The 144,179-nt window shown below is 35.2% G+C and overlaps 6 protein-coding genes and 1 long non-coding RNA gene across 9 annotated transcripts in view; 3 read left to right on the top strand and 4 right to left on the bottom strand.

Moving 5' to 3' along the window:
• Positions 1-3,964: 3,964 nt before the first annotated feature.
• Positions 3,965-8,608, bottom strand: tmem167a (transmembrane protein 167A). Its single transcript, XM_042765433.1, has 4 exons — positions 8,491-8,608; positions 7,450-7,559; positions 4,667-4,701; positions 3,965-4,554 (listed from the first exon to the last, which is right to left on the bottom strand). Exons 1-4 carry the CDS (start codon positions 8,491-8,493, stop codon positions 4,484-4,486), a joined length of 219 nt encoding a protein of 72 aa, XP_042621367.1. The 5' UTR covers positions 8,494-8,608; the 3' UTR covers positions 3,965-4,483.
• xrcc4 (X-ray repair complementing defective repair in Chinese hamster cells 4) lies at positions 8,538-39,682 on the top strand. Of its 2 annotated transcripts, none has more exons than XM_042765431.1 (8): positions 8,538-8,672; positions 12,227-12,369; positions 12,465-12,658; positions 23,210-23,376; positions 24,314-24,464; positions 25,494-25,632; positions 29,373-29,514; positions 39,000-39,682. In XM_042765431.1, the coding sequence occupies exons 1-8, from the start codon at positions 8,668-8,670 to the stop codon at positions 39,112-39,114; spliced, it is 1,056 nt and encodes a 351-aa protein (XP_042621365.1). In that variant the 5' UTR covers positions 8,538-8,667; the 3' UTR covers positions 39,115-39,682. The 2 variants fall into 2 exon arrangements, with proteins under 2 accessions (XP_042621365.1, XP_042621366.1); XM_042765432.1 differs by lacking the exon at positions 39,000-39,682 and adding an exon at positions 33,684-34,105.
• Positions 39,683-39,920: 238 nt separating this feature from the next.
• Positions 39,921-66,185, top strand: vcanb (versican b). Its single transcript, XM_042765434.1, has 15 exons — positions 39,921-40,806; positions 41,706-41,779; positions 43,209-43,619; positions 47,129-47,303; positions 47,401-47,528; positions 48,585-48,872; positions 51,864-52,583; positions 54,056-56,230; positions 56,413-56,526; positions 56,614-56,727; positions 61,267-61,425; positions 62,697-62,779; positions 63,693-63,837; positions 63,925-64,107; positions 65,118-66,185. The coding sequence occupies exons 2-15, from the start codon at positions 41,713-41,715 to the stop codon at positions 65,216-65,218; spliced, it is 4,863 nt and encodes a 1,620-aa protein (XP_042621368.1). The 5' UTR covers positions 39,921-40,806; positions 41,706-41,712; the 3' UTR covers positions 65,219-66,185.
• A 1,869-nt stretch (positions 66,186-68,054) lies between these two features.
• On the bottom strand, positions 68,055-82,365 carry hapln1b (hyaluronan and proteoglycan link protein 1b). Of its 2 annotated transcripts, none has more exons than XM_042765436.1 (5): positions 82,257-82,365; positions 73,303-73,448; positions 71,486-71,848; positions 70,351-70,653; positions 68,055-70,163 (listed from the first exon to the last, which is right to left on the bottom strand). In XM_042765436.1, the coding sequence occupies exons 2-5, from the start codon at positions 73,406-73,408 to the stop codon at positions 69,874-69,876; spliced, it is 1,062 nt and encodes a 353-aa protein (XP_042621370.1). In that variant the 5' UTR covers positions 73,409-73,448; positions 82,257-82,365; the 3' UTR covers positions 68,055-69,873. The 2 variants fall into 2 exon arrangements, with proteins under 2 accessions (XP_042621370.1, XP_042621369.1); XM_042765435.1 differs by lacking the exon at positions 82,257-82,365 and adding an exon at positions 73,975-74,239.
• Positions 82,366-92,626: 10,261 nt separating this feature from the next.
• On the bottom strand, positions 92,627-115,772 carry edil3b (EGF-like repeats and discoidin I-like domains 3b). Its single transcript, XM_042765438.1, has 11 exons — positions 115,497-115,772; positions 113,352-113,426; positions 112,559-112,588; positions 112,000-112,128; positions 105,903-106,016; positions 102,832-103,013; positions 101,655-101,810; positions 100,445-100,589; positions 100,178-100,362; positions 96,386-96,541; positions 92,627-94,799 (listed from the first exon to the last, which is right to left on the bottom strand). The coding sequence occupies exons 1-11, from the start codon at positions 115,561-115,563 to the stop codon at positions 94,650-94,652; spliced, it is 1,389 nt and encodes a 462-aa protein (XP_042621372.1). The 5' UTR covers positions 115,564-115,772; the 3' UTR covers positions 92,627-94,649.
• A 1,447-nt stretch (positions 115,773-117,219) lies between these two features.
• rasa1b (RAS p21 protein activator (GTPase activating protein) 1b) lies at positions 117,220-127,367 on the top strand. Its single transcript, XM_042765439.1, has 26 exons — positions 117,220-117,346; positions 117,751-118,419; positions 119,332-119,484; positions 119,598-119,733; positions 119,830-119,900; positions 120,338-120,455; positions 120,534-120,565; positions 120,697-120,749; positions 120,831-120,981; positions 121,077-121,155; positions 121,242-121,365; positions 121,452-121,608; positions 121,697-121,784; positions 122,391-122,471; positions 122,546-122,703; positions 122,782-122,858; positions 122,940-123,112; positions 124,322-124,481; positions 124,556-124,698; positions 124,865-124,980; positions 125,071-125,157; positions 125,391-125,458; positions 125,612-125,700; positions 125,800-125,877; positions 126,357-126,491; positions 126,579-127,367. The coding sequence occupies exons 2-26, from the start codon at positions 117,929-117,931 to the stop codon at positions 126,660-126,662; spliced, it is 3,102 nt and encodes a 1,033-aa protein (XP_042621373.1). The 5' UTR covers positions 117,220-117,346; positions 117,751-117,928; the 3' UTR covers positions 126,663-127,367.
• A 15,019-nt stretch (positions 127,368-142,386) lies between these two features.
• Positions 142,387-144,179, bottom strand: part of LOC109097462 — a 17,974-nt gene continuing 16,181 nt past the window's right edge. Inside the window, exon 3 of the long non-coding RNA XR_002019128.2 lies at positions 142,387-142,625. This is a non-coding gene — a long non-coding RNA (uncharacterized LOC109097462). The remainder of the gene's footprint in view (positions 142,626-144,179) is intronic.

Consider the following 144,179-nt stretch of genomic DNA (forward strand, 5'->3'; position numbering starts at 1 on the left):
TTATTATTCTCCAAAGAATCATATAGGAACCCAATATAAAATAAAAATGAACCACTTATGCGTCTTTATTGGCACCACATGGTTTTTACTCTGAGATCACAGTGGTTTAATGTTTGCATATGCTCTGTGCAGTCTACTGTACAAAATAAGAGCATCCTGTTCTCTTTTCTTAGTAACTGACATAAATACCCAGAAATGTTTTTTACTATAAGTCCATATTAAGCAAAGAGAGCGAGGGTTGATTGGCTTTTCTGTAAGTGGGGAGCCACAGGTCACGTACAGCAGTTTGAAATTGTTTTCCAGGATCACTTAACATGCACCCCACAGTCTTCAAACGGTTAGACCACTGATAGGCCAAATGCACCGCTCACCAAAGGTGTGCCTGCGGGCACCGTGCGCCACTGTCCCGATGATGATGTGTGCCCAGCACGGCTTCCCATGGAGAGGGTGAATGTGGCCCCAGAGGCCCAGCTGACATTTCCAGCCCAGATCTGCTCATGTGTTGTGTATTATTTAATTATAACCATTTCATCTGTAGGGGGTTGAGTTATATAACAATACACAGAGAATCTATTCATGGGAATTCGCTCTGTAAAAGCTCCTGTTTCCAATTTAACACAACAAGGGGGTTAACAACCCTCTTGTACAAGCCTAAATGTATTGTTTCTTTTTTTCGGAGGTTTCTTGCAGTGCTTTAAGAATGGTTTAGTATGTGTCTATATTAAAAAACGAGGGACCCCAATGTGGCAAAACTAGTGTGCACTTGCAGTGTAAACAGCTACACTTGTAATAAAGGTTCTTTACTGGCATCTATGGTTCCATGAAGAAACTTCAACATCCATGGAACCTTTGCATTGCACAAAGCTTTCTTTAAAGTGGAAAAAATTGTTTAGATTTTTTTTTTTTTTTCACATTAAGAAAAAAAAGTTATTTTAAGAACTTTTCACAGAAAGGTTTTTTGGGGAACCCAGAATGGTTCTTCTGTGGCATTGCTGTAAAAAAGTTTAGTCCTTTTTGTGTTATACTTTCTGAAACATGTATCTAATCATGTAGTCATGTTCCAGAGAACAAATAAGATCTTTACTAGTCAAGCAATATTTAACGAGAGTACACAAAATGTGATGTGGCCGTTGATCCTCATACAAATCATTTGGCCTCTTCCATTGCTCTTTACAGGGATATTGGGTTTCATCCTGTTTTCAGTAAAAAATCTTTCCAATGGATGGCAGGAACAATGAATGCAGTCATTCTCCTTCATCTGATCTCAGTCCATGATCACAGTCGGTAAGTCAGGGGGCCTCAGCAGAGTCAAGGTGGTAATATAAGAAAGCCCTGAGTATAATCTAATAATTTATGTCAAAAAACTATAAAGAACTATAATGTTTATGTTGTATCTTCAATAAGCTCTAAATTTATAAACACTACTAGAAAAGTTATGCTCTAATTCTAATGATTCTATCTGAGATGTATGGATGGATATAATGCTAGATGGATGGATGGATGGATGGAATGCTAGATAGATGGATGGATGGATAAATGGATATAATGCTAGATAGATAGATAGATAGATAGAACAGTGGGTGATGGATTGATGGATGGAACAATGGATTTTTGAATGGATAGATATAAATAGATGCATGATGTTGACAAACCTGCAACACTGAATCTGTAGAGGAGCTACTACTGTTAAAGATCTGAAACACTTCCCCACTGCTTTAACAACCCCAAGTGTTCACTTTTAACATCAACTGACGTCTATTGTACTTATGAGTGGCCTTAGAAGAAAGCCACCTGTAGCTCTGAAGTCTGCTTTTAAAGAGGAGCGCAGAGTTAAAGTCTCTTCCCCTCTGGTGCACGCTGCCTCTGAACCCCGTCGAGAAGAGCTTCTGCACTGACGCATGCTGCAGGAATATGGGTTGAGCCCCTCGGGGCAGGCCCTTGAAGTCATTTGACTGGATGCATAAATGTTTAGCACTTTTTAAGAGCAGATAAAATACTTTCCTGCTTAGTGTGAGGAGGACACCAAAGGTCGAGGTCCAAGATATGAGTCAGAGACATTATTTTTAACAGATGGAGCTGATAGTTTCGACATGTTGTACGGGAATCCTAAACTTTAAAAAAAAGGTTCTTTATTGGCACTGATGGTTCCATGAAGAACCTTTAACATTCATGGAAACTTTCCACCCTCTTAAAAATAAAGGTTCTTTAATGGTATATATGGTTCCATTAAGATTCTTTCTATTCCACAAAAGGCTCTTTATAGTGAAAAAAGTTCTTTAGATTTGTACAATTTTCTTTATAATAAGAACTGTTTACTGAAAGGTTCTTTGAGGAACCCTAAAAATAGTTATTCTATATGGCATCGCTGCGAAAAAAACAAAAACAAAAAAACCTTTTTGGAACTTTATTTTTTAAAGTGGCAATGAGATCTCTGACAAATCCTATCGAAGGTTTGTTCTTCTAGCATGGATGAGAGTTTTACCAGGTCTAACAATCAAAATATCACTTGAAAAAAAAATGCTTCGGCAATATTATCTCAATGCCTTTGATTGCAAAACCTGATAGGACTGTGATCCAAAGAGATCAGAGGGTGTTCGAGAACTTTATGTCACATAATTAGTCTTTTCTGTGGTCTGTCTTGAAGTAAAAGTTTTTACAATGGCTAATAGACAAAATCCTCACACTTTGATGAGTGATTTACATCCTTTGCTCACATTGATGTCTCTTTACTGTCATGCACAGCACAGTTGAGGTTTTACAAATTTATGATCTCAAACACTGCCAGAGAAAACAATCATCCCAATAACATCTTCAGTACCTCCTGTGTGAAATGACAGATTTGTCAACGTGCAAATGGCCCCCTAAAAAGTCATACCGCGTTGATATCCGCTCACGTTTTTAATGACTTGACATTGGAAGCTTAGTGTTTTATGAGCAAATGCACCGTTTGTCGGCTGGGATAAAACTAAACTTGCCAGTTTAAATAATGGAGCCTGAAGGGATAATTTTTGGTATATACTCTTGGCATTTTGCACAATAGACTATTTTTTAACTCTCTTTGTGGGTTTCTTGTATTACCAAAAGATAGACAGATACAGATAGATAGATGCAATTTAGCTCTGATATATAGTTTTTGAATAAACAAAACGGTTGAAAACTATTTTAACAATTTAATTTATAAGTACATGCATTTTTTTGGTACTAAACATTTAAATTACCCATATTTTCACAAAAATAAATAATAAAAAACAGTATAATAATATTATTATAATAATATTTAAAAACCTGAATTATATTAAGTATGCACAATATACAGATTTTTTTTTGGCACTGCACTTACTTTTAATTACCTATATTAATTAAAAAAAAAATGAAGAAAAAAAACGATGCTATTTTTATTATTTAAAATAATAAAAATCAATAAATAAAAATTCAAAAATTTAATATTAATTACCTCTATATTTGCAAAAAATAAATACAATTCAATCAATAAAAATTCAATAATCAAAAATTTAAAAAAACAAATAAATAAAATAAAATTAAAAAAAATTAAAATTAAAAAAACATATTAAAAAAATAAATAAATAAAAAAAAAAAAAATAACATTATTTCCACTGTACTTATTTTTAGATTACCTATATATCTGCAAAAAATGTATAAGTAAATAAAAAAAAACTATATATTCATTATTATTATTAAAAACCTGAATAATATTATTTAGGGATGCACAATATACATATTTTCACTAATATTAATATTTTGCTAATTGTTGATTTGTTTTGTCTTATATTGGATGCAGATACCAAGCATATTTTTCCAACTCAACTTTACTCTTCTTAACTTTTACCATGTCATGAAAATATTTTCTGCACATTAAATCGTTTTGATGCCTAAATCTAAACAAAAAAATCTACTGTATTTATAATATCAGTCATCATATCAGCTATAAACAATGGCCAATATATATATATTGTTGATCTTTAATATTATTCTACTACAGACATGTCACAAAATAAACATTTGAAAAAAGATTTCTGTAATAAATTCATGTTTTAATGCAAACTTCACCTCGTCCCCATGTAAAGTCAACAGATTCAATTAAACAATTTAACAAGCATGATATCAAGCACATCCATGTGCATCAAATTTATCCTCAATGTCCCATTTTAAAACGGTCATTGACAAGCATTTTGGCTCCAACAAACATGTTACATATGATCAGCTTTGGGTGCATGAGTCAATGACAACTGGAGCAATATACCATGGAGACCAACAATTATTTGTATTTACAAAAATAGGTCCAGGAGGCTGAGAAATGCTCAAGCTGTACTTGGAGAGCACTCCACGTGCATCACCAGAAGCCACTTCTGCCTGAGAGAGTCTGAATGTCACCCAATTACACATCTTGTTCCCTGCTGTAGAATCTTATAGCTGTTCTTGGAAATCATCTCTGCCTGCTCTAAATCTTCACATGCTTCCGCTGCTACTCCGAAAATAAAATCGTGAAGGCCATGATGATGCAGCAACACGCCACATAAGGGCTTTTCCGCTCACCTAAAAGGTAACGTAAAAAATCATTACCAAAAGAAAAAATAGCAAAAGAATAAATCATATATAAAAAAAGAAGATACATACATGACATGGTAGCTTTTATGACATTACTCACCTATTCTTGCACATTTCCAGAAAATTCCAAGGAATCTGAGGGCAAAAGAGTTTATGGTTAACACTTGAACAGATGTAATGTAAAAAAAAAAAAAAACTGTGGACTGAAATCATAATAAAAAGCAACTCTGGGAACCGCCTATGAATTTGCTTATATATATATATATATATATAGATATATATATATATATATATATATATATATATATATATATATATATATATATTTAAATAATGCAAAATTTGCATAGTATATCAAAAATGATAACAGTGACCACGAAAAAGTAACATTTTAATGGTTTCAGATTTTTAATTTCTTTTAATTCTGTTTTAATGTAATCAACAACTGCAAGACCCTTTTGCAAGAAGGTTTTATATTTAACAAAATTATTTAAAAAAATATTGTATGCAAATTAACAAACTTTTGCCCATGTTTAAGATAAAATGCATATTATTAAAAATATTACTGATTTTACTCTTTTTTTTTTTTTTTTTCAAATGTTTGGATTTTTTTTTTTTTTTAATAATGTAACCATAATTCACAACAAAATATCATAGTTACTGCACTTAGTATTACCACTGTAAAACAATGAATGAATGAATTCAGAAGTTCAGGATCGGTAAGATTTTAAGTTTTTGAAAGAAGTCTCTTCTGCTCTCCAAGGTTGCATAATATTGTGAAATATTATTACAATTCAAAATAACTGTTTTCTATTTTAATATCTGTTGAATGTAATTTATTCCTTTGATCAAAGCTGAATTTTCAGCATAATTACTCCAGTCTTCAATGTCACATGATCCTTCAGAAATCATTCTAATATACTGATTTGCTGCTGATGAAAATTTTCTTATTATTATCAATGTTGAAAACAGTTGTGCTGCTTAATAGTTTTATGGAAAGCATGATAAATTTTTTTTCATTATGTTTACAATAGATCTTTTGCAAAAAATGTCTTTACTGTCACTTTTGAGAAATGTAATGAGACCCTGCAGAATAAAAGTATTCATTTCTTTACTTTTGAACAGTAGTGTACATATATTTGTTTCCCTGGAAAAGAAAGACTGTAATTGTGTATGTCTTTTAAATGTTGATTTAGCAGTACTAGAATTAGGCTTTGATGCCTTGGCTTAAGACAAAGCGGTGGGACGCAGTCTTATGTCTGCCGACTGCTCGTCTAGGAAGCATGAAGCAGAAGATTACAGAGGGCAGAACTACAGATGACTGACGAGCTTCACGGGGCCTGAAATGTGACAACAGATGCCCGACAGAGCGGAGATCTACGAGCAGACGGGCATCTGGCCTGAACAGAAACAACAAACAGGTCAGCGAGAACATGCTTTGTCAACAGAACAAAACCCAGCCTCTGTTTCCCCACGTCAAACAAAGCTTTAACATTTCTCCAGTAAACGCTCTTTAGGTTTCGCAACCTTGGCATTTGCTACAATCACCCAAACATGACTTTTGATATCTGATGTCCTTTCACACGATCATTTATTTTGTGACACACAGGCAGAGCCGCAAGTTTCTGCCCATGAATACTTTGCAGTAATTCACTAAAAAAGCCTAAATGGTCATCTTGGAAGTACGTCACAGTTACTGGTAGCAATCAAGGCTCGGTTGAACGGCATGTGAGGGGGTGTGAAAACCATGTAGCAACTCTGTTTGTTGCGATCAGATCACTGGTTGTGAATTATCTCCTCCTTTTTCTGGTCCTGTCATGTGAGGTCCAAACATGTGGCGAACATCTTGTTGCTCGAGTTTGACGATCACGTCAATTCACAGACACATCCCCAAAACAAACACTGACCAATGTCACTCAACTTAGATCAAATAAATTAAGAATGTAAACAAAGATTTTGTATTATTAACAGAAAATAGGAGTTTATTTTTTGTTAACTCTTTGGCCATGAGAAAAATATCTTGGCAATATTTCACTGATTCTGGGAATTAATTAACAAAAGATTTTTCTTTTGAAGTGTTTGTATAAAACCATAAAACAAATCCAGGCCTGTTTGGAGAACATCTTTAACCTTTAAATCACCAGTCTTTCGGTGCATCAAGGAATGGTTCAGCCAGAAATGAAAATTGGCTGAAACTGTACTCACCCTCAGGCCACCCAAGATGTAGATGAGTTTCTTCATCAGAACAGATTTGGAGAAATGTAGCATTCGATCACTTGCTCACCAATGGATCAACAGCAGTGGATGGGTGCCGTCAGAATAAGAGTCCAAACAGCTGATAAAAACATTACAGAAATCCTCAAGTAATCCATAATAATGCTTCCTCTGGTGAAAAAGCCCATCTACTGTTGTCCTCTCACATCAAAATCCACTGACACATTTGTTTAGAACTGTTCTGGCCCATATTTGCTTGTAAACGGTGCTTGACCTGTGCATATTTCACTCCTGATTCAGAGAAAGTATTAAGGATAGAAGACAGTTAAAATCAATTTAATGATTTTTGTTTGATTTGTTTCTTACAAACATGCAGCTTTTCACTTCACAAGACATTAATTGATGGACTGGAGTGGTGTGGATTACTTGTGGATTATTGTGATGTTTTTATCAACTGTTTGGACTCTCATTCTGACGGCACCCATTCACTGCAGTGCATCCGTTAATGAACAAGTGATGTGATGCTAAATTTCTCCAAATCTGTTCAGATGAAGAAACAAATTCATCTACATCTTGGATGGCCTGAGGGTGAGTACATTTTCAGCAAATTTTCATTTTTGAATGATAAGAATGTTTACTATATAAATATACGGATGGCAGTAAACATACCCTGTTTTGTTCTTATCCAGCAGGTTGGGAGCGAGAGCTCGTATATATGCACAGGTGCAGATGAGCAGTAAGATGACCGTCAGCAGACTCTGGAAATTAAATATGGCAGACTGCAAAAGGAAATAAATAATCACTTATTAATAAACAACTATAAATATAAAGTACTGTAATCCCCTCCCACCCCCCAAAAAGTGGAATAATTAATGCACATTTAAAAAGCTTAAATTTGTTTAGATAGAAATGGTTTAATTTATTCTTAAAGAAAGTTTCTTTAGTCAGTTTAATAAAGAATAAATTAAACTAAGAAACAGTAATGTGTGTGAGGAAAAAACCATAACATCAGTTTTGAAATAACAACCTATTATTTATTCACACTAGAGTCAGTGTTGTTGAGTACTTAGTAATTTAAAGTAGTTTTTTTATTGTTAATAAATCTTAAAAAAAAATCTACAGTGATAGTGATATGCATAGTAGTAGACCGAAAAAAAAGATTTTACATTTCTACAGTGTTTTCTATGTCTGTTATAACATCTTGTGCATGATTTTCATCACAGGAAATAAATGTTATTTTAAAGTTTATTAAAATAGAAAATTATTAATTTAAATAGAAATTACAATATTATTGTTTTTTTCTTCTTCTGTATTTCGGTCAAATAAATTCAGCAATGATGAGGAGAAGCGCCTTTTTAAAAACAACTTTTGAACAGCGGTGTATTTTGGTGGAGCACGCGGTCTTCAGTTTAAGGCGCTGCTGTCCCTGCCACATCACCCCCAGCACTGCTGAATACTGACAGATGATGTGTTCCACAGAAGTCAAGATAGTGCAGAACAGACCTACACTGACAGAGATCTGGGATTCACTGCACTGTTCAGCTCGATCAGCTGCTCGGTTGTTTATGTTCCTGCATCAGTGCAGCAGCTAACAGCACACTGAGCTTCTCCTGACAGCACGCGGAGACATTCAGCGGAGTTAAATCAACCTGACTGCTCGTTTCGACCTCACTTGTATGAACTTTTTCAAAGTAACAGTTTTCTACTTACCATCCTGATATCCCCAGCCAGCCAACTCACACTTCCGGTGTAGGATGGAAATGACGTCACCGGTACGGCAGCCTGGAAGCGCGAAGCGTCGAAAAGCCGGATAAGAGGGAAATGAACTCTGGAGAAGTGTGTTGTCTTGAATTAAAACTCATTTAACATAACGTTACAGCATCCGCGATGAGGTGAGATTTTGCATGTGTAGAGCGCAGTGTGGTCGTGATGTGAGGGAAAAGCGCCTGTTTGTGATAAATATGATGCTGTTTGGAAATGTTGATTAGTTTCCTGTCGTAAACAAAACAAACTAATATTCCTGCGTTAACGTTAGTCATAAAAACATGCATCTAAAAGATACAAACAGTCAAGAAACAAGGAAACATGAGAGTTAATAATTTTATTTGTCATATTTAGCAGAAATACAGGAGCAGCACTGAAGAGGGTTTTGTTGTCAACATGTTACTGACCTTGAAATCTTGTGTTTGTTTTGGTTCCTTACAGAAAGTCTCCAGGTTTTTTTGGCAAAAAGTGAAACATTTTATTTTGATGAAAAATATCAGTTCATATATATATATATATATATATATATATATATATATATATATATATATATATATATAATATACACACACAAACTCTCTCTCTCTCACACACACACTCACTCACTCACTCACTCTCTCTCTCTCTCTCACACACACACACACACACACTCACTCACTCACTCTCTCTCTCACACACACACACACTCACTCTCTCTCTCTCTCACACACACACACACACACACACACACACACACTCACTCACTCACTCACTCTCTCTCTTTCACACACACACACACTCACTCACTCACTCTCTCACTCTCTCTCTCACACACACACACACACTCACTCACTCACTAAATTTGGCATTTTGACATTATTTTCATAAAAATTAAACATGTTTACTGTAATTAAAAAACTAATTTAATTTACTGTAATGCAAACTAAATATATTTTATTTAAATTCAAAAATGTATACATCATGGTAGTATTTGTTGAATTCAATAATACTAATTTAGATTTAAAATTGATGTAATGTAGTAATGAGATTTTTTTCATATTACAGTTATAATAATTTAATAAAGTCTTACTTTATGTGGGTATTTAAAAAGACATTTGATTTTACACAAATTATTTTCTTTGGGATTAATTTTTTATTTATTTTTTTCTCTTCGTTTCTGCACAGCAGTGGAAACAAAATTAAGCTCCTCAGTGGTAAAAATCATGAAGAAATGTCTGAGTTATATATGCAAAATGAAATATCTTATTTCTTATTTGGATTTTTGGGTGAAATATAACCCAGACATTTCTTCATGATTTTCACCACTGAGGAACCTCATTTTGTTTCCATCGCTGTGCAGGAAAGAAGAGGGTTTTTTTCAGGGTTACTTGTGCATGATTTGTAACCTTCCTGAAAGAGATGGTCATTTATGTAGAATGCCGGTCTTGTTTAGACAAGACTGTTTTGTTCAGATGGCCGAAACCATCTGTGGACCTGAACCATCGATGGAACGCTTTAGAGTGGAATGTGTCTTAATTAGACCTCAGTCAGTGTCGTTCAGTAGCTCTCACATATATTATTAAGCAACCAATAATCTCTTATGATCGGTAGTGTATGACACAGGCCTTCATGATTATAAATCCCTTCTGTCAAGTTTTTGTACAATTTAAAATAGCACAGGCTTACAGGCATTTCAAACAGACACTGTTCTTGTAAACTTTCTATTCCTCAAAGTATTTTAAATAAAACTGAACATGGTTTCCCCAAAAATATTGCACAGCATAACTGTTTTCAACACTGATAATAATAAATGTTTCTTGAGTATATTAGAATGATTTCTGAAGGATCATGTGACACTGAAGACTGGAGTAATGATGCTGAAAATTCAGCTTTGCACCACATGGAATAAATTAATTTTAAAAAGAAATTCAAATTGAAAACTGTTGTTTTAAATTGTAATAATACTTTTATTTTTGATCAAATAAATGTGGAGCAGAAGAGACTTCTTTCAAAAACATTAAAATAAGTTACAGACCCGAAACCTTTGAACCCCAACCCATCATTATTCTTCCATAAAGCCACTAGCTAGAGCTGCACGATAATGGTTTAATGGTTGATCACAGTTATTGCTCTGATTGGAGGATTCAGATTCTTGAAATCTGGCAACCACAACCATGAAAGCTTGTAGAGGCTTGTTACTAATGCATAACACAAATGCCATATTAAAATGAAACGTTTTCAGGATAAATAACCAACGGGCAAATATGACAGACGATTATGCTTAATAAATTGAGAGAAGCAGAAATCGTGATCACGATTAAAATCTGAGTCTTCGTTCAGCAACCCAAGCAGTTTTCTATTCTTTTCTTCTCATGTTATCACTATTCCTCTATCCGAATTCCTTATCTCCTCTCATGCCCAAATCCCATGTATGGAAAGTGACTTGGGACCCCCTTGTATACTTCACCACCTTTTAAGAAGAACAGCTTTCTCTCATCCGCCATTACCCAGGCCAGACAGACACTGCTGGAAAGATAGCAGCCATAGTCACACATTCTGGATGGGATTGTGTTAAGTTTGGATAAAACAGGGCCATGAATCAATGTTTTGGCAGTTCGTCTTGAGAAGCGAGCCACATCCAAACTTTCCATCCCGACCCCTTCTTGGCTTCTCAGCCACATCTTAAGAGAATTCTTTGTCTTATTTGTCAAAGCCGCCTTCTCATATTCCTATAGGCTTTGCTGCATCTGTCATTACCAAGGGCGAAGAATCACCTCTGTGCAGATGTTACTGTAACTAATGAATGGCTGTCCTGTTCCCTCAGAGCACGTATCATGTCAGTCTTTAGTTACAGCGACCCTGCTGTAAATTTATGCCGTGGTTTGCACAAAAGTCACGTTAAGAATAGCAACAATTGGTTGTGATGCACGACGGGAGGGAAACAGATGTGAACTGTTCGCTGAGGGTTTTAGACACTTTGATTTTCAGTTTGACAAGCAAGTTAAAGTCAGTCAACTCAAATGTTTCATATGTTGTCCTTCACCTTTCCCCTCGCCGCTGCACATCGTCAGCTCTGACCTGAGAGGTCAGCCGTTTCTCACACATCACTCAGTGGATTTTCTGACTCCGGTGAGGTCTGCAACCATCCATTAATAATTTACGGTGGAGTTTGTAGAAATGTCTACAAACTTTCACAAGTTCTCTGGCCTTTGCATGTTTATGAATTACTCCAAAAAACAAACAAACAATAAAATATTTATTTTCATCAGGAGTATAGTAATCTCCAATCCTTACACACATTTTATCATCATTTTAAATCCATTCGGCAGATTTACATACATTTTCCACAGTACTGAAAATAAGTAGATTCCGCCCTTGTCTATATTATTAGTACTTTATATTAATAATGCATCATTAGTTTTAAAAATTAATTAATTATAATGTAATTTTTGATTGAAATTAAAAGAAAATGTTATAAAATAAAGAAATATATATATAGACAATTAACCTAAATATATAATATATTTAAGAAATTGTATATAAAATTATATAAATAATTATTTATATATATATGTGTGTTTGTGTATTAGTAATAATTCATATTTATATTAAAGATATATTAGTTTTTAAAATTAATTAATTGTAATATTTTTTTTTTTTTTTTAGCTGTGTGTGATGTTATTATGATAATTTTTTTCTGCAGGTGTTGCAGCACTAGCGTGCGTCAGATCTCCATTGCCTCTGAGCCTCATCGTACATTTTTTCTCAAGCTAGAGTGGGCTGAGGATCTTGGATCTGGCTTTGTTATCCTTCTGTCCGATGGCATCTCTGCATGGAGTGGTGAAGGTAGGACGTCAAATGATCCCATTTAAATGACATGAAGAGCTTTCAAGACTGCCACGTTTCAAACCACAGGCCTTTGCATTGGTTTCATTTGTTAGTTTCAGAGGAGGATGTGTCCCGTGAAGCCCAGGAGATCGAGATGGAGCGGGAGAGGTATGTTGGTGACCTGCACCTGGCTCTGACCGGAGAGGGACCGACAGCGGAAGGGGAATACAGCTTCCACCTGACACCTGAGAGACCCGGCCGCCCCCTGCTGCAGCTGTCTTATGAGAAGGTGCAGAACGACATCTCGGTGAGTGGCACGCCTGAGACCGCTACACAGCACAGCATGACGTTATAGTCTTGATGATTGACGCTCGCTCACATAATATGCAGTCAGGGTACAATGTTAACACTCACTGGGAAACAAATGCTAAAGTTGGCCCGTGTTTTGAGGAACTGCAGCATTATATAGTTTAAGTCAAATTGTAAGAATGATAATCTGACCTATGATGATGTAAGTGACTTAACTGAACAACTTTAAGTGGAACGTTCACATCAAAATTTTATCTTTATTTTCTCCAATATAATATATGAGGAACAATATCCAATGTGGGACACATTCTTAGCGTTTTTGTCAAAAGTAGACAGAGACTGGATCATCTCGAATAGGATGCTTCTGTGGCACCATACTCTTACTATTCAACTATACAGGACACAAAAAGTGAAATGATTACTTTCTAATAGAGATACATTTATATTTTTGAATAAAGGTAAGTAAAATTTGTTTGTGGCTGGTAAGGTTTTTTTTTTATGAGCAGTAATATTTCCTCAGTCCGCCTTTAAGGGAGGTTTTCTTAGTTTGATTCGGGTTTTGTTTGTTCATTTCCTCGTTCATTCTCTTGTTCATTTGCTTGTTTGTTCATTTGTTTGCTTGTTCACGCATTAATTTAGGCCAGGCCTAAATTGACAAAGTTATCCCCCATTTATTTGGCCCTGTGTATGTGTATATATAATATATTTTTGAGACATGCACAAAAATATTGAAATGAATCATTGTTTGTTCACTTTATTCAGTCATTTGATTGCTTTTTCGTCCGGAAGTTCGTTCATTTTTCATTTATTCATTCATTCATTTCCCTCCATTGGTCTTTTCCCTCTATGTGAACACATCTGTTGATTCTGCCTGTTATGATTCTGTCGATCAATTTTTCATTTGTTCATTTGTTCACTCGTTCATTCCCATGTCCCTCTCCTCCACTGGTTCCTCTATGAGAACGCATCTGTTTCATGGATGAGCGAAAGACTGTGCGATCTCTGCTTGCTTGAGGCTCTGCTGAACCCGTGATTGGCCAAAATCGCTCTCAACACTTAACCATTCCCAGAGAGCTACCGCTCTTAATGTCGAGCGTTAAAGGAGGTTCCCCTCGTTTGATCTCTTGCCAAGCTCAAGGGTGCCGAGGAACTCCGGTGTCTGGGAAGTCTTTAGTAAACTCTAACATCAAGACCTAGATCACGTACCGGATCCAAGTATGTTTTATACTGTATTGCATTTGTTAATGTAAAATTCATCCTCGTTTCAATTTGCATGGTGTGATTGTTGCAGAAATGGTCTGTTTGTAGTGAAATAGTGTGGCATAATTACTGAAGCCTGGAGAAAGATGAATCTGACATAAGGTTTGCTTTGTATAAAATAGCTCTTAAGAGAGGGCTCCTTCCCTCTGAACATCTTAAATTGAAACCACAAATTTTCAACAATCATTTTTAGGGATTAAGGCATTTTTGACATGAAATGCTATTACTGTACTGTTAACCTGCCCCACATAGGCCCCTGAGGGCCCCTGCGGTATGTACAGATCTCTGTTTACCAAGACTGCATTTACATTTATAATGCTTTTAAAATTTAAAATAACTGTTTTCTATTTTCATATTTTTTAAAATGTAATTGCATTTATTATATTATTATGTAAATGCATAAGTTATTTCAAAGCTGAATTTTCAGCAGCTTCAGACTCCAGTCTTCAATGTCACATCATGTTTCAGAAATAAATTGGATAAAACCCCTGCCAAATGCATATAAAAGCTTAAAAATGACCATAAAATGTAATATTTAATATAAATTTAAATACATTTAAATAAATAATTGTAATGATACAAATAATTAAAAAAATAACAAATGCAGTTTAAATTGTAAATGTCTCCTGAATTTTGGAGGTTTCATGCATCTTGAAATGGTTTTGGAAATGTTCTCTGTGGTTTTGGATCATTACCCTCCAGCAAAGAACCATCGATATATATAAAGAGTGCAAAGTGTTTTGTAGGCTTGAAATTCTGGTAAATTTTTTATAAATTGTCTGTGATTTTCTACATTTCTGTAATGCCCTGTTGCTCAACTCATTAGATGTAATCATGTCATGTTCAAGTCATTTCTCTTTTTTTTTCTGCCACACTATAGAGGTGACTAAATGGAAATGTTAAGGGTCTGTTTCGGAAAAAGGGAAATTGCTCCCTGGTAGGTGAGGAAAGTTTCGTAATTTTGCATAAAAGATTCTTCATAATGTTTATTAGGTTGCTTGCTGACATTTTGTGGCCTACTGTAACTTTGGCATGTAAAGGGAATGAATATTGCACAATATAACCTGCAGTAATGATGCTATTATTTTGCTTACAAGAAACTGTAAAAAAAAGAAAAAGAAAGTAATGTATAGTACACTGCCGTTTAAATGTTTGGGGTCAGTTTGGGTTAAATTAATCAAAAATGGCTGTAAAGACATTTATAATGTTACAAAAGATTTCTATTTCAAATAAATGCTGGTCTTTTAAACAGTCTATTCATCAAAGATTTCTGACAAGATTCCTACTTAAAGTCTATACAAAAAAAATTAAGCAGCACAACTGTTTTCAACACTGATAATAATAATAAATGTTTCTCAAGCAGTAAATCAGCATATTAGAATGATTTCTGAAGGATCATGTAACACTGAAGACTGGAGTAATGACGCTAAAAGTTATATTTTAAAATATATTCAACTGGAAAAAATTCTAATAATATTTCACAATATTTCTTATTTCAATGTGTTCCAAAATCAAGAACAGCACCATTAGACATCATAAAAAAACACTTTAAAAAATCATACAAAAAAAAACACAGACCCCAAACTTTTAGACTGTAGTGTATTATGGGTTTATGTGCATTGAACTACCATTTTGACTTCTAGGCTTACAGAAAGTTTTTTTTTTTTTTTTTTTTTTTTTTTGACTCCAATCATCCTTTTCTTCTGTAGCTTCCCACGGACGTGTCTGAGCTCCCACACTGTAGTTTATCCATTATTATTCTCTTGAGTAAAGCGGTTTTGGACATTTGAGGTTTTGCTTGTTTCCTTGGCTCCATATATGCTGTAAAATCTGGACCAGTGTTCATATGAAAGTGTGATTGTGTCAGTGTTAGGATTTAGTAAACATATGAGGTAATTAATGGACTGCTGAGACATGAGTGTTCTGTTCTATATTACATAAGATCTTAATACAATGACACTTTTAAAAGTCATTAACCAAATATTATTTTTAGTCGTATACTTTCTAAGGTGAACAAGCCCCTAAACAGTAATTCACCCAAAAATGATCATTTGCTGAAAAATGACTCACCCTCAGGCCATCCAAGATGTAGATGAGTTTGTTTCTTCATCAGAACAGATTTGAAGAAATATAGCGTTACATCACTTGCTCATCAGTGGATCCTCTGCAGTGAATGGGTGCCGTCAGATTGAGAGTCCAAACAGTGTTGGTTTAATTTATAATGCCTTGATGAAATTGTTTATTAAAAAAAAAAAAACACTTCACAAGACATTAACTAATGGACTGGAGTGGTGTGGATTATTTGTGTATTATTGTGATGTTTTTATCAGCTGTTTGGACTCTCATTCTGACGGCACCCATTCACTGTAGAGGATCCATTGGAGTACATTTCAGGTGAACTATTCCTTCAAACATCTTTTGTACTTTACACACGAATGGTTCCTCAAATCGTGCAACAAGTTACGGAGAGGTTTGTAATTGTGGTTATTTCGACTTTTTAAAAGCTGTAGCTCCTGAAGGGAAGTTACGTTCCAAGTAATTTGTTTGTGGTTTTCTTCATGCTTCCAGTGGTGCTGGTAAGACACAGCTGCTGCATTCTTCAGTGCAACAGCTGACAGAAGACCCTTAAAGACTCATGCGCAAATGGTCAGGTTGAGGTTTGGGAAAGCAGGTGTTTGGCCTGCCAGGACAGCTCTGACACAAGCGTTTGAAGACGGCCCTTTCATTACAATATCCCTTTAAAGACTTAGGGACACCCTGACTTCTGTTTCCTAAAGCATGAATTACTCCTCACTCATGTTCCTTTCAGGTGGACCATCAGTGTCAAAGTGAAAACAGGCATTTTCTTAAACAGTTTGCACAATGTGATGACAGTGGTATTCCTGTAATCTCAAAAGGATATTACACATTTCATTAGTAATTTTGGAGAAACACAATGGTAAATATCAATACTGGGTCATTAAAGGGTCAAGTCATGAAAAGTAGAATTTCTGTTGCTCTTTGTATAATATATCAACTTTAACAATCAGAATGCAAAGCTACACTCAGACCATTTATAATGAAAAAATAAACTGCAAAAATGGTTCGGTTTGTTGTGGTAACAATCATAAACTCATTAACAAATGACCACTCACATTTACATTATTATAAAAAAATTTATATATTGTGTGTGTATGTATTACATATTATAAAAATATATAACACTTTATATAAAATAATAATATTTATATATTACATATATTATTTTTTATATAAAATATGTAGCTATATTATATGTGTGTGATAAATATATTTGTGATATATTAAATTATAGTCTATATAATATTATATTTTAATATAATTTACACACGTGTGTATACAATTACATACACACACACTGTATATATAAACCTTTATTTAAAAATATAAAAAATAAAAACAAACTTCAAAATCTAGACCACTGCCATTATAAAGCTTGGAAGAGCCAGGACATTTAATATAACTCTGATTATATTCTTCTGAAAGAAGAAAGTCATATGCACCCAGGATGGCATGAGGAGGAATAAATCATGAGGTAATTTTAATTTTTGGGTGAACTATCCCTTTAAAGGGACAGAAGCCTATAAAAATCTGCTGCTTTCTGTGTTTTTAATGTTAATCCAACAGCAAAACACAACTTTAACAAAACTTAATCTATATTTAATTTATACAGTGAATACTATGCAGTGTTGTTTAACACTTAATTATTACATTTCTCTACCTGAAAACTAATGTTAGACCTTATTTTATGTGTAGCTTTGTTCTGTTTTATTTATCTGTGCTTGAAATTAGTTTATTTGTGCTTATTTTATTACTGACGGTTCAGTTGTCTTTAAAAATGTTGACCTTTATTAGTTATGATACTAGTTTTTGCTGTGGTATCGAAGAAGTACTTAAAGTGTTCATTAAATGATAAAGAACCATTTTTTTGCTCATCCAAAAAATGAACTGATCTTTGACTCAAAAGTTGTAATATGATCCGAACCATGACTCTTGTGATCCATTGCACGTTGATCTCTTTATTTGTAATTTGCAGAAAAAATGCAATCATGGACGTTTTTGATCATGCTGATTTGTCCACAGTGAAGTTCAGCTGATGTCTCTTTTATTGGGGGAATAGTTAAATTCACTTTGGGCTACCAAAATCTAAAGAATGCCAGGGATTTTGATATAATTTTATAAAGGTATTCTGTTTGTTAGTGTTTTAAAAAAAATGTTCATTATAAAACATTGCCTTTTTTGGTGAAAAACAGATGTGCAAGGATTCAGATGCTTAGATGAAAGGACATTAGTTCCCATGCCCCCTGCCAGGACCACGTTTTCAAAAGGTTGCTGATCCTGTAGCTCACGTTGTGGCGTGATAGGGCACATGGAGGTGGCATGAGATGAGGTTGGTGAGGAAATAAGGATCTGATTAGGTTAAATTAAACAGCCCGCAGTGAAATGCTTACCATCTGTACCTCAAAGTATTTGATTTTTGTAGTTTCTCATGCAGACGCAAGTGCCAAATCCAAAATGATATGATCCGGTTTACTCAAATAATCCAACAAACAAACAGCAAACATGAGGGTTTTTAAATGTTGCCATGGTTTGGTTCTCAATGCCCCCATGTATTTGTAAATGCTGTAATTGCTATCAGACCCACGTTCAGGGGGATCTTGAAAAAAAAAAAAAACTCTGCTTTTCTTTCTCTTGTTCCTTTTGCTGTTAATTATTTAGCACTTCTTATGTGTTGGCGCTGAAGCGAGTTTTTTTGTGGCACATGTGGAAGCGTTCCTGGCAGCGCGTGGAAGATCACAGCTGTAAACTAGCTTGACACTGATGCTCTGCATCCCAGAGGTAGGCTCCACAAACTCCTATCCAACACATGTGGATGTGTTTAAACTGAGCCATCATCAAGTAAACTGTTCTCTTCAGGGTGACACCATATATATATATATATATATATATATATATATATATATATATATACACACACACAGTATATACAGTGGGTATAGAAAAGAATCACCCCCTTTAAAATAATCAAATTTTGTTGCTTTGCAGCCTTAAATGAAGACAGACAAAGTTTAAGTCCGTTTAATCTGGGCTCTAACTAGGCCATGCAAGGACATTCACCTTTTTCTCCTTCAGTTTTGAGGGCAGCAGATTTTCCTCAAGAATTTGATGATATTTTGCCCCATCCATTTTTCCTTCTATCCTGACGTCCTCCAGTCCCTGCTGCAGAGAAACACCTCATAACAGGATATCACCACCTCCATACTTTACTGGAGGAATGCTGTTATTTGGATGGTGGGCTGTATTGGATTTCCACCAGACATTTTGTTTGGTGTTGAGGTCAAATAATTCAATTTCACACCCACCTCACAAACAACAATCAATGTTCTTTCAAACAAAACTCATTACTACATCATGTCTTCCTTCATGAGTGGCTTTTTTCTTGCAGTCCTCCCATATAAGACACGTTTATGGAGAATTTGTGATATTGTTGTCACATGTACACAATTATCACTCTTTGTCAAAATTCCTGCGATTGCTTCAGAGTTGCTGTAGGTCTCTTGGTCGCCTCTCTCACCATTTTCCTCCAGACTCTTTCATCCATTTTGGAGTGACGTCCTGATCCAGGGAGGGTCTGTGTCGAATCAAATACCCTCCTCTTCTTAATAATAGACTTCACTATGCTTCTATGCAGTGATCAAGCCTTTGAATTTTTTTCTTCATCTATCTCCTGTCCACAACTTTCTCCTGGAGATCTTTTGACAGTGCCTTGCCACCCATAGTTGGCTTTTTGCTTCAGTTGCTCTACCAAGGACTGAAATGCTCCAGGAAAGCTCTTTTCATTCTGAGCTGATGAAAATGACCACAGCTGAACACAGTTGAAAGTCAAATGGCTTTGTGTGCCGTCGAGAAGGTGATTAGCTACACCTGATTGTGTTTACAAGTCTTTTGTAGTAGGGGGCTGATCCTTTTTCCAACTCATTTAATCAAGGTTTTTAAAAAAAAAATCTGACATGTTGGTGTTATGTCTTTCGCTTAGATGTTATAAGTTGCACTGAGTAAATACAGCTGGATAAAACAAAAACATTTCAGGCTGCAAAGCAACAAAATATGATTATTTTAAAGGGGGTGATTCTTTTCTGTACTCACTGTGTGTGTGTGTGTGTGTGTGTGTGTGTGTGTGTGTGTGTGTGTATATATTGTGCTATTGTGCATTAAAGAGATATGCAATGTGAAATTTTCCTGCTATATCTCTTTCAGAAATCTGTTATTTTATTTATTAATTTTTTTTGTAACATGTTTTGCAAAGCTGTCTTTGTTCATAATAGCAGTTTAGCTGTGATGCACGTTTTCATAGTCACGTGACTTTTATGTGGTCAGACTCTGAAAAAGTCCTCGGAAACTTTGGGAGGTCCTGCACTCTGTGTGTGGTTTAGTGCGTTTGTGGCACCTAGAAAACGACCGTTCCCACAGGGACAAACGGAGATCAGTTCCCAGCGTCCTCGGGGGAATATGATGGCATCTGCTCTGGGTTCTGCCGGCCACTTGACTGATTGCAGAGATGAAACTGTCTAATACTTTCCAGACCAGCCAGCCATGTTCAGAAACAATGCTGGCTCTGTCGAGAGGTCATTCTTAGTCACTCTTTTGGGGGAATGTTCCGTTTCCTTAACTCCTCTGGATTATGGTCATGTTTGGTGTGTTCACCTCATGTCCATCAGCAAATCCATCAGTATTCCTCATTTAGAGAGGCTGTGTTCTGCTTTGCTTTTTCTTTTTCAGCCTTTTCCCTCTGAAGTCCACTGGTCAGTGTTTCAAATATTGTCATAATTTAAGAAATAGTTCACACTAAGTTTACAAATTTCTGTAAATGTACTTATCCTCAGGCCATCGAAGATGTAGATGAGTTTGTTTCATCATCAGAACAGATTTGGAAAAATGTAGCCTTCCATCACTTGCTCACCAATGGATCCTGTGCAGTGAATGGGTGCCATCAGAATGAGAGTCCAAACATCTGATAAAAACATCACAATAATACACACCACACAACTCCATCAGTTAACATCTTGTGAAGCAAAAAGCTTGTGTGTTTCTGAGAAACAAATCCATCATTAAGATGTTTTTAACATCAAACCGTTTCTTCCAGCTAAAATACGAATCTTGTATCCATAATGTTGCTTTTTCTAGTGAACAATTTGTCTCGTCTGAATCAGGAGAGAAATCTGCACAGATGTTTAATTGATGGACTGGAGTGGTGTGGACTATTGTGATGTTTTTATCAGCTGTTTAGACTCTCATTCTGACGGCACCCATTCACTGCAGAGGATCCATTGGTGAGAAAGTGATGTAATGCTACATTTCTCCAAATCTGTTCTGATGAAGAAGCAAACTCCTCTACATCTTGGATGAACTGAGGATGAGTACATTTTAAGCATATTTTCATTTTTGGGCGAACTATTCCTTTAAATACCTTTAAGGCTTAGGTAAATTAGCTTCTTTTGAAGAAAAGGGAATATGCTTTTAAAGATATTTTAATAATAATCAGTAATGCATATCAAAATATCTTTATTATAAGATGTGATTGTTTTTAGGTCCAAAAAAAGTATCGCTCTTGACTTCAGCTCTAAAGTTTGCTTGCTTTCTCGTAGGGCTGGACAATATATCGAATGATATGATCATGCGCATCTCGTCAGTAAAGCCGGTTCCATGATTAGCGGTAAATCCCCATCACCTGCTTTCAAATGGAGCTGCAGTTAATACACAGAGCCGTAGTTTACTGACAAGCTACGCTATATCGAGTTCATTATCAAAGGCGATTCATCTTCAATTCATCTTCAATAATGAACTCGATATAGCGTAGCTGGATGAGCAATGATTGTTCCTGTAAGCGCAAAGTCAATTTAGCAAAGTGTACTAAATGACTGCATGCATTACTAGAGTTGTGCACATCAAGGTGGTAAGGATTTGCTTGCTTGTAAAGAATCATTTATAAGACAAAAGTATTCGATTAAGAGGCAGTCTCAGTAGGTTGAAGGCAGAAACTTCATTGTGTTCTTAGGTCTCTGTGAGGTCTGTTATCTTCAGTGCTCTTCAGTGCAGTCGTGCTTATCATTCACAGACTGGCACACACTACATTCATTAACCGCCCTCATTTTACTTTAACCAGGTGCTATCTGTGCTGGATTAGCACTGTGCTATGCACTTTTAAATACAGCAATTGTCTTTTTGTGCTGCAAATGTATATCCAGTCTATTTAAATTAGGCTTATTATGACAAATTATTATAGATCTATATTTATAATATTTTAAAATATATACTTATTTATATTTTTTTTTTCATTTATTTATTACGTCTTTCATTATTTCATTATTCATTATTTAGTAGTTATTTATAAGTTATGTATATATGTATTTATTTAGCTTTTCATCTTTTTAATTATTTATTTGGCATTTTATTTATTTATTATTTATTTTTCTTCATTTCATAATTTTTTTAATTATGTATTATTTATTTAACTATTTAATTAATCTATCTTTTTAGTATGTACTTATTACTAATTTATGTATTTAATATAGAATTAGATAATTAGATAACTAAATAGTTATTAATATATTATAATGTATATGTAAAATAATTATATAATTATATAATTTATATGTATATAATACATTATATTTTTTATAAATTGTATATATATATATATATATATATATATATATATATATATATATATATATATATATATTATATATATATATATATATAATTTTTTTTTTTTTTTTTTTTTTAAGAGGTAGTTTTTTATATTTTCTAGCGAATGTGGCAAAAGTAAAAGAAAAGAAAAATCTTACCTGTCCTGGTAAAGTCATTGATATTTCTGTAATTGTCTGTTCTAAAATATTCCTTGGCCTTTGTATTAGATCTGATTTCGGATTGAATTTGTTCAGTTGAGTTGATTCTTTTGAATGAATCAGTCAAACAGTTTTACACATCGCTCTAAATGATTCATTTCTAAATTGCTCTAAATCTTAATGACTTTGAAAATATATTTATTCAGTAATGATTGACTAAATTTTTTGATGGAAAAGTAATGGAAACTCTTTGGTCAAAAATAGTGAGAACGTCAATCCACTGTCTGTAGGCCCAGTTCATTCTTTGCCTCTCCCTTGTGTCTCCAGCCAGGATGCTAACAGCTGATGGGCAGGTGTCTCCTCCAGGTATCAGGTTGCACGGGGTCTTCTATTATTAATCTTGTTCTCTCTTTATTTCTCAGTTCAGGCTCGGCGTGGTGGATCTGCAGGTGGTACCTGAGCCCACTGAAGTCATAAGGGAGCTCATTAGTCATGGCCTGGAGCAGAGTGCACGTCTACAGGCCAAAAACCAGCACCTGCTGGAGGAGAACCAGAAGCTGAGGAGAGAACAGGAACATATCACCAAAGAGTAGGTCCACACCAGATCAATACTCCTCAACTCACTCAGCTCTCATAAAAATATAATATGTTTTTATATATAATTATATATTATATATGTTTATAAAAATTTTTTTTTATTAAGATACAATAATAATGTAGAAAGGCAACATACTGTGAGGAATATGCTTTTGATTTGTTTCTTTGTTCCTAGGAGGTTGCACAAGGTTTTTTCTGTAATGCCAAAAGTAATTTCAAACAAAGTTGTGATTACGCAAGCCTTTCACCTGTTCATGATTAGAGCTTCCTCTTGGATAACCCTCTCCCCTCCTCATCATCTCCAATGATTCAGAATGAAAGAGTCTCTTAGCTGTGTTTTTTAAACGGTTACTAAGGAACTCCTGATATGCAAGATGTTTTTTTAGTTTGTCTTTGCTGTGATACTCTAAAAGGGGGAACTGTAGATATGCAAATGTAGTTCAGTATTTTTTGCTGATATTTGGCTGACATAAAACACATGATGCATTCAGGTGGAGAATGACAAGGGAATCCTGGGCCAACCTGACAAGAATCTCCTCTTTACTTTCTTCTCTTGTTCTCCACTTGCTTCAGTCTTTCCTCTCTGAGAAACAGCAGCAGTGACATCACCACCCGACTGTGCCGCCACACTTTCTAACATCTTCCAAAACCAGAATTATGGAGAATTTGTAATGCTACTCAACACTGACAGGACTTTATAGCCCTGTATTTTGAAAACAGCTACCACAGGTGTTCAGTTCAATACGCTCTTAATGTTTCCATGTTAAGTAATGAGTGTTTAACCACTTATAAACACACAAGAAGTTCTAAGTAATACAAACACTCTCATAACTAATCATTTCCACTCTTGTCAACCCGATCGGATGTTCAGGGAGACTGGGTTGCATGAGTGTTTAGGTGTGTCTGATTGGTCTTCACCCTCTCCACAGGATGCAAAGGTATGTCCAAGGGAAGGAGAAGTTGGAGAGAGACTTGTACAGCCGATTTGTGCTGGTCCTAAACGAGAAGAAAGACAAACTCAGAGCCCTGCAGAAGAGAGTCAAAGAGCTGGAGAAATCTGTTGAAGAGAATGAACTGAGGTAAAGATGTGGGCGACATTTCATTGTGATACCTCACATGATCATAAGCATTTTTCATTTCAAAATTTCCCTTCTCCTGTTATGAGATGTCCATTTTGTTAGGTAATCCCATGATGATGTCACATCATGATTATCACTTCTAGTTTTGTGTTGATCACATTTTCCTGTGTACACTTCTTTTTTTTTTTTTTTTTTGTTGGGGAAAAAATTAAAACTACAGCAACAAGCTCTACACTAGTTGACAACTGTGGCATGATGGAAAACTTCATTTGTTTAGGTACAAAGCCAAGAAGGTTCAGTCCATCACTTTTTTTTTTCCTTAAGACACTTAAAGGTGTCTTATTTCTGTGCTGAATTAATTTTCAGTAATGATTGATTTCAAACAATTCAACAAATAGTTATATCTATTTGTACACTACTTCTCTCCTGCTCACCAAGGATGCATTTACCCGTAAAATATTTATTTTGTGAAATATTATTACAATTCAAAGTAACTGGTTTCTATTTTAAAATGTAATTTATTTCTTTGATGTTAAAGCTGAATTTTCAGCATCATTACTCCAGTCTTTAGTTTCACATGAGCCTTCAGAAATCATTCTAATATGCTGATTTGATGCTCAAGAAACATTTCTTATTTTTTCAGGATTATTTGATAAATAAAGTTCAAAATAACAGCATTTATTTCAAATAGATTACATTTTACATGTTTTTACTGTCACTTTCAAACAAATTAGTGCAGCTTTGCAAAATAAAAATACTGAATTCAAATTTTTTTTTATCTTAACTGACCCCAAACATTTAAAAGGTACTGTATATTCAATATATACATAAATAAATTCACAAATTTTCATAAGTTTTCATTTTGAATGAAATAGAAACTTTCAATGCAAAATACAGCACAACTAATTTTCTGGCTTTCTCTCCCTTTGTTTGGAACATGTGAATCAGTCATTACAGAAATGTTGAGAGTCTGTGATATGTTTTCTCATATGCCTTATTAGCATGTTGTACCTGCTGTATTCTCTTGGAAAAAAAGGCAGATAGTGAAGACCACAAGGCGATGGAGACTGAGGCAGATAAGAGTCCTGAAGAGAGTGATTATGGAGGAAGTACAGAAGATGAACAGGAGGCTGAACCCAGACAGCCAGACCCAAAGCCTCTTACACAAGGTAATTCTTCTGACTTTACCCAGAAATTAAAATTCTGTCATTATGTTCTTCCAAACCTGTATTCCAAACCTTTTTTTTCCCCAATGCATCAGCTAAAAAAATATAAACCATCTACTGTAGGTAAGGTTGTCATTTTCGGGTTGCAATTTTTCAGTGAACTACTCCTTTGAAGTTTCCAGTGAACCTCAATTTGAAGATGCAAATACCTCAAAACTTTTTTTTTCTTTTTGGTTGAATGCAAATTACTGCTGAAACTTTCTCAGCCTACTTTTAACAAAGTCTGTGATTTAGTTTGTGGATTTGTGGAAATTCTCATTCTTCAGCTTGCTGTATATTCTCAGTTGATTTGTTCTCAAGGCTCCTTAATATTGTGTTTGTCGGACATATTCGCAAAGTAAACATAGTTTGAAGTCAAACTAGATGAGCATACAACTGAATTTGTGCCTAGAACATCAAACGGAGCTCATATTTTAATATAGTTTAACAATGTGTAGCAAATTTAGTGGAATCTCTTCCCAGAAAGTCCAGGTTGATGAATGACAGCACGATGCTGATTTGATCTACAGTGACTCTGGCAAGCGGATGAAAGCTCAACATCTTGACGTAGGGCCAGACAGAATGACAGTGTGTTCCATGCAGTGATAGAAATTGACAAAGAAACATGGAATAATTCAACAATATGAGTCGAGAAGGAGCTAGGTCTACATCTCTGATTAGTGCATTAATGTGGAATCCAACATTTGGAGTTGTGCATATAAAATATTGTACAATTTACGATTTGTATATTGGCTTTTATGATGTTGAAAGTCTTTTGTATTTATCTTGTGTTATACAATGTGAAGCAGCTGTTATCAGTTTTAGTCATTTCTAAATAACCTTATCTTTCGTTTGCATCAGCATCAGAAATTACATTTTCTATTCAAGGGCAGTATTTGCCGGCAGAACTAATTTCAAGGGGCAAATTTTTTATTTTTTTTTACCTTTGTAAGGGCGGTTTTTATAATGACATCATTAAATGTCTTTTATGTCAGATACTTTAAAGGGATACTCCATCCCAAAATGAAAATTTTGTCATTAATCACTTACCCCCATGTAGTTCCAAACCCGTAAAAGCTTTGTTCGTCTTCGGAACACAATTTAGGATATTTTGGATGAAAAAGGGGGGCTTGAGACTGTCCCATAGACTGCCAAATAAAAAACAGCGTCAAGGTCCAGGAAAGTATGAAAAACATTGTCAGAATACTTGTGTACAAAAAGTATTCTCGTCGCTTCATAACATTACGGTTGAATCACTGATGGCAGATGGACTGTTCTGACAATGCTTTTCATACTTTCCTGGACATTGACATTTATTTGGCAGTCTGTGGGACAGTCTCAAGCCTACCGGTTTTCATCCAAAATATCTTAAATTGTGTTCCAAAGACGAAAGAAGTTTTTACGGGTTTGGAACGACATGGGGGTAAGTGATTAATGACAAAATTTTCATTTTTGAAAATTGGGTGGAGTAACCCTTTAACCAGATACTTTTAATTTATTTTTTGCCCCTTTATCTTAAATTTGAGGGGCATTTTTGCCCCAAACCCCATTAATTTCTGACCCTGGTTTACATCCTCAGATAGAGAAAATACTCAAATAAGATGATGCATTTTTCATTTGTAAAGTGATTATCCATAATATGCATTGCTGCATGGTTAATTAACTGTTTTTTTTTTTGTTAAAAGAAGCTGAGCTGTGTTACGTAACACTACTTGGATTGTAGTATTTCTACCATTAGATCCCAAATAAACTGCACAGAACAGCAAAGACTTGTAATTGCATTGCATAAATGAGAGCAATGACGTCACTCTAGGTATTTGCTCTCTTGTCCAAAGCATGACTACGCTAATGTTGTCCAACACATTAAACTTTTGAGCCAGAACTGAGACGGCCTACAGGTAGTTCATTCCCTCAGCTTTTCCCCGCCGTCCATCATTGTTTATGACATCATCTCTTAGGCAAGTTGTTCATTGGCAACACCGTCTGCTTTTGGTCGATTTCGACATCGAAAGCCATATTTGGGGGCTACATCGGGCTGTTGAGTCACAGTTTTGAGGCACAGAAAGGGAAATGAGGTGGAGTCACACATGATTTAGTCTGCGGATTGCTCAATTTCTCTGTTTTTCCCCTTGTGTAAACCCTGAGGAGTGAAAGTAAAAAACACCACAGCTAGAAAAAAAAAAAAAAACCTTCCATGGTCATATTACCTTGTAAACAGACTAAATTGTAATGTATGGTTGCTAGGTGTGTGTCACTTTGGCTTAGTTCCTCAGACAGAGCCCTTTGGGGTTCAATTATTGTCATTTTCTTTCTTTCCTTAAAGTTTGATTCAATGGTTTATGTTTCAGAGTGTGTGCATGGTAATGTTTTTATATTTAAAGGGTGGGAGTTGTAGCTTCAGTCTTTTTTCTTAAAATTTAAAGTTTACCATAACAGTGCAGTACATGAAGCATAATTGAAAGAGCCTTTAATGTGGTTAGGATGTTTGCTGCACCACTTAACTTGAGTCAAACCTACCCAGTTTCATCTGTCCAATGTAAATTAAACTCCTGTAGATGTAAACAATTGACAGAAACAATCTTCGAAACGTGTCTGGCAATGCAGTAGTACTTTAAAGAACAAGTACTATTGGATGCTTTGCAAACTTGAACAGTTTCCCACTGTGCTACAATGACATATCTCATGAGACAGATGTGCTCCTGCTGAGTTTTATTGCAGTCAACCTGCGTGTACATCGTTTAATGTTGATGCTCAACATGCTTTTAATGCGTTAATGATGCTGATTGTGTTAACAGAGTCACATCTTGGCCGGCTGCCTGAACACTGGCTGTGAGAGCCTCCATTAATCCCTTTCAGAGACATTATATATGCAAACATTCACAAATAATAACATTCACAGATAATAACTCATCTAGACTAAAATCATTAAATTAACAACATAAGGCGGCTATGTACAGTAGCTCATATTTAGAAATGTAACTAACTAATCAGGTTGGCTGAATATTTCTGGTTTAAATGAAATGTGTTAATCTAAATTATTGGCAAAATAATTTAGTTAATGATTATTGTTGGGTTTTTTATTGGTCAATTATAGCTAAGATAAAAAAAAAAGTTTTTTAATTCAGATGCTGTTAATAAAATTAATGATTAGATTATTATAATACACTAACAAAAATAATAGAAATATAGAAAGAATGTATTTAAATAATAATAATAATTATTTATTATTACTGATAATTAATTATATTAATATTTTATACATTTAATATTATATTTATATTGTATATTAATATATGATATATAAATAATATTCAGTCATAGTATGTTCAGGATTTATCTGCCTGAGATGATGAAAATTAAAATGTTTAATCGTTTCCAAAAAAAAAGTATATTTGTTCAATGTTTGGTCTGTTTGATGCACATTGTTATTTCTGCACATTATAATATCAAAATATTATTTTTATAGATTAAAATGATATATTTTTATAACATGTTCTGCTAAAGTAATTCAAATATTTACATTTACAATTAATTATACCATTTCTGATTAAAAATAAAGTAAAATTAATGAATATGGCTTAATGAATTACTGACTAAATGTGAAGTACATCTTCTTTAAAAGACAAAAACCTCAGCTAAATATGTGCAAATATGAAGATTGGATGAACTTTAACACTTTAACTTTTCCATGTTTTGTCTAACAGAGATGCCAGAAAGTAACCCGATGGATGACAGCTTAAATGACATCACAGATGTGGCGCCTTGTCGAAAACGCCGCCACCGTCATCTCCAACAGCTGGAGACGCAAGCCAAACGTGCAGCGCTGGATCAGCGACAGAGATCCAGGTATCATCACTCACGTCCTCAGATTTACACACACCCTCTGTCTAATTACACATTTTACTGCAGTCGATCGACTCATAATGCACCCAAACTCCTGGAGGCCTGTTATCTAATGTTGCGTATGATACCCATAAACCCCTGCAACTGCGGCCATAAAAATGTCAGTTATAATTCCGAGTGTCTTATTCTCTGGTGTCCATTTTATGCAACCTTGGATGCTGCTTTTTCTCCGCGCCTGCGGCGAGTCAAGCAGACAGAAGCAGCTTTCCCAGAACCCTTCCATTGTACGGAAACCATTGGTCAGCACCTTGTAGCTATTTTTCCAGTCGAGGCCCCCCTGGGTGCTTCTCTCTCCGGCTCTTTTTTACTTATTAATAGGAAAATGTGTATAATTTCATCTCCTCCTCTGACAGTACCACAGTGGTCTCCGTAATTGTACAATAAATGCCATGAATGGTTTAGATTTGCTTTGAGCAACTTCTTCAGACTTGATGGCACCCAAGGGACACCGCTCCTGGGAAAACGTGTTGTGTTTTAAAATAGTCACAGTGTTTTGGAGATTATTTGGCATTAGTTATTATTCTTGAGTTATTATTTAAGTGTTATTATTCTTAGGTGATTCTTTCAGGGTTTCCCACAGTTCTTGAATCTAATCTATCTTGAATTCTATCTATCTATCTATCTATCTATCTATCTATCTATCTATCTATCTATCTATCTATCTATCTATCTATCTATCGTTGTCGTTCTATTTATCTTTCTGTCATTCTATCTATCTTTTCTATCTTATCTATTTTTCCCCCAGTCCTGTTAGTCACATTAATAAAATCCTAAAGGTTATTGAAATTGATGTTGTTTTTCTATAGTCAATATCATTTTACGTTATGCTGAGTTTTAAAGTATTTCTTCAGCTAAAGATGCTTGTGATGGCAAAATCTAAAACTGATTAAAAAAAAAACATTACCAAAAGACTGGGAAAACCATGCAACTTAACTGATCAGAAATTGGATCCTGCATCAATTTTAAATAGACATATTTTCTGAAAAATTTATTGATAGTGATAAATATGTATCAGTACAATTTGAAATTTTATTGTTAAATATTGATAAAAAATATCTGATTAAAAATGAACAATTTTGCCCAGTATTTGTGTATGTCATGAATTTTTTGTTCTTATTATACTATTAGAGTCAGTAATTTTTTTTATTACTTTTATTTGTAATGTCTAGACTTATATGATTAACTATAAGCACTCAATGAATGCATAATGTACTTGAGAGGTGCTTTACGTGTGACATGATAGATTTGTTAACCGACTTGTTACACCTTTCAAATCCATTCATTTGGGATGTTGCCTTAGAAGGGAGCTGCCAAAGTAGACAGCAGGTAGAAATGCAGCTTACTAGCTTTTGGAACAGAGCCTGTGTTTTTTGGGTTGGCAGACATATGTGAAAGTTTCTGAAGTTGGCAGACATATTGTATTGACATTATGCTGGGATATTGAGAGATTAACTTTTAATGAGGGTCTTTTAAAACTTGGTAAATACAAGAGTGTTTATGTGACTCTGCAGACAGAATAAATGTTTAAACTGAATCTGTTTAAAAGTGTTTCTAGCTTCCCAGTGTCAGCGGCTGCTCCCCGTGTCAGCAGACACTCAAAGCGGTGACGTTCGCAGGCCCCGGTGGGCCGAGGTCGTGGTGGTCTATGAAAGAATGGTGCCTCTACACCAGATGGTTTCTGCGTGTGCTTGTGTGTCAGGTGTTGCAAGAGACTGAGAGTTTGTATTGGACTTTCTCTCTCTTTCTGCAGGCTCTGTCACCGCGGTAAGACTTTCCAAACTTTAATAGACTTCCATGGCATAGAGACCTGGCTGTAACTTCTTTTGAGAATAATATCACATACGTCACTTCGTATCACACGAGTGGAGAAATCCAGCTGGAGGATTCTCATTCTGTTCCTGGAATGAGGTTTTTAAACAGCCGCGTGGCTTTGAATGCCTCGGCTAATTACGCACAATTTTGTGCCTCAGAGAGAGCTGGAATGCTCTTGTTAAACGTGACACAAATTAGTGGCGGTGTAATGAGTCTTCATTTTATGTGGCAGATGGAGTTAAAGTAACAGTTCACCCAAAAAATCTGTCATCTTATACTCGCTCTCATGTGATTCCAAAGCTAAATGACTTTCTTTCTTCATGCAAAAGCAGATGATTTGAAGAATCTTAATGTTGGTTTTCATAAAATGAAAACGACAGGGACTGAGACTGTCCATCTTCAAAAATGGCAAATAAGTAAATGGAAAATTAAATAATTGAATATACTGTATAATGAACTTACTAGTATATTTTTTTTTTCAATACATTTTTGTATTGCTTCAAAAGACTTGAAATACAACACAAAAGTATACAGATTGTTTTTATGCTGTTTTTTTTCCCTTTTTGGAGCTTGACTGTCTACTTTCATTGTATTAAAAAAAAAAAATCATAGTTAATGATGATGTGTCTCATGCTTACCAAGGCTGCATTTATTTAATCAAAAATACAATAAAATCAGTTTTATTGTAAAATATTTTGACAATTAAAGTAACTGTTTTCTATTTAAATATATTTTAAAATGTAATGTATTTCTGTGATGCAGAGCTGAATTTTCAGCATCTTTACTCAAGTCTTCAGTGTCACGCTACATATTTTTGTGAAAACACTGATTTGTCATTTTTTTCAGGATTTTTGGATGAATAGAAAGTTGAAAAGAACAGCATTTATTTGAAATATATTATATATGTGACCCTGGACAACAAAACCAGTCTTAAGTCGCTGGGGTATTTTTGTAGCAATAGCCAAAAATACATTGTATGTGTCAAAATTATTGATTTTTCTTTTATGGCAAAAATCATTAGGACATTAAGTAAATATATTTTGTAAATTTCCTACTGTAAATATATCAAAACTTGATCAGTAATATGCATTGCTAAGAATTCATTTGTACAACTTTAAAGGCGATTTTCTCAGTATTTGGATTTTTTTGCACCCTCAGATTCCAGATTTTAAATAGTTGTATCTCGGCCAAATATTGTCAAATCCTAACAAACCATACATCAATGGAAAGCTTATTTATTCACCTTATGGATGATGTATAAATATCAAGTTCACATATACCTGTTACATTTTAAATGTCTTTACTGTCACTTTTGAACAATGTAATGAATCGTACTGAATAAAAGTATTAATTAAAAAATAAAATACATTTTACTGACCCCAAACTTAAAGTAAATATCAAAGAAAGTTCACTAATGAGTGAACATTATGAAGACAGTCATTATTCAGACCTCTAGCACTTTCCATGCCAATGTCTCTATCGCTCTGCCAGCATCTCTAGAGTAATCAAAAAGCAAATGGCCTTTTATTGGCTGTTTAAAGGCCCTGTATGGGTGTCAAGAAATTTCCCAGTAGCAGTTTCCCAGCAGGCAAAATCAGTGTCACAGTGTTTTCCCTCTCACAAACAAACCGCACAATCACTGCTCTCTACAGATGGTGAGATTCTGTGCCATGACATCTGCTCTAATAAAGCCCATTTTTAAAAGCATTTCTCCTCTAAAGGCTGAAAAGAATCACCCAGCAGACATCATTTGTTTATTCAGCTACAGGACTGCATGTGGCACACGTCCGTGTTCAGATCAGGGGAGCGTAATCTAGTCTCTGGTTTGTTTGAGGTAGGGTTTTTTGTTTTTTTTTTTCAGATAAATGTTAAAATCTCAGCGGTAGAGCATTGTGTTAGCAGCACAAAAGGTTGTGGGTTCGATTCCCAGGGAACACGTTAGGTAAAAAATAAATAAATGTTAGCTTGAATGCACTTAAAGTCGCTTTGAATAAAGGGTCTGCTAAATGCATAATTGTAAATGTAATGTAAGTCTATGTGGTGCGGGACTTGGTTTTATCTCTTGTAAATTGATTGGATTGTGTAAAGTGGGTGTTACATCCCAGCACGGAGGCAGATGATTGAAGGGAGCGATTGGAAAGTGAAAAGGATTTGTGATGCCGTGAAAGGTCATTTCTGAGAAAGAAAGTTAGAATGTTGTGATTAAAGATTGCACAGACAAACAAACAAACAAACAAAAAAAGACATTTGTAAATCATTGAGACTGCAAAGTATATTGAATGTAAATGTCTTCTTCCCAGGTCAAGGAGAAGGAAGTCGAAACTCTATTAAAAGGATTCAGAGATGCATCAGAAGTTAAATAGTTATTTTTTTAGAAGAAGAAGAAGAAGAAGAAGAGGAAAGACAGAAAGAGAGAGATGAAGGGAGGGAGAGAGAGAGTGAGCGAGCAGAAAGATGTGGATTTATTTGGCCCCTGGCTGAAACTGTTCTGTTCTACAGTCTCCCAGCACCTGCCTAGAGATGGATCTGGCAGAGCATGACAACAAACAACAATTAGGCCAGTTACACTGCATTAATCCAGTCCTCAGTATGTGTGTTTAATGCCAGTTTCTTCATGGGTCTCCCAAGTTTTACCCCACAATGGGGGGGGGAAAAGAAATCATAATTTGCATTTTTGTATTATGACTGTTTCCTTAAGTACATTTCACTCTGAATTCACATTGCCATTATTAATATTATTAACATATATTATGATATATCATATATTATGATATATATTATATACTGTATATTGTCATTTTTAGAAACATCTATTTTTTATAATTACATTATATGGTGTGTGTGTGTATTGTATATATATATATGCATATTAAGGAAAAAACTGTTAAGAAATGTATTATTGTTATAAAAGAATAAATTTTTTAAAAAATTAGAATTGATTATTGTTTACAATAATAATAATTATAATAATATGTTTCTAAACTGCTTTTTTTCATTTATATGCATATATGTATATAGGCATATGTATGTAATTTAATAATTAAAAAAAAAAAATTCAGTACAGTATGTTATGGATAAATGGTGTGGTAATTCAACAATGCAAAATCTTTAGTGGTCTTAAGAATAGTAATTTTATTTTAGCAAAATATAATTATAACAGTTTTTGTAAGATTCACCCTTGTGTTGCTTCTGTTCAGAAATAATTAGCATTGGTAAAATAATGTAACAATCTTTAACAATAACCAGTGGTGGTGTTTCAGACTTGTCATTATTGGTTCTTTATTTTATTTATTTATTTTTGTTATGTAAGATGTGATGTTTAAAATGATCGAAATATGGCAACTTGATGCAAGTTAACTTGAGTTTAGTGTGTAACAGCCTTTTTGCATCATTCTAATAAAAACCTCCATTGGTTTACTTCATGATATGTGAATATCGGTTTACCTACATCAGCATCTCATGTCTCATATGGCTGTAGTCTGACATTTGGCTTTATTCGTCACGTCTCTCCTCCTTTTTGGGCTCCTTTGTATTTTCTTAACCAGATCCAGAACTTCTCGTCATGTCAATAATAATTTAAAAGAAACATAAGACCTTTTTGCCCAACCCGCAGACAATTCCCACTGTTCCCAGTGAATCACGACAGCAAATATAGCGACTTACAAGACGACAGCGTCGACAAGTGCTCATCCATTATCCCTGCTCATAACTATGGATTTCCTCCGAGAGGGCAGTAGGAAAGTCACTCTTTCTGTTAATTGTCAAAGTTGTCCTTACAGGAGAGTTTAGCTGGTCAAAATAACTTCCAGATGCGGCCGCACAGAGAATCCCCTTGATTGAACCGCGATATTTACATGTGCAGAAATGCAGATACACTGTTCACACTCTGTTTGACAGATAAACGTTTGGGGTTAGCTTTTTAAATGCTTACTGAAAGCACCAAAGACGCATTTCTGATGCTTGGGTTACTTAGTTCAATAACATGTGGTTTTGGAGAGTCAAATGAGAATGAGTGATCCCACTGATTCCATTATGGTGTTTACGTGTTAAAAAAGATCCAAATCTTCAGGCCTTTTAGGGTTTGTTTGATACCAACACACCATATAAAAGCTCTTTGGTCTCTTTTTGTACGTGCAAGAAAAGAACAAATACAAACTTTTCCTACTTGGTGTGTTGTATTTCTGAGGAAGAATCATGATTTCTTTGCAAGCAGGAGTTGTTTGTTATCCAAAAAGCTGTTAGTTCACCCGAAAATGAAAATGAATATTTACTCACTCTCAGGACATCCAATATGTTGATGAGTTTGTTTTTTCATCAGAACAGATTTGGAGAAATGTAGCATTCCATCACTTGCCGACCAATGGATCCTCTGCAGTGAATGGGTGCCGTCAGAATGAGAGTCCAAACAGCTGATAAAAACATCACAATAATCCACACCACTCCAGTCAGTCCATCAATTATCATCTTATGAAGTGAAATCAAACAAAGCCATTGTTGCGTTTTTAACTTTAAAACATAAAATACGAGTCTTCTATTCCTAATATTGCTTTCTCCGGTGAAAAAGCTGTCTCGTCTAAAACAGGAGAGAAATGTGAACAAACCAAACACCGTTTACAAACAAAAACAGTTCTGAACGAATATGTTTTGATGTGAAAGGACAGCAGGTTTTTCACTGGAGGAAGTTTTATTAATGGATTGAAGTTAAAAACAACTTGATGCATTTGTTTATTACTGTTTATTATTGCCTTTCTGAAACGCTTTGATTTTTTACAAAGCTCATCGTTCTGAAAAGCGAGGTGTACGCTGATTTCTGGATTATTGTGATGTTTTTATCAGCTGTTTGGACTCTCATTCTGATGGCACCCATTCAAGTGATGTAACGCTAAATTTCTCCAAATCTGTTCTGATGAAGAAACAAACTCATCTACATCTTGGACAGCCCATGGGTGAGTCAATTTTCAACTCATTTTCATTTTTGGGTGAACTATTCCTTTAACTAGCTAACTCGAGATTTTTTCTTAGTTTTCTTAATCATTCACATGAATCAAATGACTAAAATTCGAACATCAAAACACCTGCGATTCATTTTTAGTAAAGCATGCTTTTTCATAGACACCCATGATTATGCTAATAAATGGATTTATTAGAAGCAACACATTGTGGCAGCTGGTTTTGAAGTGTTTTATAAAGACTTCCGCTCCCTCAATCCCAGTGAAACATTTGCTTCCTTTTTGCCAGACAGCTTTTTAACTGCACGTCTCAGAAGCAGGTATTTGTATCCTGAGCTGCACTTGTGGCAGGATGAGCCCTCAGATGTGATTCTGGGATCATGAACCTGGAAACACAATCTGTTTCACAGTATAAGGCCTTGTTGCCTGTACATTGGGGTCCAAAAGTCTCCTCCAGCCAAAATGCTTCTTTGTTGCATTTATGATTAGTAACCTTGAAATAGAGCACAATCTGAAACATTTCTTCATTAAATCTTGATTGTTTTATCATATTCATGTCATTTCTTTTTTCACATTTATATGAAAAAAATCTTATATTTTCTATGTGGTTGCAGTCTCATCTGTATGTGGCAGTACCATTACAGTGTTGTGAGTCTTTGTGATATGTGATATACGATCATCAATTTTATACTCATATAGCATTCATCTTTTTTAACAGTGTTAATTTTTTCACCCTTAAAATGTAAACATTTCCCATTGAGCAAATGAGGCTCATGATTGCAGTTGAATATTTCATTTTTATTTTTCCTGATTTTTATTATGGTGGTATTTTATGGAGCAGCTCTTTTTCAGGAGAATCCTAAAGGGTTTCTGGAATCTCCTCAGCATGATCCACCAAACCTGTTGCAAACCTGTTTCTAATAAAGAAGAGTTTGTTTCCAGAGACAGGCTCCTAAAGTGTGTGTGAATGCTTTACGTGGATGCTGTTAACTTTTAATGAACTCCATTTCCCCACAGTGAGGCTTATTAAACCACACAAATATTAGTCTGCTTGAGACAAAATCAGAAAACTGTACATTTAATGCATTGAATATATATATATATATATATATATATATATATATATATATATATATATATATATACACTGTATGTTTTTAATTACAATATGTAATTATTAAACAAAATGTATTTAAAAATAGTATGTGTTTACATATATATATATATATATATATATATACACTGTATATGTATATATATATATATATATATATATATATATATATATATATAATTTTTTTGTGCATTAGGATTTATAGGATTCCAGTTTATTGTTTGTATATTATTTTGTTTATTTTTGTGTAGCAGGATTAAAGGATTATATGCGAACAGTATTACCAATAATGTAACAAAATACAGTTATATAACTGATTTTAAAAATAAATACATTTTCATCTTGCCATTTTCTAGCATCTCTAAAGTGGTTTGGAAATTAAGGTGTTGGATTTTGGGTTTAACACTCTCAGTTCAGTTGCTAGTCTCCCTCCAGACCTGCATTAGTCAAACTTTTCCATGTGAGCTGTTTCTGTTTCATGAAATAATTTATCAACACGAACCAATTCAAGCCTTTTCTCTAAAACTAGAGCCGGTGTAACCAGCAGGATTATCAGTTTTACAGATTGAATATTTTACAGATTGTTCAGTACTGATCCGATGAACTTGTAATGAAATAAAAGATTTTTAAAGCACCATTTAGCTCAGCTCAAGAACCTTGTTTACCAAAAAATGGTTCTTTGCTTAAGAACCTTTATATATACATCAAAAGATTGTTCCTCCTATTAGGTTCTAATATGTACACTTTAGGTACTATTATGCACCTTTAAGGTACCAAAATGGACCCTTTAGGTACAAACATGTACCTTTTGAAAAGGAACCGCCCCCAGTGACAACTTCTGGACCTTTATTTCTGAGAGTGTGTGATTTAATCCAGCTAACGGTCTATGATGTGTGTGTATGTTTAATTCCAGCCATGTTGTCCATGTGTTTTGTGGTACAGCACCGGACAAGCTTTGCTTAAAAGTCTACATGATCCCAGGCACATCCTGAAATTAACAGGCTTACGGGACCATAAATTTCATTTATTTTCCCTGTGACCTGATTTCTTCTAGCGCTTTGAGAAGCTCTCTGCAGCCCTTATTGAAAGGATCCTCTGGGATTTACTGCAGTTTAACCTTTCTTTTCTTGCTTTCGTGCTGAGGAAGCATTTCTGACATTTCGTATCATCAACCTAGCTTAGTTCTGACTTTGAGGCATTTATGTCACATGATTAATATTTCCAGCAGGATGTACATCAGGGTCATATTCATCTTAAAATTGACCTTTTATTAGCATGCAGTAAATGTGATGCTAAAACACAAGGCATGTGCCTGATTATGAAGGAGCTTTTTTTTTTTTTTTTTGCAACGCGGTCCTGACAGAAACAGGGTGAATTGCAGAGTTTAGTCATGACCCCGTTTTAAGGAGCCTGTGGTAGGATGGGGTTTGACTGGGTCACTGTAATCAGACAGCAGTCAGCCTTTACTCTAGTGTCATAACTTATGTTCATTCCCGCTATGTATTTAACCTTCACCTTCTGCTGACGGTTGTTCCGGCACTTTGTAATTTTAGAGAGAAGCCGACAGAAGATGCCAAAGCCGAGACCAGCAAAACGTCAAACGTCCAACCAAAACCAGCAAGCGCTGCTGTGAACCTTGATCCAGACGACCTCTTCGATGATATATGACCCTCTTTACGGCCTAAAGAGCACTGTTTGTGATAAGCATGACTTTTGTACTGTTTTTAAACTGTAGGAGTAATAAAATTATACATTTTTAAAAAGAATTTTAGAGTAAATATGAATTGGTTCTATAATAAACAAAAGTTTAAAAAGAACACTACTTTAGTGAAGCAAAATTATGAATTTGTCAATTTTTAACTCTGTAAGTTGTGAATAAATCTAAAAAATGTGAATAAAGATGTTTTTCTCGTTCTCCAAGTAGTGATCTTTTTTAAAAATGGATTTTAAACCCAAACCTACTTTTTTAACTTATCCTTAACTTTACTTGTTATGGGGAAAAAACAGCCTCAGCTGAGCTTTTGGTTTTAGCTGGTCTCCCAGCCTCATCAGGCTGGCCTGCTAGTCTTAGTGAGTTCTGGGCTTTTTCTAACTGTTTAACAAGCAAACCAGTCTAAGCTGAACTCCTAAAAGCAACCACGGAAAAAATACCCTAGCAACTTCATAGCAACATGCTTAAACTCTTCAGAAGACATTAATGACTGCTTAGCAACACCGTGATAACCAATGACAATGACCTGTCATCAAGACAGATAAGCACCACTCACATTCTTTAGAAAATGTAAAAAAAAAAATATATATATATATATATATATATATATATATATATATATATATATATATGCACTTTCAATGATCTCATATGGAATGTTTGATTTGTCACATGAATGTTAAAGTAAACAAACAAACAAACAAAAATACTCAAATGTGATTAACAAAAACGATGAACATATGTAACCAGTACTTCTCAGTTTTTACAGTATTTTTTGATTGAATAAATGCAGCTTTGATGAGAGTAAAACATAAAAAAAAAAACTTTTCCGACCTCAAAATTTTGCACGACGCTATAAGGATTTTAAACTTATATCTTGATTTTGATTTGTAATCTCACAAACTGTAATTGCTAAATCAAATGAGTGGTGCAGGTTATTTCTAGAGGAGGTAACGGTACCGTCTCTCGCCCGTGTGGAAAGCTCCGGCAAACTCTTGTAAGTGGAGTTGGGCAGTTCACATCAGTTCACAAGAGTAATTTGGTCACTTTCACACCCCTAATAACCCAGTAACTCCATCAGCACCCTTTCTGTCTAATTATCAGTGCTCTGTAAGACCGCGCAGTGAGATATGGATACGCTTTTACGCACTTGAAACGAAGACTGTCACTTATTTTAGCTTTTACAGGTACGTGCAGTTGGACTCTGAACTGGTTTTTGCGCGGAAAATTTTCATGGTTGTGCGCAATGCATTAGCCTATTCATAAAGTTAGTAAAAGAAACAACTAATTAATTGTTTTTTAATTACTTATAACCCAACCTACATGTTCAAACTAGTTGCTCAGTGATTCAAGGTTCAGTTTGCACCAACTCGAAGAGCGCAGCACATCCCTGTTCCTCTTCAGCAGGATGGATCAGATTCATTTTGGGTGGGCACTTTCTGCCCCTCCTCTGCAAACTGACGAAATCATGGGTGGACATGGAATTTGAACTTGCTGCTGGCTCATGTCTCCAGTCTTTTCGTGGGCACCAGGGGAAGAAAGAGCACCTAAGTCTGCTGCTGGGTTTTGGAGCATCAGAAATATTTGCACCTTTTGTGAAGGATTGCATTTTGAGAATCAGGAATAGCCAAGAGTGTCTATAGGAAAAGGTAAGTTCTATTCTATTCTGTTCTATTAAAACAATTATGTCCTAATTGCTAAGGGATGAATATTGACTATTATTTCACATTAATCAGCATTAGTCACTTGCTGTGGTTAATATCCATTGCATATTAATTTGACCATGTTCTGCTCAGCATCTTTTGATATTAGAGCAGATATACTTCAGTGCATCTCTTTTTTCTCATTTGATTGTATTGTCAGAGCTTGTCTGTCACCCTGAAGCTTTGTTTGCGTTTGGCATCTTCCCAGTGCAGATATCATTATCTCATAATTATCATTGTAATACCAGCTCTGCTTAAATGCTTATAACTGAGAATGTGAGCTTTGGAATAATTTCAGATAAGATTTTGGATTTCGTTTAGTGTGGTGTGATTGATCTGTCTTCATTAGCGCGCGCGCTCTCGAGCTGGACATTTTCACGGCGATGTTAATTGTTGGAAAGCGATGAGTGAAGGTGCTTTATATATCGCTCTCTCTAGTGTTTGATAGTGTGTACTATATAGGGCGTGTGTGACTGTCACCACAGCTGTCACAAAACGATCTTTGTGTTTTCGAGGAATGAGTAAAGTAGGACTGTCCAGCATATTAAGATGGAATATATACATCCCTTTTAAACGCTAATTATGAATGAAGCTTTCATAAACACGCTCTCTATCTGATGGCAGAGCCATATATTGAAATGATAAAGGGAGACAGGAAAGCAAACAGACAGTGGGTGTCTAAAGACCCAGTTGGACCTGGAACAAAGACATGGATGGACATTAAACACAAGCAGTTTGACAGCCGACCCACGTTTAGGAGTAAACTAGCTGCAAATGTAAAACGAACTAAACTCACGAATGAATGGCTTTTACAAAATGAAAAGCTTTTATTTATTTATTCGTAGAACTGAGATGTTATTGGACGTGAAGCACATTCTCTGGTTGGTCTGTGTCTGCAGCGCTGCTGTAACCAAAGATGGTAAGTTTTTTTTTTTTTATTATTCTTCCTCTTCACAATTATAAACCTTTTTTTTCTTTTCATTTAGACTGTCCAAACCGTTAAAATTGGCATACGCTAGGAATGCAGTGATGTTAATATCCTGGTTGATAAGCCAGTTATCATTTTCATGTAATGGACAATATCGATAAATGGAAGTTATTCAAATTATCACCGATACTCTTAAGCCGATAATCTCTTTTATGCAATGGCTGATAACAAATGGTAAATACAATTTGATTCTATTTTTCATTTTAATTGTTATAAGTGATTTTAGGCCACAAGATAATGTATGATATGAAAAATATTCATATTATTTATATTTACATTTATGGATTTATTGCTTTTATCCAAAGCAACTTACAAAAGAGCAACAAACCAATGTCAGAGTCAACAATTTGTCAAAGAATCAACAAAAATATTAATTAAAATTATATTATTTATTATAATAATTGTAAATATATTAATATTATGATAAATATTGATAATAATATCTATGATAAATATGTAGTCCACAACAATTTTCCTTTTGAGATAATAAAGTATACTACTATTATTATAATTTAATGTGCGCTAATATAAAATATTTTTTGGATTTGTTAAAGCTTGGACTTTTTGGTGTTATTAAAATGTGTTTTTGTAGATTGACATTAAGTAACTGCTACATGCTGACAAAAGTAATTGAACTTTAAATCGGGAGAAATAAGCATGTACAATATTTAAAATCAACTAATACAATGATATATTAAAAAAATCTGTAATATTGGCCATTGACCGATATGATACCGATATATCATGCATCCCTAGCAAATCACTGTAAACCAGCTTCCAATTCCTTAGAACTTCTTATGTGTTGTATGCTAAATGACTACTTAACATCTGCTACACTATTTTAGTTTCGCTGATGTCCTATTATAGTTGTATTTAAAAATATTTTGAATTATAATTAGTAAATTAATGTATTATTTAAAATTTTCACTTTAGGGTTAGAATGTTTAGGGTTTTGGTTATATATATATATATATATATATATATATATATATATATATATAGTTTTCATTCAGTCTTAGTTATTTTACTTAAACTTATTTTATTTAATCGTATTGCCTTTTTTTTAAAAAAAAAAATTGTTTAGTTTGTTTTATATTGTAAGTTTTATATTTAATTTCAGTTAGTTTATTTTATTTGAAGTATTTTTTTTTCAGTGGTTTTAGTTAACGATAATAACCCTGGTCTGCTATAAGTGACTACATGAAACACATAAATATATATATATTGTAGTTAAGCAGTATGGTTAAAATATTCAGTCACAATGGAAGCAGAATATTTGAGTGTTCTTTCAAAGCTTCCAGCCGATGATATGCTGTGTCTGCTCTTGGGTTCCTCTCCTCCATCTACTTCTTGTTTGCAGACTCTGCCCGTAGGATGAAGGTGGAGAGGAGTTCTCCAGTGCAAGGGTCGCTAGCGGAGCAGGTGGTCCTGCCCTGCCATTTCTCCATCCTCCCACCTCCTACCGGCAGCTCCAGCACCTCCACCACTGCAGCTGCGGCCACAGCATCCAGCACCCACCCGGACCATCTCCGGATCAAGTGGACTAAACTCGTGGGTGATGAGGAAACCGTAGTGATAGTGACCCAGAATGGGTTCCTCAAGATTGGGCCGGAGTTTAAAGGCAGGGTATCAGTTCCCAGCCACCCTGAGGACAAAGGCGATGCGTCTCTGTCCATAGCGAGACTCAGGGCCAGTGATGCGGGCATTTACCGCTGTGAGGTCATGCACGGCATTGAAGACACTCAAGAGTCCGTCTCCCTGAACGTCAATGGTCAGTCATTCTCTTTGTAAAATATGAAAGCAATACATGTTTCCGGCTGAATTAATTATATGTTCCCTAATGACTTTCCTCCAACTGCCAGTGCATTTTGTTACAGAATGGCCACTTTTCAGGATCTGGGTTTCATCCAGAAATAAAACTGGTTTAAAAAAGGCTATAATTTATAAAGGATATTTAAAAGAAAATCAAATATTTGTTAAATGTACAACTGAGTAAAAAAAAAAAAAAAAAAGTCATAATATAAAATAATATTTAAAAATATCATAATAAATAATTAATTAATATGAAATATTCACTTTGTGATTAGCTAAAGGTTAGATTTGTTCTTTTATATATTTATATATAATATTTTTAGATTTATAGATGTTGTTAAATTATTAGTCTTTTTTTTTAAAAATAGACAACAAAGGTAATCTAAATGTAAAAATAGGGGAAATGAGCATAATAAATATATATTTTAATTATAATATTAAATATTCATTAATACATATTAATTATTATAATTAAATATTCACTAATATTAATATTATTTCAATGCTTTAATGTTAAGTGAGCCCACTTTTTATGATCCAGTTAAGTCCAGCCCTACATTTGTCTTACGTTTTATCTGGAAATATAATATATAGTTATATTGTCTTTAAATATTAAATACTACAAAGGTAATCTAAATGTAAAAATAGAGGTAATGAGCATGCAAAATTCAATATTTTGACTAAAATCATATTATAATTAAATATGAATGAGTTCTTATTAAATATTGTAAGATTTTATCTTTAAAATGAGGTCAATTTTCATGATCCAGTTAAATCCTGGCCTAGATTTGGAAATACTTCGTTATGATGTAAAATGGGTTGTGAAGTGTATGATATGAAAATATTAATACTATTTATTAAAGTGAAATTGCAAATATTATAATTAAATATTAACTGATATTAAATATTTATTTTGATATTTGCAAATTATTACATTTATCATTTTATATATATTAAATTATATTTTTAGATTTATCAGTGTTATTAAATTAAGTTTTTTAAAGATTAGACTACAATGGAAATTTAAAATTAAAAATAGGTATTTATTTATTCTTTAACATAATATATACCATATATATATTTTCTCATATATTTGCTCAGAAATATGTCACGTTGCGAAGTAAAATGGTGCTTCTTTAACTTCCTTCAGCAGGATTCCCATTGGCGGAGTTGTTCAGCTGTGGCTCTCAGATGTGCTGCACTTTTTTACTCTCGTAAGCATATGTGATGATGAAATTAGTCATCGCTAGCCAAAATGGAACAGCGTTCCTGTCAGGAGACAAGGGGGAAAGATTATTTTGCTTTAGAGTCTGGAAAAATCACTTTCAGAGTCAGTTTTTTCCTCGAATCTTGACAAGGCCCTATTGTGTTTCTAAGTAATAGAAAGGAAGAGTGAATGATTTGTGTTTTAATCAATGCAAGAACATGTTAAATTATTTTTATTTTTTTTGGTTCTTGAATGACTGCATTATGAATGAATGTCTTAAAAAATAGTTCAAGGTTCCTTACATTATTAACAACACTGTATTTGTTTACAGCATAATTATGTGCAGTAAAACATGAGCACATCTGGCTCAGATGAGACGGTGGTGTTGGAGTGTTTGTAGGCCCATAGAGGGCCATGTGTCTTCCTGCCAAATACACTCAATGCACTCTTTTAGACCCCTGGGCAGCACTGATTGCCACTCAAGGGTAGTGCCTACCCAAAAAACACACTGCCATCCCTCTGAGGAAAGAGCATTCAGATCCTGGCTCGTCAGCCAGCAGTTCTGCTAATGTTCCCAAAAAAGACTAGAAAAGCCCATAAAAGGACAAATAACAGTCAGACTGCATGGCCTGTTCTGAGCCTTATTAGTAGTGTTTGCTGAACAAATATCAGTAGTACTATTGCTTATATGTGCTGAAGTATTTCATCTTATTGAACCAAAACCATAAATTCAAACACTTTAAAATAAAAAACATTTAAAATTTACCTTTTTTTTTTTTTTTTATTACAAATTACATTTAAATATACATATTGCATTGCATATATTTTCCATTGTTAATTACATTTATATATACATATTGCATTGCATAATAGGAATAATATTTTATTGTTATATATATATATATATATATATATATATATATATTATAATATATTGCATATATATATATATATATATATATATATATATATATATATATATATATATAATTTTTTATTTTTTATTTTTTTTATTTTTTTTCATTATTTAGCTGTTAGTCAGTTTGCACAGTAAAAGCCTCTTGGAAATTTTTCTTTTCTTTTATTATTCTATTCTATTCTATTCTATTCTATTCTATTCTATTCTATTCTATTCTATTCTATTCTTTATCCTTCTTGGAAAAGTTGCATCCATAAATTCTTTCTCTTTTATTCATACACATGCAGATGGATCTTTCTCTTTCAATCTACCATAAGCATAGTGATTTAAAGATATTTTGTCTTGCTCAAAATATAGTTCAAAGTATTTCAAAAATCTATTCTTAAGTGGCTGTTATGTCAGATAATTGCCTTGTGTAAGTTCAGAGCACCATTTAGGGATACTGTATGGGAAAATAGTTAAAACAAGTGTATAAAGAGTGGGGCGATAAGATCAGTTTTGATGCTTTGGTGCTGTGTAATGCTGAGAGAGCAATTACTATTCACATCATGTTCAGCATTTGACACGACAGGTACCTAAATAGCTGAACAATACAATGATTCTTCACTTTTGTAAGACAACAGCTTGTTGTTGTGGCTAAAACTTCCAATGTTCGGAACAAAAGCTGCCTTCTTTGAATCTAGGGATTCGTCACAAAAGCAGCCCATTTGATCCAATTTGTTGTTAGATGAAAACAAATATGCATATCATGACCATCACATTATTTCCTGACTGGAAATAAAATCAAATTGTTGAACATATTAATGACCATTCATAAGTTGGGGTTGCTTGGAATTTAATTTAATTTAATTATTTTATGTTTTTGAAAGAAGTCTCTTATGCTCACCAAGGCAGTATTGATTTGATCAAGAATACAGTAAAAACAGTAATATTGTGAAATATTACTACCATTTACGTAAAATAAATGTTTTTAGTTGAATATATTTTAAAATATTTCTGTGATCAAAGCTGAATTTCCAGCGTCATTACTCCAGTCTTCAGTGTCACATGATCCTTCAGAAATAATTCTAATATGCTGATTTGCTGCTCAAGAAACATTTCTGATTATTATTAGTGTTAAATACCTTTACAGTCACTTTAGATCAATGTAATAAGTCCTTAATGAGTAAAAGTATTCATTTCTTTCAAAAACTTACTGACTTCAAACTTTTGAATGCTAGTGTAGATGGTGGTCATTTCAGGTATACAAAAATATATCAGTGTATCACAAAACAAAACCTCAAAATTGCTATATATACGATTTGATCAAATCAGTTAGTTGTTGATTTTTGTTGTCTCACAGGTGTTGTGTTTCATTACCGTGCCAACACCAGTCGCTACACTCTAGATTTGGAGCACGCCAAGCAGGCCTGCACTGATGTGGACGCGACCATTGCCACTGCCGAGCAGCTTTATTCAGCCTTCGAGGACGGATTTGACCAGTGCGATGCCGGATGGCTGGCTGACCAAACCGTCAGGTGATTTCTCCGGATCCAGACACAAATCTATCAAATCATGCTATCTACATTTGAATATTACTGATATGAGAAGTACATCTGTGGTTGTTCTCCACAGATACCCCATAACAATGCCACGTGAAGGTTGTCATGGCGATATGATAATGAGGCCAGGAGTCAGATCATACGGACTCAGAAATTCCCATGAAACGTATGATGTGTACTGCTATGTAGGAAAACTACAGGGTAAGTTTAGAAACGAGCTATAGAGGGAATGGGTTTCTCTTCACGTGAAAAACACGAGAGACTCGCTGTGTTCACGTTGTGTCAGAATTACTATAATTATGAGATGACAGTTTGAATAGTCTGCTCTGAGCGTATCACATGCTCACTCGCAAATTACTTGTTTCTATGGCAACATCGAAATAGTTTTTTTTTTATCATTGAAAAAATGAGATTTGGAGGGAAAATGTCTTAATGAAAAAATCTTAATGATCAATCCATGTTTGGTTTTTATTGCTGAGCGATAATTTACTGTATTTACTGCATTCTCTTGAAAAACAATATTGGGTGAATCTCACAGAAATGGTTATGATATTAAAATATAAAATAGTTTTTTCAAAAAAAAACAAAAACAAATATTACTATAATGTAAAAAAATACTTTTATTGTTTTATTATAATATAATTATTTATTCAGATTTTTCACAATATAAAATACTTCGGTAACACTTTATTTTTAGGTGTCCTTGTTACACGTTACATGTACTTACTATTATAATAACATTTAATTATGCATAATTAAACCAAACCCTAATCCTAACCCTAACCATATAGTAAGCACATGTAGTTAATTAATATTAAATGTATAATTACACTGTAACAAGGACACCTTAAAATAAAATGTAACCAACACTTCTTTTTTAATGACAGTAATGAGAATTTGGAGGGGAAATTGAAATTAAATAGATCCATGTGTGGCTTTATTGGGGATTATAGCAATCTAATTTAATCGCATCAGTAATTTACTTCTATATTCTGTTGCAAAATGTATTGATAAAGCAAATACTAAAACAAACACTCACACCACAAAATATATAACTATATATATATATATATATATAATATATAACTATATATATATATATATATATATATATATATAGTATATATATATATATGACTATTAGATGACTCTAGTATTTGGTTCACTTTTAGTAGAAGTGCATTCTGGGATTGCCTTATTTGTTTAGAATGTGCAATGCACAGAAGGTGATGTGTTATTGTGTGTGTTTAATCTCAGGTGAGGTGTTTTTCGCTGATGATAAGATGACTCTAGATGAGGCCAGGGAGGCATGCGAGAGACGGGATGCAGTTTTAGCATCTCCAGGTCACCTGCATGCAGCCTGGAGGGCCGGCATGGACCGCTGCGACTTCGGCTGGCTGTCTGATGGCAGCGCCCGCTACCCCATCTCTGTACCCAGAATGCAGTGCGGCAAAGGACAGCTGGGTGTGAGGACTATGTACCGCTTCCTCAACCAGACTGGATTTCCTTTACAGAGTGAGAAGCTGGGAGCTTTCTGTTTCAAAGGTATGTCTTCATGAAATGCTCATGACAAAAAACTAATCCTTAAAACTTTGAAGAAAAATTTGAAATTAAAATCTATTCCTAAAAATATCAAATTTATTTTTTTATAACAAAACAAAAAAAAAATAATAAAGAAATAAGTAAATAAATATTATTTTATGGAAATATCTCATTTCGTTTTTATCAATTTTGAGATGAAATATAACCCAGGCATGTTCTTTGACAGGTTTCCAGAGATTCACGCAACTCTGTTAGTGCATGTTTTTCTCATGATATTGTTTTGCAGATAGGAAGGCATCTGTTTTGCTGTGATATCATAACAGCTGTGACTCCGAGTAGACCTTTACTCTCTCTGCTAGCTGGGTGGAAGCAGAATAATTCGTTCTCTCCAGGGCGTCCTCAGATTTCATCTGTTAAACCTCTGTTCTACGTCTAGCTCAAATATGTGCCTTAAAATGGCAAACTAACTGACCCAAAAAAGTAGCGCTTAACATGCATTTAATCCGATTTTATATTGGGTATCTCCTTTTCGCCCCCTGACTCCAGGGATTTTGTGGCTTTCCTGTTAGCCGCGGCTTGTTTCATGTAACCGGACATGAAGCACTTCTCTTAAATGGGCTTCTACCGCAGAACAAACAAAAGCACTCTGGATAGGCCAGAAAAGAGCGTGGAGGGCAAGAGCGCCCCACTATAATATATAAACAAGTGCTAGTGGGGGGATGTGGCTTCCTTTTGTGCTGTTTCAAGATCACTGGGGTTTTATAAGGAAAAAAGATGCCTTATGTTTTACATCAGAGGCGCTGCATAGAAAAGAGGACACATCCCTAACGTCTAACAGCTGGCTTTGTGTGTCCACACACTGAGCCAGAGACAAAGAAGCAGTGCGATACCCTTGTCGACAGCAAATGTGGGAGGCTTTTGTCATCATTTAATAATTTACTCACCCTTATGTATATATATGAATCCTGATAATGTCATGTTGTCATAGTATTCGGGTATTTTTTATTCTGTTAGCCTGGTCATGATGTGTCCAGGCTTACACAAAGATGGAGATAGATCCACATTTGAAGAGACTGAAGGAAACAGAAATGGGTGTGGGCCTTTTTCTGCACACAACACTCTGCATAACTTTTGCATTATGTGTCTGAAATGCTGCTGGTGTAAAAACAGATTCAAAAGAACATAAATCGTCAAATGCGGTAAATGCGGAAAGAACAACAATTGTTGGTTAGTATTGAAAACAAGCATTTTGTTGCATAAGTCAGACCAAATTGTCAGTGAAATGCAACAGATAGAAATCAGTTGTACATTCAACATATTGAACAGACATACACTATCATTTAAAAGTTTGGGGTCAGTCAGATTTAGTAATTTTTTAAAAAGAGGTCTCTTCTGCTCACCAAGGCTGCATTTATTTAATAAAAAAATACAGTTAAAATAGAAATTTTGTAAAATATGATTAAAAGTACTGTTTTCTATTCAAATATATTTTAAAATACAATTTATTTCTGTAATGACAGGTGAATTTTCAGCATCATTACTCTAGTCTTCAGTGTCACATGATCCTTCAGAATTCATTCTAATATGCTGATTTGCTGCTCAAGAAACATTTCTTATTATTATGAATCCTGCTTAATTTTTTTGTGGAAACGGTGATACATATTTTTCAGGATTCTTTGAATAGAATGTTCAAAAGAACAGCATTTATTTAAAATAGACATCTCTTGTAACATTATAAATGTCTTTACTGTCACTTTTTATCAATTTAATGCCTCATTGCTGATTAAGAGTATCAAAACATGTTTTTTTTTTTTTTTAATTACTGACCCCAAACTTCTGAACAGCAGGGTATGTCTATCTCTCCCAGCCTAATTTTTATTAGTGAAAAAATTAAAAATGCCTTATAAGGTCACATGCTGCTGTCATTAAATGAAAAGGAGACACACTACATATTAAGACATTCTGAAATCCATGTATATTTTTCAATTCAGCAAAATAGATGCCTTTTCACTTGTACTTTGAGACTTTTGGACCCCCTTTCTATTCCCCTGCATGCAGCCAGATGGGCGACTGCCATACATGTCATCATGAATGGTTTTACCGTGGTGTTGAAACCTCTTGCTAAGCATGAAACGTTTTTACCGTCAAACCTTTGGAGGCTTGCCAACACGTCATAAGCACAGCAGCAATATGTGTATGAACTGACAAGAGTGAACATTATAGTGTCGTTAACTTGGCCATTTTGAGTTTTTATATTGGTCCGTGAAACTGCGTCAGAGTTAGCATGCACGTAGACAGCAGTGTTTGGGTTTGATTTATCGATCGTGAGAATGAGATGATGTTGGCACTTACATTATGAAACTTTCCAAGTGCACTAATTCAGGACTATTTACCTACTGGTCGGAGTCAAAATATGTGGTTAGGCAAAATGCAACCTAGCCAAAAATGTTCTGGAAAGGAAGCTAAAGTTTCAAAGTAAATATTAACTGTCAAGTTCAACCCTATCATAGTGTGTCATTTTCCCAAAATAACTCTTTACCAGCCAAAAAATCCCTAAATACTTAGATGATAGAAATATCTTGACTTTGCTGCCAGGAATTGCATTTATTGCACTTGGTCAACATTTATAGATTTTGGATAAAACTGCAAAAGTATTCTACAGTGCTCACCTGAATATCACCTAATAAAGGTGTCATAGTTTAATCTATCACTATTTTATGTATGGAAACATATATACTGTTTATAGGTTGACGATGTGGCACTTTTGACATTTCTCTTTTTGTTTGGGCAGTCTGACTTGTCAGCTGTTGTCAGTAAATTGTATGAATATGGGTGAGACGAGCTGAAGAACTGAAGCCATTTACAATTTAAAACCTTTATTTTTGTAGTTTCATTTGTTGCCACTATGCTCAGCAAAGCTACGCACTTCATCTTAAGAAGTATTTGAGAAAGGCTTGGTCAAAATTAGATCTTTCCTCTTCTCTCTGTTCTCAGGATGGGATCCCACAACTGTACCCACAGCTGGACCTACAACACCTCCAGTTCTCTCAGACACCCATCAAATCTCTTCCCTTAAAGCAGTCTTTTCTTTGGCAGCCCATGGCACCACAGAAGAGCCACCATCCATGTTCTCTGCAAGAATGGCTCCACGTGACAGAGGCTCGCCTGAAGCATATCCCTATGCTAAATCTATTGTTGTTGTACCAACTGAAGCTAAGACAATTTCTGATATGGAAACCACAACCACATTTAATGACTATGACAGCTCTTTGGACAAAGACAGCTCCTTGGTGCAAGGGGTACCCCATGATGGTACGCCCCATTATTTAGATTCCTTCTTCTCTATCCAGCAACCCCGTCAGCCCAACGTAGAGAAGATGCATCCTGGATGGACTACTACACACGGGGAATCCAGTGGTGCGGAGGGTAGCAGCAGCACTGACACGGATACTCCTGAGAATGTGATTCCTGCTTCACCTGTGTTTGTTATAGACTTGAAAGGAGATCCAGACAAGCCACAAATTGTGTACAAAGAGAATGAAACCATAGCAAACATGACTGAAAAAAGTCTGGATTTGGCTGAGTCCACTTTGAAAAGCTCACATTTATTTGAAGAGAACTTGCAAGGCCAGCAGAATGAAACCACAAAGGACGTCGACTTTCCAATGGGCATCAATTTGTTCATATACAACATTACGCGGAGAAATCAATCAGGTAGGTCAGATGGAAGTTTAGAAAATGTTGTCGATGCAAAAAAAAAAAAAAAAAAAAAAAAAAAAAAACATTTATATAGAAGCTAATTTTACCAGAGCAAGACAGTATACAAAGATATAATACATTGAGTTCTTGCTCACATGAACCAGTTTTGCTTGTCCTTTCATATTTTGGTGTGGCTGTGTTTTTCTGTGATTGTTGCTTGTCCAAAGCAGCATGTTGTAAATGAGTGACTTGGTTTAGGAAACACTGAGATGCAAAATGATTGTAGATCTTGGCTAAAGAGAGGCCACATTTGACTCTGTCAATATGCCTGCTGCTGTTTTGCAAACAAAAGATTTGGACTTGGTCCTTCGATTTCATGCAATTGCTTTAATATTTGGTTTGTGCCAAATCTTTACCTCATCCAGAAGTATAGCTAAACTAGTGGTGCTGCCTATATGCATAAAAAGGAGAAGAGAAACAGATCTTCCATGCCTTCCCACGACCTTGATTGACTGTTGCTGGAAAGAGTGATGAGGTTGATAAACATCTGTAAATAGACTGCAGCCAGTGTTCCTGTCTTGTAGGTCCTGTGGGTCGACATTAATCAGTTGACACATTTATACCAACTGGTAAAGGGGCACCTACTGAAGTAAAACATCAGGGAGAGACAGAGGTGTTGAGTGTGAGAAAGAGTAGCTTTCAAAGCCACAGACAAATGCCTCCTGGGTCAAATGGCAAAGCCCCTTAAAACAATCAGTGAAGTAATCACTGCAAGCTAATTACTTTTCCTTACCTCGTCCAGTCTACAGATCAGGTTACCATGTGTGGCTGCTAGTGGGTCCACCAAAGGAAAAGTATATTTTGTTATGCATGTTATTGAGGCCTTGAGGATGTAGTACAATTTCTGGCTATATTTCACAAAATTTAACTGCGTAAGGTAACAGTAGCTGGAATGACTTTGTTTCATTTTGAACTATGTAAAAATGAAAAGGGTCATGTATTATTGAAATATAGTGACTTTAGGATCTCACATGGACATATCACTGAGTAGAATTTATAATAAGCTTTTCGCTGTATTTAAGTAGAGACATTACTTATGTAGAAACAATAATCAGTAATATCTTTACTGCAAAAATCATAACTGATGTGAGCGTTTTATTTGGCTCTAGCCATTAAGTGGAATAGATATGCAGTGCTAGTTTCTAATATGTCTATAAAGTTGTTGGAAAAATTGGCAACATGAATTCGTAACTGAATATGGAAGCAGATTTTACAGTAGATCATCTTTGATAAGCTGTTGGCTTACCCAGTATTATATAACTAATTCACTTAAGTCAGTCACAATTCCAGTCCAGACATTTTGTATGTCTCTCTTATCAGTTCAGTTCATGTATCTGTCTCCTAATGAGCTGATGATCAGAACCAGGACTGAAATTGAAAACCAGTGATGTAGGTGTGTCTTATGTATTTTAACTATTTGTTTGCAGATGATACCGTTGATACTGCGGGAGTTGATGCTATTCTGAAATTCCTTGGAGAACCAGGGCTCTTTAATCTAACATCTGTTAAAAGTGAACCACCTTTGGGCAGTGGAGACCTTACAGGTGAAACATATCCATCTGCTTCTGTTACCATCACCCCAAAAGTGAGTTTCATTAACGGAAAACACGAGCTGACTCTGAAACCGGACACTGACCGAACTCAGGAGGCTAGAGGAGACCAATTTGACACTGCTATCCCACCACCAGAAGAAAACATCCCTGATGATGCAATGTTTACGGAGGTGGCTGAAGGCACCACATCTTCGCCTGAGACAGATGAATCTGGATCCACGTCCAGAAGCCCAATTGAGCCCCATTTCACAACAAAGAGCCTGGAAAGTATAACCACGACAGAGTTGCCCACATTTGCAACCAAATCCTCAAGCCAGAAGATGACCCCACAAGCCATATCATTTAGCATGCACGAAGAAGGTTCAGGGATGCACACAACAGATGATGAAGAGGAACTGACCCCCTTTGAAGGTTCTGCAGATGACACACTTCCAACAACTAATGGCCCATATGTGGTGGCTACCGACGAAACTGAACTAGCTGAAACAGAGAAGACTACACTGGCATTTGGGGTGGACTGCAGTACCAAAGGACCAATTGTTACAACTCCAGAATCCAGCACTGTAGAAATAAAGAGAACAGAGAACAGAGAAATGAAACCAGAAACAGAAGATTTTGAGGGCTCAACCTCCACTGAAGATGAGGGCTCGGGTCAAGATACAGATACAGCAGAAGAATCAAAACAACCAACTCTATCTCCATCTTTCACTGTTTCATCTCAAAGCTTTACACTTTCCTTAACAACTACTCATCACAAAGAGTCTAAGCAACCTGTTAGTTTAGCTTTGCCCAGTACAGATCCTACGATTCAGGTGGTTTCAACTTTTCAAACAGAGGCAATCCCAAAAGAAAGCACTCCTTACATTACACACTCTGAGAAAGACCAAAACAGAAGTACAACTAAGAGTCCTTTATTGGTGCCCGAGATTGAAAAAGACGTAATTACAATCTTCACCATCTCTGAAGACATCGGCTCTGGTGATCAGCCAACTGAAGCATTCTCAAAACAACCTTTCACTGCCACTACTGTTCCATCCCTTCTCATTAAACAAACTGAAGAAACGAGTGTTGATGCACATGATGAAACAACTGAAGTATTTGAGGGTTCTGCAGAAGACGCAACACCACTGACTTTCACTAGTGTCCAAACTCAAACAAAATTCACAACCCAAAGTTCAGAGACCACCCTTCTGCCCACTGATAGTCTTAGAGCAGTAATGTCTTCCTCCCAAGAAACTGTTCTAATCCAAAAATCACCATCAGAAGAGACAACCACCTCAGTACAGTCATCAGAAACTTCAGGCTCCCAAGAAACCGTTCTAATCCAAATATCACCATCAGAAGAGACAACCACCTCAGTGGAATCATCCGAGACTTCAGGCTCCCAAGAAACCGTTCTAATCCAAATATCACAATCAGAAGAGACAACCACCTCAGTGGAATCATCCGAGACTTCAGGCTCCCAAGAAACCGTTCTAATCCAAATATCACCATCAGAAGAGACGACCACCTCAGTGCAGTCATCAGAGACTTCAGGCTCCCAAGAAACCGTTCTAATCCAAATATCACCATCAGAAGAGACGACCACCTCAGTGCTGTCATCAGAGACTTCAGGCTCCCAAGAAACCGTTCTGATCCATAAATCACCATCAGAAGAGACAACCACCTCAGTGCAGTCATCAGAGACTTCAGAGGAGACAACGCAAGAAATATCACTTTCTACATTTGGATTCCCAACGGCGAAGCCTCTCACCTCATTTACCCAAGTTGCCAGTTATCCCACCACCAGTGTTGTTACTGACTTAAATGTGAAAGAGACAGTTCAGGTCTTGGATAGGGGAACTACTTCTGCTACAGAAGATGTTTTCACCACCCCCAAAGCCACAAGTACTGTGGTATTTGAAGAGAATGTTGTAGATTATGAAGATGTGGTGGGTTCCTCAATTGTCCAAAGACAACCGCCGTCCAGGGAAGAGTTCACTACAAAAAAAACAGAAGTCTGGACAGATTCCAGCTACACTGTTGAGAGCCATATGGAGGTTTTGCAAGGTACAGTTCAGCATATTTTTGTAACTCATACAATATATTGCTTATCTTGTAAAGTGGTATAAATGTGATTTCAGTAGTTCCTCTCTTGATGTTTACAAAATATTTAAATTACTCTGCTTTGTATTCCACTTATCCATAATGGATTAGTCCATCCACTAATAGATGTTACTTTGATATTTCAGATCTCACACTTTGCTCTGTCAGTGTGTGTGAAAATGACGGAACTTGCTATTCTAATGGAAAAGGAAACATATGTGTCTGCATGCCTGGATTCAGTGGGGAACACTGTGAAAATGGTTCGAAGCTTTAATATTTTCACTTTTGATGAACACAATTAAAGTTTCTGAGTAAAGTAAGGAATTTCCATGTCCTAATTCCTGCAGAAATTGACGAATGCCAGTCAAACCCTTGTCGCAATGGTGGTACATGCATTGACCGGTTAAACGCTTTCAGTTGTGTCTGTCTGCCCAGCTATTCAGGACCCCTCTGTGAGCAAGGTATGAAATCAGCACTGACATGGTGCTATACAATTGTTTTAATTGGGCTAATATATGAAATTATTGAAGGAATATTTTTGTTTTTTGCAATAAAATGTGGACTGTGGCTTGCTAGCAAGTTGCCAAGCAATTCTATCTTATCACTTTCATGCTAAAACATAATGTCTGTTGTAATTTATGTAACTTATGTAACTTACAATCATCTTGCAATGATTGCATATTTTAAACATTTGTCTGCCTGATTGCCTGTTATGTTTCCATTGTAACTGGAATAATATATAACTAAGTTATTGGTAGGAGTTATTGGATGGAATATGTTATGATTTAGGGTGCTAGTTTCTAAATAGTGAGCTATGACTGTTTAATAAATCCACTGACGCAAACGGTATACAGTATGGCAATCAGCCCAAACAGTTAGCATGGGCAAACCACAAATTTCACCACATCTGTCAGGCCTGATTCTCCAGAGGGTGTGTGATATGGTGTCCAGAGGAATGAAAGTGGGTTTGTGCCAACAATAAGGTTCAGAGAAAAGGTCACACAGTCAGTGCCGACAATGCCTCTTCCCTTACACCCACCACACTTCTCACAAACGCTGAGCAGTTCAATGAGCCATTGCTGAGCCAACTGACTTACTTGGCATGGTCCCAGGAACATCAGTGTGGCTGCCTAAATGATGAGTACACTTCAGTCGCCTCGTCATACTCATTCAGGCATGACTTGAGTAGGTCCCATATTTAGGTTGTGACTTTTAGAAGACTTAAGAAACTAATTAAAGCCAGCATGAAATGACGCACTGAACTTCCGTAATGTGCATATTTCAGTGGAATATTCAGCAGAAACTTATAGAGGCCCGTACTTTTTGTGTCCGATGAGATTTGATTGGGTTGAAATTGACATGTCAGGCTATGATATTATTACCAGTGCTTTCTAAGGCAATAGCAATAGACTGGCTTAGATCTACAGTGAAGTCATAATTAAACACCAGGAGCTGGTTGCATAAACTACTTAGATTAGTCTTACAATTATTTAGTAGAATATTTTTTTTTTTTTTCTGTAAGACTGGTCATAACTTTTTTTAATCAGTTACATGAAATGGCAGATTGGTATAATTTAAATCTGAAAAGTAAGACTGATTACCATTTGGTTAACTGCTAGTTGGTCGGATTAGTGGTTCTTGAGAGACAGTCTTAACGCTGGGGCTTTTGTTTATGCAACTGGTCCCAAAATATCTTGACATGGAAGTGGATCTAATAAGCAGTCTCTTAGAATACCCTAGCAACCACCTAAAATACCCTAGCAACCACAAACTAATTAGTCTCGCGTAGCCAGATCTTCAGAGTGACGGCAGAAGGTCTGGAAACCTTGGCCACTTTGAATAGCCAAGTACCGCCCAAGATGCCGTATGACTGACATGTAAAGCAATCAATCACATTTTGGTTTGTGCCGTGTCATGTTTAGGGGCGTGAGTCTATGCCACAAACTTTACGTATTTCACATACTTGATAGGCTCTCATTGTCAGTTTTAAACACTACAGCTTTCTTTTTTTGTTGGGGGGGGGTGGGGGGGTTGGCGTCACGGCATCTTTGTTTCCAGGTGGAATGTTAAAGAATGCAGCATGCATGTGTCCTGGAAATCCTGCAGAATTCAACCAATCAATGACAACTTAGAAACTTTGAAGTGTTTCCAATTTTGTCTACCATATGCATCAGGCGTTCAGCCAACGGTCCGTGGGCATAAAGTCTGAGGCTGAGACAAAGAAATGTGCTTAAGCATAAGACAATAGCATATAGCAACTGAATTGTGTACAATAAAACCATGGACATAATATTTGGTCATTTTTGGTTAGTTTGTTGGATTTTATGATCTAACAATATTTTGAACACATTTAATAATCCAGCTTAATGTTAATTTATATGAACGGAAATGTTAAATATGTATCAGTATACAGTATGAAGAAATTAAGTTTAAGATGCTTAAAAAGTGTTCTTCACTGTTCTTTTGTGTTAGCTATTGATTCAACTAATGTAAGCATATACTGTAGAACCTTATTGTATTATAATACAAGATCTTCATATTGCCTTTAAACCATTACATGAGTCTTTAAGGGGGGACAAAGTAGGTGCCGAATCTGATCATTTAGTCTGGTCATTGGCTTGGCATTGTTCTGTGCAGAGGTTAGGCTTTGATATGCTTGAAATTGAAATTAAATCTATAATGTGAGGGTTCAAATCACATTTACATACATCTTGTTGGTATTCAGTGGGAGATTTTTCACTGTTAGTTTCCATTAACCATCAAAATGTTAAGTGAAGCTCTTCAAATGAGAACATCCCTTTTTGAATGTTGTTTTAACTGACAAACAACTCGTAAAAAAGAAAATACTGAATCTCTTTTTCGCATGGCTGTGGACCGTGTTTGAGGATGATGAAGTCAAGCAGGGCTTGGATTGATTTTGACAAAGGTTTCTTGGCCCTTCTTTGCTGTTCCCTCACTTAAAGGTGAGGTCCCTTAGGATTCTGGGAAAGCAATTGTGATTGGCAAATGGGTCCATACTGGGAAAGCAGCTGGAATCAATTAATGCATCATAATTTGTCCAAGCGGCTCATGGAGACCCCTCTGAGTCATGTTAAGGACAAACCACAGTATAGAAACTCCCAAACACCTGCCTGCATCACGTAGGACTTTCCCCTTAGCTTTCGACTAAGAAAATAATCAGCTGACTTATGAATGAGAGCCACATTTTTACTTTGAAGAGAACTATTAAAGGGATACTCCATCCCAAAATGAAAATTTTGTCATTAATCACTTTCCCCCATGTCGTTCGTTTGTACAAGAAGAAAAAACAAAAATAACAACTTTATTCAACAATTCCTCTCCTCTATGTCTCTCCAAATCAGCGTAGTGCCATTTTGACAAATCTGAGCAGTATGCTTCATAACTTTACAGTTGAATCACTGATGGCAGATGGACTATTCTGATAATGCTTTTCATACTTTCCTGGACCTTGACACTGTTATTTATTTGGCAGTCTATGGGATAGTTAAAGGCCTCCCGGTTTTCATCCAAAATATCTTAAATTGTGTTCCGAAGACGAACAAAGCTTTTACGGGTTTGGAACGACATGGGGGTAAGTGATTAATGACAAAATTTAACCTTCTCAGGACTTGACATTTACGCGCACTTGCACTGGCCTGACAGTCGTGTTGGGCGTTGGTCCCCCAATGGATTGGTTCCAACTTCATACAAAATATTGCTGCCATTAGTCAGTAGAGCTAATCTTCTCCATGCATAAACATCACCTCTGAGGACATCTGTTTTCTCAGGCTTTTTAGCCAAAGATCAGAGGAAGTCATAAAAAGCTTAACTCTTGCATTCCACATCATGTAAAAAACAGTTGTGTTTAATCAGTGAAGCTGAATTTGGACCTTCAGTGACATATGACAATGTTACATTGTGATAAATACAATATTTTACCCAAATTAGCAAATGGCATGAGACAGAACTTGGGAAAACCAGAGTCCTTGTCGTGACCAAGATGCCAAGCAGGGAAAAGGTGCAAAAAGAAACACTCAAAGTTGCTTGCAATGGCCAGATGCTAGACACTGACTAGAGGTTGAAGTATTTTTCCTGATTTGATCCGTTGTCTATATTACTTCTAGGTCTTGCAAAATAAGTAGGCGATTTAAAAACCTCCAAAGTCAAGGATAGTTTGTTCATATTTGCTCTGCCTCTGACCACAGTTTGACTACTTTTTTTTTAATTGTGCTATGCATCATGACATATTACACTTGGTCAGTTTGGTTTAACTATTTGTTGTGATTTATCATTACTTTAAAAAATATGCAACTTAAGACAACTGAAAGTGGAGGGACAAAGTACTTTCTCAATTAGATTGAAAATTTGGATATTATTGTAACAATTACAGTAGATTTTCAGTGGTTCTTGCTAATGTACATACTCTATGGTATGATCTACTGGACGTTCGGGCAAAGGACAAAGCGAGCACGTAATGGTGAATAATCAGTTAAAGAAAACAGCACTATGAGCCGTGTGTCTGGGATGATTTACTTGGCCTCATTTACTGGTGTTTTCTTTCCAGCCTCATTAGATGTCATTGTTTGCATTTAGCTTTCACACTAAGCACTGCGGTCATTGGCGGGTTTCAGTCCAAGCAAAATGTTGATGATCTTCATTGTATGGGATAGAATAAAAAGTGCTATGCACTAGGTTAACCCAGTTAATGGCCGAACTCAAAACAGATGCGGTTCTGTGTGTCTATTCTGCACTATAACTGATTATACTTGATCTGAAAGACAGGCTTGTTCATGGTTAACACAGAAGAAAATACAGAGTTAATCATGAGACATCTCTTATTTGATAAACTATGGGCACTGCCATGCTGCTTGTAGCTGTATCATGAATTACAAAAGCATCTGCTCTTTGAACTGGGGTGCACTGGCTAATATCCAGTGTTTTTCCTGTTTGCCTCGTTTTTAGGTTTCTCATGTTTCATTTTCTGTCATTCAAACTTTCAGATACAGAGGTTTGTGACTTTGGCTGGCACAAGTTTCAGAGCCACTGCTATAAGTACTTCACACACCGGCGGACATGGGAAGCAGCAGAAAGAGCGTGTCGTCTGCAGGGCGGTCATCTCACCAGTGTCCTGTCCCATGAAGAGCAGCTCTTTGTTAATCGTGAGTTTATGATTTTATGAATGGTATTGCCAAAGCAGACATCAGTAATTTAATTGCTCACTCTTAATAGTTAATAACTCGTTTACTACTTAACTCTTTTGAGTTTGAGTTAGAATAGATTGCAAGACTGCAATTATAAACCAACAAGGCTGTGAAAGCGAATAGTGAGTAGATGAGTTTTCCTGTTCGGTGTGATGACTTTTAATGTCCATTATATCCTTTGTAGTCCCATTTAGACACTTGTTAGCCACCGCCTTGTTCAAGACAAGTAAAAGAGTTCAAATTAACAAGGGGGTGTTATTGATGTATATTATGTTGTAGAACAAAGTGTGTAAATATCTTGAGGTTGAGTTCACCACAGACCTTATTTCAGACATTTACACAAAACCACATTCAGAATACCCCACTGATGTAAGGACTATAGTTCGGAAGTGCTAAAATACAAACTTGCCAGGTTTTGGCCACTTGCAGCACTGCATAACAGTGCTCTAAAAGGCACAAGAACATTTCAGACATTTTACAGTATAGCGATGCTTTTGGCAAATGCCCAAAGCAGTGCGTGATGTTAAGATTTGCGCAGGCACATTTTCATCAAATGTAAAAAAAAAAAAAGAGTTTCAAATGAGGCAAAAAACAAATAATCAGGATTAAATGAATTCTAGCATTGACTAAACAAACCATAAGTCACATAAGTGCTGTTGACTCTAAACTAAACAAACGTCTTCTTGGCTCCTCAGGGCACAGAAACTATTTGTTCTACATTTGTTTGTGTCATTTGATGTGTGGTTTGATTTAACTGATTTCCTGCTATTTCCAGTTCAGGCAGGCAGTCTATTAAAGATGTCAAAAAAGTTTGCAAAGGTCCTCACACAAAAGGATTAATTAATTTCTTCCATTTCTCTGGGCTTCCATATATACTTTTCTATAAAAAAAATACTCATCCACTAGCTTAAAAGTGTCTTTTTCTGTTTTATAAAATGCTTTCTCTTTCTAGTTTAATATGCAGAGACAAAGTTGATTGGTTATCCCGAAGAGTATAAACACTGTGGTGCTATCAAAACATTTCTCTGTTTGTTTGAGTTTCCTGACCAGTCTGACGCAGCAATTTGAGTTTGGAGAGGGAACTTTCCATTTCTCCCACCAATACGCAGATACATATAGTAGAAATTAGTCAACCACACAACTTGTCCACTTTATCCCAAATCATATGATAGTTTGTATGGACTAGTTTGCAGAGATAGATACTGAAATCTGTGTAATTTGTCTTGTAGGTTTGGGGCATGACTATCAGTGGATTGGACTGAATGATAAAATGTTTGACAATGATTTCCGCTGGACTGATGGACACCCCATGGTAAGATGGGATTCATTATTTTGATCCTAATAAAGCCTGTTTATTAGATGCACGTCTGTGTTCCAGGTGCCCATGAATTCAGAGATATGAGTCATTCTTGGTGTGTTGTTTTTTCCGGCCTGCAAAAAAATGATGTTGTTTGATCCTAAAATTAGTGTGAAGCAATTGTGCACAAAGATTTTAAAGTGCAGTTGTTACTCTGTCATAAACCGTAAGCTTAGATGATGCTAATTCTAATGGAAAATTTCTCACTTTAGCATTTCTATCATCCTGTGTGGTATCAAATAGAAACACATAGATCACTTTAAAGCAGTGGTACTATTTATTTGTTTATTTGGCTTTATTTGTTTATTCATTAATGTATGTTTGTTTGTTTATTCATTTATATTGCATAAATCAAAGTGCAAAACTGCAAATTTAGGAAAAGTTTAATACTGCATATTTATTTCAGCAAGTGGAGTCCAATTAAAAACACATGGGTATTTGAAATTAATTTTGTGCGTGATTATTATTATTATTATTTACTATTTGCAGTTCATTTGTCATGATGGAAATGGAAGAACACATTGCATTGTGGGATACAGTATATATTTATGAACAATAATCCTACAAATATTGATTTTTATGATCTTGTGTCATTCTGCTTATTTGATATTTATTACAATTTTTTTCTGCCTTTGTACATATAAAATGGGGCTTGTGTGTTTGTGTGCAACACATTCAAATTGAGTGCAGCAGTACATTTTGTTAGAATAATCCCATTTTATGAAGGAAAGTCCCATGTAACTCTGCCAGATGTGTATAAAGCACAGTCTATTTAGATTCTTACATGTGATCTTTGCACCCTCATGTGGGCACATGCAGTGGTGCACGAGCAGTTTGAATAAAATGCCCTTGTGTACTTTTGCACTAGCAATTTGAGAACTGGAGAGTGGGTCAGCCGGACAGCTTCTTCTCCACGGGCGAGGACTGCGTGGTGATGATCTGGCATGAGAACGGCCAGTGGAACGACGTGCCGTGCAATTACCACCTGACCTTCACCTGCAAGAAGGGCACAGGTGAGACCTCATCTTCCTCTTCTTCTAGTCTCCACTGTGGCTTGCTGTCAGCTCATCTTCTTTGGCCTTCTTTTGCCTCTGTCTCAGTGTCCTGCGGTCAGCCTCCTGTCATAAAGGATGCCCATATCTATGGCAGCATGAAGCCGCGCTATGAGATCAACTCTCTGGTCAGGTACCACTGCAAGGACGGCTTCATCCAAAGACACGTTCCCACTATCAGATGCCGAGAAGACGGCGACTGGGACAAGCCCAAAATCACATGCTTGAATCGTAAGCTGCTGACTCTGAATAAATAGATGTTTAGTGAAATTATAATGCCTGGGTATAATAATTCAGTAATTATTTATAATAACATTTTATATATTTATACATGAAACATTTTGAATTTGTTTTTATTTTTATATTTTCAGTTTATTTTCAGTTTAATTTTAATTTCAGTTTAAGTAGTTTTGTTCTGCTTTTGCCTTTTTTTTCTTTTTTAATATTTATATTATATATTATATATATATTATATATTTCTTTATTTGTATATCAGTTTTACTGTAAGTAATTTTAGTAACTTATTTCAGTTAGTTTAAACATTTCAACATTTCAAATTGTCCTTAATTTACATTTTTCTTTCATTATTTCTTTCTGAGAAAGACAATTTCAAGTTTTTCAAATATTTTTTTTTTTCAGCTTATATATATATATATATATATATATATATATATATATATATATATATATATATATATATATATATATATATATGATACATTTGAATAGTTTAATTTTAGTGAATGATAACAACACTGAACTTTTGACTGCATTACTTTACTTTTTCCATGGAATACAAAAGAGGACATACACTGTAAAGTTGTAAATAAAGCAAAGATTATTAGGGAATGCATTACAGGAAAATACTATTTCAGTTTTGTTTTTTTACTTCAAAATTTCCTAATGTCTTACTTGCTGGTTCTTTGTAATAATAAGTTAAATTTATTAACAAGAGAAAGTCTCTAGAAAGTGAAAATTGTTTCAAAATAAATCACCAATTTTTTTCCTTTCCCCAAAATGCTCATTTCCATAATGGGGACTGAGTCTGTCAGAATTCAAAAATAACAAAAAGTATATTTTAAGTCTTCTTAAGGCCACTCAAAATTATTTATGTGAGGAGAAATTTAAATTTAAGTCATTATTTACTAAAATATGTGACATATGTTCAAACATGATGACATAATTGGTTTTGTGTGAACTATCCTTTTAAGTTAATACATCTTTTCCAATTTTTTCTACAGCATCTACCTACCAGATGTATGCACACAAATATCAAAACAACAACAATTACAACAACAGGAAGAGACGCTACAGTGAGTCGATGCAGTACCGTCATCGCTAGTCAAAAACAGCAGATGATTCCACACACTGATCTCCATCTCCAGAGCTACAGATGCTTCACATCTACAGAGAAAGTCTTTAGTCTAAAGGGCCGAAGCCAAACCATGTGCCTGATGAATGTTTTAGAGCCAAGAAGTGAATTTCCCTGAGGGACTGCAAAAAAAAAAAAAAAAAAAACATCACCAACCCACTGAGAGTGTACTTTGACTATGCACCAGTCTACATTGCATATTGTAATAATGTCTTAATGTTTTGACATGGGGAGAAGGGTTTCTGGTTGAAATGTATATAGTAGAGATAATGAACAAGTAAAAACAGCTGTGAAAGGTGACTCTTATTATTATTATTTTTTTTTATTATTAATTCGTAACTTTTGCTTACGAAGAACTGAACTTCCTGTTCTCTCTGGCTTAATAAGAGAGCACTATGGTATGAGCAGAATATAAACAGAACAGTTACAGTACTCAAGAGTAAAAGAACAATAGGCATTATATTGTTTCACATTGTGGTGAGGGGGTTTAAAAGGGATGTCACGGGGCTGGAGGACAAACAATGCTGAAAGGACTGCAACTCATGCCTGGAAAACAAATCTTCAACATCGTCTTCCTCTGCAGCATCCTCACTAGTTGTGAGGATTACTCAGATAATATCAAACCATTGTACACTCTCATAATCATATTCTCATATGGCATCAAAATACATATTTTCTGTTTTTTTTTTTTTTTTTTTTTTTAAATATGTGGGTTTGTAATATAACCATGTTTACTTTTTTAAATGAATGTCATGGTCAAATATGAAAATATGCATACTGTTGATGATGTGTAATGTGTGGTTGAATGAACTAGCATTTTTGTCAAATATTATTACAAATGTTACATGAAGCCATAGTAGTTAATTTATTGCCGAAGATACATATAACGATGAATGAACTGTGAGATTTTGAAAAATAAAGCGCTATTAGAATAAAATGGACACGTTTAAATGTGTGTTCTTGTTTCTTCCCGCGTAAATTCTGACAGAAATTGCCGATGGTCTTGACCAAAAGAGGGCGATGTAACGGTTACAGAGATTTCCGCGCCATCATGAAGATGACATGTGATAGTAATGAACAGACACCTGCTCTGTTTCGACGACTTTCTAGTTGACAAACTCGCCAACGTTAACAAGGTAAGGACGTGGGTGTTTAAAGCTCAACGCTGTTCAATGTTCATTTTGAGATTAACTCTGTCAAGCTTCTGGTGTGTTTTCTGAGAGACTTTGGCAAGCAAAAGTTTATTTTTAACCTAACCTGAAACACTTCAAATACACAGCGACTATGGCCATCTTTAGACCCATGAAATTGTAGATTTGTGGCATTAGTCCATGTCTGTTAGCATTTAGGCCAACTTCTGTATGAGCTAGTCAGTTCTAAAACTGAAGTATTGGTGACTCTTCTTGATTGATTATTTTTGCATGTTAGGAGTGTATACACATTTTTTTGTCCAGTAAAATGGTCATAAGAATTATGCCTCCAGCTAATACCAGTGAGTATCCTTGGAGAATGCTGTTTGTTAAGAGAAAAACCATAATGTTTAATGAAAGAGACATGACATACAGCCAAGTATGGTGACCCATACTCAGAATTCGTGCTCTGCATTTAACCCATCCAAAGTGCACACACACAGCACTTTAATATGGCAGCTATACACATGGAAGTCCCGCCTTTTAGTTAAATGATCCAATTGCCTGTTTATTTACAGTAAGCACACAGTTAATCGATCTTTACTTTAATTTTGACCAGAAAGTATGTGCTTTCTGCAAGTGTAATTGTTTATTTTATTTTTTATTTTAAATGTTTGTATTACTTTTATTATTCATATTGGAGTTCTGATGGCGGAAGTTGAATGAAGATGAATGTTTTATACTGTGTGCAAAAAATCCCTTCTTATTATACCTTGTTATAAAGTGCACACAAACAGTATTACTTTGTTTTAACATGTACTGTATATAGTTAGTATATGACTACCTTGACTCTTTTGATAATTGATGGTAATAGCACTCTCGCTCTGCTCTAGTCCAAGTTCTTCATGGCCAAAGTAGCGGTGCGTGACTAGTAATCAGTATAGCTCTCAATGGGGACATTTCCAGGGACAGCTCCAGTCGGGGACAGGACACCAAAAACCGGGGACATCTGGTCACGCTACTGTTGTGAAAGTGAAAGTCGTGACATTTGCCAATATGGTAACCCATACTCTGAATTGGTGCTCAGCATTTAACCTATCCAAATGCACACACACAGCAGTGAGAAGTGAAGACACCGTGAACACACACCCGGAGCAGTGGGCAGCTATATATCCAGCGCCCGGGGAGCAACTGGGGGTTCAGTGCTTTGCTCAAGGGCACTGCAGCCATGGGTATTGAAGGTGGAAGAGAGCGCTATTCATTCACTCCCTCCCACCTACAACTCCTGCCAGCACCAAGACTCGAACATGCAACCTTCGGGTTACAAGTCCAACTCTCTAACCATTAGGCCACAGCTGCCCCCTACTGTTAAGGGGTTGCTGCAAAGCAATGTTTGTGATACCATCATTGTCAGATTTTGCTGGTTTAAAAGATATGATTAAAACATAACAGTTTTAACAGTTTTTGAGATATGCAACCTTTAGTCTGCCATATGCATAATCTAGGGCTTTTAATTCTCAGGACATTTTTATTAAGCCAGTCAACTGATTTCTATTTTCCTTGCAATTTCTTTATTTTGGCAGAGTGTGTGTAATGTCACAGACTGTTAAAACTAGACCTCTGTTATTTTAAAATAATTTCTCAGTGTGCTTTTCTAAAACCAACCAAACCAAATATGTATTTGACTGATTGTTTATTTTTTGGGTCAAGGGTTTTTTTCCACATTGATACAGTCAAAATATCCTTTTAATTATACTTTATGTACACAAAACAAGGGTGAAAATGTTAACATTGCCTGTAAAGACGTCTAAACATTCAATTGAAGTTTTGTAAACAAGGCAAATGAACAGTTGCCAGAGTCAAAACAAAATGAATAATGAAACGAATGTGAATACCGTATTTTTAAACACCACCGATATTTAGACCTTTGTGTATTTTTCCTTTTTTTTTTTTTTTTTTTTTTTCGTTTTTGGTGGAGCTGGTCATTTAATGTAGTGGCTAAAACTCATGACCTTGAGTTCTAAACTGGCTGTGTTGACCCTAATGCTAATGATAACAAGAATCAAGTTGTTTTTGTCTTAGCTTGGCAGTCTGTTTTAAAGGTTTGTTTCCGAATGCCATGGCTTTGACATGTTTTTCTGAAGGTCTACTGCTTCACAGATAAATAACGACTGAATGCAGCATGCTAACTATGCACTTTTTTTGTTTTGCCATTATTTTTTGCATCATCTTTGAGTACACCTTTTCCTGTAAGGTCTTTTTGTTTTCAACAATAGAAAACTAAGTTCATTGTGCTGTTTTTCTTTTACTAAGTAACACAACATGATCATTAGCACTGTTGTCTTTTTAAGCACCTCTGTCTTGCTATTTGTAAACAGTAACATGCATAGGCTAAAACTACTCATCACATGTGCTAGAGACTGCGCTGTGTGCTTTCTTTCACACAACTTCTAGTAAACTAATTTTTATTAACATTTTTGTATTAACATTTGGCAACATTGCCACAGGCTATGTTTGAGGATAGGTCTTCTGTGGTTTCATGAATTGATCAGAAATACTAAATAACAAGTTCTAGAAAACAAACCAAGATTTACTTTTGGAAAAACAATGGTTTTGTTATAATGTCTGTAGTATGAACCACAGATTTCTTCATCATCCTGAACACAAAGACGTTTGACAGTGATGAGGTCAATACATTGGAGCTCTGAATTTCTTACATTGCGTTTTAGGGGAGACATTGTATAAACACATAGTTTCAAGAAAAAGATAATTAACACATTTATAAACACTCTACTTGTATATTTCAATAGTTAAAAAAAAAATCACAGAACAATGCGACTTATGACTCAACATGGTTTGGTCCACACATAAAACTAAATTTAAAAAGGTATGTTTTTAGAAAATAATACAATATAGCACCCTGTAAGGATGGCAAAAGAAAAAAATTCTCATTGTGCCATGGCTGTACTGCATGGTGTTTAGCACTTTCGTTGAATTTGTTTTCCTTTCCTTCACATGCTATTTATATGGGATATGATGTTCTTGAATGATAAACTAAGTGCCCAAAGGTATCAGGTCAAAGTATGCAAGCTTTGCTGTCATTCTGTTCTAGAACATCCCTCAAGCTACTGCATGCTAAATGGAAGAGCACAGTGTGAATTTCTTCTGCAGTCTCACCAAATATCTCTTCCTTCAGCACTGCTGTACTGTATAAGATCATTCAGACCTGGAACCTGGAGCTATAATTTCTGCAGCACCCAATGAATACTATTCCTGTCCTGTTGCCGTCTTGTAGCGAAGTCCTGATTTTGAGAGAAGAGGGTGCCTGAGGTGCCTAATTCTACAGAATCTTTGCTTCAAACAAACACCAATCACTTATTTTATATTTAAATCCTTCTGTATTACAGTATCTAGAGACTTTGTCACAGTTTTAATGCACTCAAACTAACTCCTTACATTATAACGCATAGTTCTTGAGTTATACAGTTGGTACACTCATTTGTCGCTCTTGTAGCAGTAGACGCCGTAGAGTTTGTGCTTCTTGTCTGGAAAACCAGAGAAGCGTACGGCAGCCTCCGTGGGACTGCAGCGTCTGCGTGGTCTTGAGATTGGGTAACGTACACTGCCGTCTGCCAGCCAGCCTGCATCGCAGCGGTCGTAGCCCAGCAGCTTCCATGCTGCGTACATCTGCCCAACTTTGGCAATGTGAGCGCCGTCCTTTTGACATGCCCGCACTGCCTCGTCATACGTAAGTTTGAAAGGGTGTATCAAATAATAGAAACGTCCTGGAGAAGAGAAAGGGAAAAGGCATTTACTCTCAAATAATATGCAGTAAGGATATTAAACAAGGAGATTCTTTGCATGGCTGAACTCAATTTGTTTTTTCCATTATGTATCACATCAATTGCTTTACTTTTTTGGAGAACCTAGCCTATTTCAAATGCCTTTTATCACACAGTGGGGAAGACAAACCTTTGTAGTTAGAGGTGAAACAGAAGACATCATATCTTTCCTTTTGCTTGTCACGCATCCCATAATTCCTCACACCAGGAATGGTGTTTTTGCCTCCACATGGCTCTCTGGGTTTGGTAATGGGGTATTGCACCGATCCATCATTGAGCCACCCTGCATTGCACCAATCCAACCCATCTCTCCATGCATCGTACAGCTGATCAAAAGATGCCACAATGGCATCCTGGTCTCGGCAAGCTTTCTCAGCATCAGCGAAGTTCAGGTTGTAACGACCCAGTCGAGGAAAATATGGAAACACAATGCCTGTAGGAACCCAAAGAGCCAAAAAAGGTATGAAATGGCATTTTTGCATAATATAAATCCTTACAATGCTCTCTGATTACAAAATAATCTGTGTAATCTGGCGATAATGAAATTCCAGATTGATTTCTCCAATGCTTTATCTAAAGTGAATTAAAATTTAGATTTATTGCATGCAACTGAAATAGTGCCAAGAATGCAGACAGCAAGGACCAAATAAATGGTCATGATAGCTTTTCATGTCAGGATCTTACTGATGGTCTGGATTTATAAATTGTTCTACTCTGCATTATAAGACTATTGAATAGTGTTTACATTGCACGCAGTGTGAAGAGATTATTACAGCTAATTGCCTTGAGGAACAGCCAAAGATGCATAAACTGTGTATAGAGTTATGTGTGATATTCCAGAAAAAACAACCCAGTCTTACAATGGTAGTGTTGCTGTACAGTAGCTATGTTTTTTCATCCATGTGGCAATTTTGTAGAGTTTCTTAAAATCTTGAGAAGTTATCATGTTTGAAGGAAGCAGAATATGTACACAAAATTAATATAACAAAATGACAACTGTCAAAGACATGGTTTTAGTAAAGATTATAGTTGGGTGCTGGCCTACATGGTTAACATGCCTAGTCATGTTGTTCACCAGCACAACTTTGCTGATTAATCTGTTTGACCCATGAAATCTCGCTAGTCAATCTAGTTTTAAAACAAGGTAGTGACACTGATAAAATTAAAACAACCTGTGAGACATTGTGGTGGTGCATGGCTAAATGTTGCTAGAGGTACCAGGAAAATTCAGCAAGATATGTTAGCAACATAAATCTATGCTTTACCTTCCAGGTCAAGGGATACGACTGCTGTATCATCCTCCAAGCCATCGATGACTTCACACTTGTATTTCCCATAATCCTCCAGAGTGATGTCAGTGATAACTAATGAGGCATCATTCTTGCTGGCAGCCTGCAGGTGTACACGGCCATGGAATCGACCATAGCTCTTTTTGTGGAAGCCCATAGCTACAAACACATCAATTTCCTTCAGATAGTCTGAAGTCAGTTTAGTCCATTTAATCCTCAGTTTGGGATTTGGGGGAGATGAGGGATCCCGATTGAACTTGCATTGCAGTGTGGCGTTGCCTCCACGTTGAGAGATTATTTTGGGTTGAGCTGTGTCAACTGAGAGTCTGGGGCCATTTTCTAAAAGTCAGAGAAAGAGAGATTTTCAGTCAAAGAAGTAAATTGAGTTAATATCCTTTGATCAGGTTTTTTTTTTTTTTTTTTTTTTTTTTTCAAGGCCTATTGCATTGTTTAGTGTTCAATAACTTAAGGCGTTTCACAACGATGATAGCTTGAATTCATCCAAATTTCTATTGCTACAGGCTGTTGTGGTTATGCAAACACATAAATCATCATGTTTGTTAGATTTTAGAGAAGTGGAGACTCCTCTACATGTTTATGACAGAAACTTAGGAGTGCCTGTGTATGCTCTTCCAATGAAGGCAGTGTCCCAGTCACTATACTGGGGCGCTATGACCCACACAGACCAGAGGGTGAGCACCCCCTGCTGGCCTCACTAGCACCTCTTCCAGCAGCAACCTAGTTTTCCAAGGAGGTCTCCCATCCAGGTACTGACCAGGCTCAACTCTGCTTAGCTTCAGTGGGCAACCAGGTGAGAGTTGCAGAGTGATAGCTGCTGGCATAATTAAATGTTAGAGGAATTTGTATGTCTAAATAAAACTCTCCCATAATCTTCCTCACATTACCAGGCTGAAGGATGACAAAATCTCAAAGTCAAAAAACCTGAGTTAACTTGGGATTGTCAAATTCTCAACAACACGCTGTTGGATCTGTGGATCTGTTGAAAACCTGAAAGTTATACAGTCAACCAAGACATGCTGCATCTAAACTCTAGTTAAATTCAACTTATGCTACAGGAATTCTTCCTTTTCAAAACTTCAACCAAAAATTAAATACAGGCACTGGCACAGTGTCCAAACCAGGTGTGATACAACAAGTTTCAATGTTTAATAATGTGCAAGAAAGCATTGGATTATCAGATTTTTGAACAAATGTGATTTCACTAGGGGCTACTTAGCATGACCCAAAAAAGAATCCAAGCTACTAAGTCTTGTTGTGCATTTGATGTGACTGATTGGCTCAAAACAGATTAGCATTGCAGACATAGTTGTTATCACTTGTCATTGCATCAGTTCCTGGCCAGGACACAGTGTGTTGTTTTTATTCTAAATAATACTTACTAATATATTGTTGTTCACACACACTAAAAACTTGTTTATTTTGCAGATACGGTCGGGGAGGCTGATATCATCTATAATCAGATATATGCATGAAAAAAATACTGAACCCCAATAGCTTATCAAATATTTAACACTTGTAGTAAGTAATACCAGCCACTTTGCATTCTGTGACAGAAGCCAGAGGGTTTCGAATCACCTAAGCCAACACCCAGTGAGATAATTATGGTAAGTGTCCCTGTTAAGAAATGCTGGAGGGGGAAGCACCATTTAGGGGATGGGCAGTACAACCCTCTCTCTATCTCTCCGTGTCTCGCTTTCTCCTTATCCTCTTCACCCTCTTTCTACAATTTCCTCTCATACACAATCACAAACACACCTTTTCCCATCTCTTACCTGAGATGTATATAGTCCTGTAGTGTTCCAGGTCACTGTATGCCTCTTCAAAGCTGTCAGCTCGGCTCTTGGAGAGGACCAAGAGGAAGAAAAGAAGGAAGGTCATCTTGATTTATAGCACCGGTTGGGGGATAGGGAGTACTTCACTACATGAGAAAACACAAAAATAAGGGATAGTCAGACAGTATGCATTTAACAAAACCATTTATCTACTGTACTTCCAATCCAGGAAGGAGACATTCTTTAAAGTCATATTATTAAGCTTTACTAAAATAATCTCAAGTCATTTTCAATGAAGTTTGTGAGAGAGTTCGGTTTTGTGTGACTTGCACCAGATCCCCTGCACGTTTCCATCTGCAGTAACTCCCCTGTGCAGTACTGTCACAAAGACATCAGTGCACACTGTGTCCTTTTCACCATATCTCCCAGAAAGACACTCACGCAAGGTACATAAATAAATGACTAGAACTGTTAAACTTTTCACGCATGCATAAATCCCAATTAACACCAGTGCTGCAGGGCTTCCTTTACCCTTCACCTTAAAAGGCACTGAACTGTGAGAAAAGTGCAGTCGAGATGCTCGCTATGGCACAAACTAGCACAAAACTTTGCTGGCACAATTCTAAAGCACAGATTGACTCCCTACAGACTCAGAGCTCAGAAAAGACTTACCATCTTACAGAGCATGTGCTCCCGGTCACTAGCGCATGTAAGGACAGCTACGCAAAAGATCAGGATTAGAAAGTGTGTAGAGTCTTCTCTTCCTCTTTCCCTCTGCAGTCACTCTGATTGATTTGTTTTTTTTCTTCATTCATTTCAGAGTGCTGACGCACTGAGGTAGTTCCTCTCTACCGCAGTCAGCAGAACTGCTCTGCAGAGTAGCCAACCCCCCCAGACCCAGCCTGCAAACAGTCATTACGCATACCAGGAAGCCACCACTGATAACAGTGAGGACTCGCAGATGCAGTGCCCTCTCCTGTGACAGATAAGTTACCACAGTACAGTGAGCTTGCTCAACTGTGACAAAAGGTAAAATCCTATCCTGCAGGAGAAGGAAAACAAGCCCTTTGTTGCGAAATGGACAAAATACAGACCAAAAGATCTCCAGGAATTGTACGATGCTGCATGGGTCTGCTATGCTAAATTGCTCTATGAGGCCACTTTATGGCACAATTGTTACAGCTTAAAGAATTTGTTCCCACCCAAATGACCCTAAGGCCTTTTTAGTGTAACAACTGTCAAACATGCTCTGTTTTGTAGGGTGACAATTAACCAAACACAGACCGTTAACTCTTAGCCACACTAACTGTGCTGTTGACAGAGGACACTGTTTCCAATCACATTCCTTTGTGACAGTCTATTGTGTACAGTGAGGTCAAGCACAGGGAAAACACTCTATGCCTTTAGTTTTCAAATGTGGGTAAACGTCCTAAACGCATAGACTGCAGTTGATCAGAAAACAGCAATGGTTTAGAAACGGTGCCAGACCACCAGCTAATTCACAAAACCATCACAAGAATCTTAGTCTTGCACAACTTGCAACTGTGGTGAAAAGTCTCCCGTTGTTCACATTTCTTGCTGCCAGGAAACGGTTACAAATTTGATTGTTGAATTTGCTTAAAGACAACCCAGAGTAAACAGTGACTCAATACTCTGATGTTCTTAACCTTGTACTCTTCTTGTTTTTGGACATTTAAGCCAGGTTGCTGTTACCACCTTGACATTAAATCCTTATCTTTGTGATAAACATCAAATAAAGCTGCCTATCCTTAACAATGCCACTTTTTGAGTAATCATGCTCAAGGTCTTTAAGCAGTATAATAGTTGCTTGACCAGGACACTTGCAGACTTTTAGTGCAGTGGAATATGAGTGGATAAGCATGGCATAATTTGCAAAGAAAATAAATTACTTGTCAACAATTTGAAGTCTGGGACAGGTTCTGATTAAACATGCTTTTTTAACTGGAGCACAGATTGTCCCAGCAGTTCTGCAGAATTTCCAATCCTCATTTGGAAATCCCTTTTGCAAGACCCAAACCTTATGATGTGATGTAAAGTGTTTCATTAACTGGGTTTTTCACTACTGTAAGTATCTATTAGTGTAATTTTAAAGTGATGTTTGATAACAGTGGCTCTGAAATTAATTTCTCTGATGTAAATAGTACTTTTTAATGCACTGGGTTTGGCTCATAAATGACCAGTTTCAAAAATAAGAAAACATTTGTTTTTGAATAGAACTAAATATTTAGTCTTTCCTCAGAACTTTTGTTAGTAGAAGCTTTTAAGAGAGGAAAAGATATTGCTAGACACAGTGATGGTCTGGAGACTATACACACAACTTGACAATATACACAGTTTGACTACACAATGGTCATTGGAAATGGAGTCAACAAAGCTTGGGGGGGTCATTTTATTATGTCACTTCCCAATAACTCCTACTGGTTCCTGAGCAGCAGTGAAGCCCATGGAGATAATGGATCCATTTTGGTCAGAACCTAATTTACCTTTGACCCTATTCCCTAATGTGCCAAAACATAATCCCTTAAGTGGTTGATTTGAGTAGTCATGGCCGATCACTTTGCAATACGATGAGGGCTATTCTTTTCCTTGTTTGGCAGTAGATCTCCAGACTTGATAGCGGTTGTGTTTCTCTCTCGTTTATTCACCAATTACCCAACAAATATATAGATTTCAGTGATCAAGCATTATGTAAGTCAAATTGATTTCAACAAATATTAAGTATAATGCCATTTGGTTATAATAAAAAGAACTGCATTTTTAGAATTGATGAACCAATATATATCAGCAGGACAGATTAATCTGTCAATATTTGGCCATTTAATTAAGATCTAACCTATACTTACAGAACAGAGCAGAACAGAGATGTCCTTTAGAGATTCTGATAACACCTGAGCAGTATCAGAGAGTATTCTCTAATTTCAATGTGAGATGAATGTATGCACGTTAGATAAGGATTTGTCTGTTATTTGCTTGTTAAATGGGTTGATTATTCTCGTCAGGAAATGCAGACATAATTGAATGGCCTAAGGTGGTAAACCTCTACTGAGTCCACAGTAGACCTGTGGAGATGGCAGTGGTGATTTTCAGGTGAATGCAAAAACAGTTAAACACAAATAGATGCAGTGTAAACCTATGATTTCAATGACTCATGTTTAAAGCTTACGTTTGATTCTACAAAGCACACAGTAACCCTTAATCTCATAACATCAGTAAGAGGATGGTTTCAACCCTTCAAACGATTCACTGTCTTTGAAGGCCAAGGCATCTCTCTTCACTAGACATTAGACCAATGACAGTGTATGAATGGGATCCTAAAGCCTCTCATTTACAGTGATCAGACTTCCACTTTATGTCACTCACACAGCTTCTGCTCAAAGAAAGTCCTGTTTAAGTTACTGAGGGGTCAGTTTTATGCAAAATTTAAATTTTGTTTAGTTTAAATTCTTAGAGCCACAATGAATGTAATAAAATACTGTGTAGATTTGATGTTTTCAGGAATGGATTTTCTGCTTCAACTTGTGCTTTTAACTTTCCAGACAAATTAACTATAAGTATTTCTAAACAGTGCCGAAAGACCTACTGACACTTCTGGAGATTTAGTGCACTAACATGCCTAAAACTGGCCCCATTGACGGGTTAATTGGATGGGCCATTACGCAGTCTTCGGCATCCACAGCACCACTCCCAAAAACTTAGAGCCATGTCACAACATCCAAAATCTTTCCATGTGTTTTCTCTAGAGGTCAGGCATGTATTCGACCTCCACTCTCTGCAAGCACTCAATAAAGTGAGTTCATTTCATGGACTCTGTTCTTAAGTCAAATCCATTTGTTACAGATGCCATATGCAGCATATTTGTCTTAAAGTTTATTACTACACATAGACATGGTTTGTAGCATTTTTTTACATTCTGTGAATCAGACAAATAATGGACCTGAAAACAAAAAAATCATTCATTGTTTATTCACCTTCATGTTGTTCCAAACTTGTATGAGTGGAATTTGAATGCCATGATGGTAAGTGAGATTATATCATGTTGTGTTCTGGGTTATAGAGCGGGGTTAAATAGAGTTCCTTGATCTCTATTAAAACATATTCTAATGTTTCACTTTATTTGAGAAAAAAATATACAAAGGTCAGAAAACAGTTCAGCCATTCATAATGAACAATAAGGAGATGCTTTGTTCTGAATAATACAAAGTCTTTCTGAGTTCCAACTATTTTGTGATTTGTGGCAAATGACTGAATAATTTGTACACAATGTAAGAAGTTATCCAGTTTATCACATGTTCTCTTCTGTACATTGTCAGATGAACATACTAATTGTAAGGTCATCTAATCTTTAAAGATGCATGAAGCATTGTGGTCTTGGACGTTATACTGACACCTACTGGTGATGATGCAGTTTCACGCAAACTTTTTTGGTTACTAATGCCATTTTAGATCTTATTTACAGGTGTAGTTAGCTGGTCACATGATCTTGACATGGCAGCCAACTAAACAACTCATCTAGGCCACTGATATGATTCCATTCCTCATCTTGTGTGAGTGTATGTCATTGGGAGCCAAACAACAACTATATCAATTTCTGCTACATTTGTGAACAGTTTTTCTAGCCTGTTCTACAGCATTCATTGATGTCTTCCCACAATTTGTGTGCCACACTGGTCAGAAATTTGTTTTGGCTTTTTTTCACATATCAAACTGTTTGCTTGCACCTATACGACAATGGATTTGATGGCAGGGGCACAAAACAGAATTATTATACAAAAGTCTGCTGTACTGTTGCCCCTTAGATTTTGCTTAAGTATACTTGCAGCTATATTTTAAAATATTTTTGGCAATTATTAAATGCAATATTTTAAGTGAAAAAAAAAAAAAAAAAAAAAAACTTACTGCATCTTTAAAGTTGCATTAGCTTCATTCACATATAATTAATTTAATGGCTGGGGGAAACGCCAGTTGGGTAAAATAACATTTTCATTCAACTTGTACATGCTCCTTACTATTCTCCATGTTCCATGTTCATTTAAGACAATGTACCTCCTATTCATAGACTCCAGCATGAGGAAGTGCTCAGTGCTCAGTCAATAAAGAGCCTTTGACTTGGTGGCACTACCTGAGTGTGTTAACAGCGGTGCTCATACCGGCTCAAAAGTTGGACTCGTAAGGCGTAGCTGATGGACTGCAGATGGACTTTTTGATCAGGCAGCAGGTAGAATTCTTGAGAGCTTGATACTTAGAAGGCAAAAAACTTGGTCACTCTTGGTATATCATATTTTTGAAAAGCTAAATATTCTGTACTACAAATAAAGTCTTAGTTTGAGAGAATATTTCTTGTAGTGGTAAATGGAGCAGGTTCATGCTGGTCAACCCGCCCGGCATCTCATTAGAGTACTGTGGGTTTTGACATCACCCTCGCACCACCTTAGCACACACAAAGAGTCCTCAGTGCTTATGCATAAACTACAACTGTCTCTCTGCCACATCTTTAACCAATCCACACAACGCCTCATTACCTGGATACTCTCCCACATATTAGTGTTAGACCTGCTATCTGCATCTCCAAATGGATTAATGAAAAATTCAGAAAAGAATGGTAAACTACTGCAACAGACTGCAATGTGTTCCTTTAACAGGAAATAAAGCATATTAAAAACGAAATATGCTATTGAAAGCATCCTCAACAAGGTCAGCCTGTAATTGCCTCAGGCCAAATAGCATTTTATTAAGTCTCAGTGTTTTATTATGTATTGAAATCCAGTCTAAAAAGGCATGTTATTTTAGAGTGCCTGTTGCCATCTGACCTTTTGAAAGACAATGTACCCTTCACTAGAAATGAAGGTCCCGATTAAAACTAATAGGCGTGGTTTCACAGACAGGGCTTAGACTAAGCCAGGATTAGGCCACAGTTCAATTAGAACATTTAAAGGGGTCATATGATGCGATCTCAAATTTTCCTTTCTCTTTGAAGTGTTACAAGATCTTGGTGAATAAAGAAGATCTGTGAAGTTGCAAAGACTAAAGTATAAAATCCAAAGAGATATTCTTTATATAAGTTGAGACTCGTCCACGCCCCATGCCGTCCACTACCCCACATCTCTACGTCAGTATGTGGGAAGATTTGCATAACACCGCCCAGATATTCACGCAAAGAAAGAAGGCGTACCTTTTATTCTCGTTGTAGTATTGTTGTTGCCACTGCTGCCATGTCGTATAGACGCTGTGTGTTTCACTATGAAAGCGAAACTACTTAGTTTGTCCTTCTTCCTGGAGCTGATCCGTGCTGGTTGCTGAGGAAATACATCAACTTTGCACTGTGGATCGCCGAATCGGCTTTCACTGTGGACGAAGGTACGCTCCTTCGAAGAATCCGCCTGCCGCACCGTTCTCAAGCCGCCCGCCTCTGCTCATTCAAGCTGGCCGCGGCTCACTCTAGGCCTCCGGCCTCTGCTCACTCAACGCCATGGTGTGTGATGCTGTTTCATTGAGAAAGCGAAACTACTTTGTTTTTGCCTTCCAAAAGAAAACACGACTAGAAATCATGTTCATATCATGTTTATAATGGGTTTTATGTTTATGTCTCGTCGCTCCAGCTGGACAAGGCATCACAATATGTTAAGAGGCGTAACATTTCCGTCACACGCTTGAGGCATTCGGCCAATCACAACGTGCTGGATAGCTGGCCAATCACAGCACACTTTGCTTTTCAGAGAGATGGGCCTTGTGAAAATCGACGCGTTTCACAAGGCGGGGCATAGAGGAGAAACAATAATTTACAGTATGTGGAAAATAATGTTTTTTTTTACCTTAAACCACATAAACATATTCCACTACACCAAATACACAAAATAATGTTCTTTTTAGTAGCATCATATAACCCCTTTTTAATAAATGTGCCTTGAAAAAAAAAAAATCTTTAAATTGAAACAGCTCAGACTTATATTTTAGTCTGGGGACTAGGCTTAAGCCATGTCTGTGAAACCGGGGATAGAGTTTTATATAGAAGCTTAATACAAGAACCTTTGTAAGTTTCATCAGATCTTTTGTAACATCTAAAAAAACATGAGATCCCAACTTGAGATCCTGAAACAATGAAAAATGGTTCATTCAAACAATATGTTCTTTACAAAACTTAAAGTGCATCAAAGAACCATTAAAGAACATTTTGATCTGCTGAACTGATCTCTGGACAAAAACACAGCGATAGTTTTACTCAAATCTAATTAAAGACACTGGTCTAAGCATGAAATGAACAGCGTTTAATGAGATAAAACAGACTCTCCGAGTGATGCAACACATTAACCTGGAGGAGACCAGGGGTGAAATGAATTGCATCGCCCCAGGCCACCCTCCTCTACAGCTTTGTGGAGAATAAGGATGAAAGGTCACTTGGAAAACTGGCTGGTTTAATGTGTTCTACCAACCATGTGAGGAAAAGGTCAGCGTTCAGCCATGGTCATCACAGACCACTGGATGCATCTTTGAGAAAGCTGGCGACATGACCTTGAGATCAGCAGCCAAAAAGTTACCAGACAGATCTGATTAACCACTGCTAAATAGCAAACAAGGCAACATGCATTAAGTAAACCAGCTACTCATTAAGAACCCCAGTGTCTGCTGAAACAATGGTGTTACCAACTTTAAGACCAGGCAGATGGATAAATGAGAATAAATGAGAAAAATGAATAAATGAGAGTGTGTTGTTTCAGCTCCAGGTCTGTCTATTTTCAACTTGGGTAAGAAAGTTGGTCAAGTTTCACCATGGTGGCTCACTGAAGCTCAGGTTTTATCTTGCTCCAAACCGATAGATGGCAAACTCAGCCTTCCATGCAATACTGAGTGCTTCATTCATGTGTCAAATAAAGCCATGCATTATTAATTTATACTTTTACACACTCTTGCCCCCAATATTTGTTTAACCAGCTGTTTCTTGTCAGCACTTTTGCCTGTATTGAAGTGGACCCTCTGTATGCACCTATTTAGTCCTGTAAGAACATTCTCAACAAGCAGGCTTTTCACTCTGCAGAATGTGGGCTACACTTGTTGGTCTCTTTGGAGCCAGGCTGTCTCATAATTCATTGCAAAATAACAAGGGGAAGTTGTTTGTGTTAATGTTAATGGAAGTATTCATGAATTGACTCAACTACTGGTAAACCACTAAACAGCCATGAAGATAAAACAAACTGATTTGTGGGAGAGACTGAGACCAAGATGCGGCCAACATGAATTCAATTACAGTTCTTATTAAACCTCAGAAGATTGCCAAATCATAATACTGAAAAACAATATTTTTAATCTGTAAATAATACTGAAAAACAAGTTTGTTTTTTTAAGTTAAGAACAAATCGATTCACTTTAAAAAATAATTGGTTTAACAGTTATCTAAAGAACACTAAATATTTTTTCTTGCAATACTTGATTACACTTTTTGTCACATGACAAGAAAATGGCTTACTGCATGTTGGTTATACCACACTGACACGTTATTAAATATTAATGTTTAAAAGAAAATTTCTATATTGATTATTTTATAAATAACAAAAGCTTATTCCAAAGTACTATACCAATATTTTAGTAGCTATTTTAATTAGATCTTTTCTTTATCACATTCTGCAGACAGTTTCATTATATAAATTGCATTTCAGTGTTTTCTGAGCGTCACATCATCGATATTTCGAACTTATTTATCAACTTTTTACGTAAACGTGAAAGTGTATTTTCAAATTCACATATGCTAAAAGCAGTTTAAGACGTTCATGAATGTAAAGAATATGCAGACGATCAATTGTTTTACGTGTGTTTTATTCGTATCGCAAAACTGACGCGTCTTCTTAAAACACATACATTTATTGTATTATAATAAATAAACTCGTAAACTGACTGAACAGTAAGTCGAAATTAAGAACGGATGTGTAATGTCAGGCTCTTACCTTGTGAAGCAGAGCTCTGCGTCCTGCTGAATGATCTCTGATGGGCTCCAGCATCAGAACTGCTCGCAGATTTTCACACACGTCACAGGATGAGGCAGACCGCGCGCGCACTGACAGGTGCTGAGAGAGACTCTGCGCGTCATCATCAACAATGATACAAAGTTACAGTAACACGGAACAAAAGCACTGGCGCTAAAAATGTTTTCTCAATTATATATGATGAATTCAGGTGAACTGGTACATTTTTCTCAATCAACGCAATAATAGAAACTTTACCTGAATTTAACTGAAAGTATATATATATATATATATATATATATATATATATATATATATATATATATATATATATATATATATATATACATATACATATATATATATATATATATATGTATATATATATATATATATATAGATGCTAGTATATTAAATGTTTATTGTCAAGTATGACAGAAATCATCACATGCTTTTGATGTGATGAGAACATGTCGCCTTCATTATTCATGCTGCTTTGTTCAAATATCTTCTTTTATGCTCCACAGAAGACAGAATGCATAATGAATACAGGTTTGAATGGACATGAGGGTGAGTAAATAATGACAGAACTTCCATTGCTTTGTAAACTATGCCTTTAAATATAAGGTTTGTTTTACTTCTATTTTCTGTCGTTGTTAATATCCTTCATAAACACATTCATTAAAAGGGCAATTTGCTCATTATGTCTAGATAGTTTCAAAGGGTTTTAATCATCTGAAATCACATAAAGGTCCTTTCTGCATGTTACCAGATATGGTCAAAATAAAAAATAATGAGTGAGATGATGTTGAACTTTTTTGGATAGAATTAGGAAAGCATGCAGATATAATTCCAGCCTAATTAGGTAAAAATCTTAAAATGTAATTCATAATATGTCATTGCTTCACTTAGAGAAAGCGCTCTTGAATACCTTCATTGCATAAAGAAAAGTTTGCAGATCTATTTTTGGTGATTTCATTCAACACAGTCTCTTGGAGAGTTCTGGCAGCATTAGGACATATGTTTTTCCACCTTAAGACATTTTTAGCTTTAAAAGGAAACTTTCACCCAGCTGGTTTCCACATGACAAAGCATTCTTTCAGCAAATGTTTAAGAGGTAACTACAAAACTAAACATAATCATAGCTCAAGGATTAATGCAGAATAATTCCATTCTGAACATAAAATAAGACAGATTTGTCATTCATAATTCATAATGTAGGATGCCCAGTGTAACAGTGATCACAGATCTGTTTAACTGATCCAACATAGTCTCAGCTTCAAACCTGTGTTTGAAAAAATATTACTTTTGGACAGAAAGAAATTATGTTTATTAAGTGTTTGTTCATCTTCCACATACATCTGTTGTGGTTTTTTTCCCCCAAGGTGTTTTCAGACAGTCCTGCTCTTGAATTGCTTGTAAAACAATTATAAAACACACATTGTTTTTCAGTATTGTTATTTTATTAAAATATATATGAAAATGTGTATGAATGCATAAGGGAATGTGTATATTTAGGATGATGAAACTGTAAACTGAAGGTGACGGTTTCTGGCCAGAATACACTATTGTGGACTACATTTCAAGCCAAAAATCTGGCTCTGTGAGACTAGATCCAACACACTGGTCTTATGTCATCAAGATAAAATATGACATTCCATAGATGTTTTAGTACTTGCATCACTGTGTACAAAAGACAAGATTATTTTGTAGATCCAAATTATAGGGAAATAGTTGTTTTAGGTCAAGCTATGTTGAGTTAATTTTAAAGCATTTCTTCTGTGCCCACAGCCAAAGTTGGCACAAGCCTAAGATTAGGGCCATAAACACGAGAGAATGCAAACGCTGAGCCTGTAAAAGTTCAATCCACAGGGAGATGAACTGACCACTTCTCTGTGGGGTTTATTGACTCTGGCATACATCCAATTACATTATACCTCAATCCACTGCATGCCGTATCCAAAGAAACTCTAGGAAGTTGAGGAAGAGGAATGGTATATGTATTGGCTGTTTTAGGCAGTTTAGATTATGGTTACTTTGTAATAGCTGAGCTTGACAGAAAACACAAACAGAGAACTTGAGTTATTGAAAACAACCATCCAAAATAACCTATTAATCGCATAGCAATGGAATGGTTTGGCATTGAGGAGGCAAACAACTCAGAAAATGTTAAAATCTAGTTTTATTTTTTTATCAAATAACTGTGTAGTTTTGAACTCATTTACACACATTGATGGATTCGTTGAGCAAACATTGTCTATACTTTTCAGATCTGACTATCTATAGATTTCTCTGTATTTCAGAGGACCCAATAATTTAAATGGATAGATCAGCCAAAATTTACATTTTGTCACTGTTTACTCACCCTTATGTTGTTTAAAACTTGTATGACTTTCTTTCTTTCCAATGAAATTTTATACAAATTGTGTAACATCCCACAGGGTTTGTCTTCTGTCAATCAGTAATTCTTGGCATTTTTACATAATTAAGAGACTTATTAGGAGTTATTAAATTATAAGATCATCTTAAACTTACAAAGATGTATGACAGATTCTTAAACTAGCAAATTCCTAGCAGTCTGAGAGACATAAAACCTTAATAATTTAAGCATTTAAAACTACTTCAAACTTTTAAACTGTTTCAAACTTCAAGATGTTACAACTACTTCAAACTTTCAGTCTAGGCTTTCTCAAGCCAGCATCAAATCAAGTTTGTATTTTGGTCTTTTTATCACACAAAGCTATTGTAAGGGTTCATAAGACTTGAAATGTACACACATAAGTCGCATACACTCTTAAAAATAAAGGTGCTTCAAAAGGTTCTTCAAGCGATGCCATAGAAGAACCATTTTTGGTTCCACAAAGAACCATTCAGTCAAAGGTTTTTTAAAGAACCATCTCTTTCTTAACTTTTTCATAATCTGAAGAACATTCTTTCGCCACAAAGAACCTTTTGTGAAACAGAAAGGTTCTTCAGATCTTAAAGGTTCTTTATGGAACCATTTAGACAAAAAGGTTCTTCTATGGCATCGTGAAGCACCTTTATTTTTAAGAGTGTAGACTACTTTATAATGCTTTTTTATACACTTGTGTTCTTTTTAAGGAATGAAAGCTTCAGTTCCCATTCGATGTAATTTCCTGAAAAACAGTGACCAGTAAAATTCTTCTGAATTTCCCCTTTTGTGTTCCATACAAAAACGTTTGGAATGACATGAGGCTGAGTAAATGATGAGAGAATTTTCATTTTTGCCTAAGCTGTCTGTAAGTAAACAGCACAACGCATCTGATAGCTTCAAAGCAAATCCATTGGGAGTTCACCAGCTCTCTGTGTCCACAAAAAAGTGGAAAGACAGAAAAACATTAGACGTTCCTCTATGCCTGAACCTGACATGTGCTGTTTTTGGAATGCATGCATGAGAGCCGTTGCTATTTACAATCAGTGCACACAAAGACACCTTTCTGCAGTGTTCGTACCTCACAAAAAGAAACACATTCTGTCGTGTTTTTTTCTGTGTTTCTCAGATGCACAGTGTTTGCTCTTAGAAAGCCGGTACTGTATGTTGGCTACAAGGTCTAATTCATTCTAGAAAACCAAGCCGCGAGGAATTTCGCAACGTAGCTCCCTGAGGTCGGCGGTTAACTTTCTTCCTCGCCTGCTGAAATTGCTGGGGGCAGAGCACAAGGAGTTTAAGAAACTGTCAGAAATCTTTGTAGGCTTTTGGGTTGAGATGATCTTATCGTTTTGTAAATATCTCAATTATGTTAGTGGAAGAAATGTATGAAAAACAATTCTGGAGGTAAATCATCACATGACCTACTCTCACATAAAGGTCCACTTTGCAGCTTTTTTGGCCAAGAACCAGTGGCTAACAGAAGACAATCCTTGTGGGAAGTTAGTTAACTTGTAGCAGAAAGTTCTTAAAGTGTTGTGGTTCCAGGGCACAATGGTCATATAGGAAATGGCTTTCAGTCAGAAAGAATGAAACACAGTTCTATGGATTTATTGTTGCTTTACTGCTCTGTCTCGTGTCTGCTGTTGCCTGTCCAATGTCTTCTTACACTATAGGACATCAAACAAGCAAGGAAAGACTTCTTCAAACTTAAAAGGATACTCCACCCCAAAATGAAAATTTTGTCATTAATCACTTACCCACATTTCGTGCCAAACCCGTAAAAGCTCAGTTTGTCTTCGGAATACAATTTAAGATATTTTGGATGAAAACTGGGAGGCCTGTGACTGTCCCATTGACTTCCAAGTAAATAACAGTGTCAAGGTCCATAAAAGGTATGAAAGTCGTCGTCAGAATACTCCATCTGCCATCAGACGTGTAATCTCTGTTAAATGAAGTGATGGGAACACTTTTTGTAAGCAAAGAAAACAAAAATAACGACATTATTCAATAATTCCTTTGTCAACGGTCTCCTCCGTGACTCTCCATATCACCGTATGCTGCGTATGCTCTTCTGTATAATCCGTGCCACAAGGATGCTGTAGGTATTTAGCTTTAATTTGAAATATAACAGCGCATCCTTGTGGCGTGGATGATACAGAAGTGCATACACAGCATACGGTGATATGGAGAGTCACGGAGGAGACCGTTGACAAAGGAATTATTGAATAATGTCGTTATTTTTGTTTTCTTTGCTTACAAAAAGTGTTCCTGTCTCTTCATATAACCCAGATTGCACGTCTGATGGCAGAGGGAGTATTCTGACAATGACTTTCATACCTTTTATGGACCTTGACACTGTTATTTACTTGGAAGTCAATGGGACAGTCACAGGCCTCCTGGTTTGCATCCAAAATATCTTAAATTGTGTTCCGAAGACGAACGGAGCTTTTACAGGTTTGGAACGACATGGGGGTAAGTGATTAATGACAAAATTTTCATTTTGGGGTGGAGTATCCTCTAAGCACTGTTTGTGTTACAGACACGAATGAAAGAAAGCGTAAAAATGTAGTTGCAATTATTATTATTATTATTTACTAGTCAGAAATAAAACAAATATTATTGGAGCATGTTTTACAAGAAAATACTATTTCCGTCTTTCTAGTTCAAAATTTCATGCTCAATTCAATGTAATTAACAGTGCAGGAGAATTGTTTTTTACATTTTTTTTCAGTGTAAAATCAGTAATATTGTGATGGCATTATGGCATTTTTCATAGATATTCAGATATATATATATATATATATATATATATATATATATATATATATATATATATATATATATATATATATTAATTTAAAATAACTGTAGTCTCTTTTAATATATTAAAATTTACTCCTGTGATGCAAAGCTGAATGTTCAGCATCATTACTCTAGTTTTCACAACATCCTTCTAATGATGATTTCTGATGATTTTCTGCTCAAGAAACATTTCTTATTATTATCAATACTGAAAATAGTTGCTGCATATTTTTTGGAAACTTTATACATTGTTCCAGTGATCTTTTGTGAATATTAACTTTAAATTAACTGCATTTATTTAAAATATTTGAAATCTTATGTATCAGTATTTATGTCTTTACTGTCATATTAATTTATTTGAAATATATACTTAAAAAAAAAAGTACTGTATATCAGAGTGAACAACGGAGAGGAGCTAGTAAATACACATCTATAGAAACAGTAGCTGACAAACCCTCTGGCTGTAGAGATCTCTGCTGTTTAGTTGTGGGAATATTAAAATGTATGTGCAGATTTTTAACAGCATAATTCTGTCATCTTACAGTGTGAAATAGGGTCACTCTTGTTCAGTACAGTTCCACTGGTAATGATGTGGCTGTTCCGACACTGTTACATGAAAGTGGAACTACACCGAACTTCTGCTGATTTTTTCAGATGTTCATGTTAATTGCTTTCGGTAGTCAGCAGTTTTCCAGCAGACACACCCAGCCCAGTCAAACGGCTCCGCTAACACACGCCCCAAAATCAACATTCTGCCACTGGAAGCCATGAACAGGCTATTTGTCCTGATTTCCGTGCTGAGCTAAAGTTGGCTGAATGCGTGTTAGGAAACATTCCATGGGGGGTTCGAGAGTCACGAGAAACACGGCCAACATTCACTGCTACGAGACGTTACACCTCAGAATAGCTCAGAATTTCTGAAGCTAATGTACAGGGAAATTGTCTAAAAAAAGGAATGAATCACAATGTTGTCTTTTGCTGTGCTTTTCCAAAATGTAATTAGAGATGCTAGCTATCATTTCTATTTTTAGTGTCATTGAGATACCATTCTAGTTTTTTAGTCGAATTTGAGTAATTTTGTGTTATTTTAGTTTAGTTTGTTTTTATTTTATTTTATAGTTTCTATTAACTTTATTTTTATTTTTCATTATTTTAGTACATCAAGTTAATCTTAATGAAAATGAGAAATGTTGCCTTGGCAACTAGCTGAAATAGATTAAGGTTATTGTTTTTATATATTTTATTTTATAGTTAGTTTTAGTAAATTTGCTTTTTGTCATTTTTTTTTTTTTTTAAATATGTATATAGCTTCGATTTTAATTTCTGTTTTAGTTTTGGCTATTTTAGAGCAAGTTAAATTAAATTAAAAAAAGAGAAATGTGTCCTTTATGCATCTATGCATTTTTTATGCACGTATGCAGTTTCTATTCATTTTAATTTCAGTTTTGGTTTTAGTTATTTTTGGTAAAAAAAAAAAAAAAAAAAGTACACAAAAAGAGAGAAATGTTTCAAGCATAAATAAAACGTTTAAATTTTGTATATTTTGGTATATTTAATTATATTTTAGTTTTAGTAAATTGGTAAGTTTTGTCATTTTAATTTTATTTATTATTATTAAATAAAGAATAATAATTTATATATTCTTTAAATGTCTTAGTATTTTTACCACTTTTTAAAAAAAGTTAATGTATGGAAAGTGAATATAGTTTTTATTAATTTTAATTTCAGTTTAAGTTATTTTAGTATAAACTAAATAAAACTGAGAAATGTTTCATTGGCAACTAGCTGAATATATGTGTGTGTGTGTGTGTGTGTGTGTGTGTGTGTGTGCGTATATATATATATATATATATATATATATATATATATATATATATATATATATATATATATATTATTTATTTATTTATTTATGCCTAGTTTTACGTTTCATGTTAGAATTTTATCGCGCTCTGTCTGCTCTTTATCAGGTCTTTATCTTTAAATGAATACAGCAGGTCTCAGTGAATCTATTGTCAGGCGGCTGATTTGAAGTGGGCTCTTTCTTGACTCGCGATGGCTGGAGAGACTAAAGGGGCTCTTTGTTTTCACAGAAGGCTCTGTCACTACTTCCTGTTGACACAAGATGAATGTCCATCACATCCTGTCTCCAGTGTTGGTGCCTGGTGTTCGTTGTCTGATTGACAGCTGAATGAATGAAGCCAAAGCTATCTTCTCTAACAGAGACACGACTGTTTCCCGTCTGCGGACGTGACGAGACTCAGCTCGGTATGACAGTTTATCTTAATGTGTTAAAACAAGACATTCGAACACGTTTTTTTTTGTTATTTTTATAAAGCATACTACATATGTTTGTTTTCAAATATAAAACAGAGCTTGTTGTAAGTATCGGCGCTAATGTAGAGTACTGTAATGAATCTGAACCGTGCTGAAACTACCAGTAGGGGGCAGTCGTGTTCTTTGTTGCCATTGACATCTATTACCACGAGAGGGCGACATTAATGCTCTTTTTGTTTCTAACTCTGATGTCATATATAGCACAAGGGACTCAAAAAACTTTGCTAATTAAACAAAATAATAAATAATTTGAAAGAGAAATGAAGTTAGAGTAAATAGTAAAACGCCTTATTTTTGTATCACTGATATACTAAGGTAGTTTTTATTTTTATATTATTTGTTTGTTGTGTGTTTTTGTGATTTTTTTATTTTTATTTTTTGTTTATATTAAATATATCTTTATACTTTTTATAGAGTTTTAGTTTTTAGTTTAGTTGGGTTTATATAGTTTAGTACTTCAAGCTGAAAATAAGAAATGTTGCTGAAATAAAACAAGATTTTTTAATGAAATAAAATGAACACACACACACACACAAATTATCATCAATTTTCTAATGCCTCTAAATTATCATATATATATATATATATATTAAACAATGTTTTTATATTTTCTGTTTTCATTTTAATTTTAAAGTTTTTTTATTTCATTGTGTGTTTGCTATTTTGATTGTTTTTGTGTGTGTGTGTGTGTGTGTGTGTGTGTTTATTATATATATATATATATATATATAAATATTATATATTTAAGTGTTAGATTTTAATTTTATTTGCTTAGTTTAGTACTTCATATGTTGCCTAGCTGAAATAAAATACATTTTACCAACTAGCTGAAAATAAAATGTTTCAGGTTTATTTTTTTTAATGTTTAATTTGTTAACGATATTAATCCTGGCACAAAATTCACTTAAATATATATATCAGAAAAATTTATAGATCTTATACATTGTGTTCTAATTATTTTTGAACTAATAAGTTTAATGATTCATGAAAACTAAATAACTAAATGATTTTTTTTTTACTTGCAACCTCTGCTGTTTATACAATTGATTGTATATTTAGATTGAATGTGAAGAATTATTTACTTTCAACTTACATTACATATAACTTCATGATTTGCTGCATACATAAGCTAACTTCATTTGCTATATATACAGTATATTTTTTTATTCTTGGTTCTTTTTCTTGTTTGCAAAGTTATTTCTAGAGCTGCTTATGTGGTTCAGACAGTGATGGAGATGTTAGTGAGGCCTGGTCTCTGAGGAACCGGCCTCTTTCAACATGATTTACAATCTAAAATTTACACTCGCTCCTCCAGCACTCAGCATTCTCCCATGATTTCATTTTTATCAAATAGACCACAACAGCAGCTCAGATCATTTAGTCAGTTGATGAGAAATGTTCATATTAAGATCTGATCGATTTCAGACTGGCATCTTGGCAAATCTGAGCACAGTGTGAGACGTCGCTGAGGTCTTCCTAAATACTAAACTCTCTCTCAGGACAAAGTCTCCATTTGATTTCTGGAGAAATAATTGAGATTCTGAAGAGATTTCTTTTGTGATTTTATTTTAAAGCGGTCTACCAGGTTGAAATCAGATCAATCAGTTTCTAGTCCTTCTGACTGAACATATAAACCATCTTCGACTGTCAGCATGTTAAAAAAGCTAAAAAGAAAGAAAAAGTGTCTCACATTAACACCTGTAGCTCTTCATTCACCTGCTAGCATTATTAGAACTGACAGACGCGATAAACATAGACTTCGACTTCATCTACACGTGCAAATTACAACACAAATGAACAATGTGATCACACAGAATGTGAGATTATTTCTGTTCTCAGCTGTGGTTAGAGGTTGACATAAATTCATAAGGTTTCTGAAGCAATTAAACGCACAGTTATCTCCCAGGCTCTTCCTCTGAACCCAAGCACATGAAAGATGCATGAGCCAGAAAGCACACCACGGCTCTCTAAAGATTAACGCTGTTGGACAAACTCTGCGATTTTATATTCATTGAGATCATCTTCAGCTTATTTTTTTTGTAATTTTATAGATTACATAAGGCAATAGTTTTTGCATAAATGGCTGTATGTAATGTAGAATTAAATAAATGTAGAATAAAGCGGTTTATTTAGAATTTCGAAAAATTACGAGCAGTGTTGTTCAGTATTAAAAATCAAGCTGAAATAAAATAAAATGAAAAACTTAATAAATAAAAAATGTTGCCTTGGCAACTAATTGAAAGAAATATATTTAAGTATAAATTAATAAATATATCAATAAAAATATATTAAAGCTATATAGAAAAATTAAATGAAAACTAATAAAAAATTGTATAGATCACATACAGTATGTTGATACTTTCTTGCATAAATTGCTGATGTGGAATAACATCTTTAATTTAGACAATCTATAATCATGAGCAGTGTTGTTATTGTTAACTATCTAATCAAATTAAAAGCAGCTGCTCATTTATGGTCATTAGCTGGTCCACGCAAGCCAGTTTGTGGTCAAGTGGACTATAGAAAATGGATTTTAACCTGGTAGACCAGTTTAGACCAGCAACAAACCACCTGCCAGGTTCCAAAAAAGCAATTTGGTCATCTCAGACTGGTATGGATCAGAATGAATACACAGCAACATTCAAATCTGAAGTTTTGCAGAATGTACACAAAACTCAAGTCCTCACCCGATAGCTTTCCCATACTTTGTGCTTGTTGTGGTTACTGAAGTTTAAAAACAGCAGCAAAAATGGAACAGACCAGCAACTATGTCCTTATGCATATTCAGACTCAGTGAATAAAGAACTGTAACTGTGCAAAAACGGTCTCACAGTTAGATTTTTATTGTTAAAATGACCATTAAGAGTTCAGTAATGCTATAGTACATTATAATCAGGTCTGTTCAATACTGTCCAGTGAATACAGCAATGAAGAAATACGGTAGAAAGCTAGTATAAGATATGATTATACCAAAACTGCTCTTGATTTATACTGTTTGGCATTTACAGGTTTTCAAAAAACACTACAAAAGAAGGAAAGAAAGAAAATGTTTGTTGGCTTGTTCTCGCTTAATCGAGTTAAAGTCAACATGAAAGTCAGCGTAAATATCATTCCACTTCGGTATTTTGACATACAGTATTTTTGAGTGAAATGGTACAAAAATTAATTTATCCAGCAGGAACTCATTTCATTTTGATTTCATGTTAACTTTGTTGTTTGTGTTGACTTTGGATATATCTGAAATACTGAACGCTACGTTGTTGTAAGTAATTGTTACGTATCGCCTCCATTAATCTATTGAACTGCATCATTTTTGTAGGTAGCTGTAAAAAATATTTTGAATATTAATCCTTCTAATTTTTTGGGGTGGTTTGTGAAAGTGCAAAAAATGTGCATCAACAAAAGACAATTTTGTATTAAGAAATTAATCTTTCTCATCTATATTCATATTCATTTTACTTGAAAAGTAAATATATCCATATTTGAATATTTCCATTTGGAATAAACTAATAAGCTAATAAACTTAATTTGATACATATTTATCAGTCATAAATGAAGTTTTCCTCTCAAAGAAATCATGGCATGGTTTATTATTAGCTATTTAAATCTATTTGATTTAATTTAAATAATCATATTTTCAAAATGCATTTATTCAAATTGCAGAATTGGTATTTAATCTTTTCATTGTGAATTAAATTGAATTTATTCAGTTAAAAAGCATGAACATGATTAAAATGTGAAAACAAGCAATATTCAAGTTTATTCAAATTTATAAGACTGAAACAAATTTGTTTTATTGATTATAAATATATAATCCCGGTTACTGTGTATCTAAATATGCATCATTTTATTATTATTAGTTTGTTTTGTATTCCAAATGGGTGGACATTTTAATTTGAATACATGAATCTTAAATTGAGTTCTAAAATATTTTGAACGCGCTCTGTTGGTCAAAGCGGTAAATTCGTGTGACAGACTTGAAACTGAAGTGAAATTGGTGCGGGGAAAAATTCCCCTCATGCAAAATTCCCAAATGTCTGTTTTTTTGTTTAAATGTCTGGATTTCACTCACAAAAATTTGCCAAGCAATGGTAAATCTGACCACACTTAAGGCCTGTTCACACCAAGGATGAACACTAAGATAACAGAAAATATATAGTTATGAAATCATACTAAATTGATAAGAATAGCAGAGTCTACACCACTATATAATGATAACAGAGCATTTAAAATGGCTGATGACAAACTGCAGTGCGCGCTTATAATAAATAAACAGAACGATATCATACATTGTGTGGATGCTAATATAGTTATCGATCTTGGTGTGAATGAGCCTTTAGTCTTAAGTCTGTGTCCTTCCATGTGAAGTAAATCTTGCTAAGCGGCACAGTTTACCCCACTCCTATACTTTTCATTCATTGATTTTGCTTCGATTGAATTGTAATAAATTACAAATGACACCATTTGATAGTTAATATACATAAATCCATAAGGATAGCAACAACAGTTCTCACCTCCTCCTTATATGCAGAAATCATATACTCAAACTATTCTAGCATGTGACCTTTGACCTGAGTGAATACAAGCGACCTATTTCTGATAATAATACTATGAAATAAAGTAGTCAGTTGTACAGTGACAGTAACATTTGAAAAGCATTGTAAATTGTTTTTTCCAGAGCGAAAAAACCCCTCAAAAAAATCCATTCAAAGTCATCACAATCATTGACTATCATCGACTGTAATCAAAAGATCTTTCATTTTCCAATCAGGCCAAAGCATCCTTGAAAGATCACCATTAGAAATGTTGTTTTTACACAGTCTGTCATAAAATGCGCCGTAGTTTCATTGTTCCTCTGGACACCCCAGAAGCTCCACCCTCATAGTAATGCGTCCATACCATGACCACGGAAGAATCCGGATGAATCGGGCGTAGATCGGCGGATCTAACGCATTCTTTCTGTGCGTTTCATTGTCAAAGTTTCCTTGGAAGATCTGTCAATGACACCGAAGGACAATGCGTTATTAAAAATTGCTGAATCAGGCGTTCTGATGTCATTTAAAAGTGCACAATAATGTTGCGGTAAAATAGGCTATATGAAGCAGACGTGTGGCTTTCATACACCTCTTAACCTGAGCTCTTTTAATAGCACTTTTTAAAGGACGTCGTTCACAGATTAGTCCTCTGAGAGAATCTATTCCAGCAGACCGTTTCTTATCAGCGCTGTCAGAATATATTACCCAGCCAACACCACTAACAACCCCCAACCACCACACTTATGACCTTACAGTGTGTGTGTGTGTGTGTGTGTGTGTGTAAGTGTGTGTGTGTGTGTGAGGAAAAAAACGGTCTCTGTGTGTTGAGGGATAAGGAAAGGGTTATGAGGAGAAAAGATCACACGTCACATCATGTGACTCAAAAAAGCAAAAGGGGTAGTTCACTAACAAAAGAAAATTCTGCAAAATCCAGCAAAAATTCACCCACATGTAAATCTGTATGACTTAATGTGCTAGTGATTCAATGATGCATTTGTGTCTCCCTGGAAGTCTCCCTGTGGCATTTTTCTTACATTAAAATTCTTTAATAATAAACAACAATATTTGCCTACGCTACAATTTAAAATTTGGAGTCGGCATGATTTTTTAATGGTTTTAAATGTCTCTTATGCTCACCAAGGCTGCATTTATTTGATTGAAAACATAACTATAAATAAATAAATATAAAGTAAAAACAGTAATATTGTGAAATATTATTTCATTTTAAAATAACTGTTAATTTAAAATATAAATTATTCCTGTGTATTTTCAGCATCATTACTCCAGTCTTCAGTGTCACATGATCCTTCAGAAATCAATCTAATATGCTGATTTGCTGCTCAAGAAACATGTCTTATTATCAATGTTGAAAGCAGTTGTGCTGCTTAATATTTTTGTGAAAACCATGATAAATTTTTCTTAGGATTGTTTATTTGAAATAGAATTATAAATATCTTTTCTGTTACTTTTGATTTAATTCAACTTAATTCATCCCTGCTGAATAAATGTATTAATTTCTTTAAAAAAAATCTTACTGACCCCCAACATTTGAATGGTAATGTACTTATATATTTATTATGTATTGCATATTGATGCATATAAATGAAAATATACCACATAGCAACACTGGCAGCCATGTACAGCACCCTAGCTTCAGTCTAGTAGTATCTGTCTAATAAATGTTGAATGTTAAATAGAAATAACCGTCTCTCTATTCTCCACAGAAGGACTCCTGCTGGAGTTTTGTGTCTGAGAAAAGCGTTCGTCTTGTCAGCTGCTGCTGCTCCAGATGGAAAGCGTGGAGGTGATTCTTCAGCTGGAGGTGGAAGATTGTCAAAAAAATGCTGAGAGGTTGAAATTTTTCTCATGGGTAACGCTGATGTCATGTCCTTCATGCAGTGTGTGTGAGAAGCACCATCTATTTCATACAATCAGTTGAGTGATTTTTATAAAAGACATTAAATTAAAAAAAGTTAATAAACTAATACTTTCATTAAAAATATGGCATCTCCCTCGAATGTTCATGTACATGGAGAGTGTCCTACCTTATCCTTCTGTTGTTTCTCATCCTGATACATGAGCCATTTCTCCCCATCATTACTGAACGCCACTTTATAGGAACCGACAAACTGCACATGCCCGAAATCTTTGGCTCCTTGGGTGATAATTCCTGTGATTTTGGTGGTAATCTGAAAATCCACCTGGTGATAATGAGAGAGAGAGGGAGAGAGAGTGTTTCTACAGACTTTTCTGTGAAGAAAACAACAGAAAATGCTTTGCAATGTCACATTCCATTCTAGCCCACGTATATCATTTTAGAAGCTAATTTTCTGCTGTTAAGAGCCCTCCACAAAACCACATGCTTGTAAAATATTACTGTAATACAATGAAATATTTTTTGCCAGCATGTACATGTAATTTTGAATGGCAGTTAATGGAAAAAATGATGGAAGATTATTCTCTCCACCACAGAATAAAAAAATGTAAAAGGTAATTGCGACTTTTTTCTCGCAATTCTGCTTACATCACAATTCTGAAATTGCAAGATATAAACATAGAATTCTTACGTTCTCGCAATTCCGAATTTATAACTTGCATTTTGGAGTTTATATTCTAATTCTGACTTTCTCCGAATTCTGAGCTTACATCAACACACTTTTGATTTTATATCTCACAATTCTTGAAAATAATTTGATTTAAAAAAAAAAAATAATGAAAAAATATTTTCCTCAGAATTGCAGGATCTTTTTTTTTTTTTATCCCATTGTGGAAATGGGCTTCTATAGCAAATGTAGTTATAAAGTTATGAGCTCAAAGATAGATTTCAGCATCGATAAAATAAAATGATAAAAAGGAAAACTGCAGGAGTAGCTGTGCAAAAATAGAAACTGGCCATCCAACATAAGGTGCTTGCAGTGTAGACAGCTCTGCTCATGTCTAAAATTGTCTTTGTAAAGTAGGTTATACCTCTACTAACGGCTAAAGGTGTCTGAAGGTAAAACAAATCTCACAGCTGCTTTGGTGGGACTGTCTCTCAACCTGTTATCTGTTTAATACAGCTTGAATTCACTGCCCTTCACAGAGTGATGGACGCCAGGCTAAATCACAGCCCTCGTCTGCACTGCAGAGTTCCCCTCGGAGGACCGGAGTTAATCAGTGCCACTGACACCGCAGGAACGTCTTCAGGCCGCTGAATTTGAGAAGTCTATTACTTTAGTGGTATTACAGGATTTCAAGGCTGCTGTAATTAACTGCTCTGGAGCTTCTTGTTTTTGCTAAAAAAAAAGCCAGTCTCAGTTAATGAACTTGACTTTTATTAAAATAAGCTGTGGCATTTTATGACAATAAGATGACATGACACCTAAAGGCCAGAAAGTACAGCATGCTTCTCTAAATTCAGTATATGCATTTCTGGATGGTTGGCAAAATTCAGAATTTGTCATATATTCAATTCAACATTTAAATGGCCACACCCACAGGGTGTGTTTATGTAAATACTTGTATGTTAAAAACATTAAATTACAGTAATTTACAGTAATTTTATGCTTAATTATTTTGGTATAATTGGTCAAATTACTTTATCATGTGACTAATAATGATAATAATTATTATTATTATTATTTAGTGAAGTCTATTTTAAGACAAATGTTGCATAACTGAGTACTGTGAACTTTAATTCTGTAAAATAATTAACATGACCAAAGCAGCAATTGAATTACACAGCACAGCACTAAATTGTTTTAAGAACTCTAAAAATTGATAACATCAAAATTCTCATTATTTAATGCATAACTGAGTAAATTAATTGTATTACAAATAACGAACAAATTAAAACATACTTATTAGTGCAATAAGCACATTTGTACTTATTGTACATTATATTGAATAAACTCATCATCACAGAATTTTTTTTTTTATAATTTTATTTTAAAATATGAAAAATTGTTAATTGTTTTAACAGTACCAAAATTAGTTTACAGAAATCTGTCTGATCAGTTCGGAAAAAATCATTTAATGTTTTTAAACTTGGCATCATTTAATGTTTCTGGAAATACCTTATTTGACAACATTAATGCACTGAAAAAAATTGGTGTAGAAATAATTTTTACTCAGGAATTGTTAGTAAATGTCACAATTAATTAAAAAGCAATGGCAAATAACGTATTGAATTAGATGTGAAGTAGAAAGACTAAATAGCATTTTCTTGTAAAACTTACTCCAGTAATCTTTGTTTCATTTAACATTTTGAAAAATCACTTTTTACAGCATAGATAATTCTTATTAAAAAATAAAATGTAGGTATATTATTAAAATCCACAGCTGTTTTATGAATATTTTTATTTCGGGACACAACTGTGCAGTCAGTACGGACTCTCTCTCTCTGTCTTATGCTTTCATGAGGACTCAGGTTCTGCTTTCTGACCTGGACTGACGTGAGCGGCATTAACAGCAGCTCTTCAATCTCAGAGGAGCATTTGAGCGGCCGGGCTCGGCTCTGCAAGCGTGCAGGTGTAATATAATATATACATTAGCCTGTTCTCTCGGATCCAATTTCCCGATCTCAGTTCAATGGCAGCAGACTCAGCCATTTAAAGACATTACGGCTCTTGGGTCTGAGAACAAGCTCAGACTTACAGTCTGTTATAACGGCAAACAATGAGCAGCCTACTGGGTTAGTTAGATTAGTGATGTTGGAGGTACAGTAGCTGACCACAGACTGACCTGTGGGTGTATTTGTAGGACTATGGGGGAAATTAAAGATTATCCTGCAGTTTATTGAATGCATGAGGATTAATGTATTTATGTGGCATATTAAATCAGGGCTGAAATCGTACACTTAGCAAGGATGATGCTATATGACACATCCTACTACTCACCCTGTGTCAAATTCAAATGATCCCATTGGCTGAAAGAATTTTTTTGTGATATGATATAACCTATTTGGTGCCAATTAGAAATCCCAAAATCGCCACATAACCATTCTCTGGTTGTCTTTCTGTCACTCCAAACACCATCACTATTCAACGTTTTTAACTCCCTCAGAGGCTGAAACTGAACAGGAAAGTTCTTACTTTGACTGTACTAAGTCATGAATATTTAATGAGGCAAGCATTGTTTAGTTCATGATTGGTTGTCTGTTGCTAAATAATTTGGCACAATATACGAGCACCTTTGGGACTGCATTTCCAAGGGAGAGCTTCATAAACTAGGATTAATATTGTTTTAACTCGGTTAAAAATTATAATAACCCAGATTTAAACATAGTGAGAAAAGCCTTATATTTTAGCTTGCTGATGTATTTAGTCTAATGAAGCACAATCAATTAATTTTTATTTTTTTAAATAGCTGAAACTGGTCTGGGCTGGCTTGCTGGTCTCCCAGCCTGGTAAAAATACAGTAAAAATAGTAATGTTGTGGAATTAGTTAAAATAGCTGTTTTCTATATTCTATATAAAATTGTAATTTATTTCTGTGACCAAAGCTGAATTTCCAGCATCATTACTCCAGTCTTCAGTGTCCCATTATTTTTCAGAAATCATTCTAATATACTGATTTGCTGTTCTATAAACATTTATTATGATTATCTATGGTGATATTTATGCTGCTCAATATTTTTATGGAAACCGTGATGCATTTTTTGATGAATAGAAAGTTCAAATGACCAGCACTTATTTGAAATAGAAATCTTTTATAACATTCTAAATGTCTGATAGCATAAATACTGTCACTTTTGATCAATTTAATGTGTCCATCCTGAATAAAAGTATTAATCTTAAAAAAAATAAAAATAAATCCCCCCCAAACTTTTGAACTATACTTTTTTATATCTGTCTCACCTGCAGCCACTGGGATTGGTCGTTATGGGCTGATGTCCATGCGTTGACCTTGCCCTGTTTGTCCAGTCTGGCCTTGGAGGGTTCCCAGGAGAACATGTCCATGTTCAGGGTCTGAAACACACTGGAGGCGGTGATCTGATAGTTCTGGATGTGTCCGGTCTTCATCCCCATGGGCTCTGAACATCCTGAAAAACAATTGCAAGAGTGAACATAATTCTAACTCATGATGGTGTCGGAGACAAACACTGCGCACTTCAAAACACAGACCTGTGAGCTCACAGCCCAGGAGCTCCATTCGCAGTGTGCAGTGTTTTCTGCATACTTGTGGGTAAATGCGGATGTACTGCGCTTCGATTGGTGGACTGAAGGAGTTAGCTGAGGGGGAATTATTATCAGTATTTCCGGTGAATATCTGCAGTAAAATAGCATAAACAAAAACAGTGATTATAAACATTTTAAAAATTGCAAAAATCCTTAACAAATAAAAAAGTGCAAATATTTATGAATATGATAAAACTCTAAAAACATTTGGTTATTAGACCTCCATTAGACCTAGTATTTGATTCTGATTGGTCAGTCATGGCTCTCTCAGGTGCAATATTCGTGCATTATCAAGCTGAACCTTTTTCTTTTTTTTTTTAAAGAAATTAATACTTTTATTCAGCAATGATGCATTAAAACAATCAAACGTGACAGTAAAGACATTTACAATATTACAAAATATTACAAAAAAAGTGCTTTCTTTCTTTCTTTTAAATAATATAAAATAATAATAAAATCAGCTTTTGACAAAAATATTAACCAGCACAACTGTTTCGAACATTGATAATAATAATAATAATAATAATTAATAATAATTGCTTCTTGAGCAGCAAATCAGAATGATTTCTGAAGGATCATGGGACATTGATGATGCTGAAAATTCAGCTTTGCATCACAGAAATAAATTACATTTTGAAATATATTAAAACAGAAAACAGTTATTTTAAATTGTAATTATATTTCAAAATATTTATTGTTTTTCCTATATTTTTCATTAAATAAATGCAGCTTTGATGAGCACAAGAGACATTCATTAAAAACATTAAAAAATCTAACTGACCCCAAACTTTTGAATGATACTGTATTTAATTAATAAAACATTATAATTTTAATGATATAATTTTAACTCAAATCATTATGTGCATTTATTTATTTATAATTATCAATATTACATGAACTCAAAAATAGCTGTCATAGACTTCAAAAAAATTATAATAAATGAAAATGAAATAAAATGTAAGTGATGAAATCATTCTGATCCACATTAAAGGGAGATTTCTCACTGATATATAAAACAAGAAGAGTCTGACTGATAAAAATAAAAACTGGAGAGGGGGGCGAGTTGGCAGGAGAACGTCGGACAGTTTCTTAATTTAAAAAAATCCCCCTCGGGCTCTCTCATCTCAACTGGAACGAACGGTGTGCCCCGTCTTACCATGTCCTCATCTGTGTCCTTGACTTTAAACATGCTCCAGGCTTTTCCGTCGTCACTGTACGCCACTTTATATGATTTCACGTACTCTGGGCTTCCAATCCGCTTGGCACCCTGTGTTATCAGTCCGGTCACCCTCATCCTCCGCTGTAGATTTATCTGTGAGTGGACAGCACAAAATCGATGGCCTCAGCTCACAAGATGAACAATTGAAGCCTCGTGGGCTGTGGAGTCATAATTTGTCCCTATAAGAAATTGCTGTGTATCTGATGACGGCCGTGTATCTGGAGAGGGGCTGTGTGGAAGGTAAGCCATAAAAGTTTGCATTGTGAAAAGCACTATACAAATAAATTATATTAAATTGTCCATTTTACATACATTAAAATTTTTATGTACATGTATTTACATATATATATATATATATATATATATATATATATATATATTTATATATATATATATATATATATATATATATATATATATATATATATATATATAATTTTTATTGATTTGTTTTTGTGTGTGTGTGTGTGTGTGTGTGTGTGCAAAAAAACTTTATTAACTTCATAAGTGAAGCTTTCAAGAAACATATTAAAATAATAATTTAAAAAAAATCCATGTCATGACCCCTTTAAAGCAGCAGTAAGAACATCTGAGGACTAGAAAACAGGAATGCCGTTTTCCAGCTACAGATTGAGGTCTTATTTAAAAGCATTTTGGCATCAAAGCCATCTTTAATCTTGAAGGCACAAAAATAAAGTCAGGCACACGCAGGACAATGGCAGAACAAGGCTAGGGATGTTTTTGTGGTGGCAGTGTGCAGTTACCACTTAAGTCATTATGGTGGCTGTGAACATTATTTTGTGCAACCACACTGTTCTTTCTGTGTGTCTCCTAATGAAATCTAACACTGATGTGCTTTTAGAACTCCTGAAATGTCTGATGAGATTTACCTCCTGGTATAAACTAATAACCGTGGGGCGTTTGTGCTTTTTCTTGAAATTGCTGGTTGGCTTGCACACAGCTTAGAAGAGTTGTTAGTTGTTATTTATTGGTTTTGCTAAGGCAAGCGTTAATCTTACTGTTGCTTGTATTTTGCTCATGAATTGATATTCAATTATAAAAAAGTCTAAAAGTTTTATTTTCATCTAATGCAGTCAAAATGTGGCAGGATTACCTGAATCCATGGATATCGGTCACCCTCGGCTGCGCTCCAGGCATTGACGAGGCCCTTCTTGTTGAGTCGGGCGAAGTACGGAAGCCATTTCTGCAGGCCGAACAGAGAACGATGTGTGGAGGAAGCCGTCACCTGCTGGTTCGAAATGATCCCCCCTTCCATCCCTAAAGGTCCAGAACATTCTGAAAGAACAGACATGGTAAGAGCAACAACTGAAACTCAGTTGTTTCAATTAAAAAGTAACCTTCAGTGTTGGGCAGTAATAATGTTACTTTTTGCATTCACTAGTAGTGTAACATTAGTTACCATCCATAAAACAGCTTATTACTCAATTATTTGTGATGCCTCAACCCCTACTGATTTGATATCCATCAATCCAATAATTCATAGATTTATTTTCATAATTTTCATGACTCGCATAGGCACATGAAGTTACCAGTGCAGCAGGCAAGCTTGGAATATGGAAAAGCTTACATTCAGTGGATGGAAATATTGCTATTACATTGATTTTGTCAGAAGAAAAGATGTTCTGAACACTGATGTGCACGTTGTGGCATTACTTTACTCTGGCATTACATGGCTTGCCCACCCACATCCCTCTGATCCCGATATAAATGATAGTACTATAATTAAAAAACTTTTTAGAAAATGAAACATTTTCTAACGAACTGTGATTTCTTTTGAAATATAATCATATTTGGGTAACAGAGAAATTATAGCTACAATTAGCTTCAAGCTACACATGAGATTTATACAACACTTTTACTTAAAAGTCACTATCAGTCACCATTGAGTGTTTGTAATAACTTCTGACTGCAATTTAATGTGGATTTTGGTCAAAGGATGAGGCAGAAATATATTGTTTGTAACATTTTAGAAGAATTTTCTGGGGAAGATTCACAATTACAACTTCTGTGTGGCGTGAAGGAAAAGTATTATAACTAGTAGTGTAACTAATTACTGTTGCTAGAAAGTAATAAGAAAATTAACAATATTACTCATGAAAGGAGTAACTAGTAACAAGTAATAAATTCATTTTTTTGAGAAAGGAGCCCAACACTAGTAACCTTCTTCTCAAATATTTCTTTTCAGAAAAAAAAAAAACCCCTGTAATCTCTAAAAAGAGTTTTAGGAAATATCTGAAATATATCAAAAGTTGAATTGTTCTATATAAACTCAAACATTCCACATTAAATTTATATCTCTATACTCTTACTGTGTGTCAACAATTGTCTCATTTGTAGGACTGTTTTCATTTTTAAAACAAATATTGGTGACTATTCTGGGAATTTCCTGCAATATTTATTCATCGGTGCTCCACGAGGCCAGTGTAGTCCGATTCCCGAACGAATGACTCTTACGAGTCGGTTCTTTTTACTGAATTAAAAACATACATTGCCAAGAAGTAGGCCGAATTCAACTTTGGAACGAATGTCTTTTAAGAGCGAATCAAAACACAGCGCACTACAATAGTGTAGTTTGATTTCTGAACAAATGATTCTTATGAATCGGTTCTTTTTACTGAATCAAAACTGTCCAGCGTCACCTGTGTAATTTAATTTTGGAACAGATGATCCTTATGCATCCGTTTTTTTCAGTAAATCAAAAAAGCTCAACCACTGAAGTACAATTCCAGCATAAATGAATCTTATGAGCTGTTTCATTTTAGTGAATCAATCACATACACCTTGAGCTTACAAATGACTTATTTTAGTTTTAGTTTTAGTTATTTTAGTATAAAAAGACACGTTTCCTTGGCAACTATTTGAAAAAAATATATTTTTTGTATATTTTATTCTATTTCATTTAATGTTTATATTATTTCAAGTAGCAAAAATGCTTTTTTATGGTTTTGGTTTTAGTTAACTACAGTATAATAACCCTGACTAAGACCAATCATTGAATTGCATATGCCACCTCTAATATATTGAGAAGATATACGAAAAGTCTAAAAATGCTAAAAACACAAATAATGCAAGAACTGATTTAAATAAAAAAAAATATCTCATTTGCAGAAAGCACTTAAACTATGGCAGACAAATCTTTGTTTTCTTACAAACATAGCTAACAAGGCAAGATCAAGCACTTCAAAGGAATACCACAAATGCATTGTTCTTTGGTCTCGAGTGATAATATGATAACATTATTCTTGCTCTCGTTGGTTCCCGCCACAGACTCCATATCGACCCCTGAAATGCCATCTTTCTCTGTTTTGTCCTCAACACCATCCAGCAGGTCTGAATTTTTAAATGCGATGTCCTTGGATTCGCCGATGGATATCGTGTCCTTGCTCTCACACAAAGAGATGCTGTCTTCACTCTCAAAGCCGAAGATGTCCTCCCTAGTGTCATTGCTGTCATCAGTTCGTCCACCTGTGGAGATGGCGCCCACTCGCTGGTGCTCCGGGGAGAACAGTAATGGAGTAACTGAGCCATCTCCGAACGATCGCATCGACTGGGGAGATTGGAAAAGGAGCCGCAGGCTGCTCAGACTTGCCTGTAGGGAGCTTCTGCTGCTGTGTTTGGACAGCATGATTGCAAACCAAACCTTCTCGAGGGTTGTAACATTTATATACACCCCTCACAGCCATGTAAGTAAGAAAGCATGACAGTAATCTTCAACTAATTCAATTAAACGTTCATAGATGTGTTAAGCTACAGCTGGGAACTTCTTGTTTTGAGCCAGCACAAAAAATACCAGCAAACAAGTCATGGTTATGCAAGTATTGGTATTCTCTTGAGTCCTAGTGTGTAAAGTGAGTAATAAGGGGTTTCTGGCATACTTTCTGGAGACCGAATGTCTAGGAAATATTGCATGGACTAAAATAAGTCAAATAGAATCAGTTCCCCATCTGAATTTATGTAAGCAATGTGGTTCCCTATTCAGTCAATGTCACATTGGCCTCATTCACTCAGATTCTCCCAAAAAAAGCTGTTGAAGGCAGATGGCTCCCATCCCCAAGCCGACAGTTTTAGTTTGAGTTTGCTCCTCAAGAGATGCTGTGGTTTGAAAGTGAATATTTAAACACATGGATTTATTGAAATGAGGTTATGAAGTCAATTCGCACTTACTGTACTGACAGTTCCGCCCCATGTATTCGCCGGGACACTGGCAGGTGTAGTTTGCTCGCAGGTCTGTGCAGCTGCCTCCATTTTTGCATGGGTTTTTCTCACATTCGTTAACATCTGAAAAGACAAGCAGACATCCATGGACTCTTCAGAAAATGATCAAAAGCGACAACCTGGAAAAAGCTACAAAAGCTCAATATATATATATAGTTTCTCATTATGATTGATTTGCCACAGTGATGAAAAACCTCTCTCTCATCTTTCCAATTTACACTGAAAGTGCTTATTTACACATTAATAATTAAGAGGGGATATTATTGCTTAAATGCTGCTCTTTGATTATCCTTTATGTTTTAAGTATCAATCATTTTTGTTTCTTGCCAAAGTGTTTCAGGTATAGACACAAATGCTGAAAGAACATTAAGAGTATAAAGCTATGAAATGAATGTTCATTGCAGCTCAGAATATTTGTTCATGGAAGAATATGATGATAAATGCTGGAGTTCATTCTGAGATCCAGGACTTTTGATTTAAGACTAATCTTGATAAATGAGTACATTTTTGAGACATCTCTTCTGAAAAATCTCTTCTTTAGGAATCATGAGATTATAGAATGTAAAAAAAATATATTTTTTAATATATGTAAATAAAAAAAATATTTTGAAGTACATTTTAGAGTAAAATACAATTTCAGTCTTTCAAATTCAAAATGTTATGTTTCAACTTGGTGTTTCTTTGTAATCATGTGAAATTTGCTAGAAATTTCTAAGTGAAAATTGTAAAGTTTGTTTTAGAAACTAAATACAGAGAACAAAATATTATTGTTTAAATGATGCTCACTGAAGACTTCAGTGTTGAAGTATCAACTTTGTCTCAGATGTTTCTTCCCAGATTCCTTTAGATGGTGATACAGCTCTGACAATTTGTTATTGGAAGTATTTTATAAGAAATCTTCAAGATCATATTTTTGATTGCAGAATTATCTTGACAAATCTGAGCACAGTTTGAGGTATTGTTCAGATCTCTTCTGAAATATCACTTCTTAAGGAAAGTTGTAAATTAAACATTACTGTAGTACATTTTACAAGAAAATACTCTTTAAGTCTTTCTACTGCAAAATTTCATGATTAATTCAGTGTGTTCTTTGTAATTATATGTGAGAAGTGTAAATTCTACACCCAAATTCTCCAGGTGAAACATTTGAGATATTAAAGAGACCTCCTTTTTTTTTTCTTAATATGCAAAAACATATTAAACCTAATGAAAACCCTTGATTTTTTTTTTTTTTTTTTAAGTTGTCCACCAGTGGGCGGATGTTTAGTCATCATTTTTCATTTCCAAGCCAATTCCATGAGAAAATCTAATTATTTTTCATTTTGGTGAATTGGTATGATTTGAGTCGTGTGGAAACATACGGATTTTAGGAAAAAAATCTAAGCATAAAAGTCCACCTCTAAACCGAACCCTCAGTGGAACATGAGCAGATCGTAGGAAAACATACAAATACAGTAAGACTGTAAGATTGTACAAATTCCAACAAATTCCCCAGCTATATTCCAAAGTGTAGTTACGAATTGCAATGAGAATATGTTGTTAATTTCATTAGTGGGCGTTGTAACAGATTGACTCCTTGTAGCAAAGCTTGTGGTGTCCTATCCCGGAGTTCTGCTGTAATGACCTCTCTCCTTGATTTTTAAGCAGAACGAAAGGAACTCAAGAGACTCGTTACAGACAGAAATTCAGGGATCTGCAAGGTGGAGCACAGGCTCAACTGTGTCAGATATCTGGAGATAAACCAGACCTTTGGGTTTACCACAACAGAAGAGCACTGGAGGGCAACAACCAAATCCACAGCTTAAACAGGGTCACCTCATGACCTCTGAAAGCATGGATGAACACAACAAATGTGCAATTTAAGGATCTGATGTTAGATTGCACTGATCTTCTCATGGGGTGGTGTCAAAATAAAAAGAAAAGGTAATGGAACGGGACTATCTCACAGAAATGATATGCAAAAGAACTGGATTTGCAAATTCTAAACCAGACTTTAATTTATCTTAAGAAAATGTGAGTGGGTCTTGCTTGTGTAAAAACTGTTGTCACGATGCTGGAGTGTTATGGAAGGTTTCCAGCGCTTTGCTGCAAAGGAGTAGTTTTAACAAGTTGCAATGCGGTTGCTATACTAGCCTGATATTCTATTTTGCATTGTCACATAAACACTACTGTTTATAATTTTGGGGTCAGTAATTAAGCAAGAGATTAAATGGATCAAAAGTGACAGTAAAGACATTTATAACGTTAGAAAAGATTTCTATTTCAAATAAATACTGTTCCTTTGAACTTATTCTTCATTAAACAATCGAGAAAAAAAAAAACTTTATCACAGTTTCCATTAAGCAGCACAACTGTTTTCAACATTGATAATAAGAAATGTTTCTTGAGCAGCAAATCATGATCATGTGACACTGAATCCAGGAAAAAAGTTACATTTTAAAATATATTCAAATAGAAAGCAGTTCTTTGTACTTGTAATAATATTTCACAATATTTACTGTATTTTTGATCAAATAAATGCAGCCTTGATGAGCACAAGAGACTTGTTTCAAAAACATTTAAAAAATTAACCGACCCTAAACTTTTGGTAGTAATTCTTTCATTTCAAATCAGAAAAAAAATGCTGTGACCCCTAAAACAAAGCATTGTTTTTTTATTTTGCTGCATTCAGTGGGGAATGACCATTGGCATTCAGCTTCATGCTAGTCATGTGCATCCAAGCAATGCTGTCGGTTGCGATTGAACGAACTCGTCCTGATTGGTGGGATTCCCTCCGTGGGGCCAAAGTCCAGCCAGTCAAGCAAGTAAATTGGTGTGAGGAACAGAGGGGGGTTGGTCAGCTGTCATGCTGGATTTGTGGTACTGGACGCTTCTTCCATAGTAAAAGACAGAGCCTATGACCTAATAAATGTTGTTTTGAGATGCCCAAGTTCCTTTTGGTTGCCTCTTCTCCTGATCAGAGCCAGTCTGAGAATCGATTTCCGTGCCATTGTTAAACACATGCTGATTTCGGCATTTCGTTTCTTAAGGAAAAACGAATTCAATGTGCCGAGTTGTGCCAAGACAACTAGGTTAATGAAGTCAGTGGTGCTTCACACAGTATGATCACTAAGTCAGAACCAGCGGCGGATCCTGGCATAGACGAAATAGATGAGGATGGCAGCGCTCCCTGAGGTGGTATATACTTCACTTTTTTATTATGGCTCCTCCACAACAATTTCACCAGATTGCACCAGCTCTCCTGTGAACCTTTTATTGAAAATGAATTGTGATCTAGAGGGCAACTTTTTCCCATCAGCTCCCTGTGCTATAGTTTCGCCCCCTCTCACATCTGTTCATCTGTCTGTCTGCTCATGGAAAACACCACCAACATACGGTCTATTTAAAAAAGGAAAAATCTATTACTTTAATTTAACTGGCGTCATGTGACATTACATTTTTTCACTTTTAATTTAATTTAGTTGAATTTTTTATGTAATAATTTAAAAAAATGATTCTTTATTTTTATTTTATTATTTTTTGTTTTTCCTTTTGTAACAGATCACTTCTAAATTCTTTTGCTGTGTGTGTGTGTGTGTGTCTACATATATATATATACACATACATATACTGTATGTACACACACACACACACACAATTGTTATTATTATTATTATTATTATTATAAAAAATAATATTCAAAATATATATTTTTGGGAATTGAACTGGAGCCATGTGCATCAGTTTTTTCATTAATACATTTTATTTTTAATTTAATTCAATTTAATATTAATTTAATGTTCTGTGTGCTTGATTCTTTATTTTTGATTGATTGATACTGATTTTATTTTATTTTTTCCTTTTCTAACAAATCACTTCTGCTGCTGACATATGGTTGCATTTTTCATTTCTTTATAAAAAAAACGAGCTATAGTGACATTATAGTCATGCAACATTTTTTTCATATGTTTAATTATATACTAAATTGAATTAAACTAAAATATAAATTAATTTAATAATTCTATGATTCTTTGTTTTATTTTTTCATTGATTTGTAAATTATTATTTTTTTCCCCTTTTGGTTTTCATTTAAATTTAATATAATTTAATATACTACCAGTTTATTTTAATTTAATTCTCTGTGTCTTGGTTTATGTTTATTTATTATTATTATTATTGATTTTCTTCTCTTTTCCAACTAATTTTACTGGAACTCTTCACACTTGTTGGTAGTTTTGCAACACAACGGATAAGCCCAGGATGTCATTTATGTCTAGTTACATCCCTGTTTTTTTTTATAAATGTCACACTCAGCTAAACATCCTACATGAGGTCAATATGCTATGAAGTCTAATTATTATGACAAAAACTGAGCAGGTCATGGGGCCCGGGGCAGATAATGAGACAGAATGTCATTCTCTAAAAATTCGACCAAAAAATAGCCTGAGATTTCTAGGGCCGTTGTTCAGTCTGTTTTCCAACCCCCTGCTACTAACCGGGCCTCAGTGTCTTATCTTAGCTATACTTTCACTCCAGCATTAATTATAGACTACGCTTAGAAGTCAATTCAGGAGACAGTGCACATTAAGGTCACAAATGCACATGTGCATTGTGTATTAGGCAGTGCAGAACAGAGCCCAATATTCTTTCTCCCATTCGATGAATAATGCCGGTGGTGTGAGGTAACCACAGAAACAAGAGAATCAGGACAGAAATGCAACAAATAAAAACAAGCTCTGACAGCAAACAGATAAAAAAAAGCTCTTTGTTAATTACGTTCCTGTCACTTTCCTAAGTGTTCTGGCACAATAAGCTGTAGAAGTTTTTATGAGATGAACTGAAGCAGATATACTGTATAAAAAACATATACTGTATATTTACATTGATGCATTGTATTTCCACACTAGTGAAACTAAAGCCATAAAATATACTACAGTAAGTGCGCTGACTTCTTGTACATACTTACAGACATATGTTCTTCCATCACTGTGGCAGAAGTCACTTCTCAAGTGGCCGATATTTTCATTCATATGCCTGTATAGCATTAAACTAGATGTGTTATTATTCTGGTAGCTACTGTAGATATAAAGATGTTGATGTTGATGTTGCAGCAACAACGAAAATGCAACATACATGTACTTGCATTGTCTGAAGGTGCACTATAATAAAAAGTCTTTATTATTGTTATTAGTATCATTATCATCATCATCATTGTTGTTGTTGCTATAGTTATTATTGTCATTATTATTGCTTATAATATTTATCTCCACTGGCTTCTCTTTTTTTAATGCTTCCTCCCCCACACCTAGATGCAATGACATGCTCACAGACACATGAATGCATTTACATGAGTTATCAGAATGGACTTGTAATGTTTGTTATCAGTATATATGTTTGTTTGTCCAAGTGACTGTGTATTTGATACATGTAAACATATTGTCACATTCTTTACTTGCATAATAAAAAAAAAAGAAGGTGGACTATACAGTACACCATATTTTTGAGCACAATTTGTTATATATATATAAAAAATATTTTTGGTAAATCTTTAACATTTTTGTATAATTTTACAACAGTTTCTTACTGAATTTAGCCATACAACAAACTTACAAACTGGAACAAAAAAGCAGGTTGCAAGTTATTATTTGGTATCATTAATTTGTATTATATATATATATATATATATATATATATATATATATATATGATATTTTTTTAAATAATAATATAAATAGCATATGTATAGCACTTATTATTTATTATAATATTTATTATCACTGATAGAAAATAAATATGTAAATGTAAAAAATATAATTTAATACATTAATATTAATTTTAAAGTGTGTCTATACATTTTAAAAATTTAACTTCATGCATTTAATTTTCATTTAATATTTTACATTTTATATTTCAATTTAATTTAATATAATACATTTAATATTTTTTATTAAATATAAAATGTAATATTTAATTTTATATATATATACTGTACATTATACATAAATAGTTTCCTCATATTATAATTGAAATATGTTGAAATTAATGTATCTAAAAAATAGTTTCTTACTGTGTTGGCAGTGGACACCATCGAAGCCAAGCGGACACCTACACAAATATCCGACAAAAGTGTCGCCGCGGTAGGTCTCACCGAGTTCACACACCCCTCCGTTGTGACACGGGTTCGGGCGGCAGGGCCCTGAATGACAGAAACACAGTATCTGAAATCTGCAGGGTTCATTTGAAGTGCTACATAAAATCCTACTAGAGTTTATTGCAGCTTGATCTGTAAGTGAACTTGATGTTCAGTACGTATCCCCACACGGTCATTATTATTTCATGTTTTTCAGCTCTGTCTGAACATCACATTAAATACTGCATTAGCTATAAAAGAGGACTCAAGAAAGTGTGAGTGTCTAATGAACGCTAAGCAGATGTTTAAATATGAATTAACTAGTGAATGGAAATCAAGGCTGACATCATTTATGTTCATGGCTCATAAGCCGTACATGAGCCATCTGTTTAATATGGCATTCATATCTGGAGTCTCAATGAGCAAAGCTCTTTTGAACCTTTCTTAAAATGAGGAAAACAGGCCATTGAAAGAGGCTTCAAATAAACAAACTCACCAATTACAGCTTGCTCTTCCCAGCCTGATGCTGTTGAAAGAGCAGAATGCACAATGAGATTCTGTCATATTCTATCTGCACTAATAAAAATGGAGATTCCAAGTAGATGAAACAGTAGAATCTTTTAAACATCCACTAATTTTTATTTAGTTCTATTTACATATTATTGTAGCCCAGTTTGTACTGAATATAGTGTTTTCAGACTTGAGCCATGTATATGTTTATAAGCAACTGAAAAAAGCACAAAAGTCAGGGGATGTCAAAACTTCTCCAGGACCCCAAAACCCATTAGACCCCATAGGGTTAAAACCATCATGTCCTGCACTAATTTCTACAAGGAAAATGTAGAAATGCTACAGTAGAACCATATTATTCACTCCAAGAGTGAAAACTATAACGATAAAAACAAGGTTTTAAAAATCATTCTAATTCTATGCGAACAAGGATGTACACAACTATAATGATTACGGCACAGAGATCACATTCAGAATTTTTTTTTCCACCTGATGAATGAATTTTTTCCCACCTTTTGGAACCTTTATTTTTAAGAGTGTATGAAATTAGAACTTAATCTCCAAAAACCAATATATCAAAAAGTTTCTTCGTAGAACCATCAATGCCAATAAAGAAACTTTATTTCTAAAAGTGTAGGCAAATACTTAATAAAACATACCACTCCATATATTTTTTAAATGTGTTTTTTAACAGCGGAAATTGCAAGACATTAAATCTCATGGGCCTTTAGGCTTCTCAAATCCAAAAGGACACAGTAAAAAGTGCCTTAAAAACTCACAGGAAACATTTTCATCAGCCGGTGTACTGGGACAGTCAGCACCGTTCTCACATGGAACCGGTTCACATACTTCACCTACAAACCATGAAGAGATATAAACAGGAAATGAGTAGAGATTCTTTTCCAAAGACAAGTCACCTCTACAGCATGGAAAAAGGCATGTCGCAGAGTGATGCACATAAGTTTGTGATGCTATATCCTCAGCTGTGCTGTCATTTCGGCCTGATTTATTCAGTAACTTTGAGTGTTTACACAGGTGTCCATGTCGGCCGAACTTTGGAATACACTTGGCGACTCTTAAAGATGACAGAATGCCAGTGCTTCAACAGTGTGTACGGTTAAGTGAGATGGAAGATTAGAGAAAACCGTTTGTGTTAGAAAAGAAACACGGCTGACTGAGCTGTCTTGTTTCACACTGATCCGACACAACCTGAGGGCATGACACTCACAGCAGATTATAGTAGCACGCTCCTTTTGCTTTTGCTTTCCAGTACAATGAAATTCACACTGCCAGGATGCTTGTTGTGTAACTTGCATTGATACAAAAACACTGGCACTGCAAACTTGCGTCTATCTGATTATGAATAACAAAGTGAATCGGGAAGGAAATGAGTGACTCCTCAAAGCTTACAGTTTTAATGAATCTCTTATACAGAAATGTACCATGGTAATTCAGTTTCCAACGAAAAAAAAGTAGTTATTGCTACTCTGATAAAACTGTGGTACTGTAACATCAATAAGAAAAAAGTAATATAGTTACTATTGTAATACCGTAGGTGTTGAGTCAAGTACCATGGTTTGAATTGGAATAGCATTCAAAAGTTACGGGTCAGTAAGATTTTTTGTTCAAGGAAATTAATACTTTTATTCAGCAAGGATTAATTAAATTGATCAAAAGTGACAGTAAAGATGTTTATATTAAATGTTACAAAAGATTTCAATTTCAAATAAATACTGTTCTTTTGAATGTTCTGTTCATCAAAGATTCTAAAAATGCATCAAATGTATCAGTTCACACAAAATATTAAGCAGCACAACTGTTTTCACATTGATAATAAGAAATGTTTCTTGAGCAGCAAATCAGCATATTAGAATGATTTCTGAAGGATCGTGTGACACTGAACACTGGAGGAATGATGCTGAAAATCACCCGATTCACAGGATTGAAATACATTTTAAAATATATTCAAATAGAAATTTTAGTTTGTAATAACATTTCCTAAAATTGCTGTTTTTTAATATTATTTGATAAAAAACATACAGTGTTGGTGAGCATAAGAGACTTCTTTCAAAAAAATAAAAAATAAAAATCATACGGACCCCAGACTTTTGAATGGTAATGTACTGTACCTCAGAGAACAATGTAAACACCATGGTAAATGAATATGATAATCATTCAGCAGTACCAAGGTATATACGGATTGAATGAGATCCCATAATGCATTATACATTTTACTCTTAAAACTCTAATAAATATGATATTTTGGTGGAAATTATAGTTCATAAGTACATTTTTGTAAGCATAACAATGATTATAATCATTTTAATAAATTAATGGCATGCAAAAACAACAGGTTTCAAATAAAAACAGCTCCAATAATTAATATTACAACAGAACAACCCTAACCCATGCAGGTGATTTCTAATGAAATCTCAGTGACAGTCCAAACGGAGTCATTCAATGTAAAGGTCAGTCAGAGAAGTATGACATTTAACATGATCACGTTGAGGCTGCAGATGATAACAGTGTTTTGATGACTATTTATTGCGCAGATGACCTCTGGATCACCTTAAAGTAACATCAAACAAACATCCCAGCTCATAACAGCGATGACAGCACTGCAACTTGCACAAGCAGGCGTTTACTATTCACTGCCATCTTTATGTGTCAAGCAGCTGTGCTTGCATTAATGTCATATTTAATTGAATGTCTGTTAGAGGGCGCTGATAGAATCATATGCCCGAAATAACCCGAGATCTCATTATCATCTCCCTCATAAATTAGCCTACGTCTGATGATATTTTAATAAACGCACCAAACGTTGCCTCGAAGTTCTGATGTGTGTTATAAACTTAATCTGGGTTTGTTCTGTGCAGATGTGAGGTGTATGTTGAACGCACAGAGTTGTGATCGGTGAAACTCACCCGCGGGTGTCGGATGTGAGATGGACGCGCCAATGCGGACGACCAGGAGCAAAAATAAAGGCACCATCGCGGGGAAACTTGTGTATGTCCGCTGGTTCTCCCGTGAAGCCTCGATCCGTCCCGTGTTTCAGCCGTGATGCAGATATAATGGCAGAGAGACTCCGAGCAGTGATGCTGCGGCTGCTGCTGCTTCCGTTCTTACTGCAGTGATGAAGATGATGATGGAGACTCGACACTGGCAGGATTCACAGCATCAGTGTAGACGCACCCACTGATCCACTCATCCTCAGAAAAATAGAAGAACTTTAATTGTATAGCCTAGTCTAGTGCATAGAAATGTAGTTACTACTTGAGGTATAGCTACAGAGTGGAACAAAAAGAAAAAATTAATAGAAATAGAGGCCCTTATTTGATTTGACTTACACAGTTTGCACGGCCACGTGCAAGTTTAAAATGTTTTAATGTTCCATAAACACACAATATCACTATTTTGTCTCTTCTTTCCACGATTTTACTATTATCAGGAAAAAAATCACGTCTTTAATCGTGTAGATAATCATGTTTTTCCCCTGGTGTGCTCTTAATTTTCACAAAAAGGCTTATATTTATAACACAAAGCCTATTATACTACTTCACATTGCGTTTTCATGTTTACAGTAACCTATAGATTGATTAAAGGTTGTGTGTGTCTGTCGCCCTCTGTAGGTCAACGAGAGGAACTCACAGCATTCGACAATAATGTTCATGCATCTTGGAATTAGCCTATTTTTATCATTTTAACCCGATATAATATGCATATTTCGCATAAATTGCCTCTAATTTTATAACTTGTTACAAAACCGAGAAAGAAAACATAATATTTTAACATAATTTATAGAATTATTCTTACCTCAGTTTACACTCTAAAAAATGCTGGGTTGTTTCTACCCAACTTTGGGTCAAAGATGGACTAACCCAGCTGTTGGGTTACAATTTTTAATTAAATTTTTAACCCAAAAGTTGGGTTAGTCCATATTTGACCAAAAGCTGGGTTGAAACAACCAGCATTTTTTAGAGTGTACTGTAGGCTAAATCTATTTCGCATAAATTGCCACTAATACTATGTAAAACAGCTATTCTGATTATCCATGTATAATTATACTCATCATTGATGATTAAAAACGTATAAACTTGTTATAAAACCGAGAAAACATTAAAAAAAATTTTACTTCACTACTGCGGTATTTAGCATAAATTGTCCTCTAAAGTAAAACTGCTATTCTGATTATAATTGTACACATCATTAACGATTAAAAACGTATAAAGTTGTAATAAAACCGAGAAAACAGTTTCTAGAAAACATAATAAAATATAGATTTTTTTAAACATAATTTCTATTGTTATTTTTACCTCAGTAATGCTGTGGTATTTCGCATAAAATGCTTATAATAGCCATACTAAGTAAAACTGCTATTCTGATTATCCGTGTCATTTTTAATGATTAAAAACGTAGGCTATAAACTTATTTTAAAAGCGAGAAAATTGTTTCTGGAAAATAAATAACATAGAAAACATAAAAGTTTCATATTTTTATTGTTACCTCAGTAAGTAAATTAAATGTAAATTAAAAAAAAATAGATGAAAACACCATATCCATATTATGTAGCAAAAATAACTTTAGGTGACTATGGTATTTTGGGAGAAACTTGTTACCAGGGTAGATTTTGTGAAGGGTGGCAAGGCACGGGCACGCGCCTTACGGCAGTCGGGAGCGGGGCGGGCGGGTTCACGCGAGGTGGGAGTGTTTGAGGGGCGCAAAGGCTCAGTGCGCGAGACTTCACAACACAACTCTCAACATGAAACTAGCCAAAGTGAGTGAAACAAAAGTAACGCAAAACTTCCTTAACATCGTCTTTAACTTCTCTTCCCCACTTTTTAACACTCATACCTCACTGTAAATAAGCCTAAGAGCTCAACTAACCTCAAACGCTGGACTTCTGTGGTGTCAAACCTGGCCAGAACCATACTAAGCTAACGAGCTAACGCACATAACCGTCATTCGTATGCAGATTTAATTTTATGCTGTTTTTGTTTAGTCTTATTCTAGCTGAAAATGTAGCTCCTCATAATAGATTCGATGTTTATTCCCAGTTAAATAAGATCGTGTTGTGATCACAAAGGCAAAAAATGCGCTAACATCATGTGTAAACAATGGTATTTCTAAGGCATATTACAGTATTTGAGTTTTTCTAACTGTGTCCTTCCTTATTTTCAGATTAGGAGAAAATCAAACAGTGAAGGCCTGAAGCTATCTGTCTTGTATTAGACCCAAACCACCGCACTGAATTAAGAGAAAACTCCCCTAAAAGGGAATAAAGGTGCAGTTGTGAGTTTCAGGAGGGGAAACCCTCCTGAACTTTGTCAGCTTTCATTGGCAGCTTCCCAGGGTGACAATGATGGCAACCCAGGGTGGTGGTGAGGAGCCTGATCCCTTTTCAGTGGTGACCCGGATGGCTGGGGCAGGAGGAGACAGCACCACTCATTTACCAGCCCGTTGTGGTCAGGGGATACAGATCTCAGACCTATGCTCAGCTTTGTCCGTCCATACCATGGTTTTACCACCTAAACAGCCTGGGGCTACATATTCTGTATTTGGGAAGGATCCGAGATCTGGAACAGTAATGTTGGCCTCAAAGGGAGGTGGTATTGGTGTTGGACATGTTATATTAGGGTCTTTTTCAGGAGTTGGGAGGGGGATGTCAGATCCTCCAATTGAAGGTGCTATTGGTCGGAGACCATCTGCATCGCTGAGTCCCGAGGTTTGCCTGGCAGCCCCTTCGATTCTTCCTCTGGGCATCATTGAAGAAGGCGATGCTCTGGAAGTGCCGGAAATCGGGGAGGATGAGGAAGTTTTTTTAAGCCTCACTGCGCCGCCTCCTAATCAGTGAGTCAGTGTAAATGACATTTTGCATCCCATGAGTGTTTAAAGAGATAGTTCACCCACAAAAAAAAAAAAAAAAGGCTGAAAATTAGTTCACCCTCAGGCCATTTAAGATATGAATGAGTTAATTGGAACAGATTTGGAGAAGTTACATCATTACATCACTTGCTCACCAATGGATCCTCTGCAGTTAATGGGTGCCGTCAGAATGAGAGTCCAAACAGCTGATAAAAACATCACAATAATCCACAAGTAATCCACACCACTCCAGTCCATCAGTTAATGTCTCGTGAAGTGAAAAGCTGAGTGTTTGTAAGAAACAAATCCATCATTAAGCTGTTTTACATTTTTAACTGTTGCTTCTTTCCTAAATAAAAGTCCATAATCCATAATAACGCTTCCTCCAAAAGTCCATCCTCTGTTGTCATCTCGCATCAAAATCCACTGCCAAATAATTGTTTAAAACTATTTAGGATTGTTTCCACTTGTAAACGGTGCTTGATCTGTGCATAAATCTCTCATGATTGCGACAAGATTACTTTTTCATTATTAAAAGCAATAGAAACAATGGTTCGAAGTTAAAAAACATCTTGATGGATTTGTTTCTCACAAACGCACAGCTTTTCATAAGAAGTTTAATGAACTGGAGTGTGTGGAATACTTGTGAATTGTATTTGATGTTTTTAGCAGCTGTTTGGACTCTCATTCTGACGGCACCCATTCACTGCAGAGGATCCATTGGTGAGCGAGTGATGCAATAAAATTTCTCCAAATCTGTTCAGATGAAACAAACTCATCTACATCTCAGATGGTCTGAGGTTCATTTTTGGGTAAACTATTACTTTTACTTTGACCTGTGATGAAAATAGTAAAAGATCATTTGGCGAGTACATAATAGTGTTTGTAACTCTACAGGTGGTATCATGGGAAGCTGGACCGGATGATCGCAGAGGAGCGTTTGCTTCAGGCCAGGACGGCTGGCAGCTACCTTATCAGGGAGAGTGACCGCCGACCTGGCTCATTTGTGTTGTCTTTCCTTAGCATGACCAACTCAGTCAACCATTTCAGGTGTTTGTTTATCTGTTAACTTTCTCCGCAGCTTCAGAAATCTTTATTTGCTTTCATTTTAACCTAAAAGGTTTTGTGCCTAGATAATGGACCTGAGTAATGAATGTTTGCAGGATCATCGCCATGTGTGGAGACTACTACATTGGAGGCCGTCGTTTCTCCTCTCTGTCGGATCTGATTGGTTATTACAGTTACATGTCCTGTCTGCTGAAAGGAGAGAAGTTGATATCACCAGTCGCCCCTCCAGAGGTAGACATACAATGAAAATATTTGGTATTATTTATTAACAGAAAAATGGACTGTGATTTTCACAATATATAAAAAAAACAATGTTTTGTTTTGTAACCTGTTGAAGACCGAAGGAGGGTACGAGCAATTCTCCCATACACCAAAGTGCCTGAAACTGATGAGATCAGGTCATTTGATTTTGATTTTTGATTTTCAAATATATACACGCTAATGTGTTTTAAGTTTGGGGTCAGTAAAAATTTTTAAGAAATTATTACTTTTAATCAGTAAGGACACTTTATGTTGATCAAAAGTGACAGTATAGACATTTACAACATTATAAAAGGTATATGTTTCAAATGAATGCTGTTCTTTTGAACTTTCTATTCATAAAATAATCCTGAAAAACAAAGTATCATGGTTTCCACAAAAATATTAAGCAGCACAGCTGTTGTTGTTTTTTTCTATTGATAATAAGAATCTTCAGAGTATTAGAATGATTTCTGAAGGTGACATTGAAGACTGAAGTAATGATGCTGAAAATTCAGCTTTGTCGTCACAGGAATAAATACGATTTTAATGTATATTCAGAAAGTTGACTTAATTAGACTTCTTTTGCTCACAGTTTCTTCAAAGGCGATACATTTATAGTTCATAATGAACTGGAGGACGGCTGGCTGTGGGTGACAAATGTCCGAACAGATGAGCAGGGTCTTATAGTCCAAGACCTGGTGAAGGAAGTGGTGAGTAGAAACACTGTTTAGACTGGAGTGGATGTGTACAGTATTATGACAGGGTGTCCTATATTATCACATTCACAGGGGCGTGAAGAAGACCCACATGAGGGGAAAGCGTGAGTTTGATCATTTGGTGTTAGTTTCCAGTAGTAGTACAAACTATATACTGCATAAACTTAATAGAAATATGTGATTATATTCATGCCACATCTCTTATGATCTGCTCAACATCCTCTGTCTGTTTCAGGTGGTTTCATGGCAAGATCAACAAGAAAGAGGCTTACGACCTGCTGAAGACAGGTCAGTCAGAATTTTTTTTTTTTAAAGGAATTAATCACAACAAGGTTACACCTGCTTAACTCCTGTAATCGCTCTCCCCAGTTGGCCAGGTGTGCAGTTTTTTAGTGCGCCCATCTGACAGCACACCTGGGGACTATTCGCTGTACTTCCGCTCCACTGAGATCATCCGACGCTTCAAAATCAGCCCCACACCCAGCAACCAGTTTATGATGGGAGGCCGTTACTACAACAGGTAAATGCGATATGTGAGCATTTTATGGCTTTTGGAATGTATAAAAATGAGTTCCATGACATATTGCCTGTATTTGTTTGTTTTTGTTTATACAGTATTGATGACATCATTGAACATTACAGAAAGGAACAGATAGTTGAGGGCCACAACCTCAAATATGCTCTATCCGTCCAAGTATGTGTAACAGCCACTTGTTGAAAACTGATTCATTTTTATTGATGTTATTGTGTGAAATGATTTGAAATGTGTGATTTCATCAGCACCAGGAGCAGGTGCTTACTGACACCGTCGAAGGCAAAGAAATCTACAACACCATCCGTAGAAAGACCAAGGATGCTTTCTATAAAAACATTGTGAAGAAAGGATATGTCCTGTTCAATAAAGGTATTGATAACATTTCAGCGTCATTTTCCATTGAAGGCATTATCAAAATCATTTTACTAAGATATTTTGTCTTGTGGCTCTTATAGGAAAAGGAAAAAGATGGAAAAATCTGTATTTCATCCTTGAAGGGAATGATTCCCAGCTGATCTACTTTGAGAGTGAGAAACGAGCAACTAAACCAAAGGGTTTAATCGACTTGAGTGTGTGTTCTGTGTACGAGGTCCATGACAGCATGTTTGGCAGGTTTGTTTCTCGCTGTGTTATGCACTGATAATAGTTCAACTTTAGGTTTGATTAAAATAAATGTAGGTATTTTTTGGTTTTTCTGCAGGCCAAACTGTTTCCAGATAGTTGTACAGCACTTTAGCGAGGAGCAGTGTATCTTTTACTTTGCTGGAGAGACCCCGGAACAAGCTCAGGTACCGGTGCCTTCATTAGCAATGCTGGCTAATGCACTTTCTTCAGCGTAACACTGTCCGAATGTTAAATGATATTTCATACAAGTGCTCTTTTGACCTTTATTTTCATCAAACAATCATAAAAATGTAATAATTAGCACAACTGTTTTCAGCATTGATGAAAATATGAAATGTTCTTGAGCAGCAAATCAGCATATCAGAATGATTTCTGAAGGATCATGTGACAATGAAGACACTGAAAAATTTAGCTTTGTCATCATAGGAATAAATTATATTTTGAAATATATTAACATAGAAAGCAGTTCTTTTGAATTGTATGAATATTTCATAATATTACTTTTATTACGGTATTTTTATCAAATAAATGCAGCCATGGTGAGCAAGAGACAACTTTGAAAAATATTCAAATATCTTACTGAAACCCAAACCTTTGAACAGAAGTGCATATATATTAGAATTAGATTTATAAATAATCTGTTTGGCTGTAATATTGTCATTTTGCAGCAGTGAGGATGGAAAAATGGTTTTGGTTGCACTGTAGAACACTGTGAATATAATTCTGTTCAATTTATTCATGCTCACTTCTTACACCCTTCAACTGCATAGGACTGGATGAAATGTCTGCAAAACTTTTGTAATAACCTTAGGAAACCCAGCCAGCCCTGCTCAAACAAACGCCTGCGTCAGGTAAACGCTCAGTTACTTCCTGTTGTCTCATGTCATATGAATTACAGCAGTGTTACTCACATGTGTCTTTACAGGTCAGCAGTTTATTTCTCAATGTTGAGGAGGCTCACAAACTTCCCAGTAAACATTTCACAAATGGCTACTGCAACATTTACCTGAACAGCATTCAAGTAGCAAAGACCCATCCGCGGGAGGGCCAGAACCCTGTGTGGACAGAGGAGTTTATTTTCGAGTAAGCCGCCTCCTCAGATATTGATATTAATTGTATAAAACTGAAAGTTTTTATTAATGTTTCCAAAAATTCCTGCAGTGACTTGTCCAGCGAAATCAACAGGTTTGAGATCAGCCTGAGCAACAAGACGAAAAAAAGCAAAGAGAATGATATTTGTAAGTTCCTTCTTATTACTTCATGCTCAGACTTTCAAAGCTGTTTTTGTATGAGGAATGACATGCGCTCTTCTCCCGCAGTGTTCATGTGCTGCCCTCTGTGTCGGCTACAAAGGGGTCAGATGATTGACGAGTGGTTTCCCCTGAGTTCCCACGTGCCTCTGAAGAACATGGCACCCAGTTCACTCCGCCTGAGAGTCCGCTACTCTGTAGAGAAGATCATGCCCGTGGAGGTGTACAATGAGTTAAAAGAGGTGGGATTTCATTGGGAACACACATCAGCTGATATATAAAAAGGGTCAACATTTAACTAAACCCTAGTAACTGGCCTAATAATGACAATATATCGCATTTCAGTCACAATATAAAAACATTAGTCTGACCCCTGAAAAAATGCTGATACAAGGAACTGAGGAATTAATGCAATGTTGCAACAAAAATTCAGCATATTGAGATATTATTGATTATTCAGTGCAAGTTGAAGGTTTTTTTTTTTTTTCCATTTTAATGTCCAGCATTTAAAAGCCAGTTAAAAGTCGATCACTTAGAAAAGCTTTAGCACACTTCTATCTAAAAAAAAAAAAGGGAACATGATTTAAGGTATCATTCATCCAGTTATATCCTGAAGTCAAGTAACGCACTATATAATTTCCCACAGAATTTCCCTTAGAAATATGTCACATTATTATGGAAGCCTGTTTCTGCCATGGAATAAAAAAGAAAGGACAATTCTGTCTTTTCTCTCACAATTCTAACAAAAATAAGTAAATAAATAAATAAAAACGTACTACTTGCAAGATACTGTATAAACCCAGAACTGCAAGTTAACATCATTGCGAAACATACACTTGAATATGTGAGGAAAAAATGTCATGTGTAATTACCTTGCCACAATTACCTTTTTTATTTTTCTATTGTGTGGTGTAAACAAAAAAAAAATGTCACACTTGCAAGATGTAAACTCAGAATTCATAGAAATTTTAAGAATTCTGAAAATACAAAGTAATGACCAGTGAGAAATATTTTTGGCAGTTGAGACCATTTTATTATTTTATATATTTTTATGGTATTTTAACATTTTTAGAATTTTATTTTTATATGTTCAGACTGCATTTGAATTTTAGTAATATTTTCAGTAATTTTGTTGTGCTTTTGTCATTTTTTTTATGTTAATTTCCTTATATTTCAGCTTTAGTTTTAGTTTAGTTTAAGTTTTTATTTATTTCCAGCTAGTAATTTTAGTGCTTTAACTTTAACTTATTTCTGTTAGCTGTCAAGGTAACATTTCAAATTTTAGTTTAAGTTTTTCTTTTCATTTAATTTCAGCTGTATTTCAATTAACAAAAAAGTTTTTAATAGTTTTAGTTAACAGTAATAACCCTGGTAGAAACAAAAATTATTAGTAATTAGTTTACATTAGAACTGGTAACTCATTCCAGCATGTATTATTTGATCCTTTACAGCTGGTTCTTCTGAAGGAGTTGCATGTGATCAGTGCTTTGGCCCACGTGTGTGGACAGGACCGTACTCTCCTGGCCAGCGTTCTGCTCAGGATATTCAGACACGAGAACCTGGAGGCCCAGCTGCTCCGAGAGCTCAATGACCGTGAGATCAGCGCTGAAGGTACTTCTTTTATTCCTCTTATGCTGCAATGCTGAATTTGTTAGAATTATTCACAGAGTTGCTTGTTTTTCCAGATGAAGCTACGACTCTTTTTCGCGCCACCACTCTGGCCAGTACTCTGATGGAGCAGTACATGAAGGCCACAGCCACTCCGTTTGTTCACCATGCTCTTAAAGACACCATCCTCAAGATCATGGAGTCTAGACAGTCCTGTGAGGTAAAAATTTCAAAAAATTGACACAAAAAGACTGGTTTTATGGTCCAGGGTCACATATTATAATAAATTGTATTTAATTAAATATTACCATCATCTCTCATCATTTGGGAATGTTCACTATCATTTTTATGCCTGGTAAACATACTTTGTTTTCACTGTAAATTAGCTCAATCCCTCTAAACTGGAGAAGAATGAGGATGTGAGTGTAAATCTCGCTCATCTCCTGATCATTGTGTCCGAGCTGGTGGAGAAAATATTCATGGCTGCTGAAATCCTCCCTCCGTGAGTCACTGACATGACTTAAGGACTACTGCCAATAAATCAGAACAGTGGTATAATGTGAGAAAATACAATTTTGACCATTTTTTGCAGGACTCTCAGGTTCATTTATGGGTGTTTACAGAAAGCTGTACAGCAGAAGTGGCCCAGAAACACAACCATGAGAACTAGAGTTGTAAGGTATGGAAATTTCTGTTTTATTGCAGGACATTTTGGACTTTTTTTAGAATTAAATATCATTTAAATAAAAGTAAATAAATAAATAATTAAAATTAAAAAATAATTAAAATTGTTCATTTCATTAAATACTATTTCAACAAGTATATAATGTAGTATTATTATAATAATAATTAATACTTACATATTATAAAATATTAATGTTTTTATGTTGTTTTTTTTCATGTCTCTTCCAGTGGATTTGTCTTCCTCAGATTGATCTGTCCAGCTATTGTCAACCCAAGAATTTTTAACATCATTGCTGGTGAGTGCAGATGAAAAAAAAAAAGTGAGCTAATTGAAGTTTTAAAATTGTTTTTTTTTTTTTTTTTTTTTTTTTTTTTAAAGAAACATCTGAACATTTTTGGCAAGTTGTAAATGAACGAACATAAAAAAAAATGACATTCTATCTCTGCAGACCCACCTTCCCCTATCGCATCCCGGACACTCACATTAGTGGCCAAAGCGGTCCAGAATCTGGCCAACCTGGTGGAATTTGGTGCCAAAGTAAAACAAACACTTGAAATGGATTTTAATAGATTTTATAGACTTTCCGTGTTCCATAATTGTTTCTTTTATCAAATACTTAATTTTGTCCCATCTCAGGAGCCGTACATGGAAGGAGTAAATCCATTCATCAAGAGCAACAAACACAGAATGATCAAATTTTTGGACGAACTTGGGGTTTGTCAGCTTCTCTGAAACGCCTCGTTTATTGCAAATCTTGCTGAAAAAAATGTGGTGTTGGATTTACATGGAAACAATTTTGCTATTAAATTGTGCAAATAATTAAAGAAACATCAAGTAACACATTTAATTAAAAAATAAATTTTTGAAGTACAAAGACTGAAATTATATTTTCTTGTTTTGAATATTTTTATTTCATTTACAACTTAAAAAAATAATATATATATATATATATATATATATATATATATATATATATATATATATACACTATATATATATATATTTTTTTTTTTTTTTTTACAGTGTAACTCAGTCTTGTAAGAAATAAATTTGATGTCCTCCAGGGGGCACAATTGCTCCAGGGTCCACATTTATCAACATGGAAAGACTCAACCACAACCAAGTCATATTCATGTGCCTTGTGCCATATATTTAGTGTGTCTTTACTGTTTCCATACATTTGCTCTTTTCAGAACGTCCCAGAGCTGCCTGAACCCACAGAGCACTTTAACACTGACCTGGCCCGTGACCTCGCTGCCCTACACCAGCTCTGTGTCACACACTTAGATGAGCTGAGGATACTCAGTAATGAGAGGGGCGCGCAGCAGGTACCATTTTAACTTCTGAAATGTTTTATGATGATAACCAGTATTTATAGTCTCATGTTGTGTGAAATTGTTCTGTTTCTCTCACAGCACATCTTGAAAAAACTCTTGGCAGTCACTGAACTTCTGCAGCAAACCCAAACTCATTATGCAGTGACCAACAGCAGCCGATAGACTGCAGGATTTCACTCTGCTACACACTTTAAAAGCTTTTACATGTCTGTTTTGTGACATTATGAACCAATTTTAATCATAGACGTTGCATTAGACAGATAAAGGCAGTGAGTGAATGTTTATCTGCACTCCCTTATTTACAGGATGTGTTTTCATAAAGAGAAAAAATATGAAGAGAAACGTTCCACCGTTGTCATAAAAAGAACAGTGATGTTTTCCAGGTGACAGAAGTGATGATGTCCAGGTTCATAACGACTGTTTGCGTTCTGCAAAGTCAAACACTATTACAGTTTCTTCTCTGAAAACAAACTAAAACCACATTTTACTGTTGCTTCACAAGTGGAGAAGGAAAAAAAAACATGTAAACTAACAGAAGCTGCGAAAAACATGCCTAAAAAGACCAAATATAGTTTATGAATTTACACTGATCAAGAGAAAACATTCTTTATATCTGATTTTATATATCTGTCCGATATAGGAACTACCAAGAAGTGCAAAAGAAGGTATTTTGTATCAAAACTATTTTCATACTTGGAATCACAGAATTGATTTTTTCTAAAAAGATTTCCTGACAATATGCATAAAGATGGGAGTGAAATTACACTATCAGGTATGCATGCACTCATTTAATGTGTTCTTGTAAAAAAAAAATACACTGATTATGTTTTCTAATATATATGCAAATAAATCAAAGGAATTTTGTCATTTGTCAATTTTATTTATGAATTTCTTACCATTTCTTGATTTTGGTGTTTATTCTGTGTCCTTTTAATATGTTGTATATAAGTTGGTGATCTTGCCTCACATGAATAAATCTCTGAATATTCAGATTAAAGTACATCTTTTAAAATATCAACAGATTTTAAAACAATAGGCATAATACACAACGTCAATGGTAAAAACCTAGATGCATGAAAAATGAAATCAATGTGTTCTGAAATCAATCAATGATAGTCTCAAGCTTTAAAAATAAAAATAAAAATCAGCCTCTGATTTTCTGTAAAAAGTCAGACTTTCAAAAATAAATTTAACAAAAAAATAAACATTTATAATAATAATAAAGTTCAAAATTTTACCTCTAGATGGCATTATTGTACTTCATTCACCGAATCAATTGTTGTCGAAAATAAGTCCTCTGTGTCTTACAAGGAACTCAAAGCTGTGCCGTTAATTATTTTATAAAACGGTCACTATAGAATATAATCACTTAATTGAAATATAAAACACAAGCAAATTTTAAAAAACGCAAATTGTACAATCCTTCCGCTAGAAGATATAGTTCTGGACATTAACGTTTACACATCTATTAGCGCTGCGTAGTGATACACACCGCAACTATACGAAAAAGGGCTATTTTTCGTCTAGGTGGTTTACCATGACTGGTCTGGTTTAACATTGTTAGCTGTAGACAAACAAACGCATATATTAACACACTTCTATGACCTTATTTTACATTCAGTAATCACGATATTTCTCCGCGTTCAAACCCACAGGCCCTGCGTTAGCAGCCTTACAGCTCTACAGGACTCCGGTGGAGTGATTTAATTGTCCTGTGACGAGGCACAATAGAGATTACAAGCATCCCACCGACAGCACAGTTGGCCAGCAGAAGGGACTCTATGCTTCGTATTCCTGCCTCAGATTTCTCTTTATTTTCCTCTTTCAAAGGGCCCAAATAGAGCCCAGCAGGTTCGACTAAAGAGACCTGAAAGAACGTCTTCCTAATAATATTTCAGCCAGGGAACAGACGATTAACATTCATCTTTTCCAAGCAATGTCAGCACAACTAAAACCAACACAAGACCAAATGAAAAGAGCAGAAAATCATAATCAGCACAGCGTTTTGACAATATAAATTACAAAATGGGATACGTTATCCATGGATAATTTTAAAATGGAAAATCTTACATTTCCAGGAAGGTAAGTTGATAATGAATTGTGTGTCTTCAGTCAGAGTATATAAACTGCAGCAAAGAAAATTTTTGATTGATGGAGATGCAACATGTCTATAAATATCTTTAGCCCATGACCTTGTGCCCAGTGGAGTTCATATGTCAGGCCCTGTGCCCTTAACCACTCTACTGGTTTTATGAACTAAACGAGGACAAGGTCTATTTTCAATTATGGGTTTCGGCCCCTCTGACACGAACCATTTAACCCCTGACCTCCCTTAGGGCAGCCGGACTGCCTACCGCTGGGCCGAGCGTTACCGCCACCTTGTAATCCATACGCTCCGATTCTCCGAATGACCAAAGTACCAAAAGCAGCTGCCCTCTCACTCCACGCACTAACAACCTGCCTAATCCACTGAAGTCAAAACCAACAGACCTGCCCTCCACTTCAGGGGACTAGTTATTGAACCCTTTCTGAGTTTACAACGTCCCGCTGACTGTGCCTGCGTTTTTCACAAAGGACTGCAGAACTGATTTAAGTACGGACCGTTTGTTCTATTACAGAAAAAAAAAACATACAATTTTATCATAGTATACTGACACTTCAGATTGGTAAATACACATGCAAACATTAAGTAACATTTTGTGTGAGCAATTTAACTGTGATAAATGGTGGTCAAAAAATGATGAATCTTGGGTAAAGCAGTGCATTTTGGTTAGTTTTGTGAGCACACTTTCCACAAGAGATGGAATTACCTTAGAACAAGCAGAATTTTAGGACTCTGGGAACATAATGGTGACACTGACATCAGCCATTCAATTGCTATTCAATGCATAATTATTGCTCACAGATGGTTTTAACAATATGTTAAAATTTGCATTTTAGGGAGACAGCTATGGGGGACACTGGTTTCCCACAGTCACACATTTATTGTCTGTAATTCTTGCTGACATTAAACAATTTTTAAATACTATTTAGCAAATTATTTATATTGTTTAAATTATGTTCATAATTCATTAATGCATTCAATTTTGCATGAAAAAAATATTTTAATTATATATATATATATATGTGTGTGTGTGTGTGTGTGTGTGTGTGTGTGTGTGTGTGTGTGTGTGTGTGTGTGTGTGCACGTTTCAAATTATTATTTCTAAGAAATCCTTTTTTTTTAGTCCTTAACTGGATTTCCCAAATTTTTTTCTTTTTTTTTTTTTGAATGGTTTAAACATTTAGTTAGAACTAGCAGACTAGACTAGCAGTCACTTTTTTTTTTTTTTTTTTTTTTAAATATTTGTATTACCATTGTATTATTTTATGCTTGTTGTGATTTGTTTTTAATTGCTGTTAACAGAAACAGATTGTGTACCAGTATGTGGTGCGACGTGTGTCGTGGTCAAGAACAAGGCCGGACGGTCAGCAGGTCAAACGAATAGTTTACCAAGTGGATTTCATTGAATGCTCTGTGAGCTGTGGTCACTTCACTTTTGTGTTCTACTGGTGCCCTCAAATGAAGACACTCACCAGACCTCACTTGACCTGCTTCATTGTCTGTCCATATGGACATGCCAAAAGCATGCTGTCCTGAGGTCAGAGGGGAAGTGGACGACACACATTTATTGGCCCCTGTAGACTTATATGACATTAAATGATTGGTACTTGAAATCTGAAAGGCAGAAATGAATTTACTTTGGTTTGAACATTGAACCACGACTCACAGACATTTTTAAATGTCTTTAAAACTTTACATTTAAACATTTATCACATAAAGAGTAAATCTAAAAATGTTCATAGTGTGTGTGTGTGTGTATGTTTGTGTGTTAGCAACTGTGCACTAGACAGCAACAGAAACAGTCCCTGAGTAATGAATATAGTTGTAAAAGAAAGGCTTTGTCTCAAACCAGCCCTGTTGCGATGAAGCATTGTCACTGGCTGACCTTTTGGGTCAGTGCGAGCTCTCCCACTACCAGGAAGCTGACGGACGACTTTTTCCCACGCGTTGTAAAGCTCTTTGTCCCATGCAGAGAGCTGCCATTAACGTTTGAACCTTCCCTTTTGGGCTGCTGCAGTCAGCCACTGGGTCGCAGGGCGTCTCCCCGGTACGTCAGATAAAACCCCACCAATAGCTCCCTTAAAAACGTGGATAATAAGGATCAGCTAAGCTAACTGTGACAGTGTGGGCCAATTTTCTGGCCTGCTGAGTCTGTAAGGGGTTTTTCTGGAACACACGACTGGAGCCGAGGAGTTTTCAAAGGAGTGTTTGTGTGAGAGGGAATGACACACGGAGTTCAGAGAAAGAGTTTGGAAAAAAAAAGGATAGCTAGCTAGATAGATAGATAGATAGAATGAGCGACAGACTAAAAGTGATAGAGAAATGATAAAACAGATTTAAACAGCTTTTTCAAGGCTACAGCATAACATAATGGCGGAAGTGGAGTCTCTCAGACAGGAAGCATGCTGTCTTTTAATCAGTGACTGAGTGAGAGAAAGCCGGATGCTGCCATGCAAACCCCAATAATGCTAATCACCCTCAGGCTCAGGGTGCTAATGGCGGACCTAGCTCGTTAGCCGAGCGCTAATTAGCGTGTGCGCCAGGGCGGGGGCCGTGAATCACGGTGTGATGTGAATGTCTAATGTGCGAAGCCTCAGCCTTTTTAAAGCCTCTTTACATGTGGCTAATGCATTAGAAATCTGTGTAACGCGCTCTCTTGTACACATATTAGTACAGTTTGCGCGAGCTTTTTCCTGCCTCTTTGTCCTCGTCGGGTGAGACGAGAGGCCAGCGCATTAATTTCCAAAGACAGCTTTTATACCTCCAACCGTACCTTGTCTAGATCATGCCAGGAGTCACGCTGTGGGATGCCAGACGGGGAAAGATCGTTTTGGCCCTCGTACCCTGGCAACTGTCCTCAGAGACAGTGGGTCGACAGCTACAGACTCCCCTTTCCCGGGCCAAGGCTGTGCTGGAGCCCAGACGTGCCTCTGATGAATGAGGCCTGGGTGAAATAAGCAGGCCCTTGATGTTTGAAATAAATCTGACAGGCTTTTCTAGTAAAGTCCCAGCCTGGTTTCATCTGTCTCTGCCGTCAGCTCGTTTTGTTAGGCTTATATATTATGTCAGTTGCACCATGTAGTGGCATGGCTGCTGATGTCATAATTTACAACCATGCATTGTGTTCGATGAAAAACATCCAGGCTGTAGTTTTAAAAGATGTCTCGAACACACAAAATGATGCTGAAAATTCAGCTTTGCATCACAGGAATAAATTATATTTTAAAATATATTCAAAAAGAAAACAATTCATTTAAATTGTAAAAATATTTCACAATTTTAATGTATTGTTGATTAAATAAATGCAGCCTTGGTCAGCATAAGAGACTTCTTTCAAAAACACTTAAAAATCTGACAGACTCCAAACTTATGATTGGTGTGCATGATTTCAATGAGCGGTTCTCAACTGGACAGCAGAGAAAAACAAAACAGTGCAAACTAACTGTATTATCATAAATAATTAGGACAGTACTATAGCTATGATTATCCCTTTTGATGCTGATGCCGAAGGCTGTGCATTCATTCAAACCATGAAGAAAAGTTTGAGCAAAAGAAAATTCGGTAACACTTTATTTTAAGGTGTCCATGTTACACGTTAACTACTATTATAATAACAGTTAATTATGCATAATTACAAATAAGTAACCCTAAGCCAAACCCAAATCCTAACCCTAACCATATAGTAAGTACATGTAGTTAATTAATATTACTTAGTACTTATATGTATAATTACACCGTAACAAGGACACCTTAAAATAAAGTGTAACGGAAAATTCAACCCAGACTGCGTTAAATACAGGTTCACATGCAACATTCCAAGCATATTGTGTTTCAGGAACTGAGCTATCGACCACTGAGAGCATGAAACTATTAATCAAGAGACATTTAGAGACTAAAATTCAATGGTTTTGAATAAACTCTGGCCTGTGGAGTTCACACTAATATTAATAAATGGCGATATTTGACTTGAATAACATTTGCTCACTTTTGTTCAACAAAAAATGCCAGTGTTGTGTTGGGTCCCCACTTGATGTTGGAAGCAGTGCTGTAGATTTTGCTGACTGGGTGCTGGAGAGGGTCGGCTCGCCTCTCAGGACAGGCTGCTTTGAACAATTAGGTCTGTAGAGCTGCTGCAGAGGTCTTTTGTGAAGCAGCACTTTGAGTGAATGTGCACAAGCTGTCAGAAACCGCCCTCCGGATCCTGGGCTGTTACCTCCCGCGGGGAGATCAGTGACACCAGTGGCACACAGATTTCTGGGATAGGGCTTCCAATTCATCCCCGAAACCAAAGTTTGCAAAAGAAAAAAAATTACTTGCAGTGCGTAGATGCATTGGTAAAATACAGAATAATTATATACATAATTGTGTAGCAATATTTAGCCATGCTTAAATTCAGTTGTTGTTTCAAACTGGTTGGATTTACATTTTCATCATACATTACACTGAAAAAAAATCTTCCTCAGTATTTTTCAAGTACAAATATCTAAACATTCTCAACTCTAGATACATTTATCTGAGAAGCAAAATGACATAAGTCTTGTTTTCTGAAAAATATATAATAATTTTAGACTTTACACTTAAAACAAGAAAAAATGTCTGCTGATGAGGTAAGAAATATAATCTTGTTTTCTCTTTAAATTAAGTTTATTTTTCTTACCCTATTTACACATATGTTTGCCATTAATTTTGATACATTTTGTTTTCAGAAAACAAGTCTTGTAAGTAATTGTGCTTCTGAAGTAAATGTATCTTGATTTAACAACATTTAGATATTTACTTTCAAAAATAAAACAAAAAACGAGGATGATTTTATTATTATTATTATATATTTTTTTTTTTTTGCAATGTAGCTTAGCTTAAGTCATTGTTTGCTTAAAAAAAAATCCCCTGTAACTACAATCTAATTTAGTAATTGGCTCGAGAGACACCATATTTGAATATGCAAATGAGTGCTAGAGCAGAGTAGAAGATTTTCAGGGACGACTTTGGCAAATTTTCCCCACACAAATCTCTCATTTGAGAAAATTTGTTACATTTCATTCAGCAGACACTATTATCCAAAGTGACTTACAAATGAGAAACATCTCAAGCATTCGGTCATACAGCCAACAGTATTCATTAGTACACTATGTTAAGTATAATCAAGCTTGATACATATAGTAGACTATACATAGTATAGGTTTTTTCATTAGGATGACTGAAACATTAACACTGTCATCATTTAGTCTTTAATTATATTACATTTTATAATTTTATTATACCAAAGGATTCATGCGAAACCTCAACAAATTGCATCCTTGTAAATTTCCTATCTAAATGTCTTTAAAAAAAATCAACCTCCCTGAAAGTCATTGTATACAGTATGTCTCACACAGCATGAGAACCTTAAATGCTTTTTTAATCTAAATATTTTTTTTTTTCGCTTAACAGATATAACATCTATGACACCAATTCGAAACAAAAGCCTCAGATTACACCATCACAACCTCTGTTCTCATCTTCCAATTCTCCTCACACCAAAAATAACCTGTCGTCTCCCATGTCACTTCCTCTGGGCGTCAAGCACCCTCAGATGCTTGAGTGTCCATTAGGTGTGATCTAGATCGCAGAGGTAATGGCAATGTCTCGATACATTAGGTGAGTTAAGCGACTTGACTCTACTCATGCTAATTGAAGGCTACAAATTTCTTAGACACGTCACCTCTCACTTCTTCGAGCACTCTTTCGCTCATCTGCCCTGTGTGACAGGACTTGTGCCAACATATCATGTAGATCTATCTTTGACAGGACAAGAGACATCACAAGAGTGCCGATATTAAGTAATTAATTTGTTCCAAACCATTTTGGTTGGCAGACAGTGCTGGGTAGATTACTTACAAATTCTAGCCTGTTACTGATCACATTTTGTTGCTTTGCAGCCTGAAATGAAGACGGACACAGTTTTTGTTTTATCCAGTATTTACTCAGTGCAACTTATAACATCCAAATGAAAGATCATAACACCATGTCAGAAAAAATAAAAAAGTTGGAAAAGGGATCAGCCCCCTCCTAAAAATGACTTGTAAACTCAATCAGGTGTAGCTAATCACCTTCTTGACGGCACACAAAGCCATTTGACTTTCAGCTGTGATCAGCTGTGGTCATTTTGATCAGCTCAGAATGAAAAGAGCTTTCCTGGAGCATTTCAGTCCTTGGTAGTGCAACTGAAGCAAACAATCAAATATGGATGGCAAGGCACTGTCAAAAGATGTACGGGAGAAAGTTGTGGACAGGAGATGCCTAGAAGCACAGTGAAGTCTATTATTAAGAAGGGGAAGATATTATCAGTGAATTATAAAAAACTAACTGTAATCATATTATGAGCATTTTACAAGTACTACATTTCTGGAATCTGATTACGTAATCCAGATGTAATCAGTTACTACCCAGCACTGTTGTCAGGAATAGAGTGGACTGCAATGAAGGTTATTCTTCTCTGAAATCACATCAAACACAAGAACAAATAGGCTGCATTTTCTTTCTTTAATGTGTCACAAACTGATTTGGCTTCAGCTAAACCAGTGGAAAAACTCTGGTGTATGTGCTCTAATTGTGTTGCGGCTGTAGAGTCGCTGCAGTGTTCTTGAGCTCATGGGAGGAAGCTCTTGTTTGACGAGCCGATCACAGGTTCATTATATTGGCCCCAGGCTTGGGTTTAAGTCACTGGGAGTCCAAGGGCCCCTTTTAAACAGTAAGAGATCCAGTTGTTGCTACGGAGATTGTAAACCATGTACAGCTGTGACTTTCCTGTGTATGCATGGCCAAACCAACCCCACGTCTTATTAAAGCATGATCAACCTTATTTATGATGTTGTTTACAAATGGTAATGTACTATTGAAAACCATTTTACCATGGTAACCATTGTTACCTGCTTTGTTATATAATATGAAAACCAATAAAAACATCAATTATGACTGATGTTAAACATCACAGTGATTGAGGTAAAGAAACTGTCACATGATTTTCCATAGTGTAGCTTTTAAAAATGACCATGATACTCATAGTTTCCACCAGAATACCACAGTAAAACATTTTAATGTACTGTGGTTTTACAATGGCAACAATAACTGGAGAACTCTATTATGGCAGAAATTACTGTAGCTTACCATGGTGAATTTTGTTATTGTTAACTAAAACTAAAAACTATTAAAAATCATTTTTGGTCATTAAAATAGAGCTGAAATGAAACAGAACATAAATATAAGATGAGAAAAAATGAATGTACAAAATGATACCTTGAAAATTTGTTTTTATTTGCCTTGGAAATTAACTGAAATAAGTTTACGTTAGCTAAAATTACTAAAACTGAAGCTGAAATAATAATAAAAAAGTTATGTAGACATATTAAAAAATAAATAAAAATGATAAAAAGCACACAATAAAATAAAAATAAAACTTTAACAGCATGTAAATAATGCTAAAATAACAAAAAGTTACATCCAGGCATAAAAACAGCTTTTCCCCCACGTCATCTCCAGCTTTAACAGCTAACACAGAAATCACCACCTGTTTTCCGTAATTCATTTCTTAATAACTAATTATTGCCTCTCTCTGAAGTATTATGTAAATACATATTTTTATTTATACAGCTGTATATACAATAAATAATGTACAAAATCTGTACATAAATCTTATGTTCCAGATGTATACCAAATTATTATTATTATTATTATTATTAGTTTTTTCCTTAGTCTTATTTAAATGTTATTTCTGTTCTCATACATGTCATACATGTATGCATTTATGTACCAAGAGCTCTTAAAAAAAACATAACAAATTCCAAATTCCAATTGGCGAATAAAGCACATTCTGATTTTATTCTTTGAAGTACCTTTAAGTAAAATAACTGTACCATGGTACTGCTACATCTAAGAGGAAGCCTCACTGCTTGTTTCATCAGAATCATGAATACATTCTTTAACTTTTGATGTAATTTTGTTCTCCTTATTTTGTCTCGTTGGTGAGATAAAATAATGTAAGGGTGACAATAGATCTGCCCACACAGGTCAAGCACGTCTGCTTAACCTGTCATCTGAGAAAGGCCACCTCACAAAGAGCTACAGGAAAATGATCTCGTCATTACCATGGTAACAGGCAGTTGGATACCAATCAGACTTGAGAGGGGGAGCATGTATTCAAAGTGCTACATAAATCTGAAATTGCTGGCAATTATCCCAAAAAAGAGAGAGGAGAAACTAAGAAGAAATAGGGGGGTTACGCACATCCCATCTATTTTGAGAGCTAACGACTAAGACAAACTAAGATTATAAACTATTCCATTATAAACTATTTAGTTATATTTGTTATAAAAATTACTTCTGCCAATTGGATCAAAATTGACACTGACCGACTGGTGTAAATCGTTTTTCTAACCAAATGTATGATACAAAATTAAAGGAATAGTTCATCGAAAAAAGAAAATTTAATGAAAATTTACTTATCCTCAGGACATTTGCTCATCAATGGATCCTCTGCAGTGAATGGGTGCCATCAGAATGAGAGTCCAAACATCTGATAAAAACATCACAATAATCCACAAATAATCCACACCACTCCAGTGCATCAGTTAATGTCTTGCAGCAAAAGTTTGTAAGAAACAAATCCATCATTAAGACATTTTAACTTTAAACCATCACTTCCAGTCAAAATACAAGTCCATAGTCCATCCCCTGTTGTCCTCTCACATCAAAGTCCACTGATACATTTGTTTAAACTCTTTTGCACTGATTTTACTTCTAAACTGTGCTTGATCTGTGCATATTTCTCTCCTGATTCAGACGAGATGACTTTTTCACAGGAAAAGCAATATTATAGATCAAGGACTCGTCTTTTAGCCAGATAAAAAAAATATTGAAATGTCTTAATCATGTTTTTATCAGCTATTTGGAGTCTCATTCTGACGGCACCCATTCACTGCAGAGCATCCATTTGTGAACAAGTGATGTAATGCTACATTCCTCCAAATCTGTTCCGAGAAAAAAAAAAACTCATCTACATCTTGGTAGCCTACGGTGAGTAAATTAAAAAAAAAAAATAAAAATGAAAACCAAAAATATATTTGGAAGACCTTTGGAAGTTTCATTTTCATATTTGGAAGACCTTTGGAAGTTTCAGTATCTTATCATAGCCCTTGGTATATACCTATTCTAAAAAAGACAAAAATTTCAGACTAAATTGTTTGCCATATAGTGGATGTCCCAGTCCTAGACTTGATCCATAGCTGACACTGACATCCACCTTCTGCTATCAATGAATGTCTCACAAATGAGACCCAAGAGAGACATAATGCACTGAGCATCATAGAGGGTCATTGATTATCACTGAATGTGCCCTATGAGGGCGAGTCATGTTGACCTGGATTTAAACAATGGTTGACCCATCATTTACTTGTAGTGCGGAGCGGCTCTATGGTTCCCAGAGGACACAAAACAGTTCCTAGTGGACTGAGAATTACATTTGCTCTTAAAACAAATTAAATAATCATAACTTATGAGTGTTTCTTCAGCTATGGACACTGGACAGACTTTTCATAATAGTCTTTCTCTTAATAGTTTATTTTGTCTACTAACAATGTCCAGCTGTGTGTCTCTGTGTGTTTGTGGGCTATATATGCACCACAGGAGAAATATGTCATTTTTTGTAATTTTATCATAAATATTTTGACCATATCTCAATTATGTATTGTGTTTAATTGTATTTTGTGGTCGAAATGCAATAAAAAAACACCTTTTTCTTGCTAAGGTTCATTTCATGGCTAGCATTTTGTGCATCCTAAATACACACAATTAAACAATATGTTCATGATTTTTGCATAATTTGACAAAACCGAAGCTTGAATAGAATATGACGTGATATTTACCTTGATTCTGATCTCAAGCACGCTGCTCAATGATGTTGTTGTTACCAAGTTTGAACTTCTGAAAAAACTTTATTAGCAGTAATACTGTTGACAGTGATGGAAACAGTATCACAACCGAGAATTCATAATTTGTTTTTATTTACACACAAAATTACTCAAAATTACTAATTTTGAGATGTAAACTTAGAATTGTGAGTTGTGAGATTAGAAGTTGCATTTACATATTTTTTTAAAGCATGCAAAAATATGGATATAATTTGTGACAAATGAACTAGTCATCAAAATACTACTTCTAACATTTGGTCATTTTCTGTCCCATGGATGGAGGTAGTAGTTTTTAACATGGCATAGAAGCAGACGGCAGAGCCCTGTTATGGGGGAGGAGGAGGTGGTGTGGACGACAAACTTGCTGAAAGTTCTCAAGGAATCATTTCTATTTCACACTCCACTTGGCTGCTGATTTGAGATTGTGTGTTAGCATAACAAAGCCGCAGAGCCTGTGAACTTGGGGGACCTTTCGACCCCGCCGCTCTGACGGTGAATAGGCTTTGGCTCTGCCAATAGAGCCCCTCCCTACCTCTCCTGTTCGTGGCTAAATTGTTAATCAGGGTAATTTAATATAGTTTTCAATATGCCTCATCTCTCTTTGGGAGGGTATTCACAGCTTCCCTCTCCGCCCCAACCGAAAAACACCCCATTCTTTCATGCAGCCCCTCAGACGGGCAGCTGCAGTCTGGCCTCCTCTGCGGGCTGAAGTGAGCTGGTATCATGCATTGCTGCGGTGAAGTGGGGAGCCAGTTGAGGTGGACGTGAATGTGGAAACCTCTTAGCCTTGTCTGACTCTAAGAATGGGGGAGAGACTCTAGTGGGGTTTGAGTCCGTGGCGGGACAATAGTCTGTCTCGAACCGCTCTGCACACAAGCAGACAGCCCGTCCCTCCCACTGTCCATTGAGATGTCCAAATTTAATGTTCCCTGGATATGTTAAGCCATAGTTTAGCTTCCCCCACAGCTCATGGGAAAATATGAAAGGGATTGTGGTTTTTGTTTAGATCAATTATATACTCTTGCCAATTTAGCATAGAAATCATATGCGTTTTTATTCCTCTTTCAAAAAGTTAATACACAACTTCATGTCGAAGCTCTCTTTAAGGTATTTTTAAATAGCGAATGTGTTTATTTAAATATTTTAAGACCCTGTGAAATCAAAATTACAGTTTAGTCCAAGCCTTTTTTAAGGCAATTAATATGCTAACATACTTCTAAGAGCTATTAATAAGTAAACTTGTAGCTGACATTGATATTTACTTTCTCTTTGGGGGAAATGTCTTGTCTGTAGGGGCATATACATATTTTTTCCCCTATAAAATGCTCTCTAGGTATGAGTATGACACCTTCTATTATACTGTATGTATGGTTTGTATAAATTAAGGTTTGTTGGTGTGATTTCAGCTGCATTTATTTTATTTTGTATTTTTTTGGTTTTGCCAGGTTGTGGCAACTAATGCATTTTATATATATAAATATACATGAGGTGATTCATATGTTTTACTTAGACATACAAAAACACTGTTATTCATTTGTTTTACTTAGGTATGCTTAGGTTTTTAGAAGCCAAACGTATAAATCACCTCATATATACTGTACATATTACATGTTTGTATTATATTACCTATTATTTTGTAGTACAATTACAAATATTGTCTTTTTAAATGTATATATCTGGTGTGTGTGTGAGAGAGAGCGTTATATAGACTTATATAGTTATAAATAGTTACATATTAAATTATTTTACAAAAATACATTTTACCCCCACCCATTACCCAGTATGCTTAGCAGCACACACACACACACACACACACAAGATCTGTAAACATGCCCCCAAAGTTAACCTGCGGTGTGATTGTTCAGTGTCAATACAGATTGGGTTTAATCATGGTTTAAATAGCCTACATATCAGCCTAAATATCAACTGCTAACATTTGTACAGTTCGTACTCAGATTTTACACCAAGCTGATATAAATAAGCTATTTCGTTTGGACTTTTCCTGAAAGCAAACTAATATGGTTCACTTTTAGCCAGATAAACATTTTCAAAAATATAATTATTGTAGTAATGCAGAAAGACAAAGCATGCACACATTTCTCCAGAGACGGCTAATGTGCTGCCCACTGCTGGCTTCTCCATTTATAAGAGTTGTAAGCTAATTACTGGAAGTACATTGTTAACTTCTGCTGCTTATTTGAATATTATTGGCTTGTTTAGAGTTTAATGAGAGTAAATATAAGCTCGGCATACAGAAACACTGATTGGACAGGCACAGTCTTTATGAAGAGACATGACGGTTTTCCTCACCTCCAGGCTGTGGAGTAGACTGTGAATCAAGCTAATTCATTTCAGCGGCACCTCGTCTAACAAGAGCCTCCTGAGAGGATGAGAGGAGGCTGTTAACATGAGGACCAGCGTCCACTCACAACAACACATACTGACCAGACACTAGAACTCAGTGATGCTGATATTGGCTAATCATTTATAATTCTATAATTTATAATTTATAATTTATAATTCTTTTTCATTTTAATGGTAATATATTGAATAGCTTTTAGTGGTTTTCCAACATATTTAAATCCGAATGTAGATCCCCCCCCCCCCTTCTTGTCTACCACAACACACTCAGTTTATTGTAAACAATTATTTTATTTGCTGCGCAATTTGAACATTATTTTTTGAAGCTTACGGAGCCCCAAAAATGTTTAGCAGATATATGCGTTTACATTTTTTTCTCTTCTGACAAAATAGAATAAATGGAATAAATATATACATTTTCACCCAATCTAACACTCTCTAGAATGCTAATGCCCCTCCCACTAAAATAACCTCCATATGATTAGCAATACAAAGCAGCAAAACATGATTTTACCTGCTAATTATCCAAACTAAAGGCTTTTGTTTCTATCAGTTTCATTGGGTTTTGTAACATATCGTGTAGTGAAGTATGAAGGCTATATTAATATCCTTCATTCATGCAAACTGCATGCTCTTATGATCTGTGACATTTGGGCTGTTGAGATGATAGACTGACACACACGCACATGAAAAGTGGCATAAAAAAGAAACTTGAACATATTTTGATCAACTGTAAGTGTTTATTTAAAAATGTGTAAATCTTTATGCGTCATCATAAAAATACATACATATATAAAACTTTAAAAATAACCATATGCATTGTTTTAAATATAATACACATTTCTCCAATGTCTCCAAACCTTTAATTTAAAAATAATAATAATAATTGCATGTGAATATATACAGTGTATATATATATATATATATATATATATATATATATATATATATATATATATATATATATATATATAACATCCAATTTATATATATATATTAGGGCTGTCAAATGATTAATCACGATTAATCACATCCAAAATAAAAGTATTTGTTTACATAATATATGTATGTGTACAGGGAATATTTATTATGTATATATAAATACACACACATAAATTATATATTTAGAAAATATTTACATGTATATACATTTATATATTTATATTCTTATATTTTATATTATATATAAATATATTTAATATATAAACATAACATATTCTTCTTAAATATATACATGCATGTGTGTGTATTTATATATACATAATAAATATACACAGTATACACACATATATTATGTAAGCAAAACTTTTATTTTGGATGTGATTAATCGTGATTAATCATTTGACAGCCCTAATATACATATATATATTTATATATGTATATAATGTATATAATATATATATATATAACTTTTCATGTGATCAGTCATATGTATATATATATATATATATATATATATATATATATATATATATATATATATAACACACACACACACACACACACACACACACACACACAGACATACACATGTATATAGGGAAATTTTATTTATATCATGTATTTTACCCTTTGACTGAACCATCTTCTCCATCTTTGTATTATGATCTGTGAACTATGATTGATGTTACTTTCACCATCACTGATGTGATATTGAAGTATCGAGATCATATCCTTCCCATGATTCCTTTAGCATCCTTCATTTGTCTGCCGACCCTAAAAAGACAAAAATAATGCACTATAAATGTACAGTAACATACAACATACAAACAGTTTCAGAGTCAAAGTACATGCATCTGATTTTTGCTGACATTTTTCTGCATGAGGTGGCTCTAGTTAAAGACTGTATGAGGTTAAATCCACTGAGTGTCATGTAATTAATGATCAACTGGTGATTAGTTCAGGAGGAAGTTTGGAAGAGGAAACTGAATTCCTGATGTACTGCTATCAACTTCCACAGAAGACAAATACGAGCTTGGCAGATCAGCAGAAACTCATTTTCTAGTACCATTCCTTTGCATTGGTCTTATTTTTTTCTATTCTGAAAAATTGTGTCCATTTGGCCTCTGGCTATGGTGAACTTGCTATGTTCACCCATTACTTTAGACGTGGGAATGAGATGCGGAAATCTTCATTTCTGAGTGAAATTAAACCATCATTGATCATGATGAGGGAAAGCGATCTCTTTTAATTCTTACTTTAATTACAGTCCGGATATAAATGTATCAATGTACTGTGCTTTTTCAGTTCAGTGGACCCTGTGCTCTGTCAGGTGTATGAAGCATCTCCGGACTGTGACAGAGAAATATATTGCTTAGCCGAAGCCAACATGAGAAGATTTTACAGGTACAAATGCTATTTTAAGGGTTATGAATCTGAGAGTGTGTGTGCTCACAGAAGGAGTCAGTCTTGTTAACACATCGTGATTTCACAGCTAACCACTGCCATCCTTTTAGTGAGTGAGATGTGTGTGTGTGTGTGCAAGAGCAAAATACACAAATGTATTTGATGCAGTTGAGTCATAAGTATCTCTTAAATGTTATGAATATGAAGTGCTTATGGCCTCTTGATTCTTCTCAGATCAGTGCATACTTGTCTGACTCATAACTTGACAAAAAAAGTTTTTATGTTATGTTTTTAGAGACATATCTGCAATGTTTTTTCCTATTAATAGTCAATTTAGAAAGAGTGAGATATGGGGAAATTTTATAAAAGTCAAAACATTCATTGTATAGTTGCATTGAGATTATATAATTTGTAAAATAAATGATTATATAAATTCACCCTTAATAATTAAGTGTTAGTTAAGCATCATTGTGATACTATTATAGTTTTTATTAATATTTTGAATCAGTTTTTATTTTAATATTTTCCATTTTCATTTTAACTTCAGTTACATTTTTAGAAATTTGGCTGTGTTTTAGTCATTTTTAGTTTTTTTTTTTTTTTTTTTTTAGTTTTAGTTATTTTAGTACATCAAGTTAAATTAAATTAAAATGAGAAATGGTTTAAAAATTATATTGAATTTTATTTCAGTTAACATTATTTTATTTCACGTAACAAAACTGTTTTTTAATAGTTTTAATTTTAGTTTCAGTTAACTATAATGACCCTGATAATGAACAAAATGTATTAATAATATATAAATATTCTTGATTTATCTTATTTTTAAATTAAAAAACGTGTTAGTGTGTTGTTTTATAGCCTTTTTGATGTATGTATTTAAGTGATCATACATCAATGTGTGTTTTATTTCTCTGTTATTCTTCT

Source organism: Cyprinus carpio, chromosome A10, assembly GCF_018340385.1.
Source record: "Cyprinus carpio isolate SPL01 chromosome A10, ASM1834038v1, whole genome shotgun sequence".
NCBI classification, from domain to species: domain Eukaryota; kingdom Metazoa; phylum Chordata; class Actinopteri; order Cypriniformes; family Cyprinidae; genus Cyprinus; species Cyprinus carpio.

Excerpts from the sequence above, each read along its gene's own strand:
- hapln1b (XM_042765436.1), bottom strand. The coding sequence starts at position 73,408 with ATGACCTTCCTTCTTTTCTTCCTCTTGGTCCTCTCCAAGAGCCGAGCT. Across the intron at positions 71,849-73,302 it reads CAGGACTATATACATCTCAG|AAAATGGCCCCAGACTCTCA; the intron begins GTAAGAGATGGG and ends TCTGACTTTTAG. Across the intron at positions 70,654-71,485 it reads CGTATCCCTTGACCTGGAAG|GCATTGTGTTTCCATATTTT; the intron begins GTAAAGCATAGA and ends GGGTTCCTACAG.
- vcanb (XM_042765434.1), top strand. The coding sequence starts at position 41,713 with ATGTTATTGGACGTGAAGCACATTCTCTGGTTGGTCTGTGTCTGCAGC. Across the intron at positions 56,728-61,266 it reads AGGACCCCTCTGTGAGCAAG|ATACAGAGGTTTGTGACTTT; the intron begins GTATGAAATCAG and ends TCAAACTTTCAG. Across the intron at positions 62,780-63,692 it reads GGACTGATGGACACCCCATG|CAATTTGAGAACTGGAGAGT; the intron begins GTAAGATGGGAT and ends CTTTTGCACTAG.
- xrcc4 (XM_042765431.1), top strand. Across the intron at positions 12,370-12,464 it reads CTCTGCATGGAGTGGTGAAG|TTTCAGAGGAGGATGTGTCC; the intron begins GTAGGACGTCAA and ends TTCATTTGTTAG. Across the intron at positions 23,377-24,313 it reads CAGGAACATATCACCAAAGA|GATGCAAAGGTATGTCCAAG; the intron begins GTAGGTCCACAC and ends CCCTCTCCACAG.
- rasa1b (XM_042765439.1), top strand. The coding sequence starts at position 117,929 with ATGATGGCAACCCAGGGTGGTGGTGAGGAGCCTGATCCCTTTTCAGTG. Across the intron at positions 121,156-121,241 it reads AATATGCTCTATCCGTCCAA|CACCAGGAGCAGGTGCTTAC; the intron begins GTATGTGTAACA and ends TGATTTCATCAG. Across the intron at positions 126,492-126,578 it reads ATGAGAGGGGCGCGCAGCAG|CACATCTTGAAAAAACTCTT; the intron begins GTACCATTTTAA and ends TTTCTCTCACAG.
- tmem167a (XM_042765433.1), bottom strand. Across the intron at positions 4,702-7,449 it reads CTGGATAAGAACAAAACAGG|ATTCCTTGGAATTTTCTGGA; the intron begins GTATGTTTACTG and ends TTTTGCCCTCAG. Across the intron at positions 4,555-4,666 it reads CTGGAAATGTGCAAGAATAG|GTGAGCGGAAAAGCCCTTAT; the intron begins GTGAGTAATGTC and ends GTTACCTTTTAG.
- edil3b (XM_042765438.1), bottom strand. The coding sequence starts at position 115,563 with ATGGTGCCTTTATTTTTGCTCCTGGTCGTCCGCATTGGCGCGTCCATC. Across the intron at positions 112,129-112,558 it reads GGAAGAGCAAGCTGTAATTG|GGCCCTGCCGCCCGAACCCG; the intron begins GTGAGTTTGTTT and ends TCTGTCATTCAG. Across the intron at positions 100,590-101,654 it reads AGGACACAGATGAGGACATG|ATATTCACCGGAAATACTGA; the intron begins GTAAGACGGGGC and ends ATTTTACTGCAG.